The sequence below is a fragment of the Amblyraja radiata genome, chromosome 20 (genome assembly GCF_010909765.2).
Source record: "Amblyraja radiata isolate CabotCenter1 chromosome 20, sAmbRad1.1.pri, whole genome shotgun sequence".
NCBI lineage: Eukaryota > Metazoa > Chordata > Chondrichthyes > Rajiformes > Rajidae > Amblyraja > Amblyraja radiata.
The window spans coordinates 33,909,810-34,047,450 of record NC_045975.1 but is presented as its reverse complement, the minus strand read 5'-3'; the positions used below and the strand labels follow the sequence as shown (position 1 = coordinate 34,047,450).

Here is a 137,641-nt window from a genome sequence, read left to right as displayed (position 1 = left end):
ATCTGCCAAGTTGTTGCCCACTCACCTAGCTTATCTATATCCTTTTGCAGACTCTTCCTATCCTCCTCATCCCCTACTTTTCCTCCCATTTTTGTATCGTCCGCAAATTTTGATATATTACACTTGGTTCCCTCCTCCAAATCATTTATATAAATTGTGAACAACTGGGGTCCCAGCACCGACCCTTGCGGAACCCCGCTAGTTACCGGTTGCCATCCCGAGTATGAACCATTTATCCCCACTCTCTGCTTCCTATTTGTTAGCCAATCCTCTACCCATGCTAATATATTACCCCCAATCCCATAATTTTTTATTTTTAGCAATAGTCTCTTATGTGGCACCTTGTCAAAAGCCTTTTGGAAGTCCAAGTATACCACATCCACCGGTTCCCCTTTATCCACCCGGGTTGTTACTTCCTCAAAGAATTCGAGCAGATTCGTTAAACAGGATTTCCCCTTCACAAAACCATGCTGGTTCTGTCCGATGAAGTCATGTTTATCCAAGTGCCCCGTTAGTGTTTCTTTAATAATTGTCTCTAACATTTTACCCACCACCGATGTTAGACTAACCGGTCTATAGTTACCCGCCTTCTGTTTACTTCCTTTTTTAAATATAGGTGTTACATTGGCCATTTTCCAATCCACTGGGACCGTTCCTGCCTCCAGGGAGTTTTGGAAAATTATCACCAATGCATCCACAATCCCCACCGCTATCTCCCTCAAGACCCTTGGATGTAATCCATCAGGCCCAGGGGATTTATCCTCCTTCAGTCTCATTAATTTCCCTAATACCACCTCCTTGGTGATCTTAATAGTATTTAGCTCCTCCATTCCTACCACCCCCTGTTTATCCAGCGTTGGAATATTTTTTGTGTCTTCTATGGTGAAGACTGATACAAAATACTCGTTTAATGCCTTTGCCATTTCCATGTTCCCCACCAACAACTCTCCAGTCTCACCCTCCAATGGACCAACGTTCACCTTAGCCACCCTTTTTCTTTTTATATAGCTATAAAAACTCTTACTATTAGTTTTTATGTTGTTCGCTAAATTCCTTTCATAGTCTATTTTCCCCGTCTTAATTAATCTCTTAGTTATTATTTGCTGACCTTTAAATGCTTCCCAATCCTCTACCCTCCCACTATCTCTGGCTACCTTATATGCCCCTTATATACCTTAATGGATCGACAACCAGATTGATTAATGATGGAAAAGGAAGACTGTCTACCTTTTGAAATAGGTCCAATCATATTTGCCCCCACAAAACTGCACAAAAAAACCTATAAAGAAAACCCCATAATACATAGTGGAATACGAATTTGGAAACAAATAAAAAAAGATTTAAAATTGAATAATATACCACTATGCCTTCCCATTGTAAATAATCCTTCATTCAAATCATCCTTTATGGACAAAGGTTTCACACAATGGAAAAATTATGGAATCAAAAATATTGGACATCTTTATGGGAAAGGCACTTTTCTTTCATTTCAAGAGTTACAACAGAATTATGGACTGCACTCAAATAATTTCTTCAGATATCTACAAATTAGAGATTATGTTAAATCTAATACACAAGTCTACAGGAGTAGGGAATCAGAAATTCTTGATGAATTTTTGAACAAGCATCCTAATACTGAAAAACTAATAGCTTATATTTATAACACCCTACTAAACAACGAGGTACCACCGACGGAACCATATAGATACAAATGGGAAAATGAAATAGGTCACCCTATAACGAAAGATATGTGGGACGAAAGTTTACAACAAATACATCAATGTTCATTAAATGCCAGACATACTTTAATACAATTCAAGGTCTTACATAGACTACACTACTCTAAAATAAAACTAAATAGAATCTTCCCACAAATCTCTCCTATTTGTGATAAATGTCTACATCTAGAGGCTAATTTAACACATACGTTTGCAAACTGTATAAAACTTAAACATTTCTGGACTGATATTTTTGAAATAACTTCAGAAGTTATTAATACAAAACTGGACCCAAACACAAAATTAATAATACTTGGAATATCAGAACAAAGTTTAACACTCACAACAAACCAAAGAAATTTCCTCGACTACAGTATAATAATCGGGAAAAAATTAATATTAAAATTTTGGAAAGGCCCTACAACCCCCACAATTAATATGTGGATTACGGAAATGTCGGAGACCCTATACTTAGAAAGAATTAGACTTGTCTTAATGGACAAACAAGATATTTTCGATAAAATCTGGGCTCCATTCATTAACTATCTGAAGGGATAGATTGGCACAGCACGAGGACCCAACTGAAACTTGAACTCAGGATCAGATGAAAAGCTATACTTTATAATCTACGAACCTATCTCCATTGATGTATTACAGGTAACCCATTCCACCTCCTCTGTTTTTCTGTTTTTTTTAATTTGTAACTTTCTACCCTCTCTTTCTCTCTCTATAAAAACTAAAAACACTAGAAGCAGAAGTAATTGATAATTGAAAATTTTAATAATGTATGACTGATGTATATGAAAAGTCTTTTTACTATAATATGTAACTATACTTTATAATATGTCTACTTCTAATAAAAATATTTTAAAAAAAGAAGAAAAAAAAGGTTGTTATTCAGATTGGATGCCTGCGACCATTAGGTGTGCTGCAGAGATCAGTTCAGTGCTGTTTGTTAGCTATCTGGACAGTGAAGAAGGTTATCTAAGATTACAACAGGGTTGAAATGAACTGAGGAATTGGCCAAAGGAAAGGCAGATGGAATTTAACTTGTACAGGTACGAAGTGTGCATTTTGGAAAGTTAAACCGGGGCAGGACTTGCACAGGAAATGGCAGAGCAGCAGTCAGTGTTATAGAGCAGAGACACCAAGGGGTACAAGTACATAGTTCCCTGAAGATGTCAACATAGGTAGATAGGTGGTGAGGATTGGCACACTTGCCTTCATCAATCAGGAATATTGAGTTCAACAGTTGGGATGTCATGTTGCAGCTGTTGACATTGGAAGGCCATACTAGGAGTATTATGTGCAGTTCTAGTTGCCTTACTAGAACATGTTATACTTTAACCCCTCATTAAAATAGGTAGCAAATAGTTGACAGCATAGAAATGATCAGTGATTACATCTTCCAAGCCCGAGAACAGCCCATTTATTCCAAATCTGTATTCTATATGATAACCAGTCTTCAATCGACATACAGTATACGCACATTCCCCCACCACCATGAGTTATATTTAGTACATCAGCCTTATTTGGAGCACTTTATCAAATGCCTACTGAAAAATCAAATCGGATTTCCCTCTATCGATTCTGCCTTTTATATCCTTGAGGAACTTTAGTCAATCATGATATTCCTTTCGTAAAACCACATTGACTTGGTATGATTGCATTAAGCTTCTTCAAATGAATAGCTTCATTATAATCAGGCCTCCAGCATTTTTCAACAACAGATATTAAATTAACTGGCCTATAGTTTCTTGCTTTTTATCTCCCTACATAAAAAATAAGAGCGTTACATTTATGGTTTTTCAATCCACTTAAAACCAGTTTTAACAACTTGACTTATTTGTTTTTCCAATACTTTCTCTCACAATACAGATTGTTGCAAACACTTCCTACATGAAATTGGTTGTGATATCATCCTTTGGAAAGTTCTAGTGATGTTCCCATCTCCCCCATGAAGTTTTAATATATCTGCTATTTCTTTGTTTGAAGTTTTAATTCTCCCTTTAAAGAACACAGAAGAGTACAGCACATTATAGGAACAGACCACAAGGTCTATGCTGAAAAGGATACCAAGGATACCAACTAATCTCCTCTGCTTGCACATTTCATATCCCTCCATTCCCTGCAATATTCATGTGTCCCGCCTCTTAACAGGCTACCTTGTTTGGACAACACAATACACCCTTTGAGATGTTCATGAAGGAACTGCTGATGCTGGACAATCGAAGGTAGACAAAATTGCTGGAGAAACTCAACGGGTGCAGCAGCATCTATGGAGCGAAGGAAATAGGCAACATTTCGGGCCAAAACCCTTCTTCAGACCGTTTCGGCCCGAAACGTTGCCTATTTCCTTCGCTCCATAGATGCTGCCGCACCCGCTGAGTTTCTCTAGCGATTTTGTCTGCACACTTTGAGATCATGGACATCTCCCCTTCCACTCAATAAAGCAAGTAGGATTTTTCACACAGTTTATTTTCTGGAATAAAATGGTTCCACTTTAGAGACAAATGCCTGACAAATGTGATTTTGTTGTCTGCCATACAATCATCTAATTGGTAACCAACGAGTCAGCTCATTAAGTCTACACCATACTGCCAGCTGGGCAGCTTAAAATGGCAGAACTTCTATTAAACTTGAATTATAGAAACATAGAAAATAGATGCAAGAGTAAGCCATTCGGCCCTTCCAGCCTGCACTGCCATTCAATATGATCATGGCTGATCATCCAATTATAGTCAACAACTGTTAGTAATAGCTGATGTATCATCCCCCAGAGCAAATCCCCAAAACAAATCTGCTTAAACAGGAAGGGAAATCTGTTTTTATCCAATTGCAACTCAGTTTTGTGAACAACTAGGCTTTCGCACACTGACCTTTCTGTCCTGGGCCTCTTCCATTGCTAGACAGAGGCCACAAGCCAATGGAGGAACAGCACCTTGTATTCCGCTTGGGTAGCGTACAACACAGTGGTAAGAACATAGAATTCTCCAATTTTACGTGGCTACGCCCCCCCCCCCCCCCTTCCCCTGCTGTGTTCCCAGCGGGAGCGGATGCCGGGGTCCGGGCGAATGCTTGTGAGCTGAGGCTGAGGTTTGTAATCGTTGCTCCAAACCTCGGCCCGGCCCTCCCTGTATTGTTCACCGCGTCTCCCTGGGGAGAGAGAGGGATGGAGCAGGGGGTGTGTGCATGAAGCACGGTGACTGGAGGGGCTTGAGCGCTGCCTTGAAACCGTGAGGGACCTCCCCCTCTCCCACTTCTCCATTCCCCCTCACATCCCCCTCCCCATCTATCCATTTCTTCCTCCTCCACCCAGGGTAGATCTACCCGAGCCAAGAGTAGATTACTCCAAAGATCCAAGAGTGTAGCTTTGGATTACTCCAGCGCGGGGCCCCCCCTTAGGCACGGGGCCCAATTGGGAGCAATCGGTCCAATCGGCTTAAGGCCAGCCCTGTTTATGATACAACTGCTGTTGGTAGTAGCATGATGAATTCTGAAGTGTGTAGAAACATCCTATCTACCCACGTTCAAACAAATACCTCCAAACCCATTGGCCAGCGGTTCATTCTATAGCAAGACAATGATCCCAAACATACTGCTAAAGCAACAAAGGAGTTTTTCAAAGCTACAAAAATAGTCAATTCTTGAGTGGCCAAGTCAATCACCCGATCTGAACCCAATTGAGCATGCCTTTTATATGCTGAAGAGAAAACTGAAGGGGACTTGCCCCCAAAACAAGCGTAAGCTAAAGCTAGCTGCAATTCCTGGCAGAGCATCACCAGAGAAGACACCCAACAACTGGTGATGTCCATGAATCGCAGACTTCAAGCAGTCATTGCGTGCAAAGGATATGCAACAAAATACTAAACATGACTACTTTCATTTACATTACATTGATGTGTCCCAAACATTATGGTGCCCTGAAATGGGGGGACTATGTCTAAACACTGCTGTAATTTCTACATGGTGAAACCAAAAAGTATAAAAATTGCCTTTATTAAAATCTGACAATATGCACTTTAACCACATGTGATTTTTTCTATTACAAATCTCAAATTGTGGAGTACAGAGGCAAATAAACAAATGATGGGTCTTTGTCCCAAACATTATGGAAGGCACTGTATTTCTCCCCTTCCACCTACATTCCTTCCTCTAGTTGCACAATTATTTTTCAGTCCCTTTGTCTCACACTTTTTGTTTTCTCATCTGTGGCCTTTGTCCAACCATCTGCCCATCACAAAAAAAAACCCTCAGCTGGTTGTAAGCTCCACATGTTACATGTCAGACCCTGCACCAACTCCCTTCCAGCTTCTACCCCCACCCCCGGAAGGGTTCCGGACCTGCCGGGCCCGAAACGTTACCTATCCATATTCTCCAGAGAGACTTCAGCTCTTTGTGTCTTTTTTTGTAAACCAGCATCTGTAGCTCCTTGTTTCTGCAATCAACTAGGTTTTGTTGGAATTAAATAATGGGTGAAAGTACTATTGTAATCCTTCTCTTTCTAGAGCCGCCACTTGCACACTGTATTGCTTAGTGCATTTGCCAGCTAATCTTGTTATTTTTGTTTGAAATACTTTCAAAACCATTTGTTTAAACACAGTGCTGTGGAGGTCAATGTTGGTAAAAAAGTATCCACTTACTTGTTCAGCCTCATTATGTTAAGTACATGGTCTACCCATTGGACTGCAGTGGATTTAATGGAGTAGAATTTGTATTCGTTTCAAAACTGCTAAGTGCCATTATATGGATTTCTGCCAAACTGCTGACCTTAAAACCAACAGAGCCAACATGTTTAATTGTCTACAACAAGATTTATGTACAATAAAAGTGTTAGAAATGCATGTAAATCTGGTAATAAGAAGCGTGTGTTCTTATTGCATGTGATGGAAAGTGGTAATTCAGCACCTTGTGCCCACTCTACCGTTCAATAAGATCATGGCTCATATTTTACCTCTGTGCGGCTTCCTGCACTAACCTGATATCCCTGGATTCCCTTAATAATGAAAAGGCATTGAATTCAATCTTGAATAGTTCCTGTGACTGAGGTTCCACAGCCTTTTCAAATACAAAATTTTAAAAACTCTTCTCCTTCTAAGGTGAAACTGTCTCTTCTGTTTATCCTGAAAGACCAGCACTATATTCCGAGACAATAATCCATGTCTCTAAATATCCTAGCCAAGGAAATGTCATCCCCACATCTGCATTGTCAGGTTCTGTAAGAATTTTGTACTTATCAATGAGTTTAGGCTATAGACTAGCGATACAGCACAAAACTGGCCCTTCGGCCCACCGTCCATGCCGACCAGCGATCCCTGTACACTAACACGCCTACACACTAGGGACAATTTTACCAAAGCTAATTAGTCTACAATCCTGTGTGTCTTAGGAGTGTGGTCACAGGGAGAATGTACAAACTCTGTACAGCTAGCAACCATGGTCAGGATCGAACCCGGGTCTCTGCTGCTGTAAGGCAGTAAATCTGCTGCTCCACTATTTCACCGATGTAAAACTGGCTTATGGAATTTACTCCGGAGATGTGCAAGATATTTGATAGAAAAAGATGTTCACCTCCCATTCTTGTAAATTAAGGAATGCAGACCAATTCTGGTCAATCTCTCATTGGAAGACACACACTGGCATCCCAGGATCGATCTATTAAATCTTTGTTGTACATCCTCCATTGCAAGTATACTCTTTCCCAGTGAGGAAGACCAAACCTGCGTAAAATATTTCACATGCAATCTTAGCAGACCCCATATATAATTGGAGTAATACCACTAGCAGTGTTGATTGCCTTCATAAGCATGCATTGCACCTGAATGTTAACTTTCAGCAATTCTTGTGCAAGGACACCTGGGCCTTAGACATAGAACGGTTCAGCTCAGGGTCAGGTTTGGTAGCCCACAATATCTATGTCAAACATGATATGGTACTTTATTTGTCACATGTACTGAGTACAGTGAAATTCAGTTTTATATACAGTTCATTACAAGTATCACTGTACATAAACACTTAGATACGCATTTCAGATACAGTACAAGTGTATAGTAGCAGTACAGTCGTCAGTTTGGCGTCATTTTCCAGTCCCATTTGTTGTAAGTGCAGGGTTCTTAATCTGACCATGACGGTTTGTTGTCCTGGCAGCGTTGCAGGGTCGGCCTGGCTAAGTGTAGCCGTTGGTGTCTACTGCCTCAATTTAAACAAGTCTCCTCTGCCTGCATGTAGGTATGTTGCAAAACCTACCTTCAGCGTCGCTGCAGGTCTGTCGCTGCCCGTGTGCGCGATTTTGCCACCTTTGAGAAGGGGGCGGGTTTAAAACGCGATTTTCTCTCGGCTATTCAAATCGAGGTTGTTCAGCCTACTTAGTTGCTGACGAAAAATCGCTGCGAGGTTCGTTCGCTGCAGGTATTTTTAAACTTAATTGGTTAATTTAATTGTTATAGTAAGTTAAAAATCATCCTCTAAACCCGCGACCGCCGACAACGGGACGGATCTCATGCAGGGGACAACGGAAGGTAGGTTGTTTATTTTTACATTAAAAAGCGCTTCTTAAGATCCCTTTATACAAAGTTTTATGTTGCGAGTAGCTAATTTGGGGCCCCATTAAATCCCGCAGTATTTTTCTGGGCATATGGGGTACAAATCCACCGCAATGGGAACGTTCCAAACCAGCGCGTTCCACAGAGTTCCACAGGATTCCACTCGAAAGCTGATTTAAATGGCCATTAATTTACAGCAATTGAACACTAAATTCCTTCCATTTGGCCTATAAATTAATGTAAATGAGATTTAAAAATCATGTTTTATTGTGAATTCTTTGTGAATGTTATTTGGACACTTAGGCTATTTAAAAATGTTAATCTTTTCTTAAGAAATGGATAGATGTTTAGATCTAGTAATTGAAGTTTGGAATTAGCTACAATTGGGTAACTAATTATATGCTTTCATTTCAGGTCATCCAAGTAAGATTGTTTCATATTTGTTTCAGAATGCTTCAATCTGACTTCCGGTTGGCGCCACGATGTGAGTGGAATCGCGCCATTACAGCTCCGAAAAAAACTGAATTTAAAACGGGGGTAAAAGGGTCAAACAAACGCACTTACCACAGGAGATCGATTGTGAACGGCTCCGGCAGCGTTTAAAAGGTGCGTGACGTCATCAGGCGCGCGATTTTAAGAAGAAATTATGACCCAGCGCTCCCCCACCCCCACCGCTGGAAAAAAATCTACGAGAAAGGAAACTGGCCTCAGCTCGGGTGCAACTGCTGCTTCTCAAGAAGATGTCTCACAGAGGAAAGCTGAAATGGAGGAACTTAAGACTACCATTCTAGGTGAGATAAAGAAGCAGAGGAAGGAGTATATGGAGGAGATAAAGAAGCAGAGGAAGGAGTATATGGAGGAGATAAAAAGTTTAAAAGCGGATATGCTGGTGTCTCACGAGAAAAATAAAGAAGATAAAGAAGACTTAATAAAACAAGTTATAACGACGGTAAAAAGTATGATGGATGAGTGGAAGGAAAAGGCTAATGCCGAGTTACAAACTCAAATTGAGGATGTAAAGGAAATAGCTGCTGGGATGGAAAGAAAGCTGGATGATAAGATAGATCCTACTATAATTTCGCTAGACCAACAAGGCGAAGCAATTAAAGAGCTAACTAAAATTGCTGAAGTGAATACTAAGGAGACCGAAAAACTCCGTGCCGAGAACAAACGCCTCTTAGAATTATTACATAAAACAAACGAGAAATGTATCGATCTGGAGGGACGCCAACGCCGTAAAAATTTGCGTATAGTTGGTCTGAGCGAAGGTCGTGAGGGGAGTCAAGATCCTCGAAAATTTGTTGCAAAACTTTTAATGGATATTTTGAATTTGGATCATGAACCCCTGTTGAGCCGTGCACATAGGGCTCTAAGACGGGCCCCTGGGATAGGTTCATCGCCCAGACAAATGATTGTAAAAGTGGCCTTTGACCATGTCTTCGAAGAAATGATGAAGATAATAATAAAAAAGAGAAACCTGAAATACGAGGGAGACAACATCAGTATTTTTAGAGACTTCCCAGCAGAAGTGGCCAAGAAAAGAGCTCTATTTAAAGAAACAAAAGGTATCCTGAGGAATGTACAGAATACTAAGAATCTGAGATATGGCTTGATGTACCCAGCAATACTGAGAGTAACTTATGATGACAAGGAATATCGTTTCGTTAAGCATACTGAAGCATTGAAATTCGCCCGAGGCATACAGCAGAAGCCAGAAGATGAAGAGAGAGAAGATGCGGAGGAAGAACCCGAGGGAGAAGGAGAGGACTGAACTTTTATCATCGACCTGTGGTTATGAAATACTCACTTAGAAGGAAGTGGAATAATGGGCATTTAGTAGTAGTTCTGTATTAATTATTAGAAAATATTTAATTATTCCATGATAATAGTATTACATATTATAGTATTAAATACAATTGATATTAGTAATTAGCAAATAGTAATATGAATAATAGAAATAATTACTAAGTACTAAGTATATAAAGCTAGTACCCCACCCCAATATATATAGCATTTGAGATAGGAGCTGGTATAATCAACATCTTTTTTTTATTAAAAAAACGGAAGTCTTTAGATTAATGGCCACGTTAGTGTGGCTTTCACCTTCACATACTACACACTATACAAGTGTAGTTTCTTTTTTTTCTGAGCACCCTATTAACACCCTTTACTTTTTTTTTATTATTGATATTTCTTATTGTTTTTGTTTTTTATTGATCTTATATTATATATTATTTGAATGTAGATGTGAAGGATATTGTGTATTTAGTTTAAGAAGACATAGATGTGGATTAAGGTGGAAAGAAATTCTCATTGGATTGATGTCCGGGTGCAACGGGGAGCTGGGTGAGTCAAGAAGGCTACTCCAAAAAAAGCCGCCCTAATAGTAAAATGCATGATATAAAGGTGAAGACTGGGGGTGATGGAGTAACCTTCTGCAGTTGGAATGTAAAAGGAATTAATGAACCAATTAAAAGGGGAAAGGTATTAGCTCAGTTGAACAGATTGAAGACAGATGTCATTTTCCTTCAAGAGACTCATCTTAAAAAAGATGCTCAACATAGATTAACAGCTAAATGGATTTCTAAGGTGTATCATTCTACATTTATTCATAAATCTAGAGGAGTTGCAATAATTATTCGCAAAGGTATACCTTTCATACAAAGTTCTATTATAGAGGATAAAGAAGGCAGATATGTAATAATTACAGGGGAATTATATTCAAAAAAGGTAATTTTAATGAATATATATGCCCCTAATTTTGATAATCCATTATTTTTTAAGAAAATATTTAATAATATTCCTATATCCACTCAACACAATTTAATAATTGGAGGTGATTTAAATTGTACTTTAGATAATTATCTAGATAGATCATCCGCAAAAAGGAAAGCTGCCTCGAAATCAAGTAAATTCATAAATGCTTTTATCAATACATCTAATATTAAAGACATCTGGAGGTTAGATAACCCATCCGGACGAGAATATTCTTTTTTCTCGCCCGTACATGGAACCTATTCGAGGATAGATTATTTTTTAATAGATTCTAAATTACTTCCTTTTACGTATGATGCAAAATATCATAATATTATCATCTCGGATCATGCGCCATTAACATTTAAGATAAAATTAAAAGATATATCTAATAAAACTACTACCTGGAGATTTAACCCTCAGATATTAAAGGACAATGACTGTTGTAAATATGTGATGGATCAGATTAAATTATTTTTTGAAACTAATGATAATCCTGAAACTTCTCCATCACTATTTTGGGACACATTTAAGGCATTCATGCATGGCGCAATAATATCCGCACAAGCACATCTCAATAAAGAAAATCGAAAAATAGAACAAAATTTAGAAAATGAGATAAAACGTCTAGATAATGAAAATATAAAACAGCCTTCCAAAGAGTTAAGTAATAAAATTGCATCAGTAAAATATAGATTAAATAAAATATATTCTAATCAAGTGATTAAACTTTTTCAACAAACTAAGCAAGTGTATTTTGAATTTGGAGATAAGCCACAAAAATTACTAGCACGACAGCTTAGAAAATTAGAAGATGAGAAGATGATACACGGAATTAGATCTGAGTATGGAAATATATTAATTACTCCAAAAGATATTAATGATAGATTTTTACAATATTATAAAAATCTTTATTCGTCAAAACTAACAGAACAAACAGATAGTATGGAAATATTTTTACAAGAATGTCAAATCAATAGCTTAGATCAGGAAGGTAGAGAATTGTTAAATGCTGAAATAACAGTAAAAGATATTATAGAATCAATTAGTTCGCTTAAGAACGGAAAAGCAGCGGGCCCAGATGGCCTGAGTGCAGAATTTTATAAAAAATTTCAAGATCTGATTTCCCCAAGATTACAAATAATGTATAGATATGCATATGACCAAGGAAAATTACCAGAATCTTTAAATGAATCCACAATTACACTCATCCCTAAAGTAGATAAGGATTTGGAAGATCCTGGATCATATAGAGCGATTGCCCTTTTAAATACAGACCAAAAAATATTAACTAAGGTCTTATCTAGGAGATTAAGTTTAGTGATCTCTAAATTAATACATTATGATCAAACAGGTTTTATCCCAAAACGTTACTCATCCCATAATCTCAGACGTTTGTTTAATATTATATATTCAAAAAGAATACGAGATACGGAACTAGCGGTTATATCACTAGATGCAGAAAAAGCGTTTGATCAGGTGGAATGGATGTATTTATTTAATATAATGGAAAAGTTTCAATTGGGGGATAGATTTTGTAAATGGGTAAGAATTTTATACTCGAATCCTATGGCAAGAATTTTGACTAATCAAATTTTATCAGCCAAATTCAAACTCTCTAGGGGATGCAGACAGGGATGTCCGTTATCACCCTTATTGTTCGCATTGGTGATAGAACCATTGGCGGAAAAAATTAGATCTGAACCTGAAATATATGGCTATAATACTGATACAACAATTAATAAAATTTCTTTATATGCAGATGATATTTTGATTTATATTACAAAACCGGAAATTAGTATTCCCAACCTGCTAAACATTATAACTAAGTTTGGTGCATTTTCTGGGTATAGGATTAATTGGGATAAAAGCGAGATTATGCCAATAACAGGAATAAATCTTAATACATTACAACAATACCCATTAAAAGTAGTTACAGACAAACTTAAATATTTAGGGATTAACGTAACTAAAACTCATAACTCATTAATAAAATCCAACTATCCTCAACTATTAGATAAACTTAGAAAAAATATTTTATATTGGAAAACACTGCCTATATCCATGATTGGTAGAATAAGTGCCATAAAGATGGTATTTCTACCGCAGTTGTTATATTTGTTTCAGGCTATTCCTTTTTTTCTTCCGAAAACTTTTTTTAAAAAAATTGATAATATTGTCAATAGCTTTATTTGGGATTATAAAAATCACAGAATAAATAAAAAACATCTATGCAAAGCTAAGATAAATGGAGGATTAGCACTTCCAAACTTTTTATATTATTTTTGGGCTGTTCAGATTAAGAATATGAATTTCTGGTGGGTAAATATGGATCATGAACCGACATGGTTAAATATAGAAAAGGAGGACTGTCTACCTTTCAATGTAGGTTCGATAATTTTTGCACCAACGGAAGTACAAAAAAAATATTATAAAGACAACCTAATAATATATAATAATAGACGTATTTGGAAACAAATAGTTAAGACTCTACACTTGGATAATCTCTCATTTAGATTACCAATTATGAATAATCCATCGTTTAAACCTGCTATATTAGATGGGGGGTTTAAACAATGGGATGATTTAGGAATTACAAGGATAGAACATCTGTATAGAAAAGGAAAATTTCTTTTATTCCAGGAGTTACAAGATATTTATGGATTGTCTCCACAACATTTGTTTAGGTATTTACAAATTAGAGATTATATTAAATCCAATACACAAGATTATAAAAATAAAGAAGCAGGATTGTTAGATGAACTGTTTAATTTATATCCAAATACAGAAAAATTAATAGCCTATATATATAACATCATTTTGGATAAGGAGAATCCAATAACGGAAGTATATCGTCAAGCATGGGAAAATGAAATGGGATTGGCTATAACAAAAGAAAACTGGGAAGAAAGTCTACAACGAATACACCGGTGTTCATTAAACGCCAGACATATACTGATACAATTTAAAGTATTATATAGGTTACATTATTCGAAAACTAAATTAAATAGTATTTTTCCGAATCTCTCCGCTATTTGTGATAAGTGCAAGAAAGCAGAGGCAAATTTAATACATAGTTTCGTTACATGTCCTAAATTGAATTATTACTGGACAGAAATCTTTAAAGTTATTTCTGAAGTCATCAAAGTTAAATTGGACCCTAACCCAAAGCTAATAATATTTGGAATTCCGGATTTACATCTATCACTTACAGTAAATCAAAGAAATTTCTTTGATTACTGTTTAATAATTGGAAAAAAAATCATATTGAAATTTTGGAAGGGAACATTATCCCCCACAACCAAAATGTGGGCAACAGAGATGATGGAGACGTTACATCTGGAAAGAATTAGATTTGTCCTATTGGACAAGTATAATTCTTTTGAACAGATATGGTCTCCATATATACAGTATTTAGAGAAGTAGCTGTTCTTGGCAACACAGCTCGACGTGCACCCTGCGGGATTTGGTGAGAATAATTCATTTTTATATTGGAATTACATATATGTCTTTATTGATACTATCACTTGTAGTAGTGTTATTAATAATACATATTGTGGTTACTAAAAATGTTTTTTTTTTTTTTTTTTTTTTTTCGTTTCTCTTTTCTTTCTTATATATAATCAAATTATTATTTAATCACTCTCTTAATGATTTATTCTTTCTCTATTCTTTCTCTATCATTAAGAAAAAATTCTAAAAATATTTAAAAAAAAAGAATGCTTCAATCTATAATAACTGACATTTTTTTTCAGTTCTCTTAATTTTTAATAAAGTTATGGCCATGTCCTCGATCACAGCTTTTGTGTTAAGAATGGAAAATCAATAGGGAACAAGATGCTAATTTCCGAGTATGAAAATGGCCATAACTTTTTAATACTGAAGATATGAAAGTGAATTAGGTGTCAAATTAAACTTATTTTTGTGCTTTATCTGATGGGATAAATTGCAGACTTGCTTTTTAAAATTGCAAAATTTTGTAACATTGCTACTGCATGTGTATCCCTCCATTCCCTGTTTATCCACGTGCCTATCTAAAAACCTCTTCAATGTCACTGTTTTATCTGCCTCCACCATCACCCCTTGCAGCAAGTTCCAGTCACCCACCACTCTCTGAGTACAAAAGCTTGCCCTGCACATCTGCTTTAAATTTTGTTCCTCTCACCTTAAAGTTCTTGACATTTCCACCCTGGGGGAAAGGTTCTGACTGTCTACTCCATCTGTGCTTCTCATCATTTTATGAACTCCTATCAGGTCCCTCGTCAGAACACCATCTCTTTTCAAACCCTCACCAAAGCTTTTCTGAATTACATTCTCCTGGATCTGTATCAATTACTTTACCAATATATTTTATATTGCTTTCATGGATAGGATTTGGAGATTATGTTGAAGTGATTATATTTTGAATTGAAATGGATTTGTACAAGTTTGCAGCAAAATGCCTCAACTTGTCGAATGTGTAGCAAAACCACTCGAGCAAAAGATATCACTAAACACTGCCTACTTGTCCTAATTGTCCCAATGGTGTAAAGCAAATTAAAATTATCAACAGACGTTTTATGCAATGGGGTTGTAGATGACTCAGGGCTGCTTTAGTAGTATATATTAATGATCTGAATGGAAATATAGGACTTGTGATTTAAGTTTGCAGATGATGAATGAATGATTGAAACTTTATTATCACATGTGACATGTCACAGTGAGATTCTTTGTCTTGGACACACAGGAATGCAAATAGTCATCACAATTAGGGAAGGTGTTAAGAGAGATTACAGCCTAGAATCAGAATTCACTTAAAAGAGGTTATGTGCAGCTGGGTCAGGATGGGAGTGGATTGAGATGTAGCTTCATTGAGAGTGGAATTCCTAGCCTGGGATCAAAGTCTGTAAATAATTCAAGACGCAGACAGAGAGGTTGGCAAAAGAGAAAAGTTCCTGTGCAGAATACATGCACCTTGAATTTTGCAAGAGCTCAGCCAATTTTAATTTCAAGGTAAAAGAGGCAAAGATCCTGAAGAAATTGCATAAATAGCCTTAACAATGCAGTGAAAGATGCTGTGGATTTTATTTACTGCGCCATTTTATTCTCACCGTGACATGTAACGTGTGATAATAAAGTATCATTCATTCATTCATCATCTGCAAACTTAAATCACAAGTCCTATATTGCCATTCAGATTATTGCAGCAAGACGTCAGCGCTGGAAAGAGACTGCAGATGACTTGAACTTTACGCACTGCAGCAGGAAGGCTTGGACTCTCCTACGTCATTATAGTGACAGTTTTTACAACGCCTCAAGGATTTAGTCCCTGATAGTCACTAAAGTGCTGACTATAGGTCAGAAGGTAATCTTACGCATTCCACTAGCTCTCCACAAGGCATTCAAAGCCGTCGAAAGATAAGTATTCCAGAAACAGTCTCTTGATTGATAGTTTCTTTATTATAGTAGTACAAACAGTAAAACACTCTGAAAACTTCTTCTAGTATAAGTACATCATCTTCCAGCATATGTACGTTTCAATCATACTCATGATCAAGCTGGTGCCCATGCTCGTGTTCATGGTCGAAAATTATATTCTCCCATAGTCTTCGCCGAACTAAACTAAAATATCTGGGCGTCTGCGCCAGAATCCTCTAGCCAAAAACACGACTCAGACTACGTATATATCCCACCCACATAATTACAGGCAGATACAATTACAGGTAACTGGTTTTAATTATAATATACTGAGTTAAGCTAAATGGCTACTGCAGTCATCTTGGTTCAGCTGCTCCTGCCCGGTACAACACCCCCAAGGTGTCAACAAATGCTGCCGTCTCTCGACTGCTGGCAAACACGAAGGTCGCCACTTCCAAAGAAGCCCGACAAGAAGTGAGACGGAGCCTGACAAAGCCCATCTTTTCTTCACCATCCTCAAGCCCCCTTTCTAATTTATACACTCCAGTTGATGTAGACAAAGGCCTGTCCTCTACTAAAGCTGGGAAAGCAGCAGGAGTTGAGGGGATCTACCTGGAATTTCTGAAGAACCTTGGCCCCCATGGACGCAACTGGCTGGCTGCTTTTTCACCCATGTCCAATATAGTGGAATTATCCCTAAGGCCTGAGAGAGTCTAATGTCATCGCCATCCTCAATCTCATCCTCAATGGGAAATCTGATGATCCAGCTAGTTACCGACCCATCTCCCTCTTGTGTACATCCTACAAGCTGTTGAGCACCTCCTGCTTGCCAGGATTTCTCCATTGGTAGAACCTATTCTGGTAAATAACCTGGTAAAAGCTGCACAGATCCTTGCCCTCACTACCAATATAGAGGCTGGCTTCCAACGTGCCCTGAAAACTGGTGTTGCTCTCATAGATCCATCCTCAGCAACCATAGATTTAGGGTCTCGCTTGTCAGGACCCTGAATGATGGTCTCCCCCAGGGCTCTGAAACAAATCATTTCTGCTCAGAGTTTGTAACCTGAAACAAATCATCATTTTATGGTACAATAGTGTGTGTAGGTGCAGGTGTAGGTGCAGGGGTAGGTGCAGGTGTAGGTGCAGGTGTAGGTGTAGGTGTAGGTGTAGGTGTAGGTGTAGGTGTAGGTGTAGGTGTAGGTGTAGGTGCAGTAGTTATGCAATGGAAACTATTTGAACATGCCAACATTTTACATTTATTTGTGATCTGTCAAAGACAAATTGTAAAGCCAAGAAGACAACAGGGGATAGGGATAAGTTGTGTGCTTAGATTGTTTAAAGTCCTCTTCATGTGTTCTAATAATTCTGTGCTTTAAGGAAGGTTGAAACCGCATGCGTAAATGACATTCACTGCTGTCTACTTTAGTCAGATTCTGTTCTCTATTGCCAAAGGACTAATGACAATCGTAAAACAATAAAATAAGGTTGAAAGGGTAACAGGACATTTGCTTATTTGTAATGGGGTGACATTTGACTGTATTTACTGTTCTGTGTTTTCTGGAGGTGATTGGTCTGTGAGGGTTCTAAAACCATTTGGGAAGATGGAAAATTCCTAAGGTGCTTGCTTTGGTAAACTGAACATCAAAGGAAAAGCCTATATATAAGGAGCAGATGAATCTTTGTTCGTTAAGCAATCTCCTAGATTGCTCCCAGTGATCATTGTATTTGGCGCTCTTGAATAAAGTCTTGATTGGTTTGCCCGATCTTTGTGTTGTGTTTTAAAGTTTTCTTTAAAGTCAAAGTCAATTTAATTCATCACATACAACCGAAGGTGCAGTGAAATGAATTTGCCAGCAGCGATACTTAAAAATAACACACAATACACAATAAAATTGACAGAAACATCCACCACAGCATTCTTCGCTGTGGTGGAAGGCAACAAAGTTCAGCCAGTTCTCCTCCTTGTTCACCCGTGGTCGGGACCATAACTCCTCCGTAGTCGCCGCTACGGACGGACGGAAGTACAGGCCCTCTCGTCGGGATGATTGAAACTCCGACATTGGGACGGTCGAACATACTCTGCGGCTTGGAGGTCCCGAATCGGCATTTTCCTACTGGAGACCGCGGCTTCAGGATGTTATAGGCCACAGGCCGGCGGTCAGAGCTCTTCTCCGGCGATCCCCGGCAAGGGATCCCAGGCTCCGGAAAGTAAGTCCACATTAGTAAGCCCACGGCTAGAAGCTCCGCGGACCGCAGCCCCATGATTTCAACGTCACCAGGCCAGCGATTGGAGCACTCCTCTCTGGCGACCCCCAGCAAGGGTTAGCCCGCTCCGCGATGGAAAAGTCCACGCTGCGCCCGCTGCTGAGCTCCGAGCCCGACTCCGGGAAAGGCCGCTCCAATCCATGCTGTTAGGCCGCACTTAACAGCTCCCAGTGAGAAATAATGGACTTGTTTATGAATGTTAGAATTGTGCAATGCTCTGTGGACAGCAGACTATCAGTCAAGGCTTGTCTTTAACTTTATCTTAAAATGGTTTACCAATTATGTTTACTGCCACTGAAAACAAAGTAATTTTTTTCTGCCTTGCAATTTATGAATCACTAAGACAATTTTCTACATTGAAACGCACTATATAAATTGAAGTTGGTATATTGGTCAACCAAATCATTTAGAATTGACAAAAAGTAAAACTAATGTGCTATTTTTGTAAACAGACAACCATGACATAAAATCATTAGGTGCCAACACCAAACATATTAATACTAGACAAAGTTACCAACTGTTTGTAAGAAACATTACATCACTTCCTGAAATAAATCCCAAATGCAATGCCAATCTGTGCTGACAAAGGAGGGCAATTGCTGATTTAACCAGACAATCACAACTTCACTTGATAATCCACTGGGCTTTGTTGGAAATCAACTGTGCATTATTTCTGATATAAATCTTTCCTTTCTGTACTCTATCTACATGTAGGGCCAGCTTCATTGCCTGCCACTAGATGGCTTGGATTTAAGACTTATCCAATACATTTGTTTAAATATAAAATTGAAAAAATTGCACATATTGGCAGAATCTGTGGATAGAGAAACAGTCATAATTTCAGGTCTGAAACCCCTGCTAATTTGTTCCCACATGTTTTTATTTCATTTAAGTGTAGACGTTGCAACAACACATCATATTAAGTATATGCTGCAGTCACTGAAATATCAGTGCTTTTAAACAATGGCAATTGAACGTTATATATCACTGGATTACGAGGCTACATTCATTTGAGAGCAGACGAGTGTGGTGGATCCCTGATTTTACTGGAGCTCATATGTAAAAGAATATCAACACAGAGCCAGTCTTTAATTGTCTATAACAGACAGCCTTCAGCATTGTCCTGGTAAGAGATGTATTAGCAGCAAGCCAGTCTGGAAACAATCCTCATAATCAGTAGTATAGGCAATCTGTTATTTGGATAACTTATCATTGTTTATTGTAATAATCTGCAGTGTGGAAGAGAAAGATATAAAACTCGTTCATTTTCTCCCACCCCATGTAGTAATGGCAACTGAAAAGGAAGGTCACATACTCGCAAGCCTCCAACAAGAAGAGCATGGTAACACTCTACTTGAATAAGCTCAAGACCCACATAGTTACCAAACATTTATTAACATTTATTATTCAAATGTAACCTAAAATAAGCAACGTCTACATTAGGCATGGAAGTGTGGACCATCAACAGCAGCAGAAATGTGCACAACCACAAGCTTCTGATCTTGTATATCCCTAAGGCTACCATTACAATTAAGCCAGTGAACAACCCTGGTTCAATGTGGAGAGCAGAAGTGCATACAAGAGGCACTACGAGAAGTAAAAAAATGATATCAACTTGATGAAGCTGCACATGTGCTAGAACAGCATGCAACAGCCCGAGCTACTGTACAGTGCATTCAGAAAGTATTCAGACCCCTTCATTTTTCCACATTTTGTTACGTTACAGCCTTATTCTAAAATGGAATAAATTCATGTTTTTTTATCATCAATCTACACACAATACCCATAATAAAAAAGTGAAAACAGGTCTTTAGATTTTTTTGCAAAGTAATTAAAAAGAAATAACTGAAATATCACATTTACATAATGTAACTTATTCATACATATTCATGTTGTATGTTAATGAGTTGGTATTCAATATAAGCAGGGGATGCTGGGTAATAAAACACATGTGATGCAGGCAACCAATGTGTAAGCCTAGTTCTTCATTCTGCCGTCCAGAATATAACAACACAACACACAACAACGGGTGACTCACCTGCAGAACTGTTGATGAAGAGAAGGCTAAGAATACACCTAAGTCTAGAATACGCCTAAGTCTAGAATACGCTGAAGACTCTAGGCGTACTGGTATACTGGTTTAAATCAAGTATCACAACAACAAAATTGTAACCGAGTACTTAGATTTAATACTTTAAAAAAAGGAGAGCAGTGTAATGTACTCATACATATTCATGTTGTATGTTAATGAGTTGGTGTTCAATATAAGCAGGGGATGCTGGGTAATAAAACACATGTGATGCAGGCAACCAATGTGTAAGTAGTTCTTCATTCTGCCATCCGGAATATAACACATAAGTATTCAGACCCTTTGCTATGACACTCAAAATTGAGCTTTGGTGTATCCTGTTTCAATTGATTATCCTTGGGATGTTTCTACAACTTGATTGGAGTCCACTGGAGTTAAATTAAATTGATTGTACATGATTTGGAACGGCACATACCTGTCTATAAAAGGTCCCACAGTTGACAGTGCAAAAACCAAGCCATGAATACGAAGGAATTGTCCGTAGACCTCCGAGACAGGATTGTGTCAAGACACAGACCTGGGGAAGGGTATAAAACAATTCCTGCAGCATTGCAGGTCCCGAAGAGCACAGTGACCTCCGTCATTCTTAAATGGAAGAACTTTGGAACCACCAGGACTCTTCATAGAGCTGGCTGCCAGGCCAAACTGAGCAGTCGGGGGAGAAGGGCCTTGGCCAGGGAGATGATCAATAACCCGATGGTCACTCTGACGGAGCTCCCGAGTTCCTCTGTGGAGATGGGAGAAACTTCCAGAAGGACAACTATTTCTGCAGCACTCCACCAATCAGGCCTTTATGGTAGAGTGGCCAGACGGAAGCCACTCCTCGGTAAAAGGCACATGACGGCCCGCTTGGAGTTTTGCCAAAAGGCATGAGAAACAAGATTCTCTGGTCTGATGAAACCAAGATTGAACTCTTTGGTCTGAATGCCAAGCGTCACGTCTGGAGGAAACCAGGCACCGTTCATCACCTGGCCAATACCATACCTACGGTGAAGCATGGTGGTGGCAGCATCATGCTGTGGGGATGCTTTTCAGCGGCTGGAACTGGGAGATTAGTCAAGATTGAGGGAAGGATGAATGGAGCAAAGTACAGAGAGATCCTTGATGAAAACCTGCTCCAGTGCGTTCAGGACCTCAGACTGGGGCAGAGGTTCACCTTCGAACAGGACAATGATCCTAAGCACACAGCCAAGACAACGCAGGAGTGACTTAGTGACAAGTCTGTGAATGTCCTTGAGTGGCCCAGCCAGAGCCCGGACTTGAACCCGATCGAACATCTCTGGATGGACCTGAAAATAGCTGTGCATCGACGTTCCCCATCCAACAGGCAGAGCTTGAGAGGATCTGCAGAGTAGAATGGGAGAAATTACCCAAATACAGGTGTGCCAAGCTTGTAGCGTCATACCCAAGAATACTTGAGGCTGTAATCGCTGTCAAAGATGCTTCAACAAAGTACTGAGTAAAGGGTCTGAATACTTCTGTAAATGTGATATTCCAGTTATTTATTTTTAATTACTTTGCAAAAATTTCTGAACACCTGTTTTGCTTTTTTATTACTGGGTATTGTGTATAGATTGATGATAAAAAAAAAATAATTTAATCCATTTTAGAATAAGGCTGGAAAAAAATGTGGAAAAAGTGAAGGGGTCTGAATACTTTCTGAATGCACTGTAGGTGACCTGATAACCAACAAATGTAGACATAACTGGCACTGGGCAATTAAACAGTTAACATGAGAAGGCTATTCCAAGATCACCGGCATTGTTTGCAAACATACTCGTTCAGAAGTGCCGAGTGGATAATCTTGCCAAGATCTCCAATAGCAAATAAGTCTGTAACGAGGTCATTCAATTCATTCCACATGCTGTCAAGAAAAAGCTGAGAGCACTGGATACGACAAAGACTTAGAGACCCTATACTTTCCTGGTTGTAACAATGATGGCGAGCACTGCAGAATAGCTTGGCTCCAGGCAAACTGTTCCAAGCAGTTATCATACAGGGATCCACCAAAAATAGCCCAATTATGTTCACAGTAAGTAAGATAAGTCCAATTTGGCTAATTATTACACAGCTTGTTCCCAATTAGCGAAATGATAGACCGCACCATCAACAGTGCTATCCAGCATTGCTTTTTCATCACTGCCCTGTGTGGATTTTGCCCTGTCTATTTGGCTCATGACTTCTTCACAATCATTTTCCAAAAGTGGACAAAAAGACCTGAATTCTAGAAGAGTGAAAAATAACTGTCCTTGGCATCGGAGCAGCATTTGGCCAAATGTGGCCTCAAGGAGCACTGGTAAAGCTCACGTCTAAGTGCACCACGGAGAAACTGCTAGATGGTTGAAGTCACAATTACCTCAAACATTCTCCTTTGCATTCCTTAGAAGCAGCAGGTCAAGACATCACTACAGGAACGTCCTAGCCCTGAATATCTTAGCTTCTTCATCCTTCTTGCCATCTTCCTTCTACCATAGGCTTAGAAAAGGCGATTGCACAAATGTTCGTTTTGTTCATAGTGGGGGATGTTCTTAAGGAGAGGAGTGGATAGAAATTAACCCATGCCGCGGGAGCAAGGAGGGACTCGCGAGCACCCACTGAGAGCAGGGTGGGCCATCGAGGAGCAAGGAAGGCTGTCGGAGAGAGGTGGGCTGACGGAAGCTCCCGGCGAGTGCCGCAGAGCAGTTCAACAGAGGACAAGAGGCCCCGGCAGCGGGCAGCTGAGGACAGGCCCGTGTAAGTGCTGGTCGGCTGCGCTGGCAGTGGGTGCTGGGAGGTGTTGACCCTATTACCTCTATAGGGTATCAACTAATGTGTCAAACAAAAGACTCTAAACTATGTCTGAAGAAGGGTTTCGGCCCGAAACGTCGCCTATTTCCTTCGCTCCATAGATGCTGCTGCACCCGCTGAGTTTCTCCAGCATTTTTGTGTACCTTAGAATCTAAACTATGGTTTAGTTTAGTACAACTTAATCTTTATAGAAACATAGAAACATAGAAAGTAGGTGCGAGAGTAGACCACCAGGTCCGTCGAGCCCGCACCGCCATTCGCTCATGGCTGAACACTAAACAGACACACTTACCCACAAACAGTAGACACAAGACACAGAACACAAGACCCTACCCTCCCCTTTATACCGCTATCACCCCTCTCCACCCCAAGAACCTCGTGATCTCCTGGGGGAGGCAAAAAAACGGATAAAAACCCAGGTCCAATTCGGGAAAAAAATCCGGGAAATTCCTCTCCGACCCCACTCCAGGCGATCGACACTTGTCCAGGAGATCACTCAGGTCTTACTATACTAACCATACCTAGGTCCATATCCCTGCCCTCTCCCCGTAGCCCCTTATCCCCTTGGCAGCTAAAAAACCATCTATTTTAGTCTTAAATATATTTAAAGTTTCTGCTTCCACTGCTCCCTGGGGCAGTGAATTTCATAAATTAACCACCCTCTGGGTGAAGAAGTTCTTCCTCATCTCAGTTTTAAAAGAGCCCCCCCTTATTCTGCAACTATGTCCCCTAGTTCTAGTTTCCCCGATCATTGGGAACATCCTCGGTGCATCCACCCGATCAAGGCCCCTCACGATCTTATATGTTTCAATGAGATCGCCTCTCATTCTTCTAAACTCCAAAGAGTAGAGTTCCAGCCTACTTAACCTTTCCTCATATGTCAATCCCCTCATTGCAGGAATTAATCTTGTAAACCTTCGCTGCACTGCCTCCAGGGCTAGTACATCCTTTCTTAAGTATGGACCCCAGAACTGTACACAGTATTCCAAATGTGGTCTCACTAATACTGTGTACAGCTGCAGCAAGACCTCCGTGTTTTTATACTCAATCCCCCTAGCAATAAAGGCCAAAACTCCATTGGCCTTCCTGATTGCTTGCTGCACCTGCATACTAACTTTTAGTGATTCATGTACTAATACCCCTAGATCCCTTTGCGTTGCATTACAACGCAGCTCCTCCTCATTTAGAAAATAACTTGCCCTATCATTTTTTTTCCCAAAGTGAATGACTTCACATTTATTAGTATTAAATTTCATCTGCCAAGTTGTTGCCCACTCACCTAGCTTATCTATATCCTTTTGCAGACTCTTCCTATCCTCCTCATCCCCTACTTTTCCTCCCATTTTTGTATCGTCCGCAAATTTTGATATATTACACTTGGTTCCCTCCTCCAAATCATTTATATAAATTGTGAACAACTGAGGTCCCAGCACCGACCCTTGTGGAACCCCGCTAGTTACCGGTTGCCATCCCGAGTATGAACCATTTATCCCCACTCTCTGCTTCCTATTTGTTAGCCAATCCTCTACCCATGCTTATATATTACCCCCAATCCCATAATTTTTTATTTTTAGCAATAGTCTCTTATGTGGCACCTTGTCAAAAGCCTTTTGGAAGTCCAAGTATACCACATCCACCGGTTCCCCTTTATCCACCCGGGTTGTTACTTCCTCAAAGAATTCGAGCAGATTCGTTAAACAGGACTTATTAACACTCGAGTAACTTTAAACATGCATGCAAACAATTGACTTCTAACAACTTCTCATTTACTTTACTATTTCAACATCACTTCTTAAACTAAATCACAAAACTCATGAGTTGGAGTCAGATATTACCCGTATGAATGAATTGGCCAGATTCACTCTGCAAGTAGGGTGTAGTCTTCTCTGAGCTTTGAACTCGGGTCCCTCCTTCTTGCGATGGTTGTTCCTGTGTTGTCGTTCCCGATGTCTTGAACCGCCCTTCTTTATTCTACTTTTCCTTCCATCTTCGAAAGGAAGCCTTTGTTCTAACCCAAGGTATTCATGGCTTTACAATCAATCATTTCAAGCTGTCACTCCTCCAAGGGATGAATAGACAAAACACATCTTCATTCCTTATCAGGCTATGGAGTTCTTAATTACAGTATGTTGCTTGTTCATATCTCCTTCTCATTATAGAGTTATTTTGCAGCATGTCCGTTTCCAGGATCCTTATCTTCTCAAGGCCGTACTGCCTTAGCCGTGAAGTTACCTTCAGCTCTGCTTCCACCAGATGCCAATGACGTGACCATTTTCATGGCTCTCCTTTGTTCTCCTGGCTCCAGCATTTGGCTCGGTCTGTCTCTAGCTAGTAGCATCCTCCCAAAGCCTGTCGGGATACTTGACATCCAGTCCCAGGCTATTGGGGGCAAAACAAAGAGGTACCATGGGGACTACATTGAACGTTGACATTTTTTCAGCGCCCTATACGTGGTGATTCTTTGCATACTGTGTGTATGGTAGGCAGAACAAAGAATTTAAGTGTGTAATGTCACATGTGCTAATAAAGTTTCAATCTATCATCATTGGCAACTTCAATCAAACTACATCCAGGCCATACTGCCCAAGCACCATCTGCGTCACCTCTGACCTATGCGGGTGTTGGAACGCAACAACAATGATGAGACGGAGTAAAGAAAATATTTGGGAGCCTTGAGTCATGGTGCCAGATGAACAACCTAGTCCTTAAGGTAAGCAAGACAAATAATTAATAGTTGAGCTAAAGTAACAGTGTTGTAAACCCAACCCTGACTTCATCAATAAAGCAGTTGTAGAGATGGTTGACAGCTTCGAGTTCTTAGACATTCATATCATCAGCAACCTAACCTGGTCCCTTCATGTTGATGCAGTGATCAAGAAAATGCTTCAACGTACTTACATAGGAGTCTGAGAAGATTTGGCAGTTCAACAAGGATTTGCTTGAAGCTTTACAGATGCGCTAGAGAAAGTATTCTGATAGATGTATCTCATCCTGGTATGACTATTGCTCTGCTCTTGACCACCTGAACCTCCAGCAAATGGTGTACACAGTCCAGTCTGTCAGAGGCTCGTCACCTCCTTCCACCCAGTCCATCCTTATGGTGCCTTGCATCAGGAAAGCTGGAAGTATCATCAAGTACGTTTGCTGGCCTGACCATCCCCTTTATCTCTCCTCTACCTTCTGGATGAAGATACTGGAACTTGAAAGCTCAGTCATCTAGACTCAAGGACAACTTCTCCACTGCTGTCAGACTCTTGAAGCAATCAACTCTTTCATAACCTCTTTCCAGTGGTGCTGCCATGTACCCTTACTCTCAGTTTCTACCTCAATCAGTTATTCTGTTATTGCATTTGAGCACTATTTCAGATTGCACTATGATTTTTGAACCATATTGCTAATTTATTATTATTATCATGTATTATTTTATTGTAATGTACATTATTATCATGTATATTGCTTAGTGCATTATGCCATCAAGGAATTTCATTGTACCCCGGTCTATATGACCATGAACAAATCTGAGTCTAATTATTATTTATTATTATTAAAGCTTTATTTCAGACACAGGTCCATATAACACATCAAACAGTACAAAGAATTACAAAGATACATTAAAAAATTGCATATTAGCCTAAAATATATATAAGCTATTGCACCAATGCCGTCTTAGCCTAGAAGTGAATCTATAGCAGCTTTTCAGAGGGCTGACTAAGGCTTCAATTATGTGGTTCTCTGATTTGTCCAGGCGACACATAAAACTAAACATCAGCTGTCTTAAGAGTGCCTCACAGGTTGGCACTCTAGTGGACACAAACAATTGACTGGCACTATGCCACCTAGGGACACGAAGTAGCAACCTCATTGCATCATTGTATGCAACCTTAAGCCTCTGCATACTCTTTTTCTTATAATTAGACCACAATTGAGCAGTATATAACGGTGTGATGTAGGTTCTGAACAGGGAACACTTCACAGAATCAGAGCACATATAAAACTTCCTTATAAGCATGTTGGCTTGAAGATAAATTTTACAGCGCTGTCGGTAGAGGTCTTTGTCATCCTTCCAGTCATCAGATATGACATGACCTAAGTATTTAATTTCCTCACACACAGCAAGAGGACTGTCTGACAAATAAAAGGTCGGAAAAGTTGATTCCCTGTCCTCAGCGCTTCTAATTACCATTATGCGGCTTTTCTTAGCGTTATACTTAATGTCATAATCAAGGCCATACTGAGAGCACACCTTCAACATCTGCTGCAGCCCAGCACTATATGGACAGAGCAGGACCAGGTCATCTGCATACATCAGATGATTAACAATAGTGTTGCCCACAAGACAGCCAGTTTTTAGCCTATTTAACTGATTTGACAATTCGTCTATATAAACATTAAATAAAATAGGAGACAAAATTCCTCCTTCCAGGAAAGCTGGAAGTATCATCAAGTACGTTTGCTGGCCTGACCATCCCCTTTATCTCTCCTCTACCTTCTGGATGAAGATACTGGAACTTGAAAGCTCAGTCATTTAGACTCAAGGACAACTTCTCCACTGCTGTCAGACTCTTGAAGCAATCAACTCTTTCATAACCTCTTTCCAGTGGTGCTGCCATGTACCCTTACTCTTAGTTTCTACCTCAATCAGTTATTCTGTTATTGCATTTGAGCACTACTTCAGATTGCACTATGATTTTTGAACCATATTGCTAATTTATTATTATTATCATGTATTATTTTATTGTAATGTACATTATTATCATGTATATTGCTTACTTAGTGCATTATGCCATCAAGGAATTTCATTGTACCCCGGTCTATATGACCATGAACAAATCTGAGTCTAATGTAGATCTCACTGTGTCCAGTCTTGTTTTCTGTACTGGATGAGCTGTGCAGTGTTTTATTTTGCCTACTCCCTTCTCCCTCTCCATAGTGCATGTTATATTTAGTCTCGTGCTTCGGTTTGCTGTTCTTGCACTATACTAATATTTGATCACCTTTTGTTGATTTTTCCCTCATGAGATTGCTGAATCTATCTGTTTGACATTGTTTTGTTTGCTAATGTGACTCAACTGAAAAGTAAACTTTGTTTTGCAATCACCTGAATATTTTCTGTAAAAAGTGCCTTGCATAGGATATACACCACAGAAAGAAGCCATTTGGCCCATCTGTACTTACCAGCAGTTATGCTCTACTCTATTGATGTTGCTATTAATTTATTATTGGTACATGTACTGAGATAATGAAAATAATTGTTTGCATGCATTTCCAGTCAAATCGTACTCAACATGAGTACAATCAAGTCATATACAATTTCAACAGGTAATGCAAAGAGTGCAGAATATAGTGTTATATTTATAGAGAAAGCACAGATAAAAACAAGTGTAAAGGACACAATGAGGTAGGTTGGGGGATCAGGACAATATCCTTATGAGAGGTCTGTTCAATAGTCTGATAACAGCAGGGTAGAAGCTGTTGCTAAATCTGGTGGTATGTACTTTCAAGCTTTTGTGTCTTCTTCTTGACGGTAGATGGGAGAAGAAGGAATGACTAGGATATACATGGTCCTTGATTATGTTGGCTGATTTCCAAAGGCAATGCGGAGTGTGGATGGATTTGATGGAAGGAGACTGCTTTTTGTGAATGACTTGGATGCATCCACAACTTTCTGTAATTTCTTGCAGTCTTGGGCAGAGCTGTTTCCGGAATAAGTTGGCAAAAGTTGCTGGAGACATGCCAAATTTCCTTTGTCTTGTAGGGAAATAGATATATCTCTCCTCATCTTAATCTATCAGCATTATTCTCCATTCTCTTCCTTTTGATGTCCATGTCAAGCCTCATCTTAAGTGCATCAGTGCTATTCAATTCAATTTTTTTTACAATACAATACAATACAATATTTATTGTCATTTGAGCCTCAGTGAGGCTCAAGCGAAATTCCGTTTCCACAGCCATACAAACAAAGACAATTTCCTACAGACATACACACAATTCAATTTACACAAACATCTATCACAGTGAACCCACTGTGATGGAAGGCAAAGTCTTTTCTCTCCCCTGTTCTCCATTTCTCTCCCGATGTCTAAGCCCCAGGCGGGCGATGATAAGTCCCACGGCCATTTTAGGCCGTGCCGTGCGATGTACGGCCCCGCTCTGGGTCTAAATGTCACGAAGTTGGAGCCCCCGGCGGGCGCTGGAATGTCCCACGGCCATGAAGCCGCGCCGGGCGATGTACGGCCCCGCTCCGGGTCATTCCAACCCCGCGACACGGGCTGGAGAAGTCGCATTGCGGGAGCTCCGGGAAGCGGTCTCTCCACCCGGACCCGCGAGCTCCCGATGTCCCACTCCACCGGACCTGCGGCTGCGTTGCTGGAGCCTCCGAGCCCCAGGAGTCGAGTCGCAGCAGCGAGTCACCACCGCTCCCCACGCTCCGAGGCCGGTCAGCCCCACGATGGTGAGTAGTCCGTAGCTCCGCAGTCTCCCGAGCCCCCGGGTCGTTCAGGTTTGAGGCCGCTCCACGGTGCTAGGCCCCAACGACAACGGAGATCCGACAGGGAAAAGGTCGGGTCTCCCGGATAGGGAAGAGATTTTAAACTGTTTCCCCCTTCCCCCCCGCCCCCCACATATACACATTTAAAACCAGTATTAAAAAACACCACTACATTTAACTAGACAAAAAATTAAAAAAAGACAGACAGGCTGTAGGGGCCAAAGGAGCATATTCCATATTTTCACCACTCTTTCGATTAAGCAGTCACACCTGAGTTTTCCAATCCAGTCTAAACTTGAACAATTATCACTTTTTTGACTAATTTATATCAGAAATGTCAGGAAGGTTATTAAAATGAAATTGAAGCACATAAAATTAGTTGTTGAGTTAATCATCAAAGTTAATCAATAATTAGCATGATCTAACCTTGTTTGAATATTTGCAATAAATATTCCTTATCTATCTGGGCTGATATCTGCCAACTTTACTCACAGGCCACTGCTCATGTAATGCAGCACTGCCTGCCATTAGAGTGCATACACTTGTCTTGGTGTAGGCTCGCCAGGGTTTTGTATAATTGCAGCTTTTTATTTAATCCTCTCGTACTCCAATTCCAATACAAAGGCCAGCATACCTTTAGCCTGTCTGATTGTCCATGATACCTTACTTGTAAGTTTACATGGATTCCAGTCTCTTTGGACCTCCACTACTTTTGTCATATATCATAGATTGCATTTTATTCTGTACTTTTTGAGATCCAAAACACATCACCTCATATTCTGTTAAGATCTATTTGCCACAATTCTTAACCATTTGCTGCTGTTAGTGTCTCTGTAATTAAATGTTTCCATCTGCACTAATGACATTAGAACTGTCTATTCCCATTTCTTCTCATTTCAAAAATCTCAATTTCGAAAAGAATTCTGACAATCTCCCACGATCTCTCTTTCTTTCTGAAAAATGTGCTGGCCACCTCTAGTTATTTTCTCTACATACAAGGGAGTACTATTGTCATTAATTAAAGTTGCTGCATTATTCCCACCACAGCTAATAACACAGGTGAGCTCTGAATGCCAAATGAAAATAGGTATTACATTACATTGCCCATCTGTAACACACAACTGTTAGAGCCATAGAATTATTCAGTGTGGAAACAGGCCCTTCGGTCCAACTTGCCCATATCAATCAACTCAGAACCTGGAAATATACTTTCCTATGTCCTTTAACATATTCTTCCAGTCCTCATTTAATTTAACAAACCACCAAAAGTTGCCTTTTATGTATTACAAGCTCTCATGTCACTTTAACCAGTTCAATGTTTATCTATTACACAATAATATTCTCTTCCATAGTAACAAACCATTTTTTTCTCAAAGCTCCCACCTCACATTAAAACAGTCATGTTATAACAGATCTTCAACTCTTTTGGTAGTCTTTCCTCACAATCTTCCTTATTTCTTCCTTATCATTACATATTTTCACATTACTCGCAGACACCTATCTGTGCATGCCACCTTGCTGATTTTAAATCTGTTTAAATTTCTTTCCTTATTTGTGGCATCTTGGAAATAGATTTTTTCTATGGTTTTCACAGCAAGAGACCAGAGTGGTCCCTGGGAGAGTGACATCATTTCCTTGACAACAAGTGGCTTGTTTATTTAGTCTAGAGATGCAGGGTGGAAACAGGCCCTTCGGCCTACCGAGTCCACACCGACCAGCGATCCCCGCACACTAACGTTACCCTACACACACGAGGGATAATTTACACATACACCAAGCCAATTAACCTACAAACTTGTAAGTCTTTGGAGTGTGGGAGGAAACCGAAGATCTCAGAGAAAACCCACGTGGTCACGGGGAGAATGTACAAACTCTGTACAGACAGCACCCATAGTTGCGATCGAACCCGGGTCTCCAGTGCTGCAAGCGCTGTAATGCAGCAACTCTACTGCTGCACCACCTTTATTTTTTACATTCATTCTGAAGAATGGATTTTGCTGGGAATCCATCAGTTATTGTCCAATCTTTAATGCATGAAAAAGTGGTGATCTGATACCCTTTGAATCTTTGTGGTGACAATGCTTCCACCTTTCTGCTGAGCAGGCATTAACGAGACAACAGTATATCTCCTAGTCAGAATAATGTGCAACTTGGAGAGGAACGTATAGGTGATGGTATTCAATGTAGTTCCTGACTGGGTTGTTCTCAGTGGAGGTTACAGTCATCTTTCACAGCTAAGCATCAAGCATACATCTGCAGAAGTTCAATTATTTCAATAGGATCCCCAACGATAGACTTAAACAACTACTGCCTTCATATTTTTGTATGTAAGAGGATGTAAAGAATCATGCAACATTCATGTTGTATTGATGGCAATGCAAGGGGGCCATGAAAAATTGTTGTGCATTGGGACCTGTCAAATGTCAAGCATTTTCCTTCCCCACTTTAAATAAAAAGTCCATGACTTTGTAGATATTCATGTTTGAAATGATTAACAAATGAGTTTTGAAGAGATAAACATTTTGTTTTGTGACATGTATGCAGATTTTGAACTGAATCACTATACTTTGCTGTCTTTTAAGAGATTTTGTTACTAAACTCCATAGTCCTCAAGCCCAGGACAGGCCAACAGCTGAATGACCCCCACGGTGCCATGAACTGCCGAGTCAATGACACTCTTTTCCATTGCCCCACTGTTCAGTGTGTCATTCACTGTTTGTTCCTGGTACAAATATTTAAACAGCATTAAGTTACTTTCTGTGTAGAGATAACAAAACAATTTGCCTTTCCAAAGGGTCTTCAAACTATTTCAGGATATCACAAAGCCCGTGATGGTCGTTCTTCAGACTGAAGAAGGGTTTTGGCCCCAAAAGTTACCCATTTCCTTCGCTCCATAGATGCTGCCTCACCCGCTGAGTTTCTCCAGCATTTTTGTCTACCTTATAATAAAGTTTAGCGGGCATTTAACATTACCGGTCGGTTTTCCTTGGTCCTGAAAACGCCAATGAGCCAATTAAAATGCCCGGTCAGTGAAGGAGATTGCCCATGGCTGCCCTCGACTGCCTATAACTACATAGCATTATAACTACATAGCGACCCCACTCCACTGCACTACGAGTTCAAAAGAACCATGCCGACCTATTTTTACTCGCTGAAAATTTTTCAACTTGCTGAAATATTTTCCTCGACCAAACTGAGGCCGTGAGTATGCGGGAACTTCCCTCGAGCATGAAGGAGAGTTCCAGTGACCTCATAGGACCTCCTAGGACCACGTGTCGACCATGCTGCGAGTTTGAGTCGAGGGCAAACTTTCTAAACTCACAGATTAGGTCGCCACAGTGGGACAGCCCCACAGTGGGACAGCCCCATCTATGTTTTTGTATTCCAGTCCTCTTGATATAAATGCTAGCATTGAATTTGCCTTCCTTACAGACAATTCGACTTGCAAATTACCTTTTTGGGAGAGTAATGGGAGAGTGTTGAACTCGGGGGTTAACCTCTGTCTCATCTGTCTTTGGAATGATGTAAAAGGTCCTACGGTTATAGCTAAAGAAGAGCAACAGAGGCCACCACAGTGAACTATATGCCCCCCCCCCCCCCCCCCCCCCCCAAATTATTTTGCCCATTATCTCACTAATGCTTGTGGAATCTTGCTGAGCAGAAAGTAACTGCTATATTTTTTTACACTTCATTGCTGACTACACTCTTCCACTGGCCTAATGGGCTTTGGAATATCCTGAGGCATTGAAAGATAGGATCCAAGTTTGCCCTTTCACTTTTACATGGAGTTCTTAGTGCACGATGTGCCCACCAGGGATCAGCGCTGTTTGAAAACATCGAATATTATGTGCATATATTTAAGAATAACAACTGCAGATTGAAATCCAATCTAAAATGGAATGCAATTGGAAATGGAAATTGGCTTTTGGTTAATTGGTTAGTGTAAATTGCCCGTAGATGTAGATACGTAGCAAAAAGAATCAAAGTGGAGTTGATGGACATGTGAAAAAGAATAAGTCGCAGAGTTCAGGGAAATAAAGAGAAGGGGAATGGGATTGAAAGGATTGCAGTGAATGGAACTAATGGGCCAAATGGCCACTTTCTGCGCTGTCATAAATAAGGTATCTTCCTGCAGTCTGCAACTTATTTCATTGAGATCAGCCGCACTGCAAATATTAGAAACATCAGCAAACGTATTCATCGTGGGCACTTAAATCGTGATCATTAATGTAAACACACATACTGAAAAGCAAGAGGCCATGTAAGATGCATGCGGAACCCAACAAGTCCCCAGATATCTATCCTGTCATGAAAATGCCTGCTGATCATTAGCCTCTGCTTTGTCTCACTGAGTCTGTTTTTAATACAATGTTGTACTCCCTTGGATTCTATAAGCTTTTATATTCCTAAACACCAGACTTGTAAAACATTGTCAAACATTGTAAAATCCAAATGGAGCACACTAAATGCACTGGCCTCATAGATTTTTCTTGTGACTACTGCAAACAATTCAGTTCAGATTTTTAGATATATCCTTCCTTTAATAAATCCATGCAAATTGTTTGATGCACCATTGCCTCTCCAAATGTTGATTTATGGTGTTCCTGCAATTTTTGTTTCCAATAACCTGTCCGGTAAAGATATTAGGCCGATGTTAGCTTGTCCATAGCTTTATCCTTTTTGAAACAAAATGGTCGATATTTTTGTCATCTTCCATTTCTCCCAACACCATGTCAGTAGCCAAGGAGGATACATAAATGACAGATCCTTTTGCTACTTTTTGTAAAAACCAGGGATACATTTTATCCTGACTTGGCAATGCACCCATTTTTTAATAAGCTAGATATCTTAATGCATCCTCTCCCTCCATCATTTTATCATTTCTTGTACTTCACATACTTTCCTCTTAATGTATAGAAAGGAACTGCAGATGCTGGTATATACTGAAGATAGACACAAAGTGCAGAAGTAACTCAGTGGGTCAGGCCCGCATCTCTCGTGAAAAAGGCTGCATGACGTTTCAGGTCGAGACCCTTCTTCAGATAGCGTGAAGAAGGGTCCCGACCTGAAGCAGCACCCATCCTTTTTCTCCAGAGATGCTGAGGTGTCTATCTTCCCTCCTAATGTATCTGTCCTGCTCATCCTATGTAAAGGCTGATTCAAGTTCAAGTTTAAGCTTACATTTATTGTCACATGCACCAATTGGTACAGTGTAATTTGGGTTACCATACAGCCATACGAATAAAAAAAGAACACAACACACGATAGAATTTAACATAAACATCCCCACACAGCGGAATCAACGTTTCCCACTGTGAGGAAAGGCAATAAGGTTCAGTTATCTTCCTCTTTGTTCATCGGTGGTCGGGGCCTCCCGAGCCCTCCGCGGACCAATGTTCAGGCCCTCTCGCCGGGACGATTGTAACTCCGACGTCGGAATGGAAGAACACCCTCAGCGGCTTGGAGTTTCCGAATCGGCCACTTCCTACCAGAGACTGCGGCTCCCGAAGTCCACAGGCCGAGCTGGGCGGAGATTCATCACTGGCGGCCCTCGGCAAAGGGATCCCAGGACCCCGCGATGTTAATGTTCGCGCCGCCCGCGGCTCGAAGCTCCGCAACCACAGTTCCACGATGTTGAAGCAGCAGGCCCAACACTCCGGAGCTTCAAACAGCGATCCCCGGTAAGGCATCGCCCGCTCCGTGATGGCAAATCATGGCTGCGCCGCTGCTGAAGCTCTGGTCGGTCTCCGGCAGGAAAGGCCGCGCCAATCCAGATGGTAGGCCTCAAGGGGGGGAGAATAGTCGCATCCTCGCCAGGAAGTGACTGAGAAACGGTTTCCCCCTTACCCTCCCCACCTCCCCCACATAAAAAGACTAAGAAACCTCCAAAACATACTTTTTAAACAGACTAAAAATAACAAAAAGATGAAAAAAGAGGCAGATTGTAGGCGGAGGCTGCCATCATATGGCGCCCCTGGTGGTCCAAAAAAGCGCCCCTGATGGTTCAGACACACATTTAAAACTTCATGGCTCTTCTGTTTCACAGGCTACCATTTTGATCTCTAACAGAATCTATCCTTTCCTTTGTAATTGTATTCCCATTCACTTGTTTGCAAATGGGGCACCGGAACCGTGGATACTCTTGTGTACTGACTCAGTGTGATCTACTACTCTTGCACTCTTCTACTCGAGTATGATTGTGTTTATGTATAGTAAGATTTTACTGAACAATACAAAAATAAAGAATTTCTCTGTACCTCGGTGCATGTGACAATAAAGTAACATTGAACCACTGGGTGAAACTTAAACCCATGAGGTGAAACTATATTCACAGCTAAAGTATGAGGAATTCCAGGGTGATTGTGATGCTAATCTAAGGGATTATATTTATTTATACAGTATGCTTTCATGCATCCCCTTGGCCTTTCTGATTTTCTTTTTTATTTAATTCCTGCACCATTTATGTTCCGATAGGTTTCTGCAGTGTTGAGCTCTTGGTATTTGTCAAAGCCTTGTCTATTCTTTCACTTATTTGAGGGGGGGGCTCATTTATCTCTGTGGTAATACTCTTAATGAGAGTTTTTATTTTGTAGGAACCAGTATCACACTACTTTACAGTAAACAACTGTGCACTCAGTTCTGCCATTGGAAACAATTATTGTGTTTGGTTAGTCCTTGGTTCAATCTCTTCTTTTTTCAGTTTTTACTTGCAGACTCTTGTTAATAGTGACACACGTTGATATTTTTACCCCCATTTGACTTGCTCGTAATCTCCCTGGAGTTCTTTATGTCCTCACTATGGCTTAGTTTGCTGCAATCATACCTTGTGATTTCAGTGCCATGTGAGCCAATGCCTTTTAGAGATGACACTAATGCCCCCTCTGCCCTTTCAGGTAAAAATAAAAGATTTGGTTGTCCCATTAAAAAATGAGGAAGACAGTTCTTTCTGGCAGTTTTGCTGAAATTTATCTCTCAGTTGAAGTTATCACTCAATAAAACAGATCATACTGTTAATTATGGAACTTCCTGTATGCTATCTGCCTTTAATGTGAAAATACAGCACTGACTACACTTTAGAAGTACTCTATATACTCTTATGGTCAATTGTTCAGCGGTGTTCTGAAGTCATATAAAGATACAAAATGGAACCAGGCCCAACAGCCTGCTGAGTTTCCACCAACCTTTAAACATCCATTTACCCATCCTAGATTAATCCCATTATTTTATTCTCCCCACATTCTCAACAACTTACTTCAGATTTTATCATTGACCTTCCTACTTGGGGCAATTTACAGAGGTCAATTAACGTACCCCGCTGCACGTAAACAGGAGCATCCAGAGGAAACCCATGCGGCCATAGGGAGAATGTGCTAACTCTGTACAGACAGCACCTGAGGTCAGGATTGAACTCGGTTCTGTTGCAATGTAAAGCAGCGGCACTTCAATTTTCTATGTTTCTATGTTTCAAGCTGCGCCGACTGTACCCTTCCAAACTCAACATTTCCTTCCTGATGTAAAATGCATGAAACTGAATGCAGTATTCATGATGGTATAAACGTCTGTCCTTTCACAGCTAAAGTATCCCCACACAAATTCAAACCTTTCTTTCCTCCTCCCCCTAATTTCTGTAATGCCATACAGAACATTCTGCGGCCTTGACTGGACTACAGAATCACAGAGCATCTTCTTTGCTTTTGTAATGTGACCCCTCTGTTTTGCAAGCTGCCCTCTGTTGATCTTGTGTACTATTAACCAGGATATTTTTCTAGCCTCTCTGCTAGCTACAGACTTCTACGAGCAGTTGCTAACCATGCGGCTGATCAGAGATTCTCTAATTTTGCAGGTTTTGATCCTTGCGGTTGTTCAGTTTTGCCGGACTGAGAAAGGTATGTATGTTGATGTTTGTTCATGCTAGTTTGCATTTCATTGAGATGTTCAATGGTACATGTGTCACTAACTCAAATCGTCATGTCCAAATGCAGAATGTAATTGCAATGGAGTTAAGTTAGGGGAGGGAAGTGAAGGAAGAGATAGAAATCCAGAGAAAATATGGAATAATAAAGTTCTACTTTAATTGGACAGAGTTTTCATGGAATAGCCATCAGGAATATAGCTTTCTGCTAAACCATTGTACATCAGAAAGGAAATGTTGTGATTGGAACCCCACAGTACAAATCTACCAACATGTACCAAGGCTTAAAGAGTTAGAGTTAAATTATGCAGAAGGATCGGATGATATTGATTGTATTCCAATAAGTCTGGAAGGTTGAATGGTGATGTAATTAAGTTCATCACGATTGTTAAGGATTTTGATAAAATAAACTAGAGAGGGACTCCAGATTAAGAGGATTATACATGCCTTTTAGGAGAGGAATCCAACAATAACTTTGCATGGTGTTCCCCCAAAAGACAGCGGTAGGGTCACTTGACATTTTTAATATTGAGATCAATAGATATTCATGAGATTAGGATATCAAAGGGTATGGAAACGTAGAAACATAGAAAAATAGGTGCAGGAGTAGGCCATCTGGCCCTTCGAGCCACCACCACCATACCATTCAATATGATTAAGGCTGATCATCTAAAATCAGTATCCTGTTCCTGATGTTTCCTCATATCCCTTGATTCCTTTAGCCCTAGGAGCTAAATCTAGCTCTCTCTTGAAAACATCCAGTGAATTGGCCTCCACTGCCTTCTGTGGCAGAGAATTCCAGATTCACAACTCCCTGGGTGAAAAAAAAAATCCTCAACTCAGTCCTAAATGGCCTACCCCTTATTCTTAAACTGTGACCCTTGGTTCTGGACTCCCCCAACATCGGGAACATTGTTCCTAGCTTGGTGAATGGAGCTGAGGTGCAGATCAGTCACACTTTACCTGAATGGTGGAATGTGCTTGGGACAATTGTTCCTTCCACATCACAAACACATGCAGGTTGATTGGTTAATGGACCCCCCTAGTGTAGAATCTGGGAGTGTTATTGGGAATGTGCGGAGAAAAATAAAGATTCAGTTGGGATCAGTGAAAGTGCGTGTTTGACAGTCAGCGTGGACTGTGGGCTGAAGGGCCTGTTTCTGTGCTCATTGGCTATGGTCAGGCTTGCTGTTCCGCGGGTGCAAGCAAAAAGTAAACTGCTGGAGGAACTCAGTGGACCAGGCAGCTGAGTTCCTCCAGAAGTTTGTGTTTTGCTCAAGATTTCAGCATTTGCAGTCTCTCGTGTCTCTGTTGGATGATAGTTTGCCCCCAACAACATTGCCTAGCGGCTTCATTTATGAACAGCAGTGATAGGAGTTCACAGAATTGGGCACAAATAGAATCACAGTTAATCCTAAAACAAAAGGAGGACATTCAACTCGAAAGACTTCTTCTCACATCTGACATTCCACTATCTCAGCTTCATATTCATTATTATCATTTCCTAACACAAATCTTTAATGGACCAATTTGTAGATGATATAATAAAAAGCTGTGCATCTAAGATTGTTGATCATATCAGGACAGGCAATGTAGCATTAACTTACAAAGCAACATTAATTGATTTAACAAACTGACAATACAATGACAAATAGATGCTGCCATTTGCGGCTGAGAGCTTAGTCACATTTTACCTCAAAAGTTAGAACAGAATCTCTCTCTCTGTTCAGATTGATGGTATATTTTACAAGTTATTGGCATTTTAAACTTTACAAAAAACACTTTAAAAAACTGTTTCCCACTTGCCCTGCCCATCAGCAGTGTTTCACCCCACAATGACATCACAATGGGATCCCGAATTTCATTTACATTAAAAAATCAGTAAAAAATGTTTTTTGATTTTCATTGTGTGTGTGGGGGGGGGGGGGGGAAGCAGGAGGATAGAGGGAGAGGAGGGGGGTAGAGAGGGGAGAGGGGTATGGAGGGAGGGAGTGGCTGAGGGTAGGGGAAAGGAGAGGGAGGGAGTGGTGAGGGAGGGAGTATGGGAGGAGGAGAGGGGAAAGAAGAAGGAGGGTGAAGAGGAGGGGGAATGGTGGGGAATGAGGGGGAATGGAGGAGGGTAGGAGTAGGAAGAGGGATGGCGAGGCACAGTTGGGGAGGATTGCCGTGATTCCCGTCACAACGGGGATCTCTGGCATCACAACAGGAACCCGTCAGCCGCGCCTGCGCAGTTGGGGGCTATGGGTGAGTGGTGGAATATTGCATTGGGGGAACAGGACCCAACGGGTCCCACTTGGTCCAGTACTTTCTAAAGAGAGAAAAACAGCTGCCGTGGCCATCCCAACAGAGTCCACATATTTATTAAAATGATGCGGGCTGGTTCATGAAAACAATCAAAATAGCTCATGGAATGTTGGCCTCTATATCCAGAGAATTGTAATAAATAATTTGAAGCTTTTCCACAGCTGTACAGAGTCCAGGTTTTGGAAGGGTTTCGGCCCGAAACGTCGCCTATTTCCTTTGCTCCATAGATGCTGCTGCACCCGCTGAGTTTCCCCAGCAATTGTGTGTACCAAGTAGATTTACCAGGATAATGTCTGAAACACCAGGGTCAGGTTATGAAGATGATGAGGGAAATTAGGATTATTTTCCCAGGAATTTAAAAAGGTAAAAGGAGATCAATTTCCACTGATAATGGAATCTAAGGCATAATCCAAATTATTAAGGCTGAGCTTTTCAGAAGTCTGAAAACATGTGGATGATGTCAGAACATTGGAACTCTTGCTAATTGATGTGTATAAAGTCATTTGGAACACTTTTTTACCAATGGATCAATTAGAGTCATAGAGTAATACAGTGTGGAAACAGGCCCTTCGGCCCAACTCGCCCACACCGGCAAACAATGTCCCAGCTACCCTAGTCCCACTTGCCTGTGCTTGGTCCATAACCCTCTAAACCTGTCCTATCTATGTACCTGTCCAACTGTTTCTTAAACAATGGGATAGTCCCAGCCTCATCTCCCCCCTCTGGCAGCTTGTTCCATACACCCACCACCCTCTGTGTGAAAAAGTTACCCCTCGGATTCCTATTAAATCTTTTCCCCTTCACCTTCGATTCCCCTACTCTGGGTAAAAGAGCCGTGCAGCTACCCGATCTATTCCTCTCATGATTTTGTATACGTCTATAAGATCTCCCCTCATCCTCCTATGCTCCATGGAATAGAGACCCAGCCTACTCAACCTCTCCCTAGAGCTCACACCCTCTAGTCCTGACAACGTTCTCCAAATATTTTCTGAATGCTTTCAAGCTTGACAATATCTTTCCTATAACATGATGCCCAGAACAGAATACAATATTCTAAAAGCGGACTCACCGATGTCTTATACAACTGCAACATGACCTCCCAACTTCTATACTCAATATTCTGACAGATGAAGGCCAAAGTGCCAAAAGCATTTTTGACCACCTTATCTACTTGCTACTCGACCTTCTGTGGAACCATGCACTTGTACTCCTAGATTCCTCTGCTCTACAACACTACCCAGAGGCCTACCATTTACTGTGTAGGTCATGCCCTTGTTTGACATCCCAAAATGCAACACCTCACACTTCTCTGTATTCAATTCCATCAACCATTCCTCCGCCCACCTGGCCAATCGATCCAGATCCTGCTGTAATCTTTCACAACCAACTTCATTATCTGCAAAACCACTAACTTTTGTATCAACAGCAAACTTGCTAACCTTGCCCTGTATGTTCTCATCCAAATCATTGATGTAGATGACAAACAGTAACGGGCCCAGCACCGAACCCTGTGGCACACCACTAGTCACAGGCCTCCAGTCTGAGAAACAACCTTCCACCATCACCTTCTGCTTCCTTCCATGGAGCCAATTTCCTATCCATTCAGCTATCTCTCCTTGGATCCCATGAGATCTAACCTGCCACAGCAGCCTACCATGCGGCACCTTGTCGAAAGACCTACTAAAGTCCATGTACACAACATCTACAGCTCTGCCTTCATCGACCTTTTTGCTCACGTCTCCAAAAAAATCAATCAGATTCGTGAGATACGACCTCCCACGTACAAAACCATGCTGACTGTTCCTAATCAGCCCTTGCCTATCCAAATGCCTGTATGTCCTATCCCTCAGAATACTCTCTAGTAACTTGCCAACTACAGATGTTAAACTCACTGGCCTATTAATAGTTCCCAGCATTTTCCAAGCAGTCCTTCTTAAAAAGAGGCACAGCATTTGCCACCCTCCAACCCTCTGGCACCTCTCCTGTATTTAAGGACGACACATACATTTTAATTAATCAATTATTAATTTTTGCTGGCTCCTGCCAACCCAGAATGGGATGAAAGGTTTTTTGTCCAAATTATTGGCTCTGTTTCTCTCCCACAAATACTGCCTGACGAGCTGAATATTTCTAGAATTTAATTTTTTTATTTCAGGAGATACGAGACATTTATAGACTTTGAACCACAAGGGCCTGCCCCGAGCCTCATTCTTCAAATTTAACCGACCTAATGAAAATGTTGCTTACCTTGTTGCAATTATGTGATTCGTTGTTGCACAGTGACTATGGTGCAGATTTGGAGGAGATAGATTCATGGTATCATGCAGCACAGAACCAGCCCTTCACCCCACTGAGTCCGCACCAACTATTGATGCACCCATTTACATCAATATCTCTTTTATTTTCCTTGGATTCACCTCAACTCATCCCCACATCCTGATTCCCACCACCCACTTACACATTATGAGCAATTAACCTACCTGCTCTATGTTTTGCATTTGGGAGGAAACTTGAACACCTGGACACAAACCATGCTGTCGCAAGGACAGCGCACACGCTTTACGTGGACAGCTCTGGAGGTTTTCAGTTTAGAGATACAGCGTGGAAACTGCCCACCGAGTCTGCGCCGACCAGCAATCACCTATGCACTAGTTCTATCCAACACACTAAGGACAATTTACAGAAGCCAATTAACCTACACACTTGCATGTTTTTAGAGTGTGGGAGGGAACTGGGGCACCCAGAGAAAACCCACGGGGAGAACGTACAAACTCCGTACCAACAATACCCGTAGTCAGGATCGAACTCGGATCTCTGGTACCAACTCCACCTCAATGCCACTGTGCCATCCTAACTGTACCACCGTGCTGCCCTAGTCTAGATCCGGTCTGAATTGAAACTAGGTTGCGGGAGCTATGAGGAAGCAGCTCCATTGTGCTGCCGTTATGTTGAGGAATCCATGATTTTGGTATTCAAAATTGTCTGCTTGGTGTAAAGAAATTGCATTTCAGACAGGCAGTGGAGAAAGTGTAGGGTTTGCCAAATGACCTTGTGAAGACTCAGTATGTTTACAAGCTGGGGCCTATCTGGAATGAACCTTTGGGAATAGGCAGCTGACCTAAAAGAGAGATGTTACCTTTGTGACAACATGTAAACTTGGGCTAATGAGTGCAGGCGCAAAGATTCTGATGCCATCATTGAGGTAATTGGACATTCTCAATTGTTTACCTGAAATACAAAGGAAGCCCCTGGAAAATTGCAGTCATCCAGCAGTGTGAGGGCCAGTGGGAAGAGAGTAAAGAGTATCTCATGTATGAGCGAGGTGAAGGAGGTGGTCACCTTCTGTTTGGACTATTCATGTTGATAGAATGAATCTTTCCACATGGCAGCACGTATTGAAGGAAAGGGAATGCCAATGGAAACTGACACTGCTGCTGCATTATTGGAGTCAGACCACACAGAAATAGACCCTTTGGCTGAACATGTCCATGCAGACAAAGATACCCCATCTAATCTAGTCCAATTTCCCTGCATTTGGCCAATATTTCTTCAAAATCTACCCTATCCATGCATCTGACAAAATATCTTGTGTGTTGTTATTGTACGTGCCTCAGCAACCTCCTCTGGCAGCTCATTCCATATATCAACCACCCTCTGTGTGGAAATGTTGCTCTTTTCTCCCTCACCTTAAACCTATGTCGTCTAGTTTTTGCTGTCCCTACCTTGGAAAATATTCTGTACATTCATCCTATCTATTCCCCTTATGGTTTTATACACCCACAGCCTCCTGCACTCCAAGGAATAAATTCCTAGCCTGCCCAACCACTCCCTTTATCTCAGGCCCTTGAGTAGTGGCAACATCCTCGTATTCTCTGAACTCTTTCCAGTTTAATGGCATCCTTCTTACAGCAGGATAATTAAAACTGGACATGTGAAGAAATATACTGTAGAAAAACTGCATAAACAACAGGAAGCAAGAATTGGTTGTTTTCTCAATGTGCTATGCCAGCTGTTCTTGTTGTCGAGATAGATAGCACCATTAGGAGCTATGGAGATAATTTGTTAGATTGTAGATGATTTGTTCGCTCTGATGGTCAGAAGACAGACCTTTGCAACCCTTGACATACTACATGCTTACCAGCAGATTAGGCTGGACAAAGGTTAAGAGGAGTATTCCATGTGTACATCGGAATATTTTAATAGACAGTCGTCCATTTTGGATAGCAACAAGTCTATGGTTGATGGGTTTATAGTTTTTTTTCTGAACATGCTTTTATATCTAAATGATTGAATAATGGGAATAAATAAACTTTTGGAGGAGCTCAAAGGGTTAAGCAGCATCTGTTGGTGGGTTGGTGGGGGGGGGGGGGCAGTTAGGGGGAAAGAGAGGAATTGTCAACATTTTGGGGTTGTCTCCTAATCACTCACCTGAAAACCATGTGAGTTAAGAGGCACTGTGGCACAGCGGTAGTTGTTGCCTTACAGCGCCAGAGGCCTGCCTTTGATCCTGACTACGGGTGCTGTCTGTATGGCGTTTGTACTTTCTTCCTGTGACTGCGTGGGTTTTCTCCGGATACTCTGGTTTCCTCCCACACTCCAAAGACGCACATGTTAGTAGGTTAATTGGCTTCTGTAAATTGTAAATTATCCATAGTGCTTAGGATAGTGCTAGTGTATGGGGCGATCGCTGGTCGTCGTGGACTCAGTGGGCCGAAGGGCCTGATTCCATGCTGTATCTCTAAAGTCTAAAACTCTAAAGGGAGGTCACCCATCCAGTTTTCCAGTTCTCGGTAAGCTTGATGGTGTGGGCAGTGAGAACTAATTCTGATACTTGTTTGAGCAACAGACTGTTGCCTATTGTATTCGACACATTCTTCACTTGTCTCCTGGTGTATTGTTAATCTTCCCCTCTCCAGTGTTCCTCAACGCATGGGATGCATTCTCCATGTTGAAACGAACCCGGCGAGCCAATAGTTTCTTGGAAGAGGCAAAGGCAGGAAATTTGGAAAGAGAATGTATTTCAGAATATTGTGACTTTGAGGAGGCTCGTGAAGTGTTTGAGAATGATGAGCTAACAGTAAGTAACAAAACCAGAAAGGACGTTTATTTAGAATATTTATTAAGTGTGCTGTGGGACACTAACAATGACATTTTTGAATGACTTTTTAAATGCCAATATTAATTAAATAGTGCAAATATTGACCGAGGAAAGCAATTTGCTACGAATTCTGAGTGCAAATGTTCATAAGCATTCAAAACATCTCTTGTGTATGTGCGATGAGAGCTACTGCAGAATCAACAGATTAAGAACCTTGCCTTCTCTATTTATATTTGCTTTCTTTATCACAGGTGTGAATTGGTTAAATTTACACCTTGTCAAAGTAGTGATTTTAAGAGTTCGATGCAATATTACCTTTAATAGGAAGTTCTATGTTAAAGGTGCATTGATGTCTTGCTAGGTGTACATACAGGGAAAACAGTTAAGTATTGGTTCTGAGACGATGCATAGAGTCATACAGAATGGAAACAGGCCCTGCGGCCTAACTCATCCATGTCAACTAAGATGATGAAGCTAATCCTGTGTTTGGCCCATATCACTCTAAACCTTTCCTATCCATACACCTGTCCAAGTGTCTTTTAAATGCTGTTATAGTTTCTGCCTTAATTATCTCCTCTGGCAGGTTGTCCATGTACCCACTACCCTCTGAATGAAAATGTAGCCCCACCAGGTTTGTATTAAATCTTGTTCCACTCACCTTCTTGTTTTTGATTCCCCTACCCTTATTAAGAGACTATCTTTCTGCCCTCTGATTTTATACACCTCTTGATTCCACTACTCTGTGCAAGATACTCTGTGCGTCTGACCGATCTATTCCTCTCATGATTTTATGCACCTCTATAAGATCACACTTCAGCCTCCTGTCTCCATGGAATAAAGTCCAGGCTTGCCCATTCTCTCCCTATAGCTCAGCCCCTCAAATCCTGGAAACATCCTTGTAAATCTTCTCTGCACACTTTCCAGCTTAATGCCATCCTTCCAAAAGCAGGATGACCAAAACTGAACACAATACTCCAAGTGTGGCCTCACCAACATCTTGTACAACTATAATAATGTCTAACTTCTCCACTCAATACACTGACCGATGAAGTCCAATGTACCAAAGGCCTTCCTGACCACCCTAACTCTCTGTGATGCCATGTGAAGGGAACTATGTACCTGGACTCCTGGACCCCTCTGGTCTACAACACACTCCAGGGCCCCTACTATTTACTGTGGTCCTGCCCAGGTTTAACTTTCCAAAATACAACAGCTCACACTTATCTGCATTAAACTCCATTAGTCATTCCTCAGTCCACTTACCCAGCTGATCAAGAGCCTGCAGTACCAACAGCAATGAGCCCAACGCCAATCTCTGAGGTACACCACTAGTCATAGACCTCCAGTGCAAAAAAAAACACACCTCCACCACCATCCTCTGCTTCCTTCCATGAAGCCAATTCTGTATGCACTGGAAATAAAATAGATTGCCCTTCATCAGAACTAACGCAAGACACTGCTGTGCAGTTTAAACACTACAACCTGAATTTATCGTAATGGACTATCACAGTAAATACAACTTACCTGCACATGTTGTGAACCCCAACTTTCCAACTGAAACATTGTGACTTTCTGAGGTTACCAGCTCAGACTTGACGACTGTAGCTGTGGAGCAGTCATGGCAGGTGAAGATTAATGAGGATTCCTGTTCTGGGTAAATTATCTTATGCAAGTCTGGTCTTCAAGCTAAAATTCAAATCATGTTGTCCATTATGTTTTTGACTGAGTGTAAAATCCAGTTATCCAAGTTATCCAAATCCCCCCCCCCCCCACATCATGTCCCCCTTAGTTCTCAGCAGCCCCCCCACACCGGGTTCCCCTTTGTTCTCGGCGACATAGCCCGTCCACCTCGGCCCAACCTCCAGGGACTTCGACCTCTGCCTGACTGCCAGGATTCTGACCTCCAGGGATTCTGACCTCGAGACTCCGACCTTGGCCCGATCTCAGGGACTCTGACCTGGGTCCGTGCCGGCTTCCCTGTAGGCCAACTTCTAGCTACGCGCGGCACCCTGTGGGTGACTTCTAGCTGCGTGCAGCGCCTTATTCATCTGTACCAGTTTTTTATTGTATTCAATTGCTGGATGTTTCAAAAATTTATCTATCTCCTCTTTAAATACCTCTGACGATCTAGCCCCCACAACCACCCAGGATAGAGAATCCCAAAGATTCAACACCATCTGCGAGAAGTTGTTCTTCCACACCTAGTTTTAAGTGATCAGCCCCTAACCTCGTAACAATGTCACCTTGTTCAAGATTTTCCTTCTTCTTCTTGAGTATGGCGTACACAGCCTAAAGTTGTAGGACAACTTGTTCTATTTGATCTTACTTGATTGTGCAAGTCAGGTTGATTGCATTCGTCGAAACAGGGCGGACCACGTGAAGGTTGCAATCTCCCACCACACGATTTTCCAATGAGTAGAAATATCTTGATTTTTCCCATGTCGCAGCCCAGAAGAATTTTATGTTTCAATGAGATCCCCTCTCGTTCTTATGAACTCCCTCTAATTTTAGAATACCCGAGAAAAATATTTTGAATGTTCACTATATCCATGATTTTCTATACTTCAATCAGATCATCCATCAGCCTCATATGCTCCAAAGAAAATAGTCACAGCCCATCCAGCCACTCCATATAACTCAAGCCCACAAGTCCAGGTAATAGCCCGGTGAATCTTTTCTGCACCCTTTCCAACTCAATGACATCTTCCTATAGTCAATTGCCAGAACTGCGCATGTAATCCAAGTGTGGTCTCACCAATGATTTTTGCATGATGTCCAAGCGTTTATACTCAACACCCTTCCCAGCGAAGGCAAGCGTGCAAGCTCCTTCTTCACCATTCTGTTCACTTGAACCACCACTTTCAGGGAACCATGCATCTGTACTCCTAGATCTCTCTGTTCCACAACACTCTCCAGGGCTCTATCATTTACTGTATAATACTGCCATGATTTCCAACATCACTCAAGTACTGTGGTTCCCTAAATTTTCCATCCTTCCCCTTCACCTTAACTTGAACATGCTGTCCCTGTACTCTTGCTATCTCACTTCTGAAAGTTGAGTCCATTCCCTGACCTGCAAATGGACTCAACCATTCGACCTCTGCATGATCCCTCTTAATGCTTCCAAAATCAACCTTCCCCAATTTAGGACCTTAACTTGTCCCTCCTCTATCCCTCCCCATAACAACTATAAAACCAATAGAATCATGCTCCCTACTCCCAAAATGTTCCCCTACCTCATTCCCTATGAGGAAGTCCAGCGTTGCATCCTCTCTGGAGGCCCCTCTATATATTGATTAAGGGTTATCTTGAACATATTTAACACCTTCCATTCCATCCAAGCCCTTCACACTATGTGAGATCCAGTCAATATTAGGGAAGTTGAAATCTACCACTAATACAACTGCATTATCCTCATTTCAGCTATCTTCAATCTCCCTGTACATCTGATCGTCTAATTCCTGCTGACTTTTGGGTGGTCTCTAAATACGGGGATAGTGAATGTTAGATATGAGGATACAGTCATCATCTGTGGCTTGGCCCTGTCACTGAGGTTTAGAGGGAACTGGGTGTTCTAGTGCATGAATCACTAAATGTTTGCAGATAGGTCCAATGAGCAGTTAAAAGGGCAAATGACAATTGGCATTTAATGCAAAGGAATTGGAATTTGAGAATAGAAAGGGTTTGTTCCAGGCCACGCCTGGAATATTGTGCACAGTTTTGGTCGCCTACAAAAGAATATCAAAATTGGAGGCAGTCTAGAAGGATAGATAAATTCTAGATTACATTTTGAAGAAATGAGTAATATGGGGAACTGGCACAGGAGGAGGTGAGGCCAGATAGATCAGCCTGATCATATTGAATGGTAGGACAGGCTTGAGGAGCCTGGTGGCCGACTCCTGTGTCTACTTCCTTGTATTCTAGGTGTAGCAGAGGCCACTCCAAACATTGTGCATTCTCCTCCATGTGGGTATTGTGCAGCCCTGCTTTCCCCCCCAATGTTTAGCACCCGCTGCCTGTAATGCTGTGTCATCTTAACCTGCAAGAGGGATTACAGTTTGTTTGCGGCTACCATGCATGTGTTTGAATAAATTTGTGGTCCATTAACAGTGTGTATTAGCCATGAGGTGTGACGTGTTGCAGGGTGCACTTGTTAAACAGGACCTGTGTCTATATTGTTGCGTGATCATATTGCTTTTGTCCACCTTGCAACACATCTCACCTCATGATTCATATTCACCGTTAATGGAGATTGTGGTGGGTGAATGGTGGTGTGGTGGATCAATAAAGTACGAGGCTATTGCTGCAGCTGGATTAGGGTATCAGTTGGTAGGTAGCAGGGCAGTTCTCCCCTCTTGTGCTTGTTCTTCTATTCATCTGAGAGTATTAGCCTCACTGCTAACTGGCAAGTTGACCTGGCATACAACCTCATTTATTTAATCCTATATTTCTGTTTATCCACCTAGACTATGGTTATAATAATGTGCTCAGGTTAAATATAAATTTATAAATTCATAAATTACAGAAGCAGAATTAGGCCATTTGGCCCATCAAGCCTACCCTACCATTCAATCATGGCTGATCTATCTTTTCATCTCACCCTCATTCTCCTGCCTTCTCCCAATAATCCCTGACAGTTTGATTAAAATATGTTGTTGAAGGAGCAGTCACGGTTAGTAATTTGGAGAGACTGGCTTGGGAGGCTGGGATCACTTAGTGTGAAGGTTAGGATTAGGATTTGAAAGTGGTATTTGGAAGCAACAGCCTGTGACTATGCAGCTTTTTTGTGCTATGTCTCCATGTCTCTGGGTTTGACCTGGCTGCGATCTCCACAGCCCATCCATTCCACTGCCTTATGAGTGTGCTTCAGTCTCCCTGCTGGATAAATAGTAATAAACAATGATTTTAACTTGCAGCTCCTTCATGAAAACCTCCAGTTGCATCACAAAACCTTGGAGCCCTAGACCTCCATTGATGGGCCACTCTTCAATGACACCCAAACCAGACGTGTGCCCACCATTTGCTGGAGTGTTTATACATCCCCCATTTGAGGTGCAGGCAGGCTTTAAGATGGCTGCTTTTAACCAGCACAGGCCAGCTTTAAGCATTGCCAGACGCTCAAAATATTGGCCCAGCGATGATATTGGCCCTGAGATTAATAAACCACACAGTTAATGATTGAAGGAATTAAAGCAGCAGTAGGTCATATTGGCCCTCAACCATTTGATGAGATCCTAGCTGAATCTTTGCATCATTCACCCTCCTGCCAATTCTTCAAAACCTTTTAATTCTGTTTGTGTTCAAAAAATCTATTGATCTCAACTTTGATTATGCTCAATATCACAGCTCTCTGAAGCAGGAAAATCCAAAGACTTGCAACACTCTGCCTAAATAACTTTATCTTCATCCCATGGGCATGCTAGTAAATTAGGTAGGTTATTGGACGAGGAGACAGAATTCTGGGACATTGATCGACGCACAATAGTACAAATCCCACCGATACCTGGAGAATTCATGTAACTAAATAAATCTGGAATCCAGAAATAAAGCAAAGCTAGTAATTGTCAAAACGACTAGATTATTGTAAAAATCCATCTGGTTCATAAATACCAATCAGCAAAGAAAACCTGCCTCCCTTAACAAATCCGGCCTTTATGTGACAGCAAACACAAATATCCATTCAGCGTATTTGTAGCGCCAAACAGCAGATGAACCTTCTTTCCCTAAAGACCATACAGTGGTCAGTTCTATCAATGATAGACAAAGTCAAGTAGTTTAAGCCTCTTCTTGGCTCACTCTTCACCTAACGTTGGCCCAATTTGCCAACCATGTCCTTCAGATTCAATCGCAATGGTGTTACCGTGCTACTTTTGGTGATGGACATAAAAGTCCCACCCAGATTACAACCTGTATCCTCACTACTCTGGATGCCTCTTCTTGAACATAGAAGACTGCTGATTCACCAGTGCAGGGAGCATTGTAGGTTGTGATTAGAAGGAGGTTCCATGTCCATGTTTAACCTGACGCCGTGATACTTCATACAATCTGGAAACATTATTGAGAACCTATAGGCCACACGCCCTGCTCTCTCACAGTTTTTTCAGTCTTTTCCCAGGATTTGTGTCAGTTTTTTCCCAGGATTTGTGATGGAGACACTTGACACATTGCTTGTAAAATATGATTCTGGTCAGTTCACCAGACTCTAGATGTCTGAGAGAATATAATAAGGTCTGTCTGATTTGATTCTTATCCTGTACACCAACATGGTAATACAGTAAACCCTCATTTTTACGGACCTCTTTATAACGGATTTTGGTTTTAGTGGACTGACCTGCCAACCTTCACCGTCTGCCTGGGCTGTCGACACCACCTCGACTCGTGCCGCCCTTCTGGTCATTCCCACCGCCGTCATCACCCCTAACACCGCCACCACCACTAACACCGCCACCACTAACACCGCCACCGCCAACACCGCCGATCCGACCACTCGCAGGCCACCAGTGGCTGTGCCGATCCTTGCCTCTCCCCGGACGGGGCCATTAACTCGCATGGATTCCAGGTCCAGTCCCAGACCGAGAGTCTGAAGAAGGGTCTTGACATGAAACGTGAACTTAAATGGAAAATAAGGACATTTGGCCTCCCTGATTGCCGGCCATGCTGTCAGGAATAGCGAAGACATGGCTCAGAGTGACTCCCTACTGAAAAAAAAAACCACATGCCTGCTCTGTGGGCGACAGAACTGAGGCCAGGAGCTCACTTTGTGAGGGCTCATTGATTGTTCATGAAGGTGTCTCATCTTATCCCGATTCATGGTGAAACAGTCCCTCGACAGCTTTGGGTAGCACGGCGGCACAGCAGTAGAGTTGCTGCCTTACAGCACCGGAGATTCGGGTTCAATCCTGACGACGGGTGCTATCTGTACGCACATTGTACATTCTCCCCATGACCGTGTGGGTTTTCCCCAGGAGCTCCGGTTTCCTCCCACACTCCAAAGATGTGCAGGTTTGTAGGTTAATTGGCTTTGGTAAAAATTGTAAATTGTCCATTGTGTGCAGGATAGTGCTTGTGTATAGGGATCGCTGGTCAGTGTAGACTCGGTGCACCGGAGGACCTGTTTCCACGTTGTATCTCTAAATTAAACTAATCTAATCTCTGGTTCTCATTCGCTACTTTGGCATATTGAATGGTAAAGGGTTCTGTCACATTGTGCTTGGATACAGGGAACATTGAATGCCTTCTGCAGAAAGGCATAGATTCATGTATGAACATTTCTGCTGATAAATTCCTAATAGGAGCCAAGTTTAGGGAGAACAGAAATCATTCCCTCCATTCAAGGAATGCTTGATGTACCGGGGATCTCAAGAAAAGTTAGCGCAAACATAAATATATATGTTTAAGTACCTTATGCTTTTCCTTTTCACAGCAATCAGTGTTCTAACAGTTTTCTTCCTCTTTCTCAGGGAACATTTTGGAATAATTATATTGGTAAGAAACACTTTTCTACCTCTTACATACCTTTATTCCCCAGGGTGGTAGAATCAAATACTAGTCAGCATAACTTTAAGGTGAGGGGGGCAAGTTTAAAGGAGATATGCGGGGCATGTTTTTTACACAGAGGGTGAGTGGCTGGAATGCACTGCCTGGGGGAATGGTGGAAATAGATGTGATTGTGACATTTAAGAGACTTTTGGATAGGCATTTGGATGTTCAGGGAATGGAGGGACATGGATTATGTGCAGGCGGGTAAGAGTTGGATATAGCATTATGTTCAGCACAGACATTGTGGGCTGAAGGGCCTGTTCCTGTGCTGTACTGTTCTATGTCTATGTTCTAAAACAGATTGTCCTCTCCCTCCCAACCCATTGATCAGTTGGCTGATATTACATGTCACCTTTCTCTCTCTATGTTCCTCTCAATTGCTGCGATTGAAAATAACAGATCCAGCGGTTTTGGCTTTGGAAAATCCTTGAACAGTGACATAATGGATTCGGATCGAACTTTTAAAAATATTATTCTCAAATGTAGACATTGGTGTCAAAGAGAATGTTTATTGTTCAAGAGAATTGGCCTTCCTAGTTGCAGGCTAAATGATAGGGCATTTTTTTCAGTTAACAATTGAATACAAGCAAGTAATTTACTAGAAACCTCTGGAAAGATTAAAACTGTAAGTGTGACACACGGGAGACAGATATCACTAATGAATACATATGAACCAAAACACTAAATGCTGGAAGACTCAGTGAGTCAGGCAACATCTGTGGAGGGTACACAAAATTGCTGGGGAAACTCAGCGGGTGCAGCAGCATCTATGGAGCGAAGGAAATAGGCGACATTTCGGGCCGAAACCCTTCTTCAGACTGATGGGGGGTGGGGGGGGGGGGGGATAAGGAAGGAAAAGGGGAGGAGGAGCAGGAGCCCGAGGGCGGGCGGATGGGAGGGTGGGAGGAGACAGCAAGGGCTAGCAAAATTGGGAGAATTCAATGTTAATGCCATCCGGACGCAAGGTCCCCAGATGGAATATGAGGTGCTGTTCCTCCAATTTCCGGTGTTGCTCACTCTGGCAATGGAGGAGACCCAGGACAGAGAGGTCGGATTGGGAATGGGAGGGGGAGTTGAAGTGCTGAGCCACCGGGAGGTCAGGTTGGTTATTGCGGACTGAGCGGAGGTGTTCGGCGAAACGATCGTCCAACCTCCGCTTGGTCTCACCGATGTAAATCAGCTGACATCTAGAGCAGCGGATGCAGTAGATGAGGTTGGAGGAGATACAGGTGAACCTTTGTCGCACCTGGAACGACTGCTTGGGTCCTTGAATGGAGTCGAGGGGGGAGGTGAAGGGACAGGTGTTGCATTTCTTGCGGTTGCAACGGAAAGTGCCCGGGGAGGGGGTGGTGCGGGAGGGAAGGGAAGAATTGACGAGGGAGTTGCGGAGGGAGCGGTCTTTCCGGAAGGCAGACATGGGGGGAGATGGGAAGATGTGGCGAGTGGTGGGGTCATGTTGGAGGTGGCGGAAATGCGGAGGATTATGTGTTGTATTTTCCGGCTGGTGGGGTGAAAGGTGAGGACCAGAGGGACTCTGCCCTTGTTGCGTGTGCGGGGATGGGGAGAGAGAGCAGTGTTGCGGGGTATGGATTGTATCTCCTCCAACCTCATCTACTGCATCCGCTGCTCTAGATGTCAGCTGATTTACATCGGGGAGACTAAGCGTAGGTTGGGCGATCGTTTCGCCGAACACCTCCGCTCAGTCCGCAATAACCTACCTGAACTCCCGGTGGCTCAGCACTTCAACTCCCCCTCCCATTCCCAATCCGACCTCTCTGTCCTGGGTCTCCTCCATTGCCAGAGTGAGCAACAGCGGAAATTGGAGGAACAGCACCTCATATTCCATCTGGGGACCTTGCGTCCGGATGGCATTAACATTGAATTCTCCCAATTTTGCTAGCCCTTGCTGTCTCCTCCCCTTCCTTAACCCTCTAGCTGTCTCCTCCCACCCTCCCATCCGCCCGCCCTCGGGCTCCTCCTCCTCCTCCCCTTTTCCTTCCTTCTCCCCCCCCCCCCACCCCCCATCAGTCTGAAGAAGGGTTTCGGCCCGAAACGTCGCCTATTTCCTTCGCTCCATAGATGCTGCTGCACCCGCTGAGTTTCCCCAGCAATTTTGTGTACCTTCGATATTCCAGCATCTGCAGTTCCTTTTTGAACAGCATCTGTGGAGGGGACTGGATATGTCGGGCACCTTCATCAGAATGATCATGGTAAAAAGGTAGGTAGGCAGAGTGAATGGGGTTTGATTGACAGATTAGTTGACAAAGACGAGAAGAAGACAAAAGGGTAAGAAGGGAAGAAGAGTGAAGTCAGAGGGAGGAATATAGGTGAAAAGGGACAGGGAGGAGGTGGGGGGTTGCAATGGGTGAGAACTATAGTGGCAGAGCAGAGGAAAGCGAGAGGGGGATGAGGAGGGTATTACTTAATTCAATGTTGTTGCCATCAGTTTGCAAGATACCTGAGTGAATATGAGGTGCTGTTCCTACAGTTTGCATGTGACCTCACTATAGCAATGGAGGTGGCTCAGGACAGATGAACAAATGAACCATTGCTTTTAACGTTAACCCAATGGCCTTGTGTCTATTTCTACTGTACAAACAGTCGCAATGCATTTGAATTCACATTCTTTGGAGTAACCTCCAAATGGGTTGAGTCAAATTCCCCCATTTCTAGTATACCTTTGCTGATATTTGCTGCTACATATCCGATAATTGCATTGTAACATTATGGTCTACTTTATTTTCAGATTGCATTGGAGATAAAACAAGCAATTCCCCTCCAGCATACCTGAAAGAATGCTTGGATGGTAAATATTTACCTCGACCCTCTGCTAATTTACTTGGTTAACACAAGATTCGGGATTACTCAAATTATGATTGGGAAAACAATAAACTTAAAACTGCTGTAATTCTCCTGATGTTATAATTCTCTCCACTGTCTTAATTCAACAGTTTAGTTTAGTTTAGAGATACAGTGCGGAAACAAGCCCTTCGGCACACCGAGTCTGCGCCGACCAGCGATCTGTATAGGAGGATCAATCATCTGAGTGAATGGTGCGAGCGCAACAACTTTGCTCTCAGCATCAGTAAAACCAAGGCACTGATTCTTGACTTTCGGGAAGTAAGGCCAAGGATCCACAAACCTGTCTTCATCAAAGGAGGGGTTCGTTCCTGGGCATTCGAGTTGCTGAACCAGGCTGTGATGCAACCAGTTAATATGCTGCCTACTGTACACCTGCAGAAGTTCAAGAAAGCATTAATCGAAATACCAAATCTCCTTAAACTTCTGTGGAAATAGAGGCGTTGATGGGCTTTTGTTTTCATTGCATCAGTGTGCTGGGTGCAGGACAGATCTTCAGTGATATGCACGCTCAGGAACTTGAAGTTGTTGACTCATTCCTTCAATGAAGACAGGTTTGTGGACCCTTGGCCTTCCTTTTCTAAAGTCAACAATGAGGTCCCTGCTTTTACTGATGCTGAGAGCAAAGTTGTTGTTCTAGCACCATTCATTCAGACAATTGATCTCCCTCTATCTCATCATTATCTGTAATTCATCCAACAATGGTGCTGTAGTCAGTGGATTAATAGATGGAGATGGAACTGTATCCGGTTCCACAGTCATGGGTATAGAGCGAGTTGAGCAGAGGACTGAACACACGGCTGTAAGGTGCTCCTGTACTGATGGTTATCATGGAGGAAGTCTTGCCAATTTGTACCAATTGTGTTCTGTTGATGAGGAAATTGAGAATCCAGTTTCAGAGAGATACGCAAAGACCCAGTTCCCTGAGCTGGATGGTGTTGCACACCGTGAAGTAGTCTATGAACAACAGTATATGTAAGTATTTTAGTGTCCGAGTGGTCCATTGCAGAGTGGAGAGCCAGGAAGATTGCATCCTCTATTGATCTATTGAGGCGGTAGGCAAATAGTAATGGGTCCAAGTTCTCTCTGAGGTAGTAGCTGATATGCATCATATCCAACCTCCTAAAGCAGTTCATCACCACAAATGTTAGTCCCACCAGTCGGTAGTTATTGAGACATGTCACCTTACTCTTTGAGCATTGGTATTGTTGATATCCTTTTAAAGCAGGTGGGAACCTCACATCTCAGTAATGAGAGGCTGAAGATATCAACAAAACCTCCAGCCAATTGGTCCACGCAAGTTTTGAAAACACGACCAGGTACACGATCAAGTCCAGACACTTACTGAGGGTTCATCCTCCTGTCAGGGGCTATATGGGGACCCAAGAAAACACATTAGAGTTCTCCCTCTCGAAGCATGCGTAGAATGCATTGAGCTCGTCTGGGAGTGATGCTTCGCTATCACTTGAGCCACCCCCCTTCTTTCCTCTATGCCCCTTGAGTTTGACCTCTAAAAGGTCATCCCTCAACCTCTTGCTCTCCAGAAATGTCCCAGCCTCTTCATATAATTCAAGCCCTCAGGTCCTGGACATCCCAACTCCTGTACCCTGACAGGTGAAAGCTAACTTGCCAAATGCTTTCTTCACCACCCCGTCTACCTGTGAAGCCACTTTCAGGGTACTGTATATCTGTCCCCCAAAATCTCCCCCAAATCTCCCCCAAATGGCCCTACCATTTACTGTGTAAGTCCTGCCTTGGTTTGACAAGCCAAAAGGCACACCCTTACACTCCATACAGACAACACTTGTAGTCAGGATCGAACCCTGATCTCTGGTGCTGTGAGGTGGCAAATCTACAGCTGCGCCACTGTGCCACCCCAAACTAGTTAAATTCCATCTGCTATTCCTTGGCTCACTTCCCAAGTTCATTTCCTTTTATAAACATAGTCTCTGTAAACTTCCTCACTATTGACATCTGCAAAATAATATGAAGGCTTTCCAGTATGTTGTTCATCTCCAACATCTTCATCACAAATATATTTTTCCAAATGATCTACCATATTTTCAGTTCTCTTCTTTATGGTCATCCTCATTGAAAGCAATCCTAAAATCATGAATAAATTATTACTTTTATTTTTAATAAGATAAATTCTGGAAACCCACTTATTAATAGAAACCTTCTTTGCTTATGTCACCGAGGGGAAGGACAGGAGATTCAACTCTGAAAAGATAGGCCACATCCCAAGATTATGCAGAGCAACAAACTCTCACAGGCCACAGATGAAAATGAAGAGGGAGTCAAGGGATTTCCGAAAATAAGTCATTGGCAATAATTCATTGGGGCGACACGGTGGCTCAGCGGTAGAGTTGCTGCCTTACAGCGCCAGAGACCCGGGTTTGATCCTGACTACGGGCGCTGTCTGTACGGAGTTTGTACATTCTTCCCGTAACCGTGTGGGTTTTCTCCTGGTGCTCCAGTTTCCTCCCACACTCCAAAGACATACACGTTTGTAGGTTAATTGGCTTCGGTAAAGATTGTAAATTGTCCTTGGTGTGTAGGATAATGCTAGTGTATGGGAAACTCTGGTCTTGCTAAGCTGAAGTGCCTGTTTCCGCGCTGTATCTCGAAACTAAACTAAAGACACATCATTGAGAAGCCCACAAAGCCGCAATAAGGTGCAGTCCTGGTTAAGGCACCGATATCCCTGGCCAGCCAAATTAAACTCTTGGAGCTTCTGATCCCCAGAACAAAAGCTATTCATCCAAATTGGCTGTTAAAAAGAAACAAAATTGGATAAAATTGATTTTTTTTTGGCTTCCTTTTCAGATAATTGTTATCAAGAAATCGGCTCTAATTATAAGGGAAATGTTTCAATAACGATATCTGGACGGGAGTGTCAGAGGTGGTCAAGAAATTATCCACATAAACCAGAGTAAGTGACTGAGACGGCTTCCACTGGTTGCAAAGTAATTGCAAGTTCTCGCATGATGGTGTTCATTCACTTTTCCCCACAGATATAACGATAAGCGGTTGATTCTTTCAGGACTGGAGCTTTCTCATCAGCTGAATGCCACTGCCATTTTCTGTTTTTATTTCAGATTTTTGGCATCTGCAATTTTTTGCTCCAAAGATGATCAATTTATCCTTTCTCATGAAATAATCCTGGATTTAAAATCATGTATTTTACATTCTCATCCAAATCATTGATATAAAATACAAACAGCAATGGGCCCAGCATGATCCCTGAGTCACCCCACTAGTCACAGGCCTCTAGTCTGAAAAACAACCTTCCACCAACATCCTCTGCTTCCTTCCAAGAAGCCAGTTCTCTATCCAATGTTCTAGTGTGAGGTTTTTGCACTTTGGGTGATCAAGTGTAAGGGGAAAATATACAACTAATGGCATGACCTTCAACAGCATTGATGTACACCCTGAAGGTGGCCACACAAATTAATGGAATGGTAAAGAAGGCATATTATAAGCTTGCTTTCATAGGTCAGAGCATTGAGTATAAAAGTCAGCAAGTCATGATGCAGCTTTATAGGGCTCAGTTTCAGCCGCATTTGGATGATTGAATGCAGTTCTGGTCATCCCATTACAGGAAGGATGTTGAGGCTTTGGATAGGATGCAGAGATGATGCCTGGATAGGGGGGAGGGTATTAGCTACAAGGAGTGGTTAGATAGATTTGTATTGCTTTCTCGGGAACACCCAAGGTTGTGTGCGACCTGATATAAATATATAACATTACGAGGCAACCGTTTCACACAGAGGGTGGTGAGTATCTGGAACACATTGCTGGGGTTGATGATTGAGACAGATATGATAGTGGCATTTAAGAGACCTTTGGATAGGCATATTGATATGCAAGGAATGGAGGGATATGTGCTGGTAGATAAAGATGGTCTTGGCATCCTGTTCATTACAGATATTGCGGGCCCTTGGGCCTGTTCTCGTGCTGTACTCTATGTTGTAAAAGTTATATTGCAGGACACCCAGATTGATGTGAATTAACTAAAGAAGTATGGGATATCAATTCAGAATGCAGCCTTTCATTTATTATTATTCTACTAGTACTAGTCATGCCTACTATGTTCTGTTGTGCTGAAGCAAAGTAAGAATTTCATTGTCCTATCAGGGACACATGACAATAAACTCTCTTGAATCTTAAAGCCCCTGTCCCACTTAGGAAACCTGAACGGAAACCTCTGGAGACTTTGCGCCCCACCCAAGGTTTCCGTGCGGTTCCCGGAGGTTTTTGTCAGTCTCCCTACCTGCTTCCACTACCTGCAACCTCCGGCAACCACCTGCATCCTCCGGGAACCGCACGTAAACCTTGGGTGGGGCGCAAAGTCTCCAGAGGTTTCCGTTCAGGTTTCCTAAGTGGGACAGGGGCATTAATCTTGAATCTTGAATCTACTAGCTATTTATTAGAGCACAGGAGGAGGCTGTACAGCCCATCAAGTTTACTCCCAACATTGCAACCCATCAATCCCCTTACCCCTCTCTATATTTCCCTGTCTACCTGCAATTTATTGCCTCTCACATTCTCATCAACTCCCTTTGATTCTTTTCCCATTTTGTTACACAAGAGGGTTAAGGGACGAGCACACTTTGGGGTTATGGGAAGAAACAGAACACCTGTGGGTATGCTGCTTAGTCACAGGGAGAAAGTGAAAACCCCACACAGATTACACCAGCGATCTGGATCGAACACACAACTGGAGCTGTTAGATCCTTTCTCCCTGCTTTCTTCACCCTACTCTCACCTTCTTTTCTATTTTGCCTTTCTCTTCTAATCATCATTTGCCATCTGGGTGGTCAGGCAGATATCTACAGCTTACTGCTTCCTCTTAGTGATATCAAGGCTTGGCACCACGACAGGTTGTTGGCTGTGGATTTAGTATAAAAGACTGCTGGGTTGGAATTTTGTTTCATGACAATCGAGTCCTGGTCAGGCTCTCTTTTGTGTAGTCTCTCTGGGAATCTCTTGGGAGGTAGCATATGTAACGAAGCTGAATGACGTCAGCAATATTGTGTGTAGCCCCAGTCATCTCTCTGACAGTCGGCCCAGATTCAGGACAGAAGGCATGGAATCTGGACCGCCACGATGAGGAGAACACTGTGCATGATGAGAACACTGTGGAACAAAGAGATATCATCCTCGAAGAAAGCTGCATGATGTGCAAAAACTAGCAAGGCATAACTGGACAGGCCAACCCAAACAAGGTTCCTGCCCACATATCAAGTTAAAAGATATAATGTTAGGGTGAAAATCCATATTATTGGAAGAGGAGCAGTTGTTCTCATTGGCGTGGGAAGTAATGACTTGGGGAAGGGAGGTATATCTTTCATACAAAGGAATTTTTTGAGATGTAACGTTGTTACAGGACGTAGTTTCAATATCACTCTGTACAATACACTGGACTCACAATGCAGAAGTAGATTGAACATTGTGTCGAGAACAAATGGTACGCATGAGAGAACCATGCGCTTGATCGAGCTTTGTGAATGGAGAAGGGAAAGAAAGCCCTGAATGTTAATAAAAATACATTTAAGAAAAATCTGTACAAGTTAAGTTGGAAGTATTCAAATCAGGTGAGTGGATCAAATCCTGAACTACGATGCCACCTCAGAACCTATTTATCCTCGAGTGAGATTGTAGAGATCTTGCAGTGTTCAAGAAGGGGATGCTGGACAGATGAGAGCAGCAGCGGTAAATGCATGTGGCATTGTACTGGGTGTGCCTCCTGTTCAGGAATTATGGCTGCATGGCAAGCAATCAATTACTTTTTTTTTTTCTCACCACTAATCAATCACTTATGTGTGTACATTCAGATATAATCCAGTGACACACAACGAATCTGACCTCGTAAATAACTACTGCCGGAATCCAAATGACAGCCTGAGAGGACCGTGGTGCTACACTAAAGACCCAACTGTTAAAATAGAAGCCTGTCACGTTCCTCGATGCGGTGTGTTCCACTTTATATTGTTTAGCTGTTATCCCAGATTTATAAGGGTTTTTAAGAGGTGCTTATTTTGTGTCTTATCTGTATATTTTAACTTATTTTATAACAGAGAGACTTTCACACAGGTTTGTAAAAGTATGAAGCAGAGAAGGAGATTTACTCTGTCATATTTGCTATGGGAAACAATGTCACGTCCCAATTCTTCAGGAGGGCAGGAACATGACTAGAGGGATTAACAGAAATAGCACCATCTGAAAGAGACCAGTTAATTCAATTTCCAACCAATATTCCCTTATACTGTATAAGAGCATATGACCTTAGTATTTCTGCTGGTTGTTTCAATATATTTATTTCATTTAATTTGGACAATCGTCTCTCTTATTCCCCACACCCATTCTTTACTTAAGAGGCTAGTCGTCCCATCGCAAGGAGTCATCCTGTACCTTGTCCAAATTCTTTGCGTTGAGACATTAAGCTATTGGATTATAAAATATTGGGATGGTGGCATGTGGTTACAGACGGACTTAATCCTGTCCCCACCCAAACATTCTGATGCAAATGGGTTGAAAAGGGTGTCTAAAGGGTAATTAAGTGTGGGGATCCTGGACCACTTGTTCCTTGCTCATCCGTGTCCTATCCCAAAGATGATGAGTTCTGCCTTTTGCTGCCACGACTGAGATCGGGTAGCAGGGAACAGACCCGGGACCTCCCCAGTCTCCGTAATTCCTTGATTGACAATGCTGTTGATTTAAAGGAACGGAATCAGCAATTTACTCTGCATTGAATCCCCATGGGGTATCTTTATACTGCATGTGAGAGGGCAGGTAGTGAAGCTATCTGGTCTGTCTGTGTTACATCCCTTTAAGCTCATTGTTCACTCGACATCACTGGCCAATTTTGCTGATTGAATCAGCAAACTGAAGACGTTTAGGCACAAGCCATTTAGACGCATCAAAGCCCTAGTGTGGAGAAGATTTGGTTTACAGTAGCGTTCAATTTCCTCTTGATCCGCACAGTGGCGAATCAGTAGAGTTGCTGCCTAACAGCACCAGAGACCCAGGTTCAATCCTGACTATCAGTGCTGTCTGTATGGATTTTGTACGTTCTCCCTGTGACCGCGTGGGTTTCCTCCCACACTCCAAAGACATACAGGTCTGCAGGTTAACTTGCTTTGGTAACATTGTAAAATTGTCCCTCGTGTGTAGGATAGTGTTAGTGTCTAGTTTAGTTTATTGTCACGTGTAGCGAGGTACAGTGAAAATCTTTGGATGCGTGTTAACCAGTCAGTGTAAAGACTGTACATGATTACATTTGAACCATCCACAGTATACAGTTACATGTTAAAGGGTACGGGGTGATCGCTGATCGGCCTAGATTCGGTGAGGCAAAGGGCCTGTTTCCGTTCTGTATCTCTAAAGTCCAAATTGTCCTTTGGCTCACTGAGTCCGTGCTGACAATCAACCTCCCGCTTTCACTCTAACCCGATGCACACCAACTAAATTGTCCACACATTCCCATCAATCCAGCCCAACATCCCCACCACCACCCTTCCCTTCCCCATTTTGCCACCTATCTACATACACACGAGACAATTTACAGCAGACAATTAATCTCCCAAACACCACATATTTGGGATGTGGGAGGAACCCAAGTAAACCCTGGTAGTCACAGAGGGAATGTGCAAACTCCACACAGACAGCACCATAGGTCAGGATTGAACCCTGAGCTTGCATCTCCACTAGCTGCACCCAACTCAAGACTAGGAATGTTCAGTTGGATCTGACATATTTTTTGTTAATTTCAGGTGAAACGTTGCCACCATTGCCAGTTCAACCACCAGAACAAAAGCCATCTGCTCCTTGTGTTCCAAATCAAGGATATTTCTACCACGGAACATTGAATGTAACCAGAAGTGGAAAGGTTTGCCAAGCTTGGAGCTCACAATATCCTCACAGGCACAATTTTACCACAGAGAATTTTCCCACAACAGAACTGGAAGAAAACTACTGCAGGAATCCAGACCATGATGAAGATGGTATCTGGTGTCATACTAACGACCCAATGACAGAAACAGAATACTGTGAACTCGACTATTGCGGTAAATTGGCTAATAATCCTGCCGAGGGAGCTAGCATTGACCACAAATGAGTCATAGAGTCTTACAGCGTGGAAACAGGCCCTTCAGCCCAACTTTCCCACACTAGCCAACAGGTTCCATCTACGGTACACAAAATTGCTGGGGAAACTCAGCGGGTGCAGCAGCATCTATGGAGCGAAGGAAATAGGCGACGTTTCGGGCCGAAACCCTTCTTCAGACTGATGGGGGGTGGGGGGGGGAGAAAGAAGGAAAAGGGGAGGAGGAGGAGGAGCCCGAGGGCGGGCGGATGGGAGGGTGGGAGGGTGGGAGGAGACAGCTAGAGGGTTAAGGAAGGGGAGGAGACAGCAAGGGCTAGCAAAATTGGGATTCCAAAATTCCATCTACACTAGTCCCACCTGACTGTGTTTGACCCATATCTCTTTAAACCTGTCCTATCCATGTACCTGTCTAAATGTTTCTTAAGATACAATAAGTTGTGATAGTACCTGCCATAACTACCTCCTCCGGAAGCTCGTTCCATACACCCACTACCTTATGTGACAAAGTTACCCCTCAGGTTCCCATTAAATCGTTCCCCCCCCCCCCCCCCCCCCCCCCCCCCCTCACCGTAAACCTATGTCCTCTGGTTCTTGATTCTCCTACTGCGGGCAAGAAACTCTTTGCGCCTACCTGATCTATTCCTCTCATGATTTTGTACACCTCTATAAGATCACCCCTCGTCCTCTTGCGCTCCAAGGAATAGAACATCCTCGTAAAGCTTCTCTGCACTCTTCCCAGCTTAACAACATCTTTTCTATAACAGAAAAAAGGACAGTCCCTTTTGTGTAATAATGCACACCACTCATGGAGCTATGTGTGAGCAGTTGATGTCTATCCGTGAAGAGTCAAAGATTGTGCAATGTCGCAGGAAACACACTAGGCTTTTGAAATCATAGGAATTGTTGAAGAAAGGGAGCATAAGATCAGTTTCATTGGGCTTCTTTATATGTAAATGAGTTGGCACTCGATTGAGCTTATGAGCAATAGAAAGTGAATAGGAAAGACCTCAAACAGGCGTGAAGGGCCCAAAGGGGGCCATGCTTTTTACATGTACCATTTAAAATAAGGGAGTGACCAGGAAGAAGGTAGAACCATTCTATCCTTGGAGTTGGAGGATGTTTGTTTGTGAGGTACTAAACAAGTACTTTGCATCTATATTCACCAAGGAGAAACATTTGGAGGATAGCGAGATCAGGATTTTAGATAGGGACGTGGAAGTACAGGGAATAGCGAGATATGGATCATATACAGGAATCATGTTCGGCACAGATATTGTGGCCGAACTACCCGCTCCTGTGCTGTATTCTTTTATCAAAGGATCACAAATTCTTTGAAATCGTGGGGATAGTGGTGAATCTCTGCAAATAACCCAGCTATCTAAGTTATCCTTGAGCCTTCTCTGTCATTGATCATAGCAGCTGATTCTCTACTCCTAGGCAACCATTCTACCGGTTCTCCTGGAGAATTCCAAAGAATTATTTGGAATTTTCTATACCAGAGGGCCGTGAATGCTTGGCCACCTGGTCCAACAGATTGACAAATAATGGATTAGGTGGGCATAGATTATGTGAATACCCACAGTCTTTTCCTCAGGCTGAGGTAGTCTAAAACTAGAGTACATAGGTATAAGGTGAGAAGGGAAAAGTTTAAAAGGGACCTGAGAGGCAACTTTTTCCACCTGGAGATTGATGTGTTTACAGAACGAGTTGCCTGGGGAACTGGTAGAGGTGTGTACAATTACAACATTCAAAAGTCCATATGAAAGGTACATTGATAAGAAAGGTTTAGAGGGATAGTGACCAGGCACAGGCAAGTAAGATTAGCTCAGTTAGACGACTAGCTCGGCAAGGTCGAGTTGGATTAAAGGGCGTGTTTCCTTGCTGCACAGCTCTGTGACTGTTTCTGCTGCTATTTCTTATGGAACAATGAGCAATGGTATAGCCAGAGCAAAGAGTTTGGTAATAAAGCAGGGAGAAGTGTACTTAACATTGGGAACTCATTTTAACTCCCACACTGATTACCTGTGTCAATAGCTTCCTCCGTATGATCAGAATAAGTTGATTGCTCCTTCCTTTCCCAACTAAAATACCATTCCGTTTTTGTTTGATCATACACATGAAGAATTACAAAGATTCACAACCCTCTCCCAGCTGCCTTGCCCCCATGCAACCACATCATTTGGCCTATTTCTCTTTGCTAAATTTCAGATCTTTCTCTTGGCCAAAGCTCTTAGCTAGAATTATACTACAAGAGTTTAGAGATACATCGCAGAAACAGGCCCTTCGGCCCACCGAGTCCCTGCACGTTAACACTATCCTACGCACACTAGGGACAATTTACATTTCGACCAAGCCAATTAAACCTGCACATCTTTGGAGTATGGAGGAAACCAACGTTCTCGGAGAAAACCCACGTGGTCACGGGGAGAACGTATAAACATAGAACGTATAAACCGGGTCTTTGGCTAGTAAGTGCTGCAAGGCAGCAATTCTACCACTGCGCCATTGTGCCGCCCATAAGGAGCTCTCCCTTCTTGGTTCTGATCCATTGACACTTTCTGTTTCAGGCAGATAGTGCGTATTGAATAATGTTTCTTTCCATCCATTAGATGATCTCTGGAATCCATTTGAACGGCCAACACTGGATCAAATAGAGGATGAGGGTACATTTGCTGGTCGATCAATTAAGACTGAGTTTGAGCCCTCATTCGATCCAAAATATTTTGGTAAAGGAGAGAGCGGTAAGTTCAGATGAATTTTTAATATTGTTATTTGAATGAAGAATTAATCTAGTTTTGATTAGAATCAGTAAAATTATTCCAATTAGATTTGCCTGGGTTACTCTTGTGTTGACTAAGTGCTAAAAGAATGGCGTAGTAAGCCTTGGAATCACCCTTGGCATCTCTGAGACTGCCACAGAATGGAGGGCCTACATTTTTAAGACTTAAAAAAATATGACATATAATTGTGGAATTGGTCACAAACTGGAAAGGCCACTGTTCTCCGATAATCCCTGGCACCTCATCTACAGGTCATCATCAGTGAGTTAAAGAAACTAATTCACTGCAGATTTATTTGGATATTAGAATATGCACTGCATTCAGTCAGATGGTTAATCTGGCATACAAAGTACTGGAGGAATTCAGCAGCTTTGGAGAGAAATGAATAGATTATGTTTTGGGCCAAAACAGACTACTTAGTCTAGCCTTTGTCTATTTGCTAGATACACTGCACCTAACCCAACCACTCTCCATCTAATCTACCCTTATTGCACAGTTTAACTTCCACCATTATGCAACTAGGTCTTGAGTGCTAAATTCACTCCATCCACCCTCACCCAGCTGGGTTAACATCCACCTTTTGTTTATCTACTCTTAGACCTACGGATTAACTCCAATCCATTTTTAATTTACTCTTCACCTCCTTATACTTTTGGATTAACTCCCATTCTCTGCTTCGCTGTCTTTAAACTGGTGAATTAAATACAACACTGCTTAATTTATCTTTAGACTATCTTAATCGATAGTCGAACACCCATTCTCAATTTAATCTACATTCAGAGGAATGATTTAGCTGCAACCACAGTGCCTAATCTATCCTTAAATTGGTGGTTTAACTCCACTCCACTAGCTAATATCCCCTAAGGATGATGATGAGTCAACTTGCATTCTAAATAAACTATATAACAGATAGGTTAACATTCTACCTGTGTGTAACCTACTCTCTGTTTATAATACCCTGAGTATGTTGTCTCTAAGTAATTTACACTTAGACCTGCTACACACTAGGGACGATGAGTTAGCTCTCATCTGTTGTTCAATCCACCTAAACCTCTACTATCTAATTTTATCTTGGACTAGTGGATTAACTCCCTTCTCTACACAAGGGCTTTGCTCAAAGAGAGATCAAGATACCTTGTTGAGAAACTGGCAATGAAGGATTTAGCATTATTCCAGCAGAACTTGCCGTGTGCCTACTAGCATGTTGTAACATCTGGTACAAAGGCTAGTTACAGTTTGGACCTGTAAATGCAGTCAAACTCAACTATTTTCATTGACCACAGAGTGTGGACTCAGGCCATTGTTTGAGCGCATCAACAAAGAGGATTTACAGGAAAGGTCATTGCTGGAATCCATGAAAAGCCGGATTGTGAATGGAGAGAATGCTGAAGAAGGAAGTGCACCTTGGTGAGTGAAGCATCCCATTAATGCTAACATTTACACCTGGTCAATTATACACTTTCTTTACAGGGGGAGGGGGGGGGGGGGGGGGGGGGGGGGGGGGGGAGAGGGAGCATAATCTTCAGAAGCATGGTGCTGCAAATTGTATAGCTTCTGCCTCACAACCCCAGTAGCCTGGGTTCAATCTTGGCAGAGTATGCAGGTTCTGTCTGTGACAAGGTAGGTTTCCCAGCGGTGATCTGCTTTCCTTCCAGATCAGGTTAGTAGGTCAATTGGCCTCTTTAAATTGCCCCTATTGGAGGTGGTGGTAGAATTGATGGGGATGTGGGGAGGCTTAGTGGGGAATGAGAAAGAGTGAGATATTGGATGGGTGAAATACTGTGGTTTTGTCGCCTTGTGGATTCCTTCACAGCTGTATAGGTCTGTATTCAATCCTGACCTCGGGTGCTGTCTATGTGGAGTTTACATGTTATCGTATTTTCTCTGAATGCTCCATTTTCCAATCGCATATCAAAAAATGTGGCGAGTTGGTGAGTTCATTCAACATTGTACGCTGCGTCTAGAGTACAGCAGCTCAGTGGGAAAAGTCAGTGGAGTTGTTGGGAATGTTGGGAGAATAAAATGGAATTCAATTAAATGGATGATTGATGGTCGGCACGGGTGTGGGGCTGAAAGGCCAGTGTCGATGCTACATAGAACAATGTTTCTGTTATTTCACAGCTGCTTCTGTGCAGAATGAAATGACAGGATTTGTTAAGGTCACCAAGATTCAAGATTCAATAGAGTTTATTGTCATGTGTCCCAGATAGGACAATTAAATTCTTGCTTTGCTTCAGCACAACAGAATATTGCAGGCATAAATAAATACAGAACAGATCTGTGTGTCCATATACCATTGAATACACACACACACATAAATAAGCATATAAAGTACAATAGGCTATTAAAGTTCAGATTTTTGTTTGAGTTGAGTTTAATAGTCTGATGGCTGTGGGGAAGGAGCTGTTCCTGGACCTGGATGTTGCAGGTTTCAGACTCCTGTACCTTCTACCCGGCAGCGGAGAGATGAGTGTGTGGCCAAGATGGTGTGGGTCCTTGATGATGCTGCCAGCCTTTTTGAGGCAGTGACTGTGGTAGATCCCCTCGATGGTAAGGAGGTCAGAGCCGATGATGGACTGGACAATGTTTACAACTTTTTGCAGTCTTTTCCGCTCCTGGGAGCACAAGTTGCCGAACCAAGCCACGACGCAACCGGTCAGCATGCTCTCTACTGTGCACCTGTAGAAGTTAGAGAGAGTCCTCCTCGACATACCGACCCTCCGTTATCTTCTCAGGAAGTAGAGGCGCTGATGTGCTTCCTTTATAATTGCATCCGTGTTCTGGGACCAGGAGAGATCTTCGGAAATATGCTCGCCCAGGAATTTGAAGCTCTTGACCCTTTCCACCATCGACCCGTTGATATAAACGGGACTGTGGGTCCCCATCCTACCCCTTCCAAAGTCCACAATCAGAGCCAGGTTATTTGGTCAGTCGGTCAATCTCACTTCTATACTCTGACTCGTCTCCATCAGTGATACGTCCCACAACAGTGGTGTCATCGGCGAACTTGATGATGGAATTTGCACTATGTCCAGCTACGCAGTCGTGAGTATAGAGTGTGTACAGCAGGGGGCTGAGCACGCAGCCTTGAGGTGCTCCCGTGCTGATTGTTATTGAATAGTATTTCAAACCCCTGACTCTCTTATCCTGGAGTACTGCTCGGAAAGGGGCAGTGGTTCTCTCTAGCTATTCTGCGTGAGTCAACTCAGGAGTGAGGGCTGGCAGAGAAAACTTAGCCCTGGCCAGACCTCACATTGTCTTATCTACTCCCTCCAGCTGGGAATATCTGGTTCACCATCAGAAGTGGAACGACGAGTATTTCTCCTCACTCCTTTAAGAGGCTGAGACTAAATATTAACAGGTTGACAGTACACACACACACACACACACATACATACACAGGGATCAAACACAGGATCTTGCTGTTTGGCTTTCCAACATTGGTCAATCTCTTTTCAGAATCCTGAGAATATGATCAGTATAATTAAATGCTATGGCAATACAAGTTCATCCTCTTTCCATTTCTCATCAGATCTGACCTGACAATAACAAAGACCCAATGAATAATCTAACTCATGCTAACTATTTTGATCCAAATTTTAACATCAAGCCATCCACTGCATTTCTGCACCAAATTAAAGGATTTGCTCTCAGACAATTTGAAGTAATAATCTTGTGGCCGTTTTTCAGCTCAGATTTTATTTTAATGCTTTCACAGGCAAGTGATGCTCTTCCAAAAAAGTCCCCAACAACTGCTTTGTGGAGGAAGTCTATTGAGTGACCAATGGGTTATTACTGCTGCACATTGCATCCTCTATCCACCATGGAATAAGAACTTCTCAGCCACTGATCTAGTTGTTCGTCTTGGAAAGCATGTTCGAGCCAAGTAAGTTTCAAAATAACCAACTGGTCTTTAATTATGTGAACAAACAAGGCCCCATGCTATCAGGAGATCAGTTCTTCTTATTGGCCTAGTTGATAGTAATACACCTATCAATAGTACAAGCAAAGATGATCTGGTCGTGATCAGTTTGACGTTTACAAAACCTTGCTGTGTAAAAACATTAGTTACAGTTTACAGTAGAACTTTGATAAAGTAGCATCTGATTGTTGAGAAATCCTGATATTCCAGCCTCTGGCTCACACTTCAGTCTGGAATAGCATCCAGGTTTGCAGCTGGATCCAGGGTCTGCAATGCATGTAAGTATCCCTCTCTCTTCAAACTCACAAGGTTCATTGGATATAATATTATACTACAGCAACTGCCCGACTTACATTATACTCGAGTTACGTAAACTCACATTTGCGTGAACAATTCACAATAGCTGATCCCGTTTCCTGAATGATGGGTGTTATTGCAGTGGGAAGAATGCGAGGGCTTACCATCCACTTCATAGTTATAAAAGCCTCGCCCGGGCTCACTGCTTTTCTAGTTTCGGCCCCAGCCTGTGCGACACTGGGAAGGCAAGCAGGAACAAGGGAGGTGGTGGAGAACAACTCCTGGCTGAGCCTTCCACAAGGTCCATCAGCGAGCCCTTCTTCACCAGCCGCCGCACAGTCCGGTTGACTAGGCTGTTGCGGCTTCACTGTAGCACCTGGTCAACAGCGCTCTCTTCAAGTCGCCACCACCGACAGGACGCACACAGTCACTGGGGCTCCTTCTCTCACTATCTTCTGCTATTCCTGTTGATCATCACATTGTTCGCTCCTCCCTCTGGAGGGGGAAGTGGACAGCGATGGCTGACAGGAAGAAGCTGCATCTGGTGAGAGAGAGAGGAGGGACCCCAGTGACCAAACACGTCCTGTCTGTGGTGTCAGCCTGAAGAAAATGCTGTCAATCAGCGGCTACAATGCGAGTCGCAGCAACAGCTGCATCAACCGTGCAGCAGCTGGTGAAGTATAGCTCGCTGGTGTAGACCAGTGTCATCGGCGCCTAGTTTTAAGGTGAAATGGCACAGTGCTGGAGTAACTCAGCAGACTGAACCAGTGAAGAAGAACCTCGACATGAAACATCCCCTATCCATGTTCTTTAGGATGCTGTCTAACCTGCTGAGTTACTCCAATACGTTGTGTCACTTTGTGTACTAACCAACAGCTGCAGTTCTTTATTTAGTTTTAAGGTTATTCTGAATTACGTAAAATCTGTCGTATGTAAGAGTTCATGGACCGTAACCCTTATGTAAGACGTACCATGTCTGTACCATCTAACGTGCAAACTAAGTGAAGTAAAGGAATGTTTGATCGTTAGTTGGAGTAAGGCCCAATAATACAAAAAAAAAATCTATTAATTCCAACTCCACTGAAGTCCCATTATTGGAGTTAAGACATAAAACATAGAATCATAGAATCATAGAATCATAGAAAGTAGGTGCGAGAGTAGACCACCAGGTCCGTCGAGCCCGCACCGCCATTCACTCATGGCTGAACACCAAACAGACACACTTACCCACAAACAGTAGACACAAGACACAGAACACAAGACACTACCCTCCCCTTTATACCGCTATCACCCCTCTCCACCCCAAGAACCGCGTGATCTCCTGGGGGAGGCAAAAAACCGGATAAAAACCCAGGTCCAATTCGGGAAAAAAATCCGGGAAATTCCTCTCCGACCCCAATCCAGGCGATCGACACTTGTCCAGGAGATCACTCAGGTCTACTATACTAACCATACCTAGGTCCATATCCCTGCCCTCTCCCCGTAGCCCCTTATCCCCTTGGCAGCTAAAAAACCATCTATTTTTGACTTAAATATATTTAACGTTTCTGCTTCCACTGCTCCCTGGGGCAGTGAATTCCACAAACTAACCACCCTCTGGGTGAAGAAGTTCTTCCTCATCTCAGTTTTAAAAGAGCCCCCCCTCACTCTGCAACTATGTCCCCTAGTTCTAGCCTCCCCGATCATTGGGAACATCCTCGGTGCATCCACCCGATCAAGGCCCCTCACGATCTTATACGTTTCAATGAGATCGCCTCTCATTCTTCTAAACTCCAAAGAGTAGAGTCCCAGCTTACTTAACCTTTCCTCATATGTCAATCCCCTCATTGCAGGAATCAATCTTGTAAATCTTCGCTGCACTGCCTCCAGGGCTAGTACATCCTTTCTTAAGTATGGACCCCAGAACTGTACACAGTATTCCAAATGTGGTCTCACTAATACCGTGTACAGCTGCAGCAAGACCTCCGTGTTTTTATACTCAATCCCCCTAGCAATAAAGGCCAAAACTCCATTGGCCTTCCTGATTGCTTGCTGCACCTGCATACTGACTTTTAGTGATTCATGTACTAATACCCCTAGATCCCTTTGCGTTGCATTACAACGCAGCTCCTCCTCATTTAGAAAATAACTTGCCCTATCATTTTTTTCCCCAAAGTGAATGACTTCACATTTATTAGTATTAAATTTCATCTGCCAAGTTGTTGCCCACTCACCTAGCTTATCTATATCCTTTTGCAGACTCTTCCTATCCTCCTCATCCCCTACTTTCCCTCCCATTTTCGTATCGTCCGCAAATTTTGATATATTACACTTGGTTCCCTCCTCCAAATCATTTATATAAATTGTGAACAACTGGGGTCCCAGCACCAACCCTTGCGGAACCCCGCTAGTTACCGGTTGCCATCCCGAGTATGAACCATTTATCCCCACTCTCTGCTTCCTATTCGTTAGCCAATCCTCTACCCATGCTAATATATTACCACCAATCCCATAATTTTTTATTTTTAGCAATAGTCTCTTATGTGGCACCTTGTCAAAAGCCTTTTGGAAGTCCAAGTATACCACATCCACCGGTTCCCCTTTATCCACCCGAGTTGTTACTTCCTCAAAGAATTCGAGCAGATTCGTTAAACACGATTTCCCCTTCACAAAACCATGCTGGTTCTGTCTGATGAAGTCATGTTTATCCAAGTGGCCCGTTAGTGTTTCTTTAATAATTGTCTCCAACATTTTACCCACCACCGATGTTAGACTAAGAACATAGAAGCAGAATTAGGCAATTCTGCCCATTGAGTCTACTCCGCCATTCAATCTTGGCTGATCTATTTGTCCCTTTCAATCTCATTATCCTGCAATCTCCCCATAACCTTTGACACCTTTACTAATCAAGAATCTATCAATCTCCACTTTAAAATACTCAATGTTTTCACCTCCGCAGTCATCTGTAGCAATGAACTCCACAGATTCACCACCTTCTGTCTAAAGCTAGAGAGAGGTTTTACTGTAGTTTTCCACTGAGTGACTCCACCTATTGACCTGACATTATGACAATTTCAAGAAAGTTCAAAGTTCAAAGGTTCAAAGGTTATTTATTGGTCACATACACCTAGGTGTAGTGAAATGCTTCTTGCCAATGCAGCACATAAAGAAAGAATACAGACATAACATTAATAAGAGATTTAAACACAAAGAACATCCCCCCACAATGGCTCCCACCATGAGGGAAGGCACAAAGTCCAGTCCCCAACCCCAGTTCACCCATAGTCGAGCCAATTGAGGCCTCCACAGTTGCCTCTACGGAGGCCCGATGTTCCTGGCCGTTCTCGCCGGGTGATGGTGCTCCGGCGTCGGGAGAATCCTCACAGCGGCTTGGGACACCTGGAACGGCCGCTTCCGTACTGGAGGCCGCGGCTTCCGAAGCCAACAAGGCCGCGCCGGTTGGAGCTCCACAACTGGCGATCTCGTCGCGAGATCCCAGGCTCTCGGTGTAAAGTTCGGCGCCACCGCCCGCAGCTGATCGCTCCTCAGTCCCGCAGCTCCGCGATGTTGTTCCCGGCGGTCTTCAGCTCACCGGAGCTCCAGCGCGGCGACCCAGGCAAGGCATCGCCCGCTCCACGATAGCGCTCCACCGGAAGCAGCCTACCAGCGGGCCTGGAGCGGTGTTTCCTGACGGGGACCGCCCAGAACCACGGCTTCGGCGCTGTGCCGCTGCCGAAGCCGTGGTTCTGGGCGGTCCCCGTCAGGAAACACCGCTCCAGGCCCGCTGGTAGGCTGCGAGGACGGGTCGAAACTGCAGCCCAGAGAAAAGCTGCCTCTCCGACCAGGTAGGGACCCTGAAAGGTAGTTTCCCCCTTCCCCCCCCACCCCCCACATAAAAAAGTCTAGAACTCCAGAAACAAAAACACTTTAACTAACTAAAAATAAAAAAAAGATGAAAAGACAGACAGCTGCTGGCTGGGCAGCCGCGCACAGGTCAGCGCCCCCTGTTGACATAAAGGCAACTCTTTCTGACATAAAGGCAACTCTTTCTTTCTCATTACTCTGAATGGATTGGCAGTAAAATGGATCACTGTAATATTGTGAGGTGATAGTAGTGGAAGTAAGGTTTACTGGTGATGTTGAAGGTGGCAGCTGAGGAATTGCAAGTGGGAAGCTGAATGGAAGCTGACCGTTGTGACTCTAGGTGGAAACTAAAGGCACTTGTTAAGGATTGGCAATGAGCGTAAAAGTGAACCAAGAAAGAAAATAAAAAAAATACTGCAAATGCTGGAAATCTGAAATAAAAACAGAAAATGCTGGAAATACTCAGCGGTTCAGGCAGCATTTATAGAAGAGTCCATGTTTTAAATCTGGGGCCGTTTGTCGGAACTGGAGTAAAAAGCACAACAGGCTAGTTTTCAGGAGAGAGGCGAGGAAAGAACAAAAGGAATATTTGTTAGTGTGTGTTAGTAATGGGGGCAATTATCAGTACATTATGCCTCTTTGTGTGTAATGGATTGTGAATGCAAGACTGTTTGGACCAGGTATGTCACTGCCAAAGGGCTACATTTTTTTTTTAAACACTGCTCATTATTTCTTAATTTTGCTTACTTATCATTCACTTTTCCGTGCACTCTGTCATTAACATTTATTGTTGCTGACCCCTCCATCCTGCAGATATGAGCAAGATAGAGAGAAAATCTTGAAGATTGACAAAATCCTTGTGCATTCAAGATATAACTGGATGAGGAACCTTGATCGTGACATTGCTTTGTTGCATTTGTCAAAACCTATTCATTTCACTAATTATATTGCACCTGTCTGTATACCATCCAGGGAAGTTGCCTCAAGGTTTGTATTCAGTGTAAATTGATTTAGTTACCTTTTTATATGCAAGCACCAATATAAAAGCTTTTTGGTGACTAAATACAGCTTTAAAGCAAGAGGTAAAAAAATGCCATGGCATGGTTTCAAAGATTCAGGTAATGATGGGAATATTGCACAGTTTCTTGTTAAAATGAGTGATATTTTCAGTGAAAACTGTAAGAATAGGATTTAACTGCTTAAATCTGTTAGCATATTTGACCATTTGTGGTTTCTGAATTGTGGCTCCCAATTTTACGATAGTCACAAACGAATTATTAGTGAGATCAACAATCTTAGCATTGAGAACTGGATGTTACTGTAGTTAGTGTGTTTTTAGGAAATCCAAAGGATTTTGGATAAATTCCATATGATTAAAGAACTTGTATTTCCTTTTATTTGTGCACACCTTATTAATTGGAGACAGGATGATTAAGTAATGTCGAAGTGGCAAATAGTCTGGCGATTGAAGAAAATATCTAATTTCTGCCTTTTCAACTCAAAATACCACACTGTACCATAATGGCAGAATGACAGTACATACAGTATGTTAGATGGCTATTCAGAACACATGCAAATTTTAAAGTTACAATGTGGGCGAAGGATTGGGAGAACAAGTATGGTGCAGGTGGTGCTTGGAGATTAAGTTTGTCCGTATTCATAATTGCTTTTAGCATCATTTGAGAGAAGGATATGAATGTTTCTCAATTTTAGCTGATTTATCTGGAGGAGTGTAAACAGAAGATAAATAAGGGCAATCGAGAGAGTAAGCTAAAACAAGCTGGAACGGTGAGATGCAGATCAGTTACTTGGAATTTTAAATATAAGAGAATGCAGGGAATACTCATTAGGTCACAAGGAATAGGAGTAGAATTAGGCCCATCAAGTCTACTCCGCCAATCAATCATGCCGATCTATTTCTCCTAACCCCATTCTCCTTCCTTCTCCCTATAATCTCTGACAATCGTACTAATCAATACTCGTCAGTTTGTGTAGTATCTGTAGAAAGAGAAAGGATGTGAATAATGAATATGCATCAGAACTGGCCAATACACAAACAGAGAAAACTGGTTATCTGAAATTGTTGGATTCACCAGCAAGGATATAGCGGGTACCTGGAAGGAAGATGAGCTGCTGGTCCTCAAACCTTTGTTGGGCATCATTGGAGATGAAGACTGAGGAGTTGGAATGGAAGTGAAAGAGAATTAATGACACAAGCAGTTGGAAGGTCTGCATTGTAGATATCCCACATCAATTTTCACAAGGCTTTGCTTGTTCATTCCAGAAATCTCCAGAAATTCCAGTTAGATGCCAGCTCAATTTGGCAAATGTAATAGAGAGGGGGGATCGAACCGAAAAATGTATGTTTGTGATGGGAATGGATCAGATTGTCAACTTAGTCTACGTAATGCTTCCCAAAGAGAAAGCAAAGCAAATGGACGGCTGGTCAAGGCAGAGAGTATAAATGTAATTCCTGGGTTATTTTCAATCACAAAGGAGTGCTCTCTTTTTTCTCCATTGTTTCCAGTTTGCTACGCACTCAGCACAAAGGTCGGGTCACAGGTTGGGGAAATCTGGCTGAATCCTTTGTGAATACTGGTTCCATTAAACCTCTCGTGCTACAGCAGATCCAGCTTCCTGTCGTTAATCATGACATCTGCAAGGCATCTACCGGCATTAAAGTGACACTCAACATGTTCTGTGCTGGTGAGTAATAATAAACTTGGGCAGCTTACAACCCAGCAGTATGAACTTGATTTCTCTAATTTCAAGCACTCCCTGCATTATCTCTCTATTTGATAAGATAGGTTTCATGTTCATTCCATCTATCTTGAAAGGCCAACAAAATCCTAACTGTTAAATCAAAAGCAAAGCCACGGAGGCACTCCTGAACCACAAGTCAATAGCTGAATTTGTATCTCAACATTGTGGCAACCCACAATCACCATTATAGGTGTAATAATAAATAAATAATAATGCATTTTATTTGCTGGCGCCTTTCTGGACACCCAAGGACACCTTACAGGACATAAAATCACAATACATTTATCAATATTAAAATCAAGTAGATTAAAAACAAAAAACAAAAAATACACAAAACATTTTAAGTCATTAAAATCAGGGTGAACATGGTGGAAGTTATGTCGGGTATGCTAATCTAAACAGGTGTGTTTTGAGTTGTGATTTGAATTGATCGATAGTGTCCAGGTGACGGATGGGAGGTGGGAGAGTGTTCCAGAGACGTGGGGCAGAGCAGCTGAAGGCTCTGGCACCCATGGTGCTGAGTCTAAATGTGGGGACAGTGTAAGGTGTGTTGTTTGTTGGATCGAGAAAACAAAGCTAAGTGGAAGAAGGACAATGGGACTAAGCCCCTTTATATTGGGAAGAAAATGGACAGGGATGGAATTTTTTTCATCGATTGACTTTAAAGAACAATCAGGCAAGAGTTGACTCAATCTCAGTATAATCCCGAGGTCAGTTGATAAAACTATTACCCAAAGGATTACATCTACAGTGGCTTGCAAAAGTATTCATACCCCTTGAACTTTTCCACATTTTGTCCCGTTACAACCACAAACGTAAATGTATTTTATTGTGATTTTATGTGATAGACCAACACAAAGTGGCGCATAATTGTGAAGTGGAAGGAAAATTATACATGGTTTTCAATTTTTTTACAAATAAACTGAAAAGTGTGGCGTGCAAAAGTATTCAGCCCCCCTGAGTCAATACTTTGTAGAATCACCTTTCGCTGCAATTACAGCTGCAAGTCTTTTGGGGTATGTCTCTACCAGCTTTGCACATCTAGAGACAGAAATTTTTGCCCATTCTTCTTTGCAAAATAGCTCAAGCTCAGTCAGATTGGATGGAGAGTGTCTGTGAACAGCAATTTTCAAGTCTTGCCAGAGATTCTCAATTGGATTTAGGTTTGGACTTTGACTGGACCATTCTAACACATGAATATGCTTTGATCTAAACCATTCCATTGTAGCTCTGGCTGTATGTTTAGGGTCGTTGTCCTGCTGGAAGGTGAACCTCCGCCCCAGTCTCAAGTCTTTTGCAGACTCTAACAGGTTTTCTTCCAAGGTTGCCCTGTATTTGGCTCCATCCATCTTCCCATCAACTCTGACCAGCTTCCCTGTCCCTGCTGAAGAAAAGCATCCCCACAGCATGATGCTGCCACCACCATGTTTCACAGCGGGGATGGTGTGTTCAGGGTGATGTGCAGTGTTAGTTTTCCGCCACACATAGCATTTTGCATTTAGGCCAAAAACTTCAATTTTGATCTGACCAGAGCACCTTCCTCAACATGTTTGCTGTGTCCCCCACATGGCTTGTGGCAAACTGCAAACGGGACTTCTTATGGCTTTTTTTCCAACAATGGCTTTCTTCTTGCCACTCTTCCATAAAGGCCCGATTTGTGCAGTGCACGACTAATAGTTGTCCTGTAGATTCTCCCACCTGAGCTGTGGATCTCTGCAGCTCCTCCAGAGTTACCATGGGCCTCTTGGCTGATTCTCTGATCAATGCTCTCCTTGCCCGGCCTGTCAGTTTAGGTGGACGGCAATGTCTTGGTAGGTTTGCAGTTGTGCCATACTCTTTCCATTTTCGGATGATGGATTGAACAGTGCTCCGTGAGATGTTCAAAGCTTGGAATATTTTTTTATAACCTAACCCTGCTTTAAACTTCTCCACAACTGTATCGCTGACCTGTCTGGTGTGTTCCTTGGGCTTCATGATGCTGTTTGTTCACTAATGTTCTCAAACAAACCTCTGAGGCCTTCACAGAACAGCTGTATTTATACTGAGATTAGATTACACACAAGTGGACTCTATTTACTAATTAGGTGACTTCTGAAGGCAATTGGTTGCACTGGATTTTATTTAGGGGTATCAGAGTAAAGGGGGCTGAATACTTTTGCACGCCATACTTTTCAGTTTTTTATTTGTAAAAAAACTTGAAAAGCATGTATCATTTTCCTTCCACTTCACAATTATGTGCCACTTTGTTTTGGTATATCACATGAAATCCCAATAAAATACATTTACGTTTGTGGTTGTAACGTGACAAAATGTGGAAAAGTTCAAGGGGTATGAATACTTTTGCAAGCCACTGTACCTCCAGTCTCTTACTCCTAATCTGGAGCACAGTTCATGAGTAACTTTTTGGGGACTTTGCTTTCAAAAAAAAAAAAAAAAAAGCTAACTTTTTCTTGGTTTTAATAGAAAGCAAGAAAAAATTAACAAAAAAGATATTTCCATACCCATAATTATTCCTTCCTTTAAAACATTTCTTCCCTACCTCAAAATGTACACAGTATCTCTAAAATGTACAATATAAATTATTATTAGCAGATAGTGAGTGACGAGGATATACGATTAAGAATGAAGATGATATTGAAGTTGGGAGAAGGATGGTGATAAGGTGGAGTGAAGATGAAAAGTGAAAATGGAGTGGATGGAGATGGTTGAGTAAATTATTCAACAAGAAGGGTACTGGGAAGCAGCAAAAGAGGGTGAAGAAAATGGCGGTGAAAATGAAAAATGGATTGACTGAAAAAGGGGAAGCAAAGAAATTGGATGTTGGGACAAAAATATGAAGGGAAAGTGAAGGTTGGAATAAGTGTAAAAAGAAGACAATTAAATTGTTCCTATGGAGGTAATATGACAGATTGGAATGTGTCCTTTACATTCACTTTATTAATAAAAGTTTAGAAAATGATGTGATGAGCATAATGGTTGAGATGGGTGAGAGGCAGGAACACAGAGCTATGGTAGAATGATGAGCAGAGTACACAATATCCAAGGGCTGTTTATCACAACAACATCACCTTTTGAAAATATAAAATAATCTATTTTTTGTTCTCTGTAGGTTTTAGTCAAGACGAGAATGAGCATGGAGATGCTTGTGAGGGAGACAGTGGTGGTCCTTTTGTAATGAAGGTAACTATCATATTTTTAGCATTCTTTGTTTTATAGTGCTATTGGAAGTATGGAAATGTATCTTGGCCAAATCCTTTTGCATCCATCCGTATTCTCTTAACCTTCTCTCTCACTCAATCAATTCATATTTACCCCAAATAATATTTCACCTTTTCCTATTTTTCCCTGGATTGCCTGTGCACAAGTTGAAAGTCCCTTGCCAATGTAGGCTGTGAGCAAGATGCTAAGGCTAAGTGAATGGGCAAATGGAACATAATATGGAAACACGTTGAGGTCATCCCCTTTTAAATTTTTTTTATTTTAAAGCAAAAGATTAAAAGGTTGGTATTCAGAATTATATGAATATCCTCATACAAAAATCAGATAAAGTTAACCTAAACCAACCCAAGCAATTAGGAAGATAAATGGATTTTAATGCAAGAGGATTTGAGTGCAAGAGTAGAGACATCTTATAGCAATTACATGGGGCCTTGATGAAACATAATCTGAAATATGGTTGTTCCTTCCCTTTCATGTCACAGTCTGGAGTTAATATTACTCCTCTGTCTTCATTCTGCAGTGTTGATTCAATGAACTTGGGGTAATACTTATGCTCGAGCATTGAACATTCATCTGCAATAAGCCAATTGGGTCAAGTTCCCTTCACTTTATGTTTGACATTATCTTTCCCTTTTAACTGCCAGCTTGGTTGTCACTCTTTTCCCCATTCTCTCTTGAAAACATCCAGTGAATTGGCCCCCACTGCCTCTTCTGGCAGAGAATTCCACAGATTCACAACTCTCTGGATCAAAATGTTTTTCCTCATCTCAGTCCTAAATGGCTTACTCCTTATTCTTAAACTGTGACTCTTGGTTCTGGACTCCCCCAACATTGGTAACATTTTTCCTGCATCTAGCCTGTCCAATCCTTTAAGAATTTTATGTTTCTATCCCCTCTCATCCTAAATTCCAGTGAATACAAGCCCAGCCGACCCATTCTTTCATCATATGTCAGTCCCGCCATCCCGGGAATTAACCTCGTAAACCTAGGCTGCACTCCCTCAATAGCAAGAATGTCCTTTCTCAAATTAGGAGACCAAAATTGCACACAATACTCCAGGTAGGTCTCTCCAGGGCCCTGTACAATTGCAGTAGGACCGCCTTGCTCCTAAACTCAAATCCTCACTCAATGAAGGCCAACATGCCATTAGCTTTCTTCACTGCCTGCTGTACTTGCATGCTTACTTTCAGTGACTGATGTACAAGCACACCCAGGTCTCGTTGCACCTCCTTTTCCTAATCTAACACCATTCAGATAAACTGCATTCCTGTTCTTGCCACCAAAGTGGCCTCACATTTATCCACATTTTTCTGCACCTGCCATGCATCTGCCACCTCACCCAACCTATCCAAGTCACCCTGCAACCTCATAGCATCCTCGTCACAGCTCACACTGCCACCCAGCTTTGTGTCATCTGCAAACATGGAGATGTTACATTTAATTCCCTCGTCTAATTCGTTAATATATATTGTAAATAACTGGGGTCCCAGCACCGAGCCTTGTGGCACCCCACTAGTCACTGCCTGTCATTCTGAAAGGACTCGTTAGTTTGTACTCTTTGCTTCCTGTCTGCCAACCAGTTCTCTATCCATGTCAATATGCTACCACTAATACCATGTGCTTTAATTTTGCACACTAATTTCTTGTGTGGGACCGTGTCAAAGGCTTTTTGAAAGTCCAGATACACCACATCCACTGGCTCTCCCTTATCCATTCTACTTCATACATGCTCAAAAAATTCCATAAGATTAGTCAAGCATGATTTCCCCTTCATAAATCCATGCTGACTTTGACCGATCCTGTCACTGCTTTCCAAATCTGCTATTACATATTTAATAATCGACTCGAGCATCTTCCCCACTACCGATGTAAGGCTAACTGGTCCATAATTCCCCATTTTCTCTCACCCTCCTTTCTTAAATAGTGGAGTAACATTAGCTGCAGGAACTGATCCACAGTCTATAGAACATTGGAAAATGATCACCAATGCATCCACGATTTCTAGGGCCACCCCCTTGAGTGCTCTGGAATGCAGACCATCAGGCCCTGGGGATTTATCTGCTTTCAGTCCCAAAAGTTTACCTAACACCATTTCCTGACTAATGTGGATTCCCTTCAGTTCCTCCCTCCCACTAGATCTTCAGTCCCCTAGTATTTCTGGGAGATTGTGGCTTCCTTAGTGCGGACAGACCCAAACTACTTGTTTAACTGTTCTGCCATTTCCCTGTTTCCCATTATAAATTCACCTGTCTCTGATTTTAAGGGACCTGCATTTGTCTTCATTAATCTTTCCTTTTTTACATATCTAATGTTATCCAGTCCCTTCATTATTCTTTATTTTCTTTCATTGACTTTACCTTTCTTTCACCATTCCATTCCCGTGCCCCATTCCTACATCTAGGTCTCTTGCTATTAACTTTTTTTCAGTCCCATCCCACCCTGCTTAAAACATTGCCCAAATCTGTTGCAAATGGTTTTCCTAAAGCTTTAAAATTAGATCCACGGTTTGATTATTTAAATTCAATATATTTGTAGTACACAGTTTTCAGCAACTTGAATCCATTCAAGCTTTCAATTTCAGCTTCACTCAGAATGACAGCAAAGAACCATTACAATGTTTGGAAGGGTAGGCATATTTGCAGCCCATTGAGCAGCGCAACTGACCAGTTACAGAATAGCACTGATAAAAGGAGTTGGACACCAACCTTGCCAGTTACTGTTTCCCAATAGAAACATTGTTTTAAGCACAAGATAAGAGAACACACAACTCAGAAAGATGAACTTTCCAACAGCAGTACACTGCTCATGTTCTTTCCATGTCAATAATCTCTTATCTGATTGTTGATCTCAACAAGGGAACAGGTAATATCAACCCCAAGTAAAGGAACATGAGCAGTAATTATAGAGAGCAAAGGGAAAAGGATAACATAACCTTAAGTGCAACATAAACCCAAAATAGTAAAGATAATAATGGAAGGATAACATCATCCTCGGTGAATAAGGAGATGGTAACATGCCTAAAGAAGGTACGGGTAAAGTCAAATACTAGAATGTGAAGAAGCTGTACTGTCCGGTGGCATCAAAAGTGGACCAAGGGCTTATCCTCTCCCTCTGTAGTTCATTCTATACAAACAGCTGCAATGAGAAAGACACCCAAGAGAAACAGAGTGAGGTTGTAGATACAGTCCATTAACTTACCCATTAGCAAGGGAACTTGACCCCTTTGGCTGATCTCATAGATGAACATTGTGCTAGATCATATGGGTTGCCTTGTTCATGGAATCTCACAGCCTGGAAGCAAGCCATTCAGCCCATTGAATCAGTGCTGACCATCGAGCCCCAATTCCGTTTTGATCCCATTTTATTCTCCCCCTACCTCTTCCCTATTTCCATCAACTCACCCAGATTCTACCACAACAAGATAATTACAATCTCTTTGGAGTCTGGGAGAACATGCAAACTGCACCATCTGGATTCAACCTTGATCAATGGAAATGTGAGAAGCAGCTCTACCAGCTGCACTGCTTGGTCATTCTTTAAACTAATTAAGAGTTCAAGTCTCACTCTGAAGAGTGTAGCATAAAATCCAGACCTGTAGTTCAAGGAATACAGTACTATCACATGTTCAATCTTTTATTTTAATGTTCAACTGGTTGTAGAAGATTTCCCCTTTCACATGAAAATAGAGTGTCTCATGAAACTTTCAAAATGACCAATGAAATGAAGTGACCTTCCCTTAAAAGCAAGTCAAGTTCTCAACTTCTGTAATTGCCTTTGTCAACCAAGCATTAAATGACAACCATGTTTGCTTCAGTGCAACAGTAACTAAACCCTAAACGTGCTTCATTGGCTATAAAGTTCCTCCAGGCATCTGGAGTCCATAACAACTGCCAGAGAAATGTTGTTCTTATCTTCATATGTATCTAGATTATGCAGCAATAGTTCCCATCTCTCTGATGTATATTATTTTTAAAGATTATTAAATAAATATATATTTTTTGCCCATGATACAGAATCCTGAAGATAATCGGTGGTACCTGATGGGAATAGTTTCTTGGGGAGAAGGATGTGACAGAAAAGGGAAATATGGATTTTACACTCATGTATTCAGGTTAAAGAAGTGGATCAAGAAGAATCTGATTAACTATCGTGCTTCCCATTAAAGATTGCAATGTTCTACTTTGATGATATGGCTACTTTTTGATTTTCTCTGGAAAATCAAGACCAATTTTTTTTTAATGAATCTATCATTCCGTCAATGGAATTAGTTTTAGATGTGTTTGAAATAAAACGAATTAATAACAAATAACATTGTTTGTCTTCTTCTCATCAAATTTCCCCTTTTATTTTCCTTCTGTTCGTAATGTCATTTTCTACCCCTCTCACTTATTCGATGATTCTTGCCTTTAAAATCCATCATTTACATCACTTAATTGCTTCAAATTTATTGTCATTCTTCAGTGCGAATAAAACCAAGGGTTTCATCCAGTAAAATATAGATCGCACGCAGTGCATTAGAAATTCTCATTTAGAGCATATATGCTGGTTTATAAGAAATAAACATACATTACATACAAATAGCCCCAAGTTTCTCAAACTATAGTGGTATTATACGACTTCGCCAGATGTATCTTTGGAAATGATCTATCTTTGGAAGTGATGTCTTCAAAATAATTTGCAGCAGAAATATTTTGTAAATGATATTTCCCCAAAATATAAGAAATAAGAAAATGGCTGATCTTCCACATTTACTTGCCCACCCTATCCCCTAAAATCCATTGGTCCTGGCCTTAAAGGTACACAAAATTGAATAATTAAAAATAAACTGAAGCAATTTAGTGGAGGATTCCAAAGATTCATTCATAGATATCCTCTTCTGGATGATTTTCCATCGCCAGCCACCAATCTGACCATTCTCCAAGATATCCATCTGTCATATTCCCAAGATAGACTAATAACTACCTTGGTTTAAGCCTGTCTGTCCTTCCTGGCTGGTTTTTGTTCGACCTCAACATATACCTCTCGTTGTCCAGTCTGCTCTTTCCTTCATCTACGATTTTTCCAACATTCAACATTTTAACAGTGACTGCTTCCTGCTTCTAAAAATCAGCATTTTACCATGGACATGTAGTTCCACTTCACTTGAGTCTCCCAGCTCTCTCTTCTCCCATCGGACTGAACATGTTCTTGCATTGAACAAATACCCAGCTCCATTCCTCCACAAAGTGTTGGTGCAAGAACACAAATAGATCTATGTTTATCTAATTGAGTGTTTATGTGGAACATTATTTCAGTCCCACCTCTCATCCATTTTTCATAGCCTTGGATGTTTAACAAGGACACATCTATGCTGCTCTTATTCTCACTGACATCCCGACTAATTCCATTCTTACCATTAAAGTTCTTCTCCTACTCTGACTTTGACTTTAGTTTATTGTTACATGTGCCAAGGTAGTGAAAAGCTAATGTTGCAAGCAAACCAGTCAGCTGAAAGACTATGCATGTTTACATGTATCTCTGACTACATTTTATCTCTGTACCACCCACTCCCCTGACATCAGTCTGAAGGGTCTCAACCCAAAACATCTCCCATTCCTTCTCTCCAGAGATACTGCCTGTCCCGCTGAGTTACTCCAGCATTGTGTGTCTATCTTCAATTTAAACCAGCATCTGCAGTTCTTTCCTATACAAGTTTACAATCAAGCCATCCACAGTGTACCAATACACAATAAAGTGAATAACATTTAGTGTAAGATAAATACACAATACACAATACAATTTATTTGTCACTTGAACCTCATAGAGGCTCAAATGAAATGTTGTTTCTGCAGTCATACACACATGAAAAAAAAGACCCAAGTCACAACACAATTTACACAGACATCCATCACAGCGCATCTCCTCCTCGCTGTGATGGAAGGCAAAAAAACTTATCTCTCCCCTGCACTCCCCATTCCCCTCCCGATGTCAGAGTCAAAGCCCGCGGCAGGCGATGGCAATTGTCCCGCGGCCATTAAAGCCACGCCGGGCGATGCAAGGCCACGCTCCGGGTCTTGTTGTTGGAGCCCCCGGCGGGCGCTAGCAAAGTCCCGCAGCCGTTGAAGCCGCGCCGGGCGATGATGTAAGGCCCCGCTCCAGGCACTCCTCGACCCCGCGACTCGGGCGGGTGAAGTCGCCGTTGCAAAAGTCTCGAAAAGCGGTCTCCCACCAGGGACCCGCGGGCTCCCGATATCACTGTCCACCAGACCTGCGGTAAGCCTCCGAATCTCCGGGGGTCGGGTCACAGCAGCGCGCCACCACCCCTCCTCCCGCTCCGGACTCGGCCAGCTCCATGATGGTGAGTAGCTCCGCAGCTCCGTGACTGGAGCCCCAGGACATTCCTGCTGGAGGCCGCTCCACGTTGCAGCCCCAACGACAACGGAGACCCGACAGGGAAAAGGTCGGGTTCTCCGTGCAGGGGAAAAAATTTAAAAGTCCCCCCCCCCCCCCACACACACACACACACATACCCCATCAAAAAAATAATAAAAACTACATTAAAACGGGACAAAAAATAACAAAAAGACAAACAGATTGTAGAGGCCGCTGCGACGTGAGTTGCTGCATAAAGTCCAGTAAAGTCCGATTAAAGGTAGTCTGAGGGTCTCTAGTGAGGTAGTGTAGCTCAGGACTGCTCTCTAGTTGCAATATGATGTTTAAGTCGCCTGATAACAGTTGGGAATACCATACATATATCACTCTGAAAAAGTTTCCCTTCTCATTTTAAACCTATGCTATCAGTTAACTGTTCCCCTCATGAAGATTTCCTAAATCTATAAGATCACTCCGTAGCTTCCTGCACTCCAAAGAGTAAAGTCTTAATTTGAAATAAGGTTCTGGCTTTTATTTCTTGCTTTGATATTAGAGCTTCATCTTCCTTTTTCCTCTCCAAAGTCATTGATAAAGTCCTTGATCATCTCCATTTTATTTAGAGTCATAGAGCATGGAAACAGGTCCTTCGGCCTAACATGCCCACACAGACCAACATGTCCCACCTACTCTAGTTCCACCTGCCTGCATTTGGCCCATAACCCTATCTTATCCATATACCTGTCTAAATGTTTTTAAAATGTTTCAATAGTACCTGCCTCAACTACGTCCTCATGCAGCTCGATACACACACCAACCTTTCCTGTTAAATCTTTCCCCCCCCATACCTTAAACCCATGTCCTCTGGTTCTCAATTCCCTTCCTCCTAGGCAAGAGATTCTGTGCATCAACCCGATCTATTCCTCTCATGTTTTTGTTCACCTCTATAAGATCACCTCTCATCCTCCTGCCCTCCATCAAATAGGGTCCTAACCTGCTCAACCTCTCCCCCAGGCCCTGGCAACATCATAAGTCTTCTCTGCACCCTTTCCAGCTTGACAGCATCTTTTCTAGAAATGGTGACCAGAACTGAACACAATACTCTAAATGTGGCCTACCAACGTCTTATATAACTCCAACATGACCTCCTAACTTCCATACTCATGGCTCTCGTTTTAGGTTTACTTGGAACATTGGGTTTTTGAGATTTTAGCCCATCCTTTTCAATCTAGGAACCTTGATACTCAATGAAGCCTGATAACCTTACTGCTTCCCTCTGCATTCTTGAAAGAGCAAAAACTACAACACATCCTTTTACCTCATCCCTCCATCCAGAGATCCAAATATTCCTTACACATGAAAATGTACTCACAACTCACTCATACTACAATTACACATTGGAGAATGAGTCTTGACTGATAATGGCTTAGTTAAATATTTCTGTTTAGTTTACAAATGTAACCATGAGCTTTTGACTGCCTGGGTTTGAAGTTTTGTTGAATGCAATTGTCTGTGGATTCAATGGCTAAGATTCAAGCATGAAAATCTACATATTTCAGGGCAGTACTAGATACTGTGGTCATTGAAGCCATCTCTCCTCTGGCACTAAATCATATTGTACTCACCTCAGAGCTCCATTGAAGACCCTCCTCAAAGGACTTGTCTGACAGAGCAAAGGAATATCATGCCGGTGCCAGATGCATTTTTCACAGCCTTCAGTTTGTGCCACGTAAATGAGGTGAATGCAGCTCATTTTTGCTTTAGTTACAGTAAATTTAAAATGAAATGCTCCCTATGAATATTTTGAAAGGCATGCACCAGTTTCTTCCCAGCTGTTATCAGGCAACAGAATCATCCTAACACCAACTAGAGAGCAGTCCTGAGCTACTACCTACCTCATTGGCGACCCTCGGATTCTCTTTGATCGGACTTTACCTTGCAAATAAACGTTATTCCATTTATCTTGTATCTGTACACAGTGGATGACTCGAATGTAATCATGTATAACCTTTCCGCTCACTGGTTAACATGCAACAAAAGCTTTTCACTGTACCTCGGTTTGTTAAACAAAACAGTGGATGTTGCAGTTACTGCACAACTAGGGACCTGGATTCAGTCTTGACCCAAAGATGCTGTGCAGAATTTGCATGTTCTCTAACTGGGTTTCACGTGTTCCAGTTTCCTCCTACATCTTAAAGATGTGCAATGAAAATTGTCAATCACAAGAGTGGATGATAAAAGAGGTCAAAAATATAAATTACAGAGAAACAGACTTAGAAACTGCATTGACAATGGTCAAATGACTCCTATGAGAAAAAATGGAGGTCTTTCAGACAGTGACAATACAATACCAATACAAAAGCCAAATAGCTACACAGGAACAGTGCTAGGGTGGGGAGGAAGCGGTGGGGCAGGATTTGCAGGACACACCAAGCCTATTTAACTCCTTTAGGTCAGCTTTCCTTCAGCAAATAAAAGATTGTGCTTATTTTCTTTGGCGACCACAAAATATGTGTGGTATAGACAATAAGTGCAGGAGTAGGCCATTCGAGCCAGCACCGTCATTCACTGATCATCCACAATCAGTAACCTGTTCCTGCCTTCTCCCCATATCCCTTGACTGCACTATCTTTAAGAGCTCTATCTAACTCGCTCTTGAAAGCGTCCAGAGAATTGGCCTCCACTGCCATCTGAGGCAGAGAATTCCACAAATTCACAACGCTGGGTGAAAATGTTTTTTCCTCATCTCTGTTCTAAATGGTTTACCCATTATTCTTAAACTGTGGCCCCTGGTTCTGGACTCCCTCAACATTGGGAACATGTTTCCTGCCTCTAGCATGTCCAATCCCTTAATAATATTATGTTTCAATAAGATATCCTCTCATCCTTCTAAATTCCAGTGTATACAAGCCCAGTCACTCAATTTTATCAACATATGACAGTCCCGCCATCCTGGGAATTAATCTTGTGAACCTTTGCTGCGCTCCCTCAATAACAAGAATGTCCTTCCTCAAATTTGGAGACCAAAACTGCACACAATACTCCACATGTGGTCTCACAAGGGCCCTGTACAACTGCAGGACCTCTTTACTCCAAAACTCAACTCCTCTTGTTATGAAGGCCAACAGGCCACTAGCTTTCTTCACTGCCTGCTGCCATGCTTACTTTCAGTGACTGATGAACAAGGTCCCACAGATCTTGTTGTACTTCCCCTTTTCCAAACTAGACACCATTCAGATAATAATCTGCCTTCCTGTTTTTGCCACCAAAGTGGATAACCTCACACTTATCCACATTATACTGCATCTGCCATGCATCTGCCCAGTCACCAAACCTGTCCAAGTCACCCTGCATCCTCATAGCATCCTCCTCACAGTTCACACTGTCATCCAGCTTTGTGTCATTCCTCTGAAGATGTACTTTTCAATATCTTTCAATCACCATTGTGATAATTATTAATCAGCAATTTTTTGCCACTTTGCCAATTATGAGTGCCATAAACAAGCAAGGTCCTGTGTACCAGGGAAACTACATTTCAAAAGCATCTGATTTGTGCACATGCGACATCCATGTACTATGAAAGGCACTAAGTAAAGGCAAGTCTTTCTGTCTTCGGCTTCCTACACCATTAAAGCTGAAATAATGATTTCTCAGATGGTCCATTTGGCACACTTTGGTTTTCCATTCTCAGTGCAAAGCAATTTGGGATTTCAATATAGAATTGCCAGTATTTCCCTCTTATTAGGACATTCAAGACACTTACATAACCACGTACAAACATGGAACAAACATGAAGCAGATGCTGATGAATTGATGATTATGCCGGCACCTGGTGACAACTCAAACCGACAACGAACCATCGGCTCTGGAGGGCGACTTCTTGGTGTGGGAGGCGCTAGTCACGGGATCGATACCCGATTTATTTAAGGCCGGGCAACGCCCGTGTCCTTTGAGGAGCAGGGAGCTGTATTAGATTAGATTAAACACGTCTAGTTCACACAACTCGTGTCCGACTAGTTTTTGGCTGGACCCCTGCGAGTCCCCGCTACACTGGTGACCCCCGACGCCCAGGAGTGTAATTCTGGAAGGGAAATTTGAAGGAACAATGCATTCTGCCGCTGCCACCTATGAGGTAGACCTCAACGCGGTCTCCCTAAAGCTACCAACATTTTGGACCTCGCAGCCGGGGGTTTGGTTTCGACAGGCCAAATCCCAATTTTACATCTGGGGCGTTACAGCCGACGAGATTCGCTATCACTCTGTGGTAAGCGCCCTTTACCGCCAGCGCTGGGGTTCAGCAGCCCGCCAATGCCGCCAGCCATGTTCGATTCCGAGAAACGGCAGCGTCGGCCGCCGATAGTCACCGCGGTGGCCGGCAGGAACAATCGACTGTATGTCTGGGACCGGCGCACGGGGCTCAGGTTCTTGGTGGACACCGGGGCGGAGGTCAGTGTATTGCCCCCATCTGGACTTGACCTTCGTGCTAGTACGAGGGGTCCCCGTTAACTGCTGCGAATGGCAGTTCAATCCACACATATGGCGCCCGCATGCTTCCTGGCATTTTTGCCGCGTGCCATTTCACCTGACCATTCATCATCGCAGACGTGGCCCAGCCACTGCTGGGCGCAATTTATTTTGGGCGCAGTTGCTCATCGTGGACGTGAGGGGCCAACGTCTCATCCACGCGTCAACTTTTGAGAAGATCTCCTTGCATTCCACTGCGCCCACCGCGCCGGTCAGCAACCCCAAAGCGACGGTGGACAATGTCTACGCCCAGGTACTGGCTGAGTTTCCGGACATTGCCACCCCCAAGTTCGGCTCGGCCAGCCTGAGGCACGGTGTCATGCACCATATTCTGACATGGGAGGCCGGCGTAAAACTGTCTGTGGCTCGTTTGAAACCGGCCCACTTGGACCTGAGCGAGCCAGTCCATGTGGCTCAACCACCCCGTCGCGGATGTCCGCCGTCCCGGATTCTTCCGAACCGAGCAAGGCCCCTGGGGCGCCGGATTGTATCTACGCCGGTTGGGCGTCCCATCCGGTTCGGCGCATCTGGTGCGGTATCATTTGGCGGCACCTGGTGACAACCTAAGGTCACAACGAACCATCGGCTCTAGAGGGCGGCGTCTTGGTGTGGGAGGCGCTAGTCACAGGGTCGGTACCCGATTTGGTATTTAAGGCCGGGCAACACCCGTGTCCTTCAAGGAGTCGGGAGCTGTATTAGAGAGGTTAAACACGTCTAGTCCACACAACTCGTGTCCGACTAGTTTTTGTCTGGATGTCCCGCGAGTCCCCGCTACAATTTCGTGAATTTCAATAGAAAGAAAATGGTTGCAAAAGATTTACATTTTTTTTTAAAGATAGATAGTTAAATTTGAATTATATTAATTCCACAAAAATAAAAATTTAAAGTTTTTGAATGGCTTGATGGCAATGTTTAATAAAATTAGTTCAGATACAACATAGCACCACACCCTCCAGCCGATCTGCACTGATCATTATTCACCCACTCACGTTACTTCTATATCATCCCACTTACTCATCTACTCCCAACAGTCGAGGAAATGTACAAAGGCCAAATAACCTACAAGTCCCCATATCTTTTTATGTGGGAGAAAACTGGAGCACCCGGAGAAAAGACACAACCACATGGGGAATGTGCTATCTCCACACAGACAACACCTGAGATCTGGATCAAACCCATGTCTCTGACACCAAGAGACAGCAAATCTATCGCTGTGCCAATGTGCCACCAGTTGAAGCATTTCTGTGGGATCTTGGGGATGGGTGGAATTCCATATATCATCATGTAATGAATTTCAATTATGAACTTTTCAAAGTCTCAGTCACATTAAAAAGTTACCCTAATACTATTTGAGAAATGGAGTATTCAGGCCAATATTTTTCATGTCAATAAAAAAGGATTATTTCACCATGTGCCTCATCTGATTTATCGAAAACACTAAAATACTACACTAAGTTTCTCATTGAAGAAGCTGCTTTAAGTTGGCAAATTCATGAAGAAACATTCCATCAATTGCGGTTTTTGCTGGAAACTGATATACTACTTTGTCAGTCAATTTACGTTTTAGATAGGCTAAAATGGAACGATTTTCACATTTAGCTAGTCATCAAGTTTTTTGGAAGAGCAATTTGATGACCATGTTTAGAAAACAGTTTTTTTTTAAAGTAATATCTTTAACATTACATATGGGAAGTGTGGTGACTGCTATCAGATATGGCATTATATCAGCACGAGGTAACAAATTAAAATACTGTTATCTGAAAATACATAAGGTAATGGAATACAGACGTGGAGGCATCTGTGGAAAACCATGTGCAAAACACTCAAAGAAAACAAATTCAGCATTGATCACTTTAATTGGAAATTAAACATCAACAAGTCAAAAGGAATCAAATTCAAATTAGTCAAGAACATGTAACAAAAATGATCAAATTGAAATGTCAAATTAGTATTGTGAAGCCAAAGGAAAATTAAAGCCAGCAAAGATGTTATATCAAAAAAAAAAAAATTAGTGCAAGTGGAATGAATAGTTGTTGTACTTAAGTCATTCAGACGAGACTTGAAAACTCAACTCTCACTGACAGTTTGAGTTGGAAGTATTTATGATATTAGCAAAACAGATTAAGTGCTCAATTTGAACTTCCTTTCTCCAACAGCCCACTTTCCATGTTATTAAAATCATTGTCCAATGACTTAAAGTGCTGCATTTGTGCAGCATGATTACTTGCAGTATGTCAATGCAAGAACAAAGGCACAGAAGCTATGAATTGAAGTTAGATGTAGAAATCTTAACACATGTGCAAAGTATAAATGTTAACATTAAAGGAGAACAATCTTCAATAATCACTGTAGGCATTCAGCAGAATTATAGAAGAGCTGGTTCAATGACAACTGCTTGTTATGAAACTTTAACATCATCATACCCCAAATCAACAAGGCAGCATTTAACTAAATTTTGAGTTTATGACAAGTTTTATCTTTAGAACTGTACAACTTAAATAGGAAGCTGGTAAGGAACTGCTCTTGCAAATGCAAATGGGGAAAACTGTAGAGCAGGAAAGAAGGGAACATATGATTGGTTTCAAATACAAGCAGCCATCAGATTTTTTTCTCAAACAAACAATTCAGGAAAATTCTTCAGTTATGAAGAGATTTGAACTTGAGCTAATCAGTATAATCAGTTAACAGTTGATTTGAGTCTGGACGTTTTTGCATCAGGAAGAATGCAGAAAAAGTGGCAATGCACATTCAATTCAACTTATCACAGATTAGACTTCTCAGAAGTTGCAGCACATTCAGAAGTATGACGAGAATAGGTTTTGATCATCGCCTGCAAAAGAATATATCTAATGTTAGGAATCATTTATAAGTACAAACAAATCATTTGATGGCACCACTTTTAACTTCTTCATTTCTAAAATATGGGCACTGGAAAAGCATACTCAATATCAAATTCCCTCAAATTGAGTGGCTTCAGAGGATATTTCAGAGGCAAGATGAGAGTTAACAATATTGCTAAGTCTCGAGTCACACATTGGCCAGATTACCTAAATCGGGGGTATTCAATGTTGCCTGGATTATGAGGTATTAGCTCCAGGGAGAGGCTGGACAGAGACAAATTGTTTTATCTGGAACGCAGCTGGTTCCGGGGAGACCCATTAGAAGTATATAAAGTTATGAGAGGCATTGATAGGGGAGACAAAACCTTTTTCTGAGCAAGGGAGAACTCAAATACTAGAGGGAATAGTTTTAGGATTTGAGGGTCAAAGTTTAAGAGGTGAGAGGCAAGTTTTTTTTGTTGTAAAACCAGACAGTGGTGAGTGCCAGGAAAGCACTGCCAGGGGTGGTGGCTAAGGCAGATATGATAGTGGCATTTAGGAGACTCTTGGATATGTGCAGGCAGATAAGAGTTTGTTTTGGCATACTTGGCACAGACATTATGGGCCAATGGGCATGTCCTTGTGCTGCTCTGCTCCTTGTTTTAATAAATAAATGTCCTTAATATTTTCCTTGATAAACTAGTACCAATTTTGTGCTAATGCTCAGATTAGGCCATTGTAATTGATCATGAACAAGTTTCAAGAGAGAACACGGCAGCAGTCATAGAGTTGCTGCCTTACAGCACCAGAGACCTGGGTTCAATCCTGACTACGGGTGCTGTCTGTATGTTCTCCCCATTACCTGCGTGGGTTTTCTCAGGGTGGTCCGGTTTCCTCCTACACTTGTATAATTGCAAATTGTCCCTAGTATGTGTAGGATAGTGTTAATGTGCGGGGATCACTAGTCGATGCTGACTCAACGGGCGGAAGGGCCCGTTTCCACGCTGTATTCCTAAACTAACAGTTAGCATCAAGAAAAATGTAAAGATTAGAATACGTCAAGTACCTTCTGAGGATTTGCAGCATTGTGCTTCTCCAGCAATGAGGAAACTTGTGCACCAAATTCAACATGCACTTTGGTTAACAGATCCACCTACAAAGATAACATCTATAATCATAAATACTGTAGCATTAGCATTCCATAAACAATGTCATCCAATTGCACTAAATTCCTCTTCAAAGTTCTTTATGCTAAAGACTTTGCACGAGATCAAGTTGAGGAGAGTTTGTCATATGCACAGGTATGGTGAGGTACAGGTATAATAAAACTGGATTGCAGTGGCATCAAGGCAAGTAAACAGACACAAATACATACACTATAAATTATACAAGGCAGTGTAAAGAAAAAAATCTGCAAAACAAGATATTAGTGCAAAAATAATTAGAATCAAGTCCATGGTGGTGCAAGAGGTGGTCTGCAGTATTGTTGCAGGGGTGGGATTACGGCTGAGCAAGTCAGTTCAAAAACCTGATGATTGTAGGAAAGTAGAGTAACTGAACCTGGTGGTGTGGGACTTCAGGCTTCTACTAACATAGACGGCATACTTAAAAAAAAAAAGAAGAAATATGAAAGATAATCAGATCTGATAGATTTCCACTTGATTCATCTGCATATTAGAGCATCACTTCTGGAAATTGGACCAGAAATAAGTAAGGCTAGCAGCCTGTCAGATGGAATTTTTGACATAAAAATAAAAACATTAAGGTTGGGGGAAGGACAGAGCTAGTTTTTCAGTGAAAAAGGCAGAGTTCTTGCAATTATTTTAACAGCCATGTTCATCTTTTATTTATTTTAACAGTTAAACTGAATTGCCAATTTTAAACACCAACTTTAATAATGTGAAGGGCCTGAAACCTGTAATTTACAGTGCCCTCCATAATGTTTGGCACAAAGATACATGATTTATCTGCCTCTGTACTCCACAATTTGAGATTTGTAATAGAAAAAAAAAAAAAAATCACATTTGGTTCGTGCAAATTGTCAGATTTTATTAAAGGCTATTTTTATACATTTTGGTTTCACCATGTAGAAATTACAGCTGTGTTTATATATAGTCTCCCCATTTCAGGGCACCAATATGTTTGGGACACATGGCTTCACAGGCGTTTGTAATTGCTCAGGTGTGTTTAATTGCCTCCTTAATGCAGGGTAAAGGGGCTGTCGCATTGCGGCGACGCAATTGGCGAGTTTAGAAGAGTTTGAAAAAGAGTCATGAAGACCTCCTTCGACTATGTTGAAGACCAGCTTCGACTAGCTTCGGAAAAATTGGACAACGAATAGTGGAGAGTGAAGACGACCTCCTTCGACCATGTTGAAGACAATCTACGACTACATTCGACTACCCTAGATTACCTACGAATAACATGCCAACCTACTACGATCAACCTCGACTACATACGAGTAAAAAAAATTAAATTAAAAACATCGATTTTTTCCCATGGCGACCTTTTTTTACTCGCGAGCATTTTTCAGCATGTTGAAAAATACGCCGCAACTTAGCTGAGGCCTCGAGTACGCCGGGACTACTCTCGAGCATGAAGGAGAGTTACAAAGACCATCTAGGACCTCGTGTCGACCATGCTGCGAGTATGAGTCGAGGGCAAACTCTTCTGAACTTGCGGATTAGGTCGCCGCAGTGGGACAGCCCCTTAAGAGAGCCCTCAGCACGCAGTCTTTCCTTCAGTCTTTCCATCACCGTTGGAAACTTTTATTGCTGTTTATCAACATGACGACCAAAGTTGTGCCAATGAAAGTCAAAGAAGTCATTATGAGACTGAGAAACGAGAATAAAATTGTTAGAGACATCAGCCAAACAGGCTTACCAAAATCAACCATTTGGAACATCATTAAGAAGAAAGAGAGCCCTGGTGAGTTTACTAATTGCAAAGGGATTAGCAGTCCAAGGAAGACCTCCACAGTTGATGACAGAAGAATTCTCTATAATAGAGAAAAATCCCCAAACACTTGTCCGACAGATCAGAAACACTCTTCAGGAGTCAGGTGTGGCTTTGTCAATGACCACTGTACGCAGAAGACTTCATGAACAGAAATACAGAGGGTACACTGCAAGATGCAAACCACTGGTTAGCTGCAAAAATAGGATGGCCAGGTTACAGTTTGTCAAGAAGTACTTGAAAGAGCAACCACAGTTCTGGAAAAAGGTCTTGTGGACAGATGAGATGAAAATTAACTTATGGCAAGATTAAGTGATGGCAAGAGCAAAGTATGGAGGAGTGAAGGAACTGCCCAAGAACCAAAGCATACCACCTCATCTGTGAAACGGTAGGGGTGTTGTGGCCTGAGCATGTCTGGCTGCTGAGGTACTGGCTCACTTATCCTCATTGATGATACAACTGCTGATGGTAGTAGCATAATGAATTCTGAAGTGTATAGACATCCTATCTGCTTAAGTGCAAACAAATGCCTCAAAACTCATTGACCGGCGGTTCATTCTACAGCAAGACAATGATCCCAAACATACTGCTAAAGCAACAAAGGAATTTTTCAAAGCTAATAAATGGTCAATTCTTGAGTGGCCAAATCAATCACCCGATCTGAACCCAATTGAGCATACCTTTCATATGCTGAAGAGAAAACTGAAGGGGACTAGCCCCCAAAGCAAGCATAAGCTAAAGATAGCTGCAATACAGGCCTGGCAGAACTATCACCAGAAGAGACCAAGCAACTAGTGATGTCCATGAATCGCAGACTTCAAGCAGTTATTGCATGCAAAGGATATGCAACAAAATACTAAACATAACTACTTTCATTTACATGACATTGCTGTGTCCCAACTATTATGGTGCCCTGAAATGGGGGGGGGGGGGGGGGGGGGGGGGGGGGGGAGGACGACTATGTATAAACACTGCTGTAATTTCTACATGGTGAAACCAATATGTATAAAAATACCCTTTATTAAAATCTGACTGTGCACTTTAACCACCTGATTTTTTCTATTACAAATTTGAAATCGTGGAGTACAGAGGCAAATAAAAAAATGATGGCTCTTTGTCCCAAACATTATGGAAGGCATTGTAATTGTTTCTCTTCCCGCAGATGTTGCCTGACTCGGGATTTTCCAGCTTTGCTTTTATTTTTGAAACTATTTCTACTATGTCTCTTCATTGATTATGGCTGTCTACAAAAAAACATTGGATGTAAGAACTCAACTACAAGTTATTTTAAAAACAAGTTTCCTATAGGTGATTACTGGTTCCATCACTGAAGACTAGGAATGTAAATTATTAGAACACGGGTCGATGTCCATGAGAACACCATTAGTGTAGCATCTTATGATAACAGCAAAACAGATATGATAACAGCATTAGTGTACTACAAAATTATAAACCTTTCTTGCTTCTACAATATTAGCATCAGGCCATTTTAGGTTGAGTCTATCAATACTTTCTTCCACACGTCTTCTCCCAATGGTGGCGGTACTACAAGATGTTAGTTGTGACATGAAGTTCTTTCAATGGTGAAAGTACATTAGTCCTAGCATTTTGCCTGAATATCAAGTGTCCAATTTTTCTTAGTGTGAAGGCAGCCTATCAATGTACAAAATCACACTTTAGCTCCTTTAGCAGAGGTATGAGAGAAAAGCAAATGATCCTTGAAGAGACCAGAAGAAAAATAGAGAGAATGTATTTTGTATTTATCTTTAATTTAAATTTCCCCTTAGAAAAACAACCCAGGATTTCTGACCTAGGTAAATTACCAATGTAGCAAGAAACCCAGAATATACCAATTCCCCAACAAGACTTTCACAATGCATAAGGAATTTAAAGTATGGATTTCTCAGACAACTAACATAAGCAAAGAAAAGCTTGAGAAAACATCTTGTCCCGTCTTCAACTCACCATTCTTCTCCGAATGAAAAGCTGAGCATCCTTGAGACTCCCTGCAACATTCGCACACAGTCTCCGGCGCTCGTCTGCATTTAGTACATTCACATAAAATGACGTTACCTAATCCAGACAAATAAAAACTCAATCAAAAAGGTGCTCAAACAAACTGCTTCCAGTTCTGTTGGAAAATTAGATTAGATTAGATTCAACTTTATTGTCATTGCACATAGCACAAGTACAACAAAATTCAGTTTTGCATCTAACCAGAGTGCCAAGTAGTAAAGTGCTGATTAAGACAATACATTATACAACAGTCCATGGTTGGGGTGTGAGGGGTCCTTAATGATTTTGCCAGCCCGTCTTAGACACCGTGTGCGGTGAAGGACAGCCATGGCAGGGAGCGGGGCACCGATGATGTGATGGGCGGTTTTCACCACCCGTTGCAGTGCCTTCCTGTCAGCTGTGGTACAGCCCATGTACCACAGCGTGAAGCAGGTGGTCAGGATGCTTTCTATGGTACAGCGGTAGACGTTGGACAGAATCTGAGGGGATTGGTGAGCTTTCTTAACCCTCCTCATGGCTTAATTAGAAAATACTTAATGTCAGCCCAAGGTACTGAACTTAAATATGTATGATCACATTTATTTCAAACTGAAATGTACTTAGTTTGATAGCACTTAACCGACGATGAATTTATGTACCGTTGGCTGGGTCAGTCCTGTCAGCTATTAAATTATAACCTTTACTCAGAACAATGCCCAGTGGCAAACGACTACTGAACACACATGGAACATTTAAGATTACAGGCATAATCTTGTTTTTCCATTGTCTACATAGTAAGTGAATCTCCTGGCAGGTTTGACAGTCTCAAGGACTTGAGAGTACTTTAAGCTGTAGATGCAACCCCACAATGGGCCCAGATTTTAAAAAAACCCACTGGGAGTGGGAGTCTGTACTGCAAATGGGAGTCTAAATAGGAGTCTATACTGCAATGCAGCATCAGAAATGCTAAAAGGTCTACGGTCAAATGCACCAGATGCTCATAATGGCATCTCCACTGGACACAAAATTAGTTGATTATAACAGTTATTATAGGCACTAAATTAATGATCTATTATTCCATTAATCGGTGATAGATTTATTCCCAAAGGGTAAACAGCTAATAGACTGACAATGTTATTATACCTAGCAATGTTAGCTTGCACTGTAACTTAGTGGATTCAACTGTAAACCCATCAGCCCGCATTGGTCATGTCCCATGCTTCAAGTTACAATTAAGTGCAGATAACTGTTTTCATACAAACTCCTCTTCACGCTCAAGGTTATTCACCAGCAGCAAATTACCAAAAAGCGAGATTAAGCTAAAGACTTAAATCAAAATAAATCAGTACTCTCTCCACACCAAACTTGAGGCACTGGCTTAGCACATTTGCATTTACATCGTACTCCCAATTATTCCCATGTGCTAGTGAGGGTAGCAAGAGAAAGATAGGACAGATGTATAAGTGTCTGAGGGATTAGTGCAGAGATTCAGATCCAGCAATCTCTTCTGGGGAAAAGATGACCAATGCAAGGAGAATCTTAACAAGTGGGATAACACTAGCTACTCTTCAATCCACAGGAACGGATCCAAAATCTATAGAACATTGGAAAATGATCAATGCGTCCACAATTTTCAGAGCTATCTCCTGGAGTACCCTAGGGTGCAGACCATCAGGCCCTGGGGATGTATCAGCCTGCAGTCCCATCAGACTACCCAACACCATTTCCTGACTAATGTGAATTTCCTTCAGTTCCTCCGTCACCCTAGGTCCTCTGTCCCCTACATCTGGGAGATTGGTTGTCTTCACAAGGGAAGACAGAACCAAAGTACCTGTTCAACTCGTCTGATTTCCTTGGGTGCAATTTCCTTGAACCCCATAATACATTCACCTGTTTGTCTTCAAGGGACCCACATTTGTCTTAACTAATTTTTTCCTCTTCACATACCTAAAGAAGCTTTAACGATCCTCCTTTATATTCTTGGCCAGCTTACCTTCGCACTTCATCTTTTGTCCCTGTATTGCCTTTAGTTAGCTTCTGTTGATCTTTTTTTTTTTTTTTTTTTTAATTAGAAGTACGGTAAGTTACAATAATACACAACACATATGTCTTAATACATTTTTTAAGCTTTAAGAAAAAGATAGAAGTAAAGAAAGTAAGGAAAGTGCGCAAGAGTCGTGAAGGTGCAAGAGAGTGTTGAGAAAAGAAAGCCCCTTAGAAAAGAAGTTAGAGAAGGAAGTAAAGAAAGAAAGAAAGTAGACCCTAGAAAAGAAGGAAAAAGAAAGGAGAAACAATCGCTCTATTATAACATTAAACTCCGCAGAAAGGGAACTCCCAACCAAGTCTGTTTTTGTTGCCAGATCCTGGCACCATTTATTTATTTATTTTTAAAATTACTATTGCACCTCATGCTTGTAATAGTTCCAAAAACGTACACCACGTCTTTTGGAATTGGTCTGCTTTGCCTGCTAAGAGGAATCTCATCTCTTCCAGATGTAGTGGTTCAAACATATCTGATATCCACATTTTTATTGTTGGTGTGGGCGCATTTTTCCAGAATTTAAGTATAAGCTTTTTTCCCCATTATTAGCCCATAATTGAGTAAATTCTTCTGAAACACGTTTAGTTCAAGGTTACCTTCCGATATTCCAAAAATAATCCATTCTGGTTTTGGTACCAGTTTTATTTTAATTAATTTTGTAAAGATGTCAAATATTTCATTCCAGAATTTTTGTATTTTATTAGCAGAATCAACGATCACACTAATACTTAAAAAAGATAAAAATATAGAAGAACCAGGATCATATAGAGCTATTGCTCTGTTAAATACAGATCAAAAAATAATAGCGAAAACACTAGCTAGAAGACTAAGCAGGTATGTTAGTAGATTAATAAATGAGGATCAAACAGGATTTATACCTAAGAGACACTCATTCAATAATTTGAGACGCTTGCTTAACATAATGCACTCACATAAATCTCATGACCAAGAGTTATCTATCATTTCACTGGACGCAGAAAAAGCGTTTGATCAAGTAGAATGGGATTATATGATTAAAGTATTGCAAAAATTCCAAATGGGAGAGAATTTCATCGCATGGATAAATTTATTATATAACAAACCCACGGCTAGAATACTAACTAATAATATACTATCCACGAAATTTGAATTATCAAGGGGTAATAGACAAGGATGTTCATTATCACCGCTGTTATTTGCTTTGGTAATTGAACCCCTGGCTGAAAAAATAAGAACACACCCGGATATTTATGGCTATAATACAAAACACTCAAATAACATAATATCTTTATACGCCGATGATGTACTATTGTACATCACAAAACCACAAATTAGTATACCAAACATATTAAATTTAATTGAGGACTTTGGATCCTTCTCAGGCTATAGAATAAACTGGAACAAAAGTGAAATTATGTCGATAAAACCAAAAGACTCAACACACCTCCGGAAATTCCCCTTTAAAATAGCCACAGAAAAATTCAAATATTTGGGAATTGAAATTACTAGAAACTACCATGATATGTTTAAAGCCAATTATAATCCCTTACTTAAGAAACTAAATAATTTGATTAAATTCTGGAAAACACTTCCAATGTCCTTAATAGGCAGAATAAACGCTATAAAAATGATCTTTCTACCACAAATCCTATACGTATTTCAATCAATACCTATATATCTCCCAAAAAAGTTTTTCAAAAAATTGGATTCAGACATTACAAATTTTATATGGGATTATAAATCCCATAGAATACAAATAGCACACCTTAATAAACGAAAAGAGCTGGGTGGTCTAGCGCTCCCCAACTTTATGTATTATAATTGGGCAGTAAATATTAAAAATATGATTCACCTGCTGGACAATTCTGCCCAGCAGGTGGACTGGATTGTAATGGAAAGAGAGGACTGCTCTCCGTGTAATATAGGAGCGACTCTCCTCTCACCAATACATCTGAGTAACAAAAATTATAATAAAAATCCAATTATACACAGCACAATTAGAACATGGAAACAAATAAAACAGAACCTAAAATTAAGAACCCTATCTCTTTTAATACCAATAGTTAATAATCCATCGTTTAAACCATCAATTATAGACAAATCATTTATACAATGGGAAAGAATGGGAATCAAAACGCTCGGAGATCTGTATGAATTGGAAAAATTACTATCATTTCAACAACTACAACTGAAATATAATTTGAAAAAAAATCAATATTTTAAATATCTTCAAATTTGTGATTATCTGAAAAAATACACAAAAGACTATCATAATATGCCTACAGACTTACTGGATGAAGCAATGAAGACAAAGGCGGAATCAGCTAATTTAATATCGTACTTATATAACATCATCTTAAAATAGAAATACCCACAACTGATGGAATTAGAAGAGACTGGGAACAAGAATCAGCTATAAAAATTTCAAGAGAGCTGGGATAATCATTTACTACAGGTGCATAAATGTTCGATCAACGTACGACATACTCTCATTCAATTCAAAACATTACATAGACTATATTATTCAAAAACTAAAATAAATAAATTCTTCCCTAATGTCTCACCCATCTGTGATAAATGTCTGTGTCAAGAAGCTACCATAGCGCATTCTTCCGTTGATCTTTAAAAGTTACTCAATCCTCTGGTTTCCCACTCCACTTTACGTGAAAAACTTTACTACGTGTTCCCTTTAATTTTTATACAGTCCTTGACTTCCCTTGTCAGCCCCGGTCGCCTCTTACTCCCCTGAGAATCTTACTTCCTCTTTGGAATGAAACGATTCTGCATCTTCTGGATTATTCCCAGAAATAGCTGCCATTGCTGTTCCAAGGACACCCCTGCTAGTGTCCCTTTCCAGTCAACTTTGGCCAGCTCCTCCCTCATGCCTCCATAGTCCCCTTTGTTCAACTGTAATACTGATACTTCCAATTTTACCTTCTCCCTCTCAAACTGCAGATTAAAATGTATCTATTATTGTGACTACCTCTTAATGGTTCCTTTATCTTGAGTTTCCTTATCAAATCCGGTTCATTACACAACACTAAATCCAGAATTACGTTCTCCCTAGTAGGCTCTCGAACAAGCTGCTATAAGAATCCATCTCGGAGGAACTCTGAAAAATCCCTTCCTTGGGGTCCAGTACCAACCTGATTTTCCTAGTCTACCTGCATGTTGGAATCTCCCATAACCACCGTACCATTACCTTTGTTACATGCCATTAGGGTCTTTTTACCCTTACAATTTCTCAGTTCTATCCACAATGACTCTACATACATATTGAAAGTGCAGGATATACATGGTCCTCTTTGAGTGAGGGGCAAGACCGGTAGGAGAAAGGAACCTCGGATGTCAAGAGAAATAGTGGCTCTGGTCAAGAAAGAGGAGGCATGGGTCAGGTATAGGTAGCAGAGGTCAAATGTATCCCTGGAGGAGTACAGGAGATTGAGAATCATACTCAAGGAGGAAATCAGAAAGACAAAAATTATAAACAGCCGTGGGATAGCTCTGGCAGATTAGATTCATTTGAATCAGAAGAGTTATGTATATTAATGGGAAAAGGGTAACGAGAAAGAAAATGGGGAACTCCGAAACAAAGTTGGTCGTCTATGCGTAGAGCCGCAGGAGATGTGCGAGGTCTCCCGCTTTTACTTTGGAGAATGACATGAAGGCTATGGAACTTAGGAAACTATTACATTTGAGGTGCTGAATGTCCCAAGATGCATGAAGATATCTCTCCCAGGCTTGATCAGATATATCCAAGGACACTGGGAAGCTGGAGAAATGATTATAATAGTCCTGGCTGAGATAAACGACCATCATTAGACACGGACGATGTCTAAGACTGGAGGGTGGCTGATGCTGTGCCTTTATTTAAGAAAGGCCAGAAAGCAAAACCTGGTAGGAAAGTTATTGGGGCGTATTCTTTGGAGTGCAGGACGCGTGGGTGTGATCTTAGCGCTCTATAAAATCTTGAGTAGGAATAGATAAAGTGAATGGGCAATGAATGCACAGTGGTAGAGCTGCCGCATTACAGCAGCACAGACCTTGGATCAATCCTGATCTCAAGTGCTGTCTCTTCTCCTCGTTTGCACGTTCTCCCTGTGATTGTTTGGGTTTCCTCCTAGTCCACTGGTTTCCTTCCACATCTCAAAAACGTGCCGGTTTGTCGGCTAATTGGCCTCTAAAATTGTCCCATGTGTGTAGGGAGTGAATGAGAAAGTGGGATACTAACAGAATGCACAGTCTTTTCAGGGGAATGAAGAACGACAGGCATAGGTTTAAAGGCAATGGGGGTGTGAAAGTCCCAAAACTGTGGAAGGTGCTTTATTTATTAAATACATTTAATAAAGTCACCAGCGAGCGCCTTCCAAATCACAAGACCATTTCCAACACTGCTATGTCCTCTGCCACATCTCTTGGGTTCTGTTGCGACTTCCAATACCCATCGCCATCTCCACTACACCCCGGCCCTGGCGCATATACCATTAACACATCTTTCCCTCACCTTCTTGTTCTGTTGTGCGCAAAGTCCTGAAGACGCCAGATTGAATGCCTATACCCACTAAGCCCTGGTTCTTGCAGACTCGCCATTAACACCTTCATTGACATTACCTTTGTGTCTTGTTGCATTTGGAACAGAGAGGTCACAATCTAGTATCAGTTGTTATCATTAAGTATCTTACCTTTGTACTCTTGTGTATGGAGCCAAGAAGTCCACAACGTTTGTATAAATGTAAAAGTATAGATCCAGTAATTAACATAACAATCTACCTCACACTTGTACTTCCTTGGTAATTATCTTTTTGGTGTATAATTGCTCTGCTGAACCAACTTAATTTTTGAGTTCTGATCACAGCCTTTGACTGTGACACTCTCTCCTTGTGCAAGTAAAATAAACTCACTGCTGATGGTTAATCAAGTCATCCATGAGTCTTATTGCAGGGTTTGACTTTGACAGGGGAAAGATTTAAATGGAACCAGAGGGGGTATTTTTTCCTCTATGCGGGTGGGTATATGAAACAAGCTGCCACCGGATGCAGTTGGGGCACATACAACAGCATTTAAAAGACATTTGAAGAAGTACATGGAATGGAAAGGTTCAGAAGGATATTGGCGAAATACAGGCAAATGGGACATCTTGCTTAACATGGATGATTTTGGCCAAAGGGCCCGTTACTGCACTGCATGACTACTTAATATAGCAAGTGTGTGAATCTGTGACCAGAAACTATGTTTCACCAAGTTATGATCAACACAATGCATAATGCCCAGTTGGCTCAAGAGGTATATTTCTGCTGTATGAAAAGTGGCACTAAGAAAAAGCACTGACCACAAAAGTCTAATTGAACTCACTTGGCAAAAATCATCCTCATTTGAGCAATACCGAGCAACATCATTTGTTACAGCCAGAGAGTGCTCAATGGCCTGAGGCTGAGTTTCAGGGGCACTGAAACTATTTGGGTAATAATTTGGAGCTCCACCTGCAAAGGAGAGCAGAATACATTTTTATTTATATATACACAAGTCCATCATTCCAATTTTCTTCTGGAAAGCACGTATTTCATTGCTTTGCTCATGAACACAGGAGAGGTTCTCATGACCTCTCACGAGTTCATTATCACACCAACCCAGGAAAACAAGGTGTCAATTCCAAACGAGTCACTGTTTGAAGTGGAAGAAGACCAGCCCTGGCTCAAACAGTTGTGGTGGGAGAGCAAAAACATCCCCCTGTGTCTCTGGCAGAGAGGTTGACAGGGAAGAAAACAAGGAATCTGTATTCTCATTTTGACACAATCCAAAAGATCTGCTGGGAAATGTAAACATGGCCATCAATAGGAAAGTATCAAAGCCACTTGTTGGTTCATGTGTTGAGAAAGCTATTCACTATCCAAAGCAACGCTTGCAATTTAAAATCAAAATTGTTGGGCAACATATAGCAGTTCACTTCATCAAGTAACAGGTTGGGGGTTGAATAGGTGCAGGATGTTATGATGCTACAGGGTAACTCGGATAGGTTGGGTGTGTAGGCAACTGCTGTATAATGTGGATAAAAGTGAGGTTATCCACTTTGGTGGCAAGAACAGGAAGGCAGATTGCTATCTGAATGGTGTCAGATTAGGAAAGGGGGAGGTGCATCAGTCACTGAAATTAAGTATGCAGGTACAGCAGGCAGTGAAGAAATCTAATGGCATGTTGGTCAATTTGAGTTTAGGAAAAAGGAGGTTCTACTGCAGTTGCACAGGCCTCTGGTGAGACCACACCTGGAGTATTGTGTGCAGTTTTGGTCTCCTAATTTGAAGAAGGATATTATTGCTATTGAGGGAGTGCAGCGTAGGTTCACCAGGTTAATTTCCAGGATGACGGCACACACATATAATGAAAGAATGGGTCGGCTGTGCTTGTATTCACTGGAATTTAGAAGGGTGAGAGGGGATCTTCTAGAAAAATAAAATTCTTAAGGGATTGGACAGGCTAGATGTAGGAAAAATGTTCCGTGTTGGGAGAGTCCAGAACCAAGGGTCTCAGTTTAGAAATAAGGGGTAGGCCATTTAGGACAGATGAGGAAAAGCTTTTTCACCCAGAGACTTGTGAATCTGTAGAATTCTCTGCAACAGAAGGCAATGGAGGCCAATTCACTGAATGTTTTCAAGAGTTTAACTCTTAGGGCTAATAGAATCAAGGGATATGGGGAAAAAGCATGAACGGGGTACTAATTTTGGATGATCAGCCATGATCATATTGAAAGGTGTTTCAAAGGGCCTACTCCTGCACCAGTTTTTCCTGTTTCATTCTTTCTCTCCAGAGATGTTGCCTGTGTTACTCCAGCATTGTGTGTCTATCTTTGGTTTAAACCTGCATCTGCAGTTCCTTCCAACACACTCCCATGCAGTAATCTAAATGGTTTGTGGTAATTTTTTTTATAATTCTACATTTAAATCTGATGGAATTTGAACTTTGGTTCAGCAAATCAGAAACCTAGACTCGAACCATAGACCACTCTTCCTATAGCCCAGTTCTCGTAACAATGATACAAATCTGGTTAATTTCATTAAAAATCCTCACTGCATAACCCCACCGTAATCTCTTCAAGGGAGCACAATTTTATTTATGCTGCTCTTATATTCTTCCAATACCACCACAATCATAATTTCAATACTGATCATCAATACAACAGCATTCAATTTTTAGCAAAACATCCAGCATGAGATTTAAAAAAAAAGACAAACCAAGAGGTTTTATCTCCTTGGTGGAACCATGGCTCCATTTTACTAGAGCTAATTATGGTAGAAATTGTCTATACTACAATACAACAGTCGGTTAATGACATGCTTTACTATTAGTGTTGTCACTTTAGACTTGAGATAGTGTGGAAACAGGCCCTTCGGCCCACTGAATCCACGTCGACAATAGCAATATCCTGCACATTAGGGACAATTTACAACTTTACTAAAGTCAATTAACCTACAAACTTGGATGTCTTTGGAGTGTGGGAGGAAGCTGTAGCACCCGGAGAAAACTCACGCAGTCACAGGGAGAACATACAAACTCCATACAGACAGCTCCCGTAGTCATGATTGAACCTGGGTCTCTGGCGCCGCAAGACAGCAATTCCACTGCTACACCACTGTGCCCAGCTTAATATAATACAATACAATACAATTTATTGTCATTTGGACCCCTTGAGGTCCAAACGAAATGTCGTTTCTGCAGCCATACATTACAAAACAAAAAGACCCGAGACACAACACAGTTTACACAAATATCACCCTTTGGACTACTTTACAACACAAAATGTTAGCAGCAAGAGTGCAAGTGCTTACCCTGGTTAAAGAGTGCAAGATACAAGTGCTTACCCTGGTTATCAGTTGAGCACATTGGTCCATCCCTTTGATAGTTAGCCACACGACACTTAAATGGGCAGTTCACAGGCAGCTGAAGATAATTGGCACCCAGGCGGTGCCTATGGGTATCAGGGTAAGAAAACAAGCGACCCTATACAAGATTGGGAAAAGATCACAGAAAGTTGTTGCATTAAGTTAAATCCATGTAATTAAACTATAATCAAAAGGCCTATTAAAAAGGGGAACATTCTCTGACTGGATGTTTTGAACAAAAAACACAATTTGCTTCCTGTGTGACTTGAACTGTTTCGCTGCTGACATAAGGATAGGCCTGAAATAATAAATATACACAAACTACTTCATACAAATGTTCCAGTGCAAGCTTGTTGCTAACTAATGTATTTACATAATTACAAAAAGACATGAGTTTCATTTTCTACCCTCTGCATGGGGCTGCAAAGCACTATTCCATTTGCCCACTTTCCTCGTCCCAATGAAGTAAGTCATACATTTATGCCATTTATTTCCTGAGTAACCATCTGAGTAATATTACTGTAACATCCCGAGTAACGTTGTACTCATCTTTCTTGCCATTTAACCTCTCCAGCCTTCCATCACGCAGATCTTTGTTCTCCCTCTATTTGGCCACCTGCACTTTAAAGGGCCTGTCCCACTATACGAGTTTACCCAAGAGCTCTCCCGAGTTTAAAAAAACCCCCAAAAAAACGTAAGTACTTAGAATGTACATAGCGGGCACATCGGAGCTTGGGACGTCTCTTAGCGGCTCGTAACGCTAACGGCAGGTACTCTGGAAACGAGGTAAGCTCGTGAAGTTTTCAACATGTTGAAAAATGTCCACGAGAGCCCCAAGTACCTACGAGCGGCTAATACCGTAATTCTCCGAGTTCGAATCAGGGAAAACTCGGGAGAACTCTTGAATTACCTCGTACAGTGAGACAGGCCCTTAACTCTACACTCTAACTTTGTTTGGCAAAAGGCAATCAACCTGGAACTTTGCCACAAATACTGTTATTTGGTGGTTTGCAGTTTAAACTGTCTAAAATCCATTCTGATATCTGAAAGATACAATGCATTTTTAGAAGCAAGCATCTGCAATGTGTGATGTCTGGCCAGCAAGTCAATGGAGAAACACTACCCAACTACAAAACATGTGGAAATGTTCCACACTTTTGTTGCTTCTAGACTTAGATTTCACAGCTGGCTCTGGAAGAGGGGTGGAATGGGATGAATAATTGAATCATTGACCATTTAAAAAAAGTTTGATTAAAAGCATTAAACTAAGTGTATTGACGATTTCCTTTTATTCAGAACTGTATCAAGACGTCTCATGGAAGGGTTGTAGCAATAATACTAAACTTAAGCATCTGATGAATTGCTATGGGTGGTGCCTGGTATTGGCATCTCATAAAAGGACGTTGACCTTACTAAAAAGATGAAGCAGAAAGGGTAAGGATACAGCCAGTAATCGAGTATTTAATACCAAAATTATAGGGGCAGCAATAAACAATGCAGGAGATAGAATTAAGGAGGAGGTCAAAAATTAGCTTTTATTCTTACCACCAACCTTAACTTTGAAAGTGGTTTTAGAAATGAGAATTGTACGTTAAGTTTGAATTTTTTAAGCTCGGAATGGTTGTCTGAGAGGGTTGTCAGAGGAATGAAGTTCTAAATCTTTCTAATGAAGCTTGCCCAGTCAGTTACCTGTATCAGGAGAGTCCCAAGATCCCCCAAATTCAAAATTCAATAGTACTTATATTTTTAAATCACTGGTTCACAAAACTTTTGTTATACATCAGCAACTTTCAATTCAGGGCATTTCCCCCAGAGTTCTTAGACTTCATTGCCACTGGAAAAAAAACAGAACTAAGAACACAAGTGAGCAGAATGTTTTAAAATTAAACTTTGGAAACACTAAATGTAATTACATATAATTATCTGCATTTCCCACATTATGCTTGTTCTATTATTGTTTAAATGCTGGTTTTGCAAAAAGACCAAACCTAAATCTAGGAGAGCTGCGTAGCATTTCAATCAGTGATTTTACAAGGCCAAGTGACAAAATAAAGATCTGGTTTAAAAAGCTATCAGTCAGTCACAAGGATACTTGACATGCAGGCAGAATTCATGAAGGTGTTCTGAAAAATGAAACGGTACTATGATCAAAGGATTAAAAACAAACATTTAAATTAGGATCAGTGAACCAAGCTGAGCTAAATAGTTTCCCTCATCCATATCAATGCCAAATTCCCATTTGTTCAATAGTACTTCACAAGGTGCAACATTTATTTACCCACCATGCTATCAAGAAAACAGGCCACTGAAATAAGTCCTTTCATCCAGACTTTCTGATATCCACTGCATGCATTGGGCAGAGAGCAAGTAGAATACAAAATCTTCACTACATTGTGCAAAATATTGATGCAGCACTGGCCAATTTATAGGAATCTGAAATCTGGAAGAGTATTCACTTCCCATTCCCAGATATTTCCTGATCGTTAGACATCATCCACAGGATAGGATAGCAGTGAGGTGTAGACCAAACAGTAAAGGTTTCAAGTTCCTCAGGTTCAGAAACATTTTTCTGTAAATAATGTTTCTATACATTGATTTCCATTTCACTACTTGTCATGATGGCAAGCTTACAATTTAGGTTGAGGTCTACAGTCAATTAACAGTGCATCAACAGCTGAACCGTACACATGAACAAAGGCAAATAAATTATTGGAAGCCAAGTCTTAGGTATTCACAACAAATTTTCCAGTGGCCTGGCTTTTGGGACTCAGGTTTTCTCTATGCCAGGATTAATTGAGGGTAAATAAAGTTTCACCTTTGCTGGGTATCTCACAAAACATAGAACATTATACAGACCCTTCGGCCCACGATCTCTGTGTTGAACATATTGTCGCCTTAAATGAATCCCTTCTGCCTGCACATGCTCTATATCCTTCTATACTTTTGCATTTGCATAAGACTCAAACGTCAGTATTTTACCTGTCTCTTAAGTCCTATCCTGGCAGCACATTCCAGGTATCCAACACCAAACAAAATGGAGCCACACATCTCTTAATCTTGGCTCCTCTTACCTTAAAGCTATGCTCTCTAGTTTAGTTTAGAGATACAGCGCGGAAACAGGCCCTTTGGCCCACCGGGACTGTGCCGACCAGCGATCCCTGTACATTAACACAGGGGAGAACATACAAACTTCGTACAGACAGAACCCGTAGTCGGGATCGAACGCGGGTTTCCAGCGCTGCATTCGCTGTGAGGCAGTAACTCTACCGCTGCACCTTCGACATTTCTACACCAAGAAAAAAAAGTGCCAACTGCCTACCATATGTATGATTTCCTTTTTAACAACTTCTATCAGGTCTCCCCTTAGCTTCTGGTGCTCCAAAGAAAACAATCCAAGTTTGTTCTTTCTTTCCCTATAGCTAATATCCTCTAATCAAGGCAGTGCCTTTGTAAATCTCTTCTGCACCCTCTCAAAACACTAATCTTCAAGTAGTGTGGCAGCAAGAACCACAGAGAGTATTTCTCAGCATACCTGAAGCATCTTGTCAGGACTAGGTTCAATGCCTTGGGGCATGTTACTGGGATCAAAGGCTATTTGTTCCACATCTGCAAAATAGTTGACAGGGTTCTTGTTGAGGACAAGCTGCCCCACAGGGATTAGTGGGAACTCATTGTGAGGCCAAATCTGCAACAAATCAGAAGATACATTTAAGAGAAAGAAAACCAAACAGTAATTTCTGTGCAGAAGACCACTTCCTCTAAAGTAAGCCTTTAATCATCGTTCAAACCTTCCATTAGGTTCCTGTGTGACTGAGCAAAAGCATTGTGCTCCAACTTAAACATTTGCCATACTTTTGAAGCAGAAGTTTCCTGTTGATTCCTCAAAGATCAAGAAGCTACATCAAGGACATTATGTTAATTTACTAAACCGTTCAGTCACATTCAGATTCCAATCATATTTCAATATCGGGAAGCTGAAAGGTCTGAAGGTGGATAAGTCACCTGGACCAGCCTGATTTCAGTGGTTGGTAAGATTAAGAGCTCATTAAGTATGAGGTTACAGAATATTTAGAAACATGATAAAATAAGCTGAAGTCAGTAAGGTTCGTGAAGGGGAGATCTTGTCTGACAAATCTGTTCGAATTCTTCGAGGAAGAGCAGGTTGGACAAGTGGAGAGTCAGTAGATGCTGTTTACTTAGATTTTCAGAAGGCCTTTGATATGGTGCTGCACATGAAGTGCTAAACAAGACGGGAACCCATGAAATTATGGGGAAAATACTGGCATGGATAGATGATTGACTGACTGGCAGAAGACAAAGAGTAGGAATAAAGGAAAGCTTTCCTGGTTGGCTGCTGGCGACTAGTTATATTCCACAGGGTTAGTTTTGGGACCACTACTGTTCACGTTTGATATTAATGATTTGGATGATGGAATCCAAGGCTATGATACGAAACGGGTGGAGGGGCAGGTAATGTTGGGGAAGTGGGGAGTCTACAGAAGGACCACGACAGGTTGGGAGAGTGGACAAAAAAGTGGCAGATGGAATGCAGCATAGCAAAGTGCATGATCATGTATTTTGGTAATAGGAATAAAGGTGTAGACAATTTTCTAAATGGGGAGAAGATTCAGAAATCTGAGGTGCAAAGTGATTTGGGAGTGCTGGTGCAGGATTCCCAAAAGGTTATTTTGCAGCTTGAATCGCTAGTAAGGAAGGCAAATGCAATGTTAACATTTATTTTGAGGGTACTAGAATATAAAAGCAGGGATGTAATGCTGAGGCTTTATAGGGCTCTGGTTAGACTGCATTTGGAGGATTGCAACCAGTTTTTGGCCCCATCTCCGAGAGATGTGTTGGCATTGGAAGGGGTGCAGAGGAGGCTTGCAGGAATGATCCCAGGGGTGATTAGATGAATGTATTAAGAGCACTTGGTGAAGGCTCTGGACCAGTACTCACTGGAGATTAGAAGGACGACGGGGGGGGTGGGAATCTAATTGAAACGTACTGAATCATGAAAGGCCTAGATTGAGTGGATTTGGAGAGGATGTTTCCACTAGTGGGAGAGTCCTATCATATAAAAATGACTATCCTATGGACTTCAAAATTGACTCAAATTTCCAATTGCCCAATCATGATTGCTCAGCACTGTCCTGCAAATGAATCCACAGTATTTATATTGTAAAGTTAGCACAATATTATGTGTTCTTCGTAAATGCCCATTAATCTAGACATGAGGTTTTAAGACAAAAGCATGCTGTTTATCTGCAAAATCCAAGGCTGACCTTTGTCACATCAAAGGGATTCCACCGATGTACTCTCGCTTCTTGAAAGCTCATGACTTGGATATACATGGACCAAGATGGGGGATTTCCAGTAGCTATGGCATTGTAAAGGTCTCGAATAGAATAGTCAGGGTCATCAGAAGCCAGACAATTAGCTGCTTCCGCAGAAAGATTTTTAATGCCTTGATTTGTCTGTGGAAAAAACAAATGAATGGATTCAAATAATTGTATGTTATTTGCAGTGGATTTTGAAACATCAAAACATTCATTTGATCTAAGTAGCAAGTGCCTGGTCCAAAACAGAATGAGGAAAAAAAAAAGTTATGGTGCTTTGACATTCCCATTTCAGAACTGCAGTTGTCCAAAATCAACATGCAGGTACACGATACCTCTACCTACCAGCTTAATTATTTAGGAACTCAGTACTACAGCAAAGTCACATGCCAAACTTTGATTTGTTGGACACAAACAATAGAGGACCTGTGCTGGTACTTCACAAAGATTAGGGCTCCATTGCTAACTTGGCTCCCTTTCATGCCTTTTGTGCCAATAAACCTGTCCAGATGTGCTCAGTCAGACATTTAGTGCCATCGTTCGGATTCCACTATCAAAGGTTTCTCAAAATAATTAAACAGCTATTTCAGAAAAGAGAATATCGAGTGGCAGCACCACTCCATCCATCTCAATCTTAAACTATATCTGCACTTGTTACCCATACTTGACTCTCAATGCACTTCTGGCCTCTACACCAAAAATATCTTTTGAAGTTAACTAACATTCTGCCTTCACGTGTACAGTGTTTTCTTCTGTCTGCTTGCCTTTGCTGGCAAGGTGGAAACAGTATTAAAGTTGGAATTTATTAATTCCAAGCTCAAGCATGCAAACAACTTAATTCTCAACCCCAAAAAACAAGTCAAGAGTCAAGTGTTTTATTGTCGTACGTCCCAGATAGAACAATGAAATTCTTACTTGTTGCAGCACAACAGAATGTAAATATAGTACACTGTAAACAATATGATAAACGAGAGAAAAAAAGCTCAGTGTGTGTATATACATATACACATATATGTGTGTGTGTGTACACACAAAAAAAAACAATAGTGCAATAATGATGATAAGTCTATTCAGAGCTTATTTGATGTTGTAATGTTTAAAAGCCTGATGGCTGCAGCGAAGAAGCCGTTCCTGAACCTGCACGTTAGTTTTCGGGCTCCTGTACCTTCTTCCAATGGCAGTGGTGAAATGAGTATGTCCAGGATGGTGTGGGTCTCTGATGATGCTGGCTGCCTTTGAGGCAGCGATTCTGATAAATCCCTTCGATGGTGGAGAGGTCAGAGCCAGTGATGGACTGGATAGTGTTCACAAATATTTTCTGTCTTTTCCACTCCTGGACGTTCAAGTTGCCGAACCAAGCCATGATGCAACCAATCAATATGCTCTCTACTGTACAACCTGTAGAAGTTCAAGAGAATCCTCTTTGACATACCAAATCTCCTTAATCTCCTCAGGAAATAGGTGTTGTGGTTTATTTATAATTGCATCGGTGTGCTGTGTCCAGGAAAGATCTTCGGAAATATGCACACCCAGGTATTTAAAGTTTTTGACTCTCGCCACCATCGTCCTTTTGATATCCTCATCCTTCCTCTTCCAAAGTCCACAATCATTGGTTTTACTGATATTGAGAGCCAGGTTGTTGTGCTGGCACCATTTGGTCAATCTCACTTCTATACTCCGACTCAGTCATCGCCATCTGTAATTCGTCCAACAGTGGTGTCGTCAGTAAACTTGAATATGGAGTTCGCACTATGTGCAGCTACACAGTCATGAGTGTAGAATGAGTAGAGCAGGGGGCTGAGCACACAGCCTCGAGGTGCTCCCATACTGATTGTTAATGAAGTATTTCTGCCAATTCAAACAGACTGGATGAGGAAGTAGAGGATCCAATCGCAGAGGGATGCGCAGAGACCCAGTTCTGTGAGCATGGTAACCACCTTTTTTTTTTTAAATCAAAAAATGTATTCAATTATTAAAAATAATATTTACAATACAGTAAAACAACAGAACCCACCACAATACAAGACAAACAAATAAACTAAATAAACAACTACACAACTATGTTACAATCCTTGTCAAGGATTTATTCAATGCCCCGTGGTGCCCAGCTGTCCCGGAAATCTCCCAGGGTGCCCATGGACACTCTCCAAAACCACCCGGGCACGGAAGTAACCCCAGAAACGGAGGGATGATGGTATCCAGCTTGGAGGGGATGATGGTATTGAACGGCGAGCTGCAGTCTATAAACAACAGCCTGACACAAGTGTTTTTATTGTTCAAGTGGTCCAGTGCAGATCGGAGAGCCAGTGAGATCACATCCTCCGTTGACCTGTTGTGACAGAAGGCAAACTGTAGTGGGTTCTTGTTGAGGTAGGAGTTGATATCCACCAAAACCAACCTCCCAAAGCACTTCATCACCACTGGTCGATAGTCATTGAGGCACATCACCAGTATTATTGATGCCCCCACCTTGGGCACCGGTATTATTGATGCCCCCTTAAAGCAGGTGGGAATCTCAGACCTCAATAGTGAGAGGTTGAAAATGTCCGCAAAGCCCAGCCAGTTGGTCTGCGCAGGTTTTAAGAACCCTATCTCTAAAATAAATTCCACCAGGTATACCATTAGGTCCAGGCGCTTTCCGAGGGTTCACCCCCCCTGAAGGATCTTCTGACATCGGCCTCTGTGACTGTCTTCTTCTTGCGTATGGCGTGCACAGCCTAAAGTTGTAGGTCAACTTGTTCTATTTGATCTTTTGTTTATACACATCGGGTTGATTGCATTAGTGTAGACCACGGGATGGTTGCAATCTCCCACCCCTCTGTGACTGTAATACCATCAGGTCGTATGGGGCTCGGGAAGGCACATCAGTGTTCTCATATCAAGGCATGCGTAGAACGCGTTGAGCTCGTCAGGGAGTGATGCTTCACTGTCGTTTGAGCTGCCTCCTAGTTTCGCCTTGTCGGAGGAGATAGAATATACCTAATGACTTAACATGTACAAAGTGTTTACTGCTGCTGCTTGCCTATGCTGGCTCTAGGTCAAGCAACACATTTATTTTAAAATTCTGACTCTTGCTGCAATGCAGCTGATTATTTCACCACCCTTTGTCTGTAAAACAAAAGTATTTTAATAAAATTCTTCATCCCTCCATTACTGATAAATGAGCTTTAATTTTGGCCACCAAATTATCCTCTACTTTACTAAATCTACCATTGGCAGTTGTGCAATCATACAAAATAGGTATATTCAGTAGAGGCCATGAGTACATTGGAACAGAGAAGTATGGGTAACAAGAGCAAAACAAGAGTTTCAGTAACAGACAAGTCAAGGCAGTGGCAGAGTCAGCTGAACTAGGAACATACGAGATTCAAAACACATTTTTAAAAGAATAATTCTGAAATTTGTTAAGTTATTGATTTCACTAATTCACAATGACGGAGGACTACTAAAATCACTGACAATACATCCAGCATGTTAAACTACCTTGCAGAAAAACTTCAATTTTGTCATGTACCAATGGAAGATACACAATTGCCAGCAGAACATGGGCTATAACATCTGATCAGGGACTGATCAGAAATATCCAGGAACATTGTGGGTAACCAGAGAGAGAGTTGCGTGAGCCATTGTTGAAATTTAATAGTAGTTTTTAAATACGGGAGAGGTGCCGGAAAGGCAGCAAATGATGTGCCTCTATTCAAGAAGGGCTGCAGGGAAAATGCTGGGAACTATAGGCCAGCGATCTTAACAACTGTAGTTGGAAAGTTACTAGAGTATTCTGAGGGATAGGATATACAGGCATTTAGACAGACAAGGGCCGATTAGGGATAGTCAGCATAGGTTTGCATGTGGGAGGTCGTGTCTCACAAATATGATTGAGGTTTTTGAAGACGTGACGAAAAAGGTTGATGAAGGCAAAGCTGTAGATGTTGTATAAATGGACTTCAGCAAAGCATTCGACAAAGTTCTACATCGTAGGCTACTCTGGATGGTTAGATCACATGGGATCCAAGGAGAGAGCGGGGTAGATAGAATATTGGCTTCATGGGAGGAAGCAGAGGGTGATGGTGGAATGTTGCTTCTCAGACTGGATGCCTGTGACTAGTGATGTGCCTTACGGTTCAGTGCTGGACCCATTACAGTTGGTCATCTATAATCAATGATTCGGATGAGAACATATACAGCAAGATTAGCAAGTTTGCAGATGATACAAAAGTGGGTGGTTTTGCAGATAGTGAAGATGGTTGTGAAACATTGCAGCAGGATGTGGATCAATTGGTCAGGTGGACTAAGGATTGCTTGATGGAATTTAATACGGAGAAATGTGAGATGTTGTATTGTGGGAAGTCTAACATGGGCAGGACCTACACAGTAGGGCCCTGGGGAGTGTTGCAGAGCAGAGGGATCTTGGAGTGCAGGTGCATGGTTCCTTGAAGGTGGTTGGAGGTAGATAGGGTGGTCAGAAAGCTATTTGGCACATTGGCCATCAGTCAGAGTATTGAATATAGAAGTTGGGAGTTCATGTTGCAGTTGTACAAGATGTTGGTGAGGCCGCATTTCGAGTTTTGTATTCAGTTCTGGGCTCCAAGTTATAGGAAAGATGTCGTCAAGCTGGAAAGGGTACAGATGAGATTTACAAGGATGTTGCAAGGGCTAGAGGTCTGAACTATAGGGAGAGGTTGAGTAAGCTGGGACTCTCTTCCTTGCAGCACAAGAGGATGAGGGGTGATCTTATTGAGGTGTATAAAATCATGAGAGGCATAGATCGGGTAGATGCAGAGTCTCTTGTCCAGAATAAGTGAATCGAGGACCAGAGAAAGTAGGTTTAAGGTGAAGCGGAAATGATTTAATAGGAATCTTAAGGGTAACTTTTTTTTTTTTTTTTTAAATAACACAAAGGGTGGCGGGTATATGGAACAAGCTGCTAGAGGAGGTAGGAGGCAGGGACTATCCCAACATTTCAGAAAGTTCAACAGGTACATGGATCCGACAGGTTTGGAGGGATATGGATCGAACGCGACAGGTGGGACATGTTGACTGGTATGGACAAGTTGGGTCGAAGGGCCCGTTTCCACACTATCACTCCATGACTCTAACCCTGCTTCCAATTCTAATTTGCTGATTTGTAACGTAAAGGTTAGTAATAGTCCCATTTTGTGCCTTCTTTAGACAGAAATTTAATTTAAAATTGGATTACTTTCAAGAAAATAAGGCATTAGGCTTTTGCTCTTCATTTGAAATTAAATTTACATGCCAATAACAAATATCATTGTACCTTCATATGGAACTTGCAATATACAGCTTCTTGCTTGTCATTGACCAGCTTGAATGTGTGTGATCCATATCCATTCATATGACGATGCCCATCAGGAAGTCCACGGTCACTAAACAGAAAACTGATCTACGACAATAAAAGTTGTGCATCTAAAAAAATGGTCATCACAACATGCCACAGTATATTGTGCAAGCAGTTCAACAACAAGTTGATATACACAAAGGATTCTGCAATGAGCACCAGTGGGGACATTGCAAAGGACCAGCATATTTATTACAAATACAAGTAAAATCAGATCAATTATTATCTTGACAACATTGAAGTATAATCCAAGAAATTTGATTAAGCCAACTACAACTTGATAACCACCAGTTAGCTACCATTAAGTGCCATTTTTATCTGAAACATGTTAAAAATGAACTGCAACGCGAGTTAGAATACAGATCCAACCTCAGCTTTATTCCTTATATTTCTGCACAAAATATTCAACTTTCACGTATATCCAGCTCCTTCAGAAGCAAGATATAGGTTCCAAGTCCCTTGACAAGATTCCTATTCATTAATTCATACTTGGCAGCTTAAAAAAAAATTGGACGTCCCTCATTTACAGCTTTGCTCAAAGTGTTTCAAAATATTTCCTTACAAACTTCTAATCCCTCGAATTACTAACAATCTTTTATGATATGGAGTGAATCGCACCATTCCAAATTCTGCAGCATATTCTTTTATTTTAAGCTTTCCATTTAATTTTATGTGTGCTCAAAACATTTAGAAATTGATTGAATATACTTTTTAGATTTGAAATAATAATTACTTTAATTAATCACTTAATGGTCATTGCTACATTAAATAGAGATTAGTGACAAGTCCTCAGGAGAATGTTGTCTTCAAAGTGCAATTCTAAAATAAAACAGGCTATTGAGATAATTAAACAGGAAAAATGTATTTAAAGTCTCTCAACTGATCATTTATCTTTTGGATACGTATCAACAACATCAATTATCATAGATCAAGTTTTTATCCAAGCTTACCCAATAATTTACATGTTAGCACGTCTTAGCCAACTCACACTAATTGTTTGTGCAATATCATGGTTTGTTTTTATTCAATCTATACTGAACCTTTTTGTTGAGATCTATATCTGTTGAGATGTGGCAAGTCACAATTTCATTGTTCCATTTCGGGACACATGACAATAAAACACTAAACTTGTGAAATAGAACATTGTTACTCACCTGATGGAGAGTCTCTGGACGAAGTGAGAAAAAGTCCCAGGTCATATCTGCATCCTTGAGATGAGTTTGGGGATTCCTCTTCTGGGTATGAATGAATGATGGAAACTGACAGGAAAGATGGAAAGACAGAGAGTTATTAAAAAAAAAAAAAAACAACATTTATACAAGATCTTACCACAGTTCTGTAACTTTCCAATTACAGATTTCGAAGTCTAATGAAATATGCCAATTAGTGAGCCAATTCTCTGAAAATACTTTAAGTTGACCCCATTTCTTCCACCAGCCCCATTATTTGGGATTTTAGAAAGTTAAAGTATTAACCCAAGAAAAGCTACATTGTTTTGCAACCGGACTAACAGGATGTTGCTGTAATTTTGTAATCTTTAAAAGAATATGAAACTACATTACCCAACATCTAGATGCAGTCAACATTTCGGAGCGCTCCAATAAACTAATTTGCAACAAAATGTTCAGGGCTTCACACATCATATTTACATTAATTTTCCATAGCTTCAATGCAAAGTTAATACCAAAAGCTTCAGGATAATTGGTTTATTGTAGTCACATGTACAGCTTAATCATACCAGATTAATACATCAGGAGATGCAAAAAAGAAAATAAACGAAGCAGAATATACTGTTATAGCAACAGAGAAAGTAATACGAAGGCCACAAGGAGGTAGATTGGAAGATCAGGAATTCATCGCCAGCATATGAAAGGTCCTTTCTAAAATCCAATAATGCGGGGAAGAAGCTGTGCGGAATTCAATGGTACGCACTTAAGCTTTTCTATCTCTGCCCAATAGGAGATAAGTGGAGTGAAGAAAGAATGTGCGACTAATCCAGTTATGTTGGCTGTTTTCCTAAGGCAGCGTGAAATGTAGATGGAATCAATTTGGAAGTGGAATGAGAGACTGGGTTGTGACTGGGCAGTTTCTCACATTTTGGACAAAGCAGCTATCACATGTTGGCCTGAGGGATGTGATCAATGATGCACCTGAGGAATTTGCTAAGAATCATTAGAGGCATAAAAGAATATTGCTCACTCTTATTTGGTGTGCTTTCCTGGAAGAGTGTCAATGTGGTTGGACCAGGACAAATTGTTGGTGATATTTATACCTGGGAAAGTAAATCTCCTAACCATCTCCACTTCATTACCATTGATACGAACTGGGGTGCGTACTCTATCCCACTTCCTGAAGTTAATGACCAGCTCCTACACTTTGCTGACTGAAGGAAAGATTGCCGCTTTGATAGCATACCACTAAACTCCCTTTCTTTAATTTACTTAGTATTGTCATTATACGTGATCCAGCCCAGTATGGTGGCATCATCTGCATACTTGTAAATTTGGCCCACCCCTTCCATGATTTTGTCTACCTTTAAAACATCACCTCTCATCCTCCTGCACTCCAAGGAATAAAGTCTTAGCCAGCTTAACTTCTTCCTATACCTCTGACCGTTGAGTCCTGGCAACATCCTTGTAAATCTTCTCTGCACCTATTCCAGTTTGACAAAATCTTTTCTATAACAGTGCCCAGAAATGAACACAACACTCTAAAAGTGGCCTCACCAACATCTTATATGACAGTAACCCGAGAACTCAAATTCCATACTCAATACTCTGATGAAGGCCAATGTACCAAAAGTCTTTGACCACCCTGTCTGGGACGCCACTTTCAAATGACTGTGTACTTGCACCCCTAGACCCCTCTGCTCTACAACACTCCCCAGAGCCCTACCATTTAACTGTGTAGGTCCTGCCCATGTTGGTCTTCCCAAAATCCAACACCTCACGTTACTCTATTAAATTCCATCAACAATTCCTCAGCCCAACTGATCAAGTTCTTGCTGCAATGTTTGACAACCATCTTCACTATCTATAACCATCCACTTTAGTGTCATCTGCAAACTTGTTAATAATGCCATGTATGTTCGCATCCAAATCATTGATAGATGACAAACAGCAATGGGCTCTACATCAAACCCTGAGGCACAGGCCTCCAGTCCAAAAAGCAACATTCCATCATCACCCTCTGCTTCCTTCCATTAAGCCAGTTTTCTATCCATTCATATATCTCTTGGATCCCATGGGATTAAACCTTCCAGAGGACCTTACCATACAGAACGTTGTTGAATGGCTTGCTTCAGTCAAGTGAATCATATCTTGTAGCATTCTCAATTCAAGAATTATGTACCATGTACAGTAGCTGTAGAACTAAACATTTATGCAACAGACAGCCACCAAACTCTTGGAAAATTAGACATGTTGACAACTTCACAGAAAAGCTATAGTGAATTTAGTGAATATAATAAGTTTAGTTTTCAAACAGCCAAAGATTCTTGATATTTTACTTTCATAAGCAATTGCTACTAACCAAGAAAGGATCCCGGATGAAGAATATAGGCGTGTTGTTACCAACCAAATCCCAAATTCCATCCTCAGTGTAAAATTTGCAAGCAAATCCACGGGGGTCACGAACAGTGTCTGCAGAACCGGATTCACCCCCTAGAATTTAAATCGGTTAATTCAGTTAAAAAAATGCAGCAGTGACATGTTACCAGACATGCTAGATAAGCAATAGTGCTATCAGCCACGAAGCAACTAATATGTACCAGTCATCATTAGGTTAAATTTCCAGTTTCATCAAAATAAAATGCTGATTGAAAGGAATGAAAACCGTGGCCCAAAATTTGTGAACTTCATGTGGCAGATGAAAGTGGAAATGCAACATAACTGCAGAAGCTGAACATCCAAAAAAATGCAGAAAATACTCAGGCCAGGCAGGATCTGCAGAGAAACAAAGTTACTAGTGACCTGAAAAGTTCCTTCATGGTTTTATTTTGCATAGAAATTTGGAAACAATTTCCAGTTTCTGAAGATGAGATTCAGACAAATAACACCCAATTAAGACCTCTGTCAATGATATTTTGAAGCCAGTAGGGCATCTTAGAGCTTATGAAACATGGTGGGAACTGGGCCCTTCTTCAGACTGATGTTGGGGGCGGGGAGAGAAGAAAGGAAGAGGTGGAGACAGTAGGCTTGTGAGAGCTGGGCTGTTCAACCTCCTCCAACCTCATCTACTGCACCCGCTGTTCTCGGTGTCAACTTCTCGACATCGGCGAGACCAAAAGCAGGCTCTCGATCGCTTCGCCCAACACCTCCGCTCAGTTCGCACTACCCAACCTGATGTCCCAGATGTCCCAGTGGCTCAGCACTTCAACTCCCCCTCCCATTCCGAATCTGACCTTTCTGCCCTGGGCCTCCTCCATTGCCAGAGTGAGGCCCAGCACCTCATATTTCATGTAAAGGTAGACACAAATGCTGGAGAAACTCGGCAGGTGAGGCAGCATCTATCCATTTATCCAGCATCTGCAGTTCTTTCTTAAACATCAATTTTCACTTAGGTAGTTTACACCCCAGCGGTATCAACATCGACTTCTCTAATTTCAGATAGTCCTTGCTTTCTCCCTCCTACCCAGCTCTCCCACAAACCTGTCACCACCTCTTCCTTTCTATTTTTAAACCTTTTGGTTTCACCATGTACAGGACCAGATCAGCAGGTTTTACAGGTGGGGTTGCAAACATATGAACTAAAGAATAACTCTTACCTACAGATGAGAAGCGGACAGATGCAGATGTTCTTTTTCCCACATGCTGAAATATTTTGGCCTTGCAGTATTTTGTAATGTCATGGGTCACCTCAAAATAACCAAAAGCACCTGGCAGAAATTAAAAGATTTGCAAAGTACAATTATCTCCCGTTTGAGACATTTTAAAATTAGACACATTTTGAATTATGGTAACCTCAAGTGAAATTATACCTCATCAAATCCACTCAAGATGAGTAGCATTCAGATTTAAAACTGATAAGAAAGATCATCATTGGAATTGACAATGGTGTTTTGCATTCACGAGTACTTTATTAAAGCGACAAATCCATATCACTCCACAATCCCATTCCCCAGGTTACAAATCTTAAGTCAAGGAACATAGAAAATAAGTGCAGAAGTAGGCAATTCAGCCCTTCGAGCTAGCACTGCCATTCAACATAATGATGGCAAATCAGTACCCCATTCTTGCTTCCCCCCCCCCCCATATCCCTTGATTCCTTTATCCCCAAGAGCCAAATCGAATTCTCTCGAAAACATCAAGTGACAGAGAATTCCACTGATTCACAACTCTCAGGTGAAACAGTTTTTCCTCATCTCAGTCAAAAAGATGAACTCCTTACTGAAAAATGAGAAATCAGAAGAATGCTCAGAAGAATCAGTGATAACTTGTCATAACTCAAACAATATCAATTATTTAAGTTTGCAACTCTTCCATTCACTCGACCCGTGTTTCGACTAGATACTAAAATATTAATCAACCACAGTCAGCCTTTTGGCTAAGTTCAAAGGGTCTGCTCCTACCAGTTAGCAAAGGTGGAACCATGCTGATTGGTGGACACCTTTTCATATGTGTGAAGATACATTTGCCTGTCGCACCCCAACTCTGGGAGACTGGAAAATATGAAAACCCAGCACACCCCAACTCCAGGAGACCGGGAGCAGCACAGAGGCCAATGCCCCTCCATCTTCAGTAGGGTGGAAGCAGTGGACTTCCCAACGCACTCAGCTCCGGGAGACAGAGGGCACAGACCTCCCCGAGGAGAGAAGATCAAGGGGGGAGGATTTCCCCCCAGCAACATTGCCAACGTTGCCAGGAGTGACCCCGCTCCCAGAAAAAGATGGCACCCAGTACCCAAGCAAAGAAACTGTGCTACCATTCACCAAAGACATGGGCATAAGGGCTCAGGATAAAGGACTATGAACTCCAAGAGTACATTGGTGGCAAAACTGGCATCACTAAATATGCACCAAAGAGCACTGTGTGATGTATTAATGCCTTGCAGTTCCCTGCCAGGTCAAGGCAGGTATCACTTTTATACAAGAGTGTGGACTGCCACACCTCCACAACTATCAGTGTTTATTGCAATGCCGGGCTCGAAATTAATGGTTGCCCGGGTGTCAGTGTCAACCAAAAAGCCCTGCCATTATTCCCGGCTTGGCAAGCACCCAGGACACCTATCGTTCAAGTCTGAGCGGGCCTCCCTCACTCTCCGTCTCCGCCCGCCATCCGTATCCGAGTCTCTGCTCGTTCCTCATCCGCCGGCACTCGCAGAATCACTCCCTGGAGCTGGAGTAACGCCCTGGAGTAACTCTTGCTTCTTGGTTTCCTTGTCCTCCAAAAATATTCCAAATGGAATTTAAACTGTAATGGACCTACCACCACCAAACCCCAAACTCTGAAAAATAACAGCCTATTGCACTTTATCTGTTTATTTATTGTGCATATATATGGTCTATGGTATATAGACACACTGAACTTTTATCTCCTGTTCTGTATTATGTTTACATATTCTGTTGTGCTGCAGCAAGCAAGGATTTCATTGTCCTATCTGGGACACATGACAATAAAACTCTTGACTCTGACTTAAGCAATAAAGGGTTCTTGGGAAAAAAGAGCTACCTTAAATTTAGTTGCATCTGGTTGGGTAACTATGGTAGGGTGAAGACTATTCCATGCTTTAATTGTGCGGGGGAACTCCATGGAGCAGCCAGCATCTCTGGATAGAAGAAATTGGGTGACGTTTCAGGAAGAGACCCTTCTTTAGATTTCCTCTGGTTTTAGTGTTTTTAGTTTAATTTAAAGATACGGCGTGGAAACAGGCCCTTCGGCCCACCGAGTCCACTCCGACCACCAGTACACTAGTTCTATCCCACACATTAGTGACGTAAATCAAGAGGCTCACGTCCCAGTTAGAACAATGAAATCCTTACTTGCAGCAGCACAACAGAATATGTAAACATAGTACTCTGTAAACAATGTTATAAATGAGAAAACTGTGTGTGTGTGTGCGTAAAATATATACTCTCACACACACACACACACAATTTCCCTCCTGGGATTAATAAAGTTCTATTGTATAGCATAATGTGTGTAGGAAGGAACTGCAGATGCTGGTTTAAACTGAAGATAGACACAAAAAGCTGGAGTAACTCAACAGGTCAAACAGAATCTCTGGACAAAAGAAAATATTACGTTTTGGCTTGGGTCTGAAAAAAGTTCCTGCACACCTTTAGAATGTGGAAGGAAACAAGAGCACCCGGAGAAAACCCATGCGATCAAAGGGAAAGGGAGCAAACTCCATACAGACAGCACCCATATTCAGGATCAATTCCAGGTCTCTAGCAATATTAGGCAGCAACTTTATGGTCAATGTACTGCCCCATAGTCTTGAACTGAATTAAAACATACAGTAGCTGTAAAGGGGGACATAGCGTCACTTAGAGATTTAAGACTGAAAATGGATAGTTTCTTTTTTTTTTAGTAACCAAAGTTAACAACGTTTAATTTTTTGTGTGTTGGAAAATAAAATATAGCGGCCCAGCTGGTGGACTTGGTGCCTCACACTCCAGAGATCTGTGTTCGATCCTGTCCTCGGGCACTGTCTGTGTTGAATCTGCACATTCTCCATGCAAGCGTGTGGGTTTCCTCCCACATCCCAAAGACGCATTGGCTTTGTAGGTTAACTTGTCTCTGTAAAATTGCCCCTAATGTGTGGGATAACAGAACTTGTGTGAATGGGTAGACAAGAATGCTGGAGAAACTCGGTGGGCGAGGCAGCATCATGGAGCAAAGGAAATAGGCGACGTTTTGGGTCGAGACCCTTTTTCAGACGGATGTGAGGGTGGGGGAGGGAAGAAGAAAAGAAGAGGCGGAGAGAGTGGGCTGAGGGAGAGCTGGGAAGCAGAGGAGAAAGCAGGGACTATCTGAAATTGGAGAAGTCAATGTTCATACCGCTGGGGTGTAAACTGCCCAAGCGAAATACAAGGCGCTGCTTCTCCAATTTATGGTGGTCCTCACTCTGGCCATGGAGGAGGCCCAGGACAGAAAGTTCAGATTTGGAATGGAAAGGGGAGTTGAAGCGCTGAGCCACCAGGAGAACAGGTTGGTTATTGCAAACTGAGTGGAGGCGTTGTGCGAAGCGATCGCCAAGCCGGCACTTGGTCTCACCGAGGTTGATCATACGCTGAATAATCCAACCAGATTTTTGTTTGGAAGTGGAAAGAAATAATAGAAATTGCATTCATTGCAATGTGTAAAAAGAGATGAGATACTGTATTGTAATTTTGCTGCATGTCATTGTGGTATATCATGTCTTGATTGGTGAATATGTTTAGCTTGTGACTTTATTTGAAGCAGAAATAATATGTGAATGCTTCATTGAGCATAATTCCGACTGGTAACTACGCATTTCGTCCGAGCACATTATCGCACGCGTCATGCAAGCCGTCTTAAATGACCACCTAAACTGTCATTTGGCAACATAAAACGCTGCCGAGGCTGGCAACAGGAAAAAAAAAGTTAAGTGAGAGCCCTGCAATGGTGGCCCCACAGACTGTTGCTATGGTTGGGGAGCAATTACTGTCACACTTCCAGCCTGGGGATCTGCTGCAGGGAGGGAGCTTCTCGATCACTGGTCAGGGAGGCGGTGGGGGGTGTGGATGGATGGAATGCATCTTAATGCCCCTGTCCCACTTAGGAAAACTGAACAGAAACCTCTGGAGACTTTGCGCCCCGCCCAAGGTTTCCGCGCGGTTCCCGGAGGTTTTTGTCAGTCCCTCCTACCTGCTTCCACTACCTGCAATCTCCGGCAACCACCTGCAACCTCCGGGAACCGCACGGAAACCTTGGGTGGGGCGCAAAGTCTCCAGAGGTTTCCGTTCAGGTTTCCTAAGTGGAACAGGGGCATAACTCTCCACTCCAGCTGATCAATGTGTACACCTTGCCTCTGCGAAGTGTGCAAATGGGCGACATCCAACAGCTCTCATTGCTGCTGGCAAAATCCCAGCCAGTTGTTCTGGCTGGTGACATCAACTGCATCCTCGATCTGGTCAGACACAGACATTGCGCCAGTGTTCTTCTCTGACCACTTCATGCAACGAGCTTCCTGCAACATACAGAAGGAGGACCAAAAGGCAGGCAGGGAGATGTGGAAGTTGCATCAAACTGCAGATCTGGCATCGACCATCGAGGAGCTAAAGAGGGATTATATAAGTCTCCTCCCTGACTCCCCAATATACAGGTGGGAAGCAACCAACCGTATCTGGTAGGAAATTCTCCAGGAGCTCTGGTGCTGCTTTGGGACACCATTGCTTACATGCAGGACAGAGGGGTGGATACATGCCTGGTCATCTTGGACCAGAAGAAAGCCTTTGACATATAGTGCATATGTACAGGATGGACATGTCCTCTAAAGGACCTGTTCCACTTTCACGACCTAATTCACGACCTCTGCCGAGTTTGCCCTTGACTCATACTCGCAGCATGGCGATCGTAGGAGATCGTAAGTAGGTCATGATGCTACTCGTAGGTACTCGTGGCATCAAGTAGGTCGGGGCGTTTTTCTAGCCTGATGAAAAATGTCCACGAGAAAAAAAGGTTGTGGATTAGGTTGTGAAAGTGGGACAGGCCCTTAAAATGGGCATAGGAGAACCAGGAACTGAATCCAACTACTCTATACTGATATCTGTAGCGCAGCCCAAATCAATGATAATGGATACCTTCCCCATCATGTCTGGAGTCAGGCAGGATTGCCTGCCCTCCCATCTTGTTTGACTGCTGCATAGAACCCTTTGCTGTATCCATCAGGAAGGACAAGAGAAGAGCGGTGACATTGCCAGGCAGTGAGGCACTCAGTTCAAAATCTCCATGTATATGGACATCACCCCCTTTTGCTCAGATCCACAGTTGGTCCGTAGACTGATCATCATCTTTTGAGATGGCATCAGGAGCCAGAGGAAGAGCAAGGCCAAGTTCTTCTACAACTGGCCCGACTAATCTTCCATCCTCTTCACCATCAAGTCTTACTACTTCAAGGTGCTGGCGATCAGATTCGGAGGCACCGAGATATACAGGAATTTGTTGGAGTCTATAGCCAAGGTAAAGCAATATTGGGTCTGTGAAGCAGTGCTCCCTCTCAATGACTGGGAAAAATAAGGCAATTGTGTTGGATTCTTACTACCGATGCACGTGGTCCTTGGGACAGCATCCACTTCTTTAGTGCGGATTTCCTTATAGACGGTCTGGTGATGATGCAAAGGCACTTGTCACAGTTCATCCTCGACAGCTCCGTAACCAAGGACTCTGATTCACAAGGCTGTTCCCAGATACGCATTCTGAGACAGACATCAAGTGCTTCTGGAAGACCAGTAACTCCAGTGGTGGGACAACTCAGGCAGGATACAATCAGTGGCCTCAAGTAAATCAACAACACTGCTCTCCCAGGGAAGCTGAAGCTTTGGTGCCTTCAATTCATCTACTGCCCCGACTCATGTGGCCAACTACCATCTACAAGGTCACTTTATCCCATATCAACCAGCTGGAGAGACTGGTGAACTCACGTGAGGAAGTGGCTTGGGCTACCGAGATGCCTCAGCAGCATAGGGCTTTATGGGAATGGAGCCCTCTCACTGCCAGTCTCAAGCCTGGTGGAGGAATACAAATGTGCCAAAGTGAGGCTGGACATGACACCAACAGAATCCCAGGACCCAATAATAAGAGGTGTTGCTCCAAACCTAGCAACAGGGAAGAAATGGACTCCAGCAGCAGTGGTACTGGACGCAAAATCCGCCCTCCAACACCGGGACATGGTTGGCCATGTCCAACAGGACCGAGGGGGCTTTGGCCTGGGAGCAATGAAACCTACCTGGCAAAAGGCTACTCCAGCTGAACGTCGGCAGCTGGTGGTGGCGGAGGCGAGCCACCAGGAAGAAACAGCCAGGTGTGCCAAAGCCATATCCCAATCCAAACAAGGCCGCTGGATGACGTGGGATGGCGTTGAGAGGAGGAAGATCACATGGAGAGAGCTGTGGACCATGGAGTCAAATAAGTTGAGCTTCATTATCAGAGCGACATATGACGTCCTTCCCTCTCCCACAAACCTAAATCTTTGACTGGGAGAGGATCCAGCCTGCCCCCTGTGTGCAGTTCCAGCAAATCCTGGTCGGTTGTAAGACCAGCCTAACAGAAGGCAGATACACCTAGCGACACAACCAGGTGCTGAGGTGTTTGGCCGCTGAACTCGAGTGCAAGAGAGTTACCACCAACGCCATGCCTATCAAAGCCCATCCTGGTCGGTTGTAAGACCAGCCTAACAGAAGGCAGATACACCTGGCGACACAACCAGGTGCTGAGGTGTTTGGCCGCAGAACTCGAGTGCAAGAGAGTTACCACCAACGCCATGCCTATCAAAGCCCAGATAACATTCCTGCAAATAGCATCCTTCATCCGGGAAGGAGAGAAATGGAGGACTAACCCCTCGCCTCTCAACTCATACCCACTGAACGCAGCCAGGGACTGGGAAATGCGTGTTGACCTAGGCCAGAGGCTTTCGTTCCCAGTTGAAATCGCAGTTACCAACCTGCGACCAGACCTCGTTCTCTGGTCCAACTCCTGTCGGCGTGTTTTCATCATTGAGCTGACGGTCCCATGGGAGGAGGCGGTGGACGAGGCTTATGAAAGGAAAGAGCTTCGATATTCAAACCTTGCAGCAGAGGCAGAGGAGAGAGGTTGGAGGGTAAGGGTGTGTCCAGTGGAGGTGGGGTGCAGGGGCTTTGTAGTCAGTTCCACCGCAAGGCTCCTGAGGGAAGTAGGAGTCAAAGGGCAGGCATGAAGGAGAGCAATAAAAGAACTTGCCAATGCCGCCGAACGGAGCAGTCACTAGCTGTGGCTGAAGAGGAAAGATGCGGTCTGGGCCTCCAGGTGACCAACTAGAGGCTAACAATAAGACACACACCCAGGTCTGATCAACCTGCGGTGGGCCTGCCTCGACTAAGGGCGTCTTGTGATAAAAGGCCGAAACACCCAGTGACGTTGAGGTACACAACTGAAGATGTGTCTGATTGTTAGCAAATTCACCTAGTGGTCACACCCAAGAATGTCAATTGTAGTGAAATCTTAGGGAATGTAACCCAGTCCTACTAATAATAATAATAATAATGGATGGGATTTATATAGCGCCTTTCTAATACTCAAGGCGCTTTACATCGCATTATTCATTCACTCCTCAGTCACACTCGGTGGTGGTAAGCTACTTCTGTAGCCACAGCTGCCCTGGGGCAGACTGACGGAAGCGTGGCTGCCATTCTGCGCCTACGGCCCCTCCGACCACCACCAATCACTCACACACATTCACACACAGGCAAAGGTGAGTGAAGTGTCTTGCCCAAGGACACAACGACAGTATGCACTCCAAGCGGGATTCGAACAGACTACCTTCCGGTCGCCAGCCGAACACTTAGCCCATTGTGCCATCTGTCGTCCCTAATCAATCTCAAGCCCCGAATAAACAGACAGTATGTGTTTACAAGGGAATTCCAACATTTTGGGGAATTTGGTTGGGAATAGCATTTATTAATTACCCAGTTTCATTTTACAAATGAACAAAATATTCTTACCTCAAATATCAACTCACCTGCTCCCTTTGCATGTACAACACGCTCAGGGATCCTCTCTCGATCAAAGTGTGCCATTTCATCAATAAACACTGAATCCTGTATAAGTTGTGGCCCTCTCGGTCCTGCAGTAATGACATTTAACTTGTCTCCAACAGGATGGCCTGCTCCAGTGGTCAAAGTATCTAAATTCTAGAAAAAATGAGCATTGCAAATCTTGATGAAACATGACATACCAGAAATTCAATCAATGTTTTTATGGAGAAAAGCATACCCGTTCAGGCCACTATCTCGACTTGCAGTCAATATTTACATAAATTTTGAATATTTGGGATCTTACTTCAGCCATATGTAAATGGAAATCTACACCAGCTTACCTTGCTAGTTTCAGGTTCTTATTTGGCCCAAAACAAGCACTTGGAATATGCAGTCAATTAATACAAACAGGATTTCAAAACCTTTTGATCATGCATCTTTTGTTGCATTTGTACTATTGTGTGTTTTGCTTTTCCTGTTATTTTAATATCAGTGCAGTAATCTTCCTTCCATATGAGAACATATTACAGCTCCTGCAATCTCATTTCCATTTGTCAAACAGTACCAGATTGTAAATAATTCCCCTTCCTAAACTACATTCAATCTCCCAATGCTTAGCACACATGCATAGTATCTTCCTCAGAGACCATTCTCTGTAGGCTACATCTTTTGCCTTGTTCTCTCATCCTTTCACAAAGACGATGGTGCATTTCCATTAATGTTTCTCCACCCATATCTCTTTAGTAACCCATGTATTTCAGGGCTCCAGCTTTTGTGTCTTTACCATTTACAAGTGGCTTTTTGTGGTGATGCTTGAAAGCATCGTGTCAGTTTTCAAATTAATGAACTCACTTTCTTCCATATATTAAATCTGATCCAAAATATGCTCTTATAAAGATATTAGAATTACCCTCTCTATATGATCTTAACTTGCTCCAACTTGTTGACTACAGAAGAGCCTGAAAAGACATGAAAGTAGGTCTGTACAAAGGAGAAAACTTTACAATACTAACAATTCAAAACAGGTCTTCTTTGTAAAAATATAACTGAGACAATCTTTACAATCTTATTTTCTCCACATCAACTCCACCACTCCCTTAACTTTTGCTCTTCAACTATACGTGTCATAACTTTGTGGCCCAAGTCCATTGAGAGGTCAAAAGCCTGCGGTGAATATTGAATATTAACTTTTAGCAACTTTTTCCTCTTAAAAACCACAATACTTCCTCATTCAACTGTGGTACTTAAAACTACACTTCAAAATGTGTGCACAGTTAAATGGAATTATCTTTATAATTTGCATACTAAATTGCTTTCACTAGTGCCCTTTCAATTTGGACTTTGTCAACATGTTGGAAGATATCCAGTATTCCAACCTTGATCACTAATGTCTGCTGATCAAAGACCAATGTTCTTCTTCCACAAGCTTTAAAAACAAATCCAAACAAATTTATTGATCGAGAGAATACATTCCAATTTTAACTAGTGAAATGACAAATGAATGGTCCACATGCACACACACAGAATAAAATAAAATGGGACTAATGCAGAATTAGTGCAAAGGGTCCATTTCTAGGCTGCATCTCTCCAGAATACTAAATAAGGAGAAGTAACAAGTCTTGCTCCAACTATACGGCACTAACTGATAGAACACTAAACAGGTCAATTAACTATTCGAAGGGCCAACGACAAATCATTAGTAATAAAGTGATTAAAATGAACAACATATTAATTTACTACTTGCTGCAAATCCTCACGGTGACAAATCCAAATGTGAGGTGATTTTAGATGATTCAAGAGGTTTTCGAAGTTTAAGACAATGATTCTGAAAGGCAGTCATATGAAGCAATCACCAGTCATTAAATTTCAAATCTGTTGCATTAAAATATTTGGACTTGGTGAGACCACACCTGGAGAAGGCTTTTGTCTATCAGGGGTTAAATGTCTTTGAGACTCTTGCAACAGGGGTATAGTTTTGTACATGCATGCTTAGATAGATTTCTAATCAACAAGGGCACCAGACATGGGGAAGAGGCAGAAAAAGTGACTTTAAATAATTCACAGCAAGCCACGGTTCTATTGAATGGCAGAGTAGGCTTGATGGTCTGAATTACCCCATTTCTAATTATGGCCTTATTCAGATAGGCCTATTGCTATTTAAATCATGATGCAAATTAATTATTTTTACACACAGAGTAAACAGAAGATGACAGATACAACAATAGCACCAGTACAAAACAGAATGGTGTAAAGATTGTAGTGCAAAAAAAGCACAACAAAGTGTAATCAAATCGGGGAGTTAGAATATTAGTGGGTTGGCGGCGCGACCGACGTCGCAGCGGCCTCTGCAGTCAGTCTGTCTTTTTTTATTTTATTGTCCTGTAGAATGTAAAGTTTGTGGTGGGTTTTTGACTGTGTATGTGTGGGGGGCGGAGGGTGGGTGGGGGAAACTTTTAAATCTTTTCCCTGCACGGGGACCCGACCTTTTCCCTGTCGGGTCTCCGTTGCGGCCTAGCACCGTGGAGCGGCCTCCAAACAGAACGACAGCTCGAGTCACGGAGACCGCGGAGCTGCGGACCTACCATTGTAGAGCTGGCCAGCTTCAGAGCGTGGAGAGCTGCGGTGGCGCGCTGCTGCGATCCAACTCCGGTGGATGGTGACATCGGGAGCTCGCCGGTCCCCGGTGGGAGACTGCTTTGCGGGGCACCGGCAACGGCGACTTCTTCCGCTTGAAATGCTGGGTTGAGAGTGACCTGGAGCGGGGCCTTACATCACCCGGCGCGGCTTTAAATGGCTGCGGACTTGCTAGCGCCCGCCGGGGGCTCCAACATCAAGACCCGGGGCAGGGTCTTACATCGCCCGACGCGGCTTTAAATGGCTGCGGACTTGCTAGCGCCCGCTGGAGGCTTTGACTTTGACTTCGGGAGAGGAATGGAGAGCAGGGGAGAGACAAGGCTTTGCCTTCCATCACAGTGAGGAGGAGATTCACCGTGATGGATGTTTGTGTAAATTGTGTTGGTGCGTGTCTTGGTTCTTTTCTTGTATGGCTGCAGAAACCAAATTTCGTTTGAACTTCATGTGAGGTTCAAATGACAAATAAACGGTATTGTATTGTATATACATCAATACCTCCACAAATGGGTTGTGAAAGTGGTGGTTGGTTCAGGGGCCTGGTAGCAGTGTGGAAGCAGCTGTTCTCAAGTCTGGATGTCAAAACTTTCAAGCTCCTACATCTGTTCCCAAAAAAAGTAGAAGGATATAGCCTGGGTGCCAGGCAATCTTGACAATACATCAAGCCTTCCTGAAGATGGACTGACTGGAAGGAAATGACAAGCTTGTGATGGACTGCATTGAAATATACAAAGTAATTAGATGGCTTTATGGGGCAGGGAGAATGTTTTCCCCCCCAGACATTTTCAAAGAGAAAGGCCTTTTTGGGAATGAGCGACGCAAATTGTCAGTGATTTTTTGAAATTCTCCCAAAGGGTTAAAACATTGAAAATATTATTTTGTTCAAAAGGGAACTGCAGATGCTGGAATATCGAAGGTACACAAAATTGCTGGAGGAACTCAGCGGGTGCAGCAGCATCTATGGAGCGAAGGAAATAGGCGACGTTTCGGGCCGAAACCCTTCTTCAGACTGAAGAAGGGTTTCGGCCCGAAACGTCGCCTATTTCCTTCGCTCCATAGATGCTGCTGCACCCGCTGAGTTCCTCCAGCAATTTTGTGTACCTTTGAAAATATTATTTTGTTGAGGGGTTAAAATGGAATAATGGACTATGCCGGACAGTGTAGAAAGATAACGGAGTATTAGATTATTAACTAGGGTTTTGTTGGCTGGCTCAAGTGGGCTAGTCGACCGCTTAACCCATTTCTCATGTTCTCCTCAGTTTTCTCCGGAAAACAAACGCCTTCAACTCCGGCTCCTCCTCACATGCCGTCTCTGCTACGTAGAAGAAATGTGATTACCATCCGAAACTAAACAAAAATCTTGTGAGAACCGAAAGTAATTTAAATCGCCCGGTCCCTTTCTTCCCTCAGCCTCCACTCCGTCCCCATCGCAACCTCGGCTGTCCGCGGGCTCCTTCTACACGTTGAATGGTCCCGGCCACACTCACCAGGTCAGCCCGGGTGTTCTTCCAGTTCTGCAGCTGTTCGCCAGCTTCATCCCGAGACCCCTCCATTTTACCTCGACGCCCGTCAACGGTCGACTGAGTGCGCGTCGCCCCTTGTCCCCATATGGCGCCGGCGGCCCCGCCCGCCCGCACGCCCAGCTCGCGCCACCCCCATTGGAGGCGCTCAAACCGGGCTCCCGCCCTCGACCGTTGGATCGCCCCGCCCCTCCACGGAGCTGAAGACGGGGTTCAACCCGAAGCGTCACCCTCATTCCTTCTCTCCAGAGGTGCCGCCTGCTCCACAGAGTTACTCCAGCATTTGGTGTCCATCTTCAGTTTACACCGCCATCTGCAGTTCCTACACAGTTGCACCTAAACAAACAAAAAACAAGAGCAACGTTAGGGCATTGGACCTAAACACCTCAAAATCCACTTTAATAAGTAAGTGATTTTTTTTTTAAACTGCAGCTGCTGAAAATCTAAAACATAATAGAAAATGCTAGTAAACACCTCATCATCCACTTCAATAAGTAAGTTAGGATATTTTTTTTAAACTGCAGATGCTGAAAATCTAAAACAGAAAATACTGGAAACACTTCACTGAGTGACAGAAAATACTGGAAACACTTCACTGAGTGCTCAGCAGGCCAGGCAGCATATGTGGAGAGTGAAATTGGGTTAATTGGTTGGAAAAAAGGGCTTTCTATCTCAAATATTAATTCTGTTTCTCTTCCCATAGATTTCTCTTCCACCTTCTGAGTATTTCCAGTATTTTTTTACTTTTATTCAAATCCTCGGGGCCTGATCAGCAGAGGGGGACTGTGAGTAAGATGGCCAAAAATCACAGCCATAGTGGTAGCGTTTTTTCTAATATCAAGACACAGCGCAAACAAGAAGTGATCAAGATGACGCTTTTAATTATA

At 42.0% G+C, this 137,641-nt stretch overlaps 2 protein-coding genes and 1 long non-coding RNA gene across 3 annotated transcripts; 2 read left to right on the top strand and 1 right to left on the bottom strand.

Moving 5' to 3' along the window:
* Positions 1 to 17,285: 17,285 nt before the first annotated feature.
* Positions 17,286 to 17,908, top strand: LOC116984454. The gene is made up of 2 exons (XR_004415029.1): positions 17,286 to 17,509; positions 17,612 to 17,908. It is a non-coding gene; the product is annotated as an uncharacterized LOC116984454 (long non-coding RNA).
* A 19,749-nt stretch (positions 17,909 to 37,657) lies between these two features.
* f2 (coagulation factor II, thrombin) lies at positions 37,658 to 84,991 on the top strand. Its single transcript, XM_033039231.1, has 14 exons — positions 37,658 to 37,925; positions 45,172 to 45,332; positions 52,814 to 52,838; positions 55,639 to 55,698; positions 58,578 to 58,683; positions 61,589 to 61,725; positions 63,527 to 63,820; positions 66,468 to 66,599; positions 67,922 to 68,045; positions 70,357 to 70,524; positions 75,514 to 75,687; positions 77,228 to 77,406; positions 80,573 to 80,643; positions 84,696 to 84,991. Exons 1-14 carry the CDS (start codon positions 37,850 to 37,852, stop codon positions 84,843 to 84,845), a joined length of 1,857 nt encoding a protein of 618 aa, XP_032895122.1. The 5' UTR covers positions 37,658 to 37,849; the 3' UTR covers positions 84,846 to 84,991.
* An 8,400-nt stretch (positions 84,992 to 93,391) lies between these two features.
* On the bottom strand, positions 93,392 to 136,890 carry cat (catalase). Its single transcript, XM_033039233.1, has 13 exons — positions 136,722 to 136,890; positions 132,588 to 132,759; positions 124,675 to 124,785; positions 123,441 to 123,571; positions 121,064 to 121,168; positions 119,829 to 119,954; positions 114,500 to 114,691; positions 112,750 to 112,902; positions 109,197 to 109,335; positions 106,696 to 106,823; positions 99,294 to 99,401; positions 95,440 to 95,526; positions 93,392 to 94,384 (listed from the first exon to the last, which is right to left on the bottom strand). Exons 1-13 carry the CDS (start codon positions 136,785 to 136,787, stop codon positions 94,316 to 94,318), a joined length of 1,587 nt encoding a protein of 528 aa, XP_032895124.1. The 5' UTR covers positions 136,788 to 136,890; the 3' UTR covers positions 93,392 to 94,315.
* Positions 136,891 to 137,641: the final 751 nt, after the last annotated feature.

Coding starts and splice junctions, on each gene's coding strand:
- f2 (XM_033039231.1), top strand. CDS start 37,850: ATGCGGCTGATCAGAGATTCTCTAATTTTGCAGGTTTTGATCCTTGCG. Junction 58,684..61,588: donor AATTATCCACATAAACCAGA/GTAAGTGACTGA, acceptor GTGTACATTCAG/ATATAATCCAGTGACACACA. Junction 68,046..70,356: donor GAAGAAGGAAGTGCACCTTG/GTGAGTGAAGCA, acceptor ATGCTTTCACAG/GCAAGTGATGCTCTTCCAAA.
- cat (XM_033039233.1), bottom strand. CDS start 136,787: ATGGAGGGGTCTCGGGATGAAGCTGGCGAACAGCTGCAGAACTGGAAG. Junction 124,786..132,587: donor TGTACATGCAAAGGGAGCAG/GTGAGTTGATAT, acceptor AATTTCTGCCAG/GTGCTTTTGGTTATTTTGAG. Junction 94,385..95,439: donor ATGCTGCAAATCCTCAGAAG/GTACTTGACGTA, acceptor ATTCTTTTGCAG/GCGATGATCAAAACCTATTC.